General features: G+C 35.4%; 1 protein-coding gene across 1 annotated transcript; it reads right to left on the reverse strand.

Annotated features, from left to right (window-relative positions):
- Window positions 1-9099: 9099 nt before the first annotated feature.
- CWF19L2 (CWF19 like cell cycle control factor 2) lies at window positions 9100-117001 on the reverse strand. The gene is made up of 18 exons (XM_054592499.1): window positions 116881-117001; window positions 115831-115941; window positions 114993-115115; window positions 107368-107481; window positions 106530-106649; window positions 100553-100646; window positions 95569-95684; window positions 88968-89614; window positions 78395-78491; window positions 75494-75586; window positions 58849-58965; window positions 55979-56116; window positions 37420-37632; window positions 27153-27269; window positions 20814-20969; window positions 18844-18924; window positions 12436-12537; window positions 9100-9709 (listed from the first exon to the last, which is right to left on the reverse strand). Exons 1-18 carry the CDS (start codon window positions 116971-116973, stop codon window positions 9566-9568), a joined length of 2676 nt encoding a protein of 891 aa, XP_054448474.1. The 5' UTR covers window positions 116974-117001; the 3' UTR covers window positions 9100-9565.
- Between the last annotated feature and the right edge of the window lie 27178 nt (window positions 117002-144179).

A 144179-nucleotide genomic window follows, 5' to 3' on the forward strand; every position in this document is an offset into this window, starting at 1 on the left:
ATAGCTTCCAAAAATAACTAGGTACTGGAGAAAATAGTGCAAATGGCTGGAGATAAATGGGCTAATCTATGAAAAAGTGAACAATGGAACTGACTTTTGAAATCACTGGTCCAGTGCTAGACAATTGTGAAATAATTTAAATTCCACAGACTTTCCCTAATGGGAAAGATTCCTAACGAGATAATGTAAACTCTGACACAAAATATTTAATATCTCAGAGAAAGAACGCAGAGGTCAGTAATTAAAACAAGAAACGATCTCAACCCCAACTCCACTCTCCATCTTGCCCCACGATTCCCTCAGGCTACAAAATGTGTAGAGAATATAAAATATCCAGGTATCAAACTATAGAACTAATTGGAAAACAAATTGATCCAAGTTAAAGTGTGAGGAAAATCAAGTGATATCATTTTTCATAGCATGAACAGCACAGATCTCCAAGCATGAGCAAGATGAAAAGTAACACCCTGGGAATGCTGCATATACACCGTGACAAAAAATTAATAGAAGAATAAATGTACCAAGAAACTGGAACAAAGCATGCAAATTACAAAGAACATGACCAGAAACTCACACAAAAGTAATAAATTTCTATAAACTACTTAAGGAACTTGATGAAAAATTGAATGTAATCAGCAAAAGCTCAAAAACAAGATGATTTAACAAAAAAGAATGTGTAAGATCAGCAAGCCATAAAAAATGAGCAAACAACATCACTACATAATGAATTAGAAACTGCAGGAAACAGAAGAGGCAAGGCTGAAAAAAAAAATCTGACTTTATGCCCATTTACTCAGGTGACACCAAATGTGAATTTGGATCAAGTCGAAGGAATGCAGAGTACTGGGAATTGCAAATATTTGAATAAATGTAGAATAATATTTTTTCTCATTAAAAATTACTTTGAAATAGAAATAGGTGTTTAGAGCTAAAATAATAATGTATTCTATGGATTACAACAGATACAGAAGTAAAATGGAGGACAATGAAGGACAAGATCAGGGAAATGAAAGTTTTAAGATTCTTAAAATGTGAAGGGGCCTACTTTCAGTGGACAAGTTCTTGGGGGGGCAGCCTCCATTACACTCTAATCCTCGGGTTCACATCCTTGTGTGATCCCACCCCCAAGCGTGGCGTGCTTCTGACCAATAGTATATAGCAAAGGCTTAAGGTGATTTTGTGTGATTATGTGATTGCATCCTGAAAGATTGCAGTGGCCGTTTGCTGGAATCTCCTTCTCCCCTGCGGGTTGTGAGGAAGCAAGTGGCCATGCTGAGGAACCCCATGTGGTCAGAAACTACTGATGCCATATAATTCCAGAGGCGGCAGCCTCTAACCAACAGCCAGAAAAATAAATACACAAATAAACAAACGGATAAATAAATAAAAATAACCCCTCAAAAAACAAACAAACAAACCCGAGAGGCTTTTAGTCCTGGGTGCAAGAACTAAATGCTGCAAAGAACTGCAAGTGCCCCTCTGTGCAGTGCAGCCTCCAGATGAGAGCCCCATCCCGGCTGACACCTTGAGTACAGTCTGAGCAGGGGTGTCCAGCCTGTGGTCCATGCGCTGCATGCAGCCCAGGACGGCTGTGAAGGCAGCCTAACACAAACTCGTAAATTTACTTTATTAGATTTTTTTTTGCGATTTCATGTCACAATGTATTTAATGTGTGGCCCAAGACAACTCTTCTTCCAGTGTGGGGCAGATGTCAAAAGGCTGGACAGCCCTAAGCAAAGGACTCAGGCAGGCCGTGCCAGAACTGCTGAGCCACTGGAGCAGTGAGATGATAAACGTGTGTTGCTGTAGGCAAAGTCTGCAGTTGTCATGCAGCAACAAAAAGTGAATATTATTGAGAGAACGTTTGTTTAAATTTATCATCTTGTGTGTTTTGTCCTACATGCACTTTATTTCCCTTTTCCTCTTTTTCTGCCTTCATTTGGATTGATATTATTTTCTGTGCCACTTTATCTTCTTTTTTTGGCTTATTGTTATAAATTTTTATTTGCTTGTTTTTTCATCTCAGGGTCTGCTTTAGAATTCAAAACTATACATCTTTATCACAGTCTAAATTCAAGTTATATTATACTGCTTCAAGTGTAGTATAACAACTTCCCAATAGTATACTTCCATTTCTCTCCTGCTCACCTTTGTGTTGTTATTGTCATTTATTTTATTTTTACATGTTATGAACCTCACACTAATTATTTTTGTTTAGACAGTAAAATATCATTTAAAGAAATTTAAAGAATAAAGTAAAATTGTATTTTTACCCAGGCAGTTACCATTTCAGTGTTTCTTTGTATGCCTGGTAATTTTTGACTAGATGCCAGACACTGAATTTTGTGTTGTGCCTATTAGATCTATTTATATTCCTATAAATATTTTTGAGCTTTGTTCTGGGTTACATTTAAGTTACTTGGAAACAGTTTGATCCTTTTGCCTTTTGCTTTTAAGATCTGTTTGTCTTCTACATTACACACTACCATTCTATGTTCTCTACCTAATTCCTGGTCAGTCTTGAAATTTTCCATTGTAGCTGGTGGGAAATGCTAACCTCTACTCCACTCAGGCAGGCCAACCTTTGTCTCTCAGGCATTCGATAGTTTCCTCACATGTATGCACTAACAAGTGCACAGCTACTTGAAGAGGACCTTCTGAAGATTTCTGGAGTTCTCTCTGTGCAGCAATCTCTTCTCTAGGAATCAGTCCTGTTGTCTTGATTTCCTCAGACTCATATAATTCTATTTCCTCAACTCAGTTCAGTAGGCTTTACCTGGACTCCCCCACCTTACTCCACACGATGCAAACTCTCTGGAAACAATAAGAAGGGGCAATCTCAGGGCTCATCTCATTTGTTCCCCACCTCTTAGGGATCATTGTACTTTTCTGCCTAATATCCCAGTTCTTGAAAACCATCATTCCAAAGATTTTGTCTATTTTTAAGTTGTTTCAGTCAGGAAGCTAATATGGCTACTCTGTCTTAGATGGGAGCTTAAGTCTTGAGTTATTTCTAATGAAAAAGAAAGGTTGACTCTGAGTTGAACCAAAGGTACGTGACACAGCAAGGAGCCCATAAAATCATTCTCAGGAAACAAGACTATGACCCTAATCAAGCAAATGGCAACATAGGCTCGACTTAATTTTAGAATTACTAGTGAACAATGATTGCAATGTCACTCAAGTCTTTTTCAATGAATGTGCCCCTGCTATTGTTTTATGCTTCTCTTACTATTGTATGTTTGGGGAAGGGGGAGTGTGTTTAGTGCAGATAACTTATCTCCTAAATTCACAGGTCTTCAGATTAATGCACTTGAACAGCCTCATCTCCATCTGGGCTGATTTAGACAGGATCCCAAATCTCAAGCCTCAGCTTAATATCCTACAGGGATAAGACTTTTCTGAAGGATTTGAATATACAGGGTCCAGCAGAAGTTAAGTCCTCCTTGAGTGTGGCTGGCAGGATAATAATATGGGTGTAATAATCTCGTTTTAATTTGAACATTTCACCTAAAATGTCATATGGTGTGCCTGAGTGTGATAGTGTTACATTACAGAATTACAGGTTTATGATTTTGTAATAAAAAGGAGGTATTATTTGCACCAGACCCTGTTACTTGTCATGTGGGGCGGGGTGTGTGAATTTGTGGCCAATGGGTAGACTGTGGTGCTTTAGAGATGGCCACAACCTATTTGACACTACTTCTATCAACAGGTAGGGTTATGATCTCTCTTCTTGAATGTAGATGGGCTGACAACTACAAAACAGGTTACAACTTTGACAAACAGCATACAGCCAAAATGAAGTTGTGCTAATTTCTAGGTCTCATTCCTACAAAGACCCCCAGTCCTAAAAATGTGGCACCTTCCACCTCTTCTCTCTTGGAACTGCCTTTTGGAATGGTTGCTCTGGAAAAAGCCAAAAGCCATGCTGGCGAATCCAACTACCCTGAATTGCCGTAAAGAAGTGCTATCAGCCCATCCATCCCTTGCTGTCCAGTCATTTCCAGGCAGACACCAGGCATGTGAGTGAAGAAGCATCTCGACTCTTACAGCTCCAGCACAGACCATATAAATAACAGAGGCGTATACTTCCAGCCCGTCATCTCCAGATGTTTCAGCCTCTCCAGCTGAGGCACCAGACAAATCATCTAGCTGAGCCCTGACCAAATTCCTCATGTATAAAACCATGAGATGTAATGGTTTTGATATATAACACACTGTAAAAACAGAGTTCAGTTTGGATATCCCTATGACAGATATACAGTAGAGATGTCAAGTTGATACTGTACCTAGGTATATGATTCTACAGTTCAGTGAAGAGGTCCAGAGTGACGATATAATTTGAGAGACATCTCCTTGTTCTTTCTATTTTTTTTCTTTTTCCATAGTATTTTCACCTCTGACATTTTCTAGATAATTTATTTATTTTGTCTAATGACTACTACCTGTCTTCCCCTGACACAGTGTAAACTCCAGAAAGACAAGGATTTTTGTTTTATTCAGCATATCCCCTGCATGCAAAACAGTGAGTAGCATAAAGAAACAGAAACTCAAATAGCTGTTGAATATATGAACCAACTTTAAAATGGTATTTAAGGCCATTTTACTGATGAGACTACTTCGAGAGTGAGTATACTAAAGATAGGTTTGAGAATGGGCATTTCAGCATTCGGAGGTTGAAAAGATTAGAGAAACCAGCAAAGGAGATTGAGGGGATGCAGCCAGTAAGAAAGGAGGATTAATAAGAGATGATGCTGTAGAAGCAAACTGAAGACAGTGTTTCAAGAAGGGGAAGTAACCGTGTATGTCACTGATGCTGGCGGGTGGAGTAACATGGTCACTGTGCATCAGTTACTCGATTTAGCCCCTGTAGAAAGTGCACTGAGGAGCTTAAAATAATTTGTTTCAGAAGAAAAAGATCTTTTTTAATGAATTTTGCTGTCAACTGGAGAAAAGAAATGGCTAAAGGTGGATATGATGCCATGGTTTATTGTTGATATATTACACAACAGTTTGTATGCTGAATAAGAATAATCTCCTGGAGAGGGAAAACCCTAATAATATCGAGAGTAGGGGCAGTTGAGTGGTCAAAAGGGATGAAATCCAGCTCATAAATGAGTGGATTAACCCTAGACAAGAATAAAAAAAAAGTTTATCTACACTTAGTAAGAGGAAAAGTATAGTACACGGGTACAGATTGCAGGTATATTGGTAGAAATTCCCCTCCGCTTCTATTTTCTCAGTAAAACAGGACAAGGTCATCAGCTAAGGACAAAGACGGAAGAGATGTAAACAGTCCGTCAGCACTATACCTGAAAACATCTGGCACACATCGCATCTGGACTTATACTGTGCTGTAATTATTTAAACTGTCTCTCCACTAAACTTTAAAATTATTTAAGGCAGGGAAAGGATTTTTTAGTTCTGCACTACTAGCATATAACAAAATGCCCTGCAAACAGTTGTTAGCTCACTGACACAGGATAAATGAATATTACAGACCCCTCTACGGTACCACAGCAAAGCCAGAAGTTTGAAAGCAGCAATACATAAAACACTACCCGGTATCTATTTGATAAGCATACTTAAATTGCAAATACTGAGAAATTGAACCCATTAAACTTCAACTCATTGTAAAATTGAAAAACTAGAGATAGAACAAAACCATTTCTTTTTAACATAATGAAATAAGACGTCAGTATTAAAAATTGCTATATAGAATTACGAGTTTTCTAGAGCACACATCCCACTGATCCCAGGTATTCAATATTTCATTTCAAAATGTCAAGAATCAGCTCACCAACATCTTCCAAAAATGGTTCTAAAAATATCTTTCACATTAAAAAACAGTAGAATTCTTACACCACAGCCATATTTTGTAATGACACAAAGTGTAAGAACAAAGAAAAATGAAGAAACTTAGATCAAGTGGGGGGCAACAGAATGTGCCCCTGACATTTAGCATATTCTTTTAAGATTTTATAGTAACCAATACATGCAAAGATGATGATTTGGCTAAAATTAACTCTCTTACAAATCCCAAACAACTGTACATTGTGTTACTTAGAACAATTAACTTTTGGTATTTTCCATAGGTAAACACAGCTTGCCTCCTGGCACAACCACATCAAAATTACAACTAAAATATAGAACAACCATCATGTCAGAAATCAAGTTGAATGGAACTCTAACAATTACATAATTAAAGAAACCACATCCATCCAGACTGTTACGAGGGGTGGAGATGCGGAACGTGCTGGTCCCACATCCATTTGTAGTGAATGAAAATCCAGGAGGGATATCTCAGGAGCAAGGAGACCCAGGCCCACACCAGGCTCCCCAGCACAGTGTTCCAGTGCCAGGAAGGTAAGTCCCCACAACTTCTGGCTGTCAACACCAGCGGGGATTGGGTTGGTGGAAGAAACTTCTGGAGTCCCAAGAAGTTCCCCTTAAAGAGCTTACACATGGACTTACTCAGACTTACTGCCTCTGAGCTCCAGCACTGGGGTAGCAGCTTGAAAGCCACCAGTGGCATAGAGGGAGGAACTGAAGTGTCTGGCATTGAGGCAGGAGCTGGGGGACAGCTTTCTCCCGACAGAAAGGCAGGTAGAAGCCATTTTTTCTGAGCCCTCCCCCAACAGAGCCACAGGGCTGGCAGGTGGAAACCACACGGGAGACTCCATCAACCTGGCTAACATTGTATGCCCTGCTCTGGAGAGCCCCTGAGACTGCATTCCACCCAGCCTCTGGGCCCACTCAAACTGTTAGCTGGGACTTTCCCATATGAATGGCTGGTCTTGTGTCCTGCTTCACAGCTTCCTAAATCCTTTCAAACAACCAACAGCTAAGTGGCCCCAGGCTTGGCACTAGCAGCAGCCACCCTAGATTCACAGCCTGGCTTCACCTGGGAATCTCCAAGCCCAGCACCATTGGCAGCCATCTCAGATTGCTTTATAGCTCAGGCAGGGTGGCCCCAGGCATAACACAGCTGGGGGCTAATCCTGGCCTGCATCGCCCAGGAAACTCTAGAGCCTGTGCACCCAGTAGACAACTACAGAAAATGCCAGAGAACCACCACCCAGTTCCTGCACAGCTGATCCTCCACAGAGGGTAGAGGTTCGTGGTCAGTGGCCATAGCCAATCCTTGCAGCTGACTGGCCTGGGTAAATTTCTCCCATTGACCTGCCAACAGCAATCAAGGCTCAACCAAAAGAGGAAGGTGTACTCAGCCTACACAATGGGTGCACCTCAAATACTCAACTTTGGTGATAGGGAAGGGTGTGCAACTAGACCCTACAAAACACCTACTACAATAGACCACACTACCAAGACATGGAGTCAAAGTAGCTCTACCTAATACATAGAAACAAACACAGGGAGGCTGCCAAAATTAGGAGACACAGAAACATGAAAGAACAGATTAAAACTCCAGAAAAAGAACTAAACAAAATGGAGATAAGCAATCTATCAGATGTGGAGTTCAAAACACTGGTTATTCGGGTCCTCAAGAAACTCAGTGGGTACTTCAAGATCATAAAAATGATCCAATTAGAAATGAAGGAGATACTTAGTGAAATAAAGAACAATTTACAGGGAAACAACAGTAGAGTGGATGAAGTCAAGAATAAAATCAATGGTTTGGAACATAAGGAAGAAAAACACATCCAATCAGCAAGTACAGCAAAAATAGAAAAGAATCTAAAAAAATCAAGGATAGTGTAAAGAGCATCCGGGACAATTTCAAGCCTTCCCACATTCACATAGTAGAGGTAGTAATAAGGAGAGGAGAAAGAGCAAGAAATTGGAAATCTATCTGAAAAAAATAATGAAGAAAAACTTTCCTAATTTGGTGGAGAAAACAGACACGCAAGTCCAGGAAGCACAGAGAGTCCCAAACAAGATGGATGCAAAGAGGCCAACTCCAAGACCCAATGTAATTAAAATGCCATAGGTTAAATACAGAGAGAGAACCTTAAAAACAGCAAGAGAAAAGAAGTTAGTTACCTACAGGGGAGTTCTCATAATACTGTCAGCTGATTTCTCAACAGAAACTTTCCAGGCTAGAAGGCATTAGCAAGAAATATTCAAAGTCATGAAAAGCAGGGACCTACAGGCAAGATTGCTCTACCCAGCAAAGCTATCATTTAGAATTAAAGGGCAGATAAAGAGCTTCCCAGACAAGAAAAAACTAAAGGAGTTTATCATCACCAAACCATTATTATATGAAATGTTAAAGGTACTTATTTAAGAAAAAGGTCAAAATTATGAGCACTGAAATGGCAATAAATATATAACCTGTAATCAGTTTAATCTAAAACACAAACTAAGCAAACAAGAAAAACATAGAATCATGGGTAGGGAGAGCATTTTGATGGTTGCCAGATGGGAGGGTGTTGTGGGGCAACGGGTGAGGAGGTGAGAGGATTAAGAAATACAAATAGGTAGTTACAGAATAGATACTGCATAGGAAAGTACATAGGAACGTAAAGTACAGCATAGGAAATGGAGTAGCCAAAGCACTTACACGCATGACCCAGGGACTTGAACAATGGTGTGGGGAGTGCCTGAGAGAGTGGGGGAAACTGGGTGGAGGCGGGCTAAGGGGGAAAAACTGGGACAACTGTAATGCTACAATCAGTAGAATATAATTTTAAAAAATCATTTTTTCAGAACAATTACTTTTAAACTCACTGAAATTCAAAGACACTTTTAAAATCTAGAATTAAAAACAAATCATGAACATGTTATATACTTCATGTAATTCTTTTTTAAATTAGTGTCTTTTTAAAAAGATTTTGTTTCTTATTTTTAGAGAGAGGGGATGGGAGGGAGAAAGAGAGTGAGAGAAACACTGATGTGAGAGAGAATCATCGAACAGGTGCCTCTCATACGCACCCCAACCAGGGACTGAACCTGCAACCCAATCATGTGCCGTGACCCGGAATCAAACTAGTGACCCTTCACTCCACGACACGACACCCAACCAAATGAGCCACACTATTCAGAGCCTTCATTTAAGTCTTTATTACCTTTGGAACATTCTTAATAATGAATAGCAGTGAGATATACATACATACATACATACATACACGCACGTGCTACTGGTAGAAAATTAAGAGATCCTCTATAAAATGCTATGAAAAGAAATATCAGTTATTACTGAATATGCCAACTTTTAATTTAAAAAAATGCAAAAGAAGTCAATCAATAGACTCAACCTTAAAGCCAATCCATCTCCTTCTGACCAATGATTTGCTATACTTCTTAGCTAATCCTTTGGAAAGGTCTTTCTGTATATTCACCGGCAAGTTCAGAACACCAAGATGTAGGTACAGAACAGGAACGTATGCAGGTCACCCAATATATCTGGTCTTAGTCCCAGGTTACTGCAATGAAGTCCACAGGAGCAGGGGGAGAAGGAAACAACACAATCCAATGATGCACAGTTGTCACAGACCCGGAGCATGACTATCCTTGTGACCCAAGGGTCGGTTGTTTAGTTATGTGCTATGGAAATAAAGCCAAAAAAAATCTGAAGAGGAAATAAAACATGAGGCATATCTCAACATTTTTTACTTTTGGTGAAGTCAAATGGTTTCCACCACTGAGCAAACTGCAGCGCTTTCTTCCTCTGATCCTCGAAGCTTTCTCGGATCCCTTTCCTCCAAAGTCTTGGCTCTATATCCAGCATCCCACCAATGATTTCCTTTTAAAGAACAAGAAAAATATAAACATGTGTGTATAAATACTGAAAACACAAATCAAACTATTTGCTTATTCTGCTACCAAGTATAGCACTAAGTAGTTCTCCATGAAAATGTTCAAATTTTACATAAATATTAGTTTCAAGTGTAACATGTCTTGTTTTCAATTCGTTCTAACTATGTAAACTCTGTAACTTTCAGAGTCCTAACTGTGTCTCCCTGTCAAGCAGTTTGTCCATTGTGTTGCTTGTTAGCACACTACCAGATAGCAGCGAAGTGCAGAAAGAGAGAGTGAATTTTAATTAATTTGGTCCATATTGGCTGCTCCAGTATGAAGAAAAAGTTAATCAATATCTAATAATTATTAACTTTGTTGTTCAACTGTGTCTGAATCTCAGACTAATATTTTTTCTGCTAGCCACTATATTTGTAAACCAATTTCTTTTATTATTTTTCAGGAATCAAAAGCAAATTGTAATACTACTGTATATAAATCAAGAATTAAAAATCATGTATCATCTTCATTTTAAAAGTCACACTCCCAATCCCTAAAAGGAATGGATTTTAACTCCTCATTATTCTACACTATTTCCTTCATGATCCTCTTTCTATGCTATTAGTTACAGAAATTAATCAAATATATGCTTGTGAGTATCCACCTACAGAAAGATACGGGAAGACTGTAATATTTACAGAGGGGCAGGATAGGAAAGCAATGGGCTAAGGGTTGAATTCTGCATATTCAGTCCAGCTCTGTGTGGTATGATCTTGGACATAATCTAAGACACAGATTCTTCATCTTAACAAATATACCAAGGAAACCTACTGTGTAAAGGAAGAGTGAAATACTGTAGGGGATACAAAAAAACTAACATACACAGGAGCTCTTTAGAGAGCTCATAACAGAATGTGGAGCTGTGGTGAGAGTAATAATAACCCAACTATAAAAAGGACTGTCTTATAAAGTAGAATAGGTAAATGCAAATTATAAGGATCTCAAAAAAAAATTCTATTTGTTAAATAAATCTGGAAAAGTTTCATGGAAATGGGAATCTCTGTCACTGAGGCTGGCAAATAAAGAGGCTAATAGTTTGTAGGAGACATCAGGAGAAATGGGGTAAATTCAGACGTTAACAGTTTCTTGGCATCAGTCCAAGTACACAGCAGAGTTTAAGAAAGCCTCGCTTATAAACTGATCTAACTTTGTCTCTATGAAACATCAACTTTTGTCTCATGTGCACCATGGAGGACTGACTCTTGTTTGTTACTAACACAGTTGTTAATGGAAAGAGACCATCCCTCCTTGCTTTGTGAACAACTGCTTAGGTAGCAGACTAAAGGGGATTCTTGGGCTCACAAGCTGTTTCTTCAAAAGCAATTTTTGTGAAAAGCAAATCAGTGATGCAATGTTAACCGAGGAAGCTTTCATTTTAAACATTAAAACAGTATCGTATCAACTATAATGTATGCATAACATTCGAGGGAGGATAATTTCCCAATTAAATGCACACAAGTAAATGATAATTTACTTCATTTTCATTAGAATCAAGTTTTAAAAAAGTAAATCCACAGATATGTTCGAGGACAAAATTCTGTCATCACTGAATAACAACAGAATTTTTCAGAGCAATGAAAATTTCTTCCTAGTTAACATTGGAAAAAAGAATTATGAAAATTTCTCAAACTAGTTTCTGTGATATATCTCAACAGTTCAGAGATACATATGATTTGGGCCCCTGGTTAATCCTTTAAGGGGAATGGCATGAAATTTTTAATCCCAACTTCCGGAGCTGAGATCTCTCTTGACATGCCCCTATTCATTGTAGATGATGATCTTTTATAGGACATGAAAGTGGGGATGAAGAGCAGGGAACCCTGGGAAGTCACCGAGTCTCCTCGATGAATTTAGGAGAGGACCTGAGCAGAAAAGCCGATCTACACTAGATTGAAAGGTCACTTCTAGAGCTATTAGTGCCTGGACTTCTCTAGGCTGCTTCAGTGGCTGTATTAATTTCATTCCAGGCCCCGATACTAACTTACATCCTACCCAGATCCCAGTAGACACATGTAAGGACTACACACATGTAACGACTATACTCCTAAAAGGCAGTCTGTAATACCGAAAAGAACCTACTGGCCATCAAAAGATCTGCACTCTAGTATCTGCCCAGAAGCTATGCACGAAATGAGTTATATATCATTCCCAAACTACATGGTGCTTAATTATAAATGAAGAGATGAGATGATTTGTTCTCTAGTTAAATCATGAGTTGCATGCACCCCTGGTTCTGTCATTTATTAGCGAACGACATTGGGCAAATTATACAACCTCTCTGCAGCTCAGTTTCTTCATCTGTAAAATAAAAGTAATAACAGTATCTACATAATAGAACTATTATGAGAATTAAATGAGTGCTCAAAATACCTGTATTAGTGTAAGCGCTCAATAAATGTGAGCAAGTCATCACTCTCAGCACAAGGCTGGCTCACTCCACTGTAGTCACTGTTGACACTGTAACCAATCTTTCATTTGAAAGTGACATTCCTGACAGTAACAAATATTCTGAAGTAATTTTATTAATAGTTTCTATGTTGTCCCCCTACAATCTGAGCAGAACAGTACTCAACAACCTCACTGTATATTGTGACCAAAGTTGTGACTTCCCTTCAAAAGAAAAGTGCTACCAAATGACTAAACATTGAAATTGTATTAAATTTGTGAACATACCTTTCCAAAGTAATGAGGAAATTTGTGTTGATCTTCAATGATATGGGCAAACCCTCCCTGGAGGCCAAAATCCACAGAGAAATAAGGTAAGCCTTTGGGTACCTAAATAAACAGATAAATTACACATGAATACATGAAATCAGAAAGTCATGCTGAACCCCTCTTCTTGCTCTCTGGCATGACAGTAACTAAGTATCCCTCAAAAAAAGCATATAATGAATTTCCAAATCTAGAAATACTAAAGCAATGACCTAACTTTCTAAAACATTTCATTTGGTATCCTTTCAGCCAAACAGCTCTTCATAACATCCAACAATTATAATCGAAACCAATTATTTTCCTGTCTTTGGGAAAAACAGAAAAGAAAGGTACACTTTGAAAATATAACAGCAGAATAATTTTCTTTTGACCACACAAATAGAGAATAAAAATAAGCTTTCTTATATTTTCCTCACAATGCAGAGCAGAAGACGGGCCCACACATATACATAAAGCTATGTTTATAACATCACTGAGACTTTATTACTATTTATTTATCAAAGATAAATTAAACTTGATCATAATTTCTTATAACTAGTGAGATGGGTAAAGCAATACTTAGTTTACCAACCTCATTTCAAAGTATCTCCAGGATTAACTACAGTTTACCCTTGAACAGTGCAGTGGTGAGAGGTGCCGACTCCCACACAGTTGAAAATCCCTGTACATCTTTACTCCAGAGGAACTCAACTACCCCCAGTATCCACGGGGGATTGGCTCCAGGACCCCCATGGATACTAAAACCTAAACTGCTCCAACCCTTATTATAAAATGGCATAGATCAATGCTTATAATCAGTTGCCATCCATGGACTACCAACCATAGATCAAAAACAATACAGTGATTTATTTTTTAAATTCTACATGTAAGTGGACCCATGCAGTTCAAATCTACATTGTTCAAGGGTCTTTATTTTCCCTCTTTTCCTTTCCCTCCCTCTTTCTACACACACCAGTATTTTAAACTCTATCTTGACTGGAAAAGGCTGTAATTTATTTATCAATTAAGTAAATCTTTGTCCATGCAAGTTTTTCCTCCAAGCTCCAATTCTGTCACTAGAAATTATTCAAGTGAGTCATATAATAGTACTAGCTGTCCTCTCTAATCCCCTCATACAGTCAGCATTTACTCATTTCGGCCCTGAATCACATATATGGATTTTGTACTGTGTCTTCAAGAAGACATGACTTGAAGGTAAATAGTATAGTATGGTGGAAACAAAAGGGTCATCTTGATATATAAAGCAATTAAAATTAGGGCTAATTAAGAATTATGCATGTTACAGAAAAAATATAAGTAAAAACCAATCAGTTTACAAAATATGCAGAGAAATGGATTATTGTTTTGTGACTTTGGTTTTTTTTATATTTTCACATTCTTTAAATATAAACATGTATGACCTAGATAATTAAGAAAAAACAAAGAGACAGGCTCTAACTGCAGGTCCAATTCTTATAACTATGTAACCACAGGCAAGTTATTTAAAATCTCTGAGTTTCATGAGAACTATGAAGAGCTCAGAGGTTTGCTGTGAGAACCAAAAGGAAAGTGCATATAAAGTGCATGGCCCAATGTTTGACACAGACAAGATTTTCAAATATCACTTTTATTTCCGTCTCCCAAACAGTAGCGTTTTGTGAAACACTGGCGGTCAAGGAAAAAAGGATGGAAGGCTCCATGAGAATATTTTTGCTATCTGAAGTAGATCCTCATGTATGAAACATGAATCTGAATGGCTAAAACAATGTTACAGAAATACATCAACTAAAGGACAGTAGTTGGAAGGAGAGAGAACTTAAGGAAGCAATTTGTAATGACAGTGCCCATGCCTTTTGTTTGTATTACATTGTGTTTGGCAGAATAATGGCCTGCTAAATATACCAATAACCTAATCCATACATGTGTTACGCTGCTCTACATGGCAAAGGGACTTTACAGATGCAGTTATGAAATAGTGAAATGGGGAGATTATTTTGGGTTATCCAGTGGGCCCAATGTAATCACAAAGGTACTTATAAGGGAGAAAAAGGAGGGTGAGACTCAGAACGACTGGAAGATCCCACACTGCTGGCTTTAAAGATGAAGCCACAGAATGCAGGTGACTTCTAGGTGCTGGAAAAAGTCTCCTCTAGAGGCTCCAGAAAGAATGCAAGCCTGCTGAACACCTTGATTTCAGCCCAGTGAGACTCATATTTGTGACTATAAGACAATAAATCTGTGGTGTTTAAAACCACTAAGTGTGTGGTAATTTGTTATAGCAGCACTAGGAAACTAATATACATACCAAATCTCAACAGTCTGCGGCATAACTGCTAAATGGCACAACGAACTCGGAACTGCTTCTACATGAAGAACAACAGTTACCGCAACTCCTCCTTTGTACTCTTGCTGCAAAAGGTACAAAGCTATAGTCTTCCTAGTATCAAAATATGCACACACTTAGCACTTCTCTCCTTGCCTAACCAGCCAGGGGGAAAGAAGTTAAAACTCTGGTACCACTCTTAAAAAGGTACTGACAGTTATCTGTTTTTTACAATGACTATAGTGGCAAAAAAAAAATAATAGTAATTATTATTATTTATGGTAGAAAAACAGTAGTATTTTAATATTCTCCTTTTAATGTTCCAGAAGTTACTCCTGATTTCATATAACTGTCTTTGAGTTTGAAGATCTGGGTAAATCCAAAATTTCCTTGAGACTGACTTTCCTTAGTTTGAAAAAAAATCGGTCCCTAAGTGTGTTAGATGTTTTTTAAAAAATCAGTCCCTAAATGTGTTAGATGTTTTCCACAAAATTAAACTTAAAAATTACGACATTTAAAAGGTTAGAAAGAATTCATATGAAATCTCAATAAAATAGTCATGTAAAAAATGACCACTTTTTTGACAAGTTATTTAGTATCATGTCAACTCCTCTGCAATAAACATTCAGACCTGTTTCTTTTGTATGTTTCCATAAACTGCACATTACACTGCAAAGATACGAAAAGACCCAGAGAGAATACACAAAATGGCCATTAAAAAGAGAAGCTTATATTCATACACCAAGGAAAAACATAAATCAACAAAGACTCAGAATGAATTACAAATGTGTGACTCTCTACTAAAAGCTAAGGATCTACTGTGGAGAGAAAAAAACACCCCACCTCCACTAAGGCAGGTAAAATACTTCATGAAACTGTCAAGGACACAGTGCTCTTAGAAGGACAGTAAGATTTTTTTCAGAATAAAAATAATGTTAAAATAACTCAAGATTGTTTATTCATGCTCAAAACACTTTTATCATTTTAAAAAGATACTGGAAAGCTTGTTAACCTAAAAAGCAACCTGCTTTGGAATTATTCTTACACTGAAGTTCTCTCCACAATTCCATCCACTAAATACTAAATCCTAAAGCTAAAATGGACTTTAAGAAGTCGCCTGGCTCATTCCCCACCTACTGTGACTCTCAGATGCAACACTATGTGATGAATTAGAAGACAACTGGTGCTATATTTCAAATACTTCAAAGTTGAATATACTACCAAGAATCTGTCTCTCTTTCTTATTTTCCTTAATGGTTAAGTTAAAATATTAGAACCCTCTGAGTATTTAAGTATTTGTCTAGGTTTTTCAAAACAAAGGTATACTAGGTAGGTGGTGGTTTACCAGTAAGAAAACTACATATGAAGTATAGCAAATGGAGAATATATTTCTTTCAAAATTTCTTCTTCAAAATACTTTCAACTGCCATTAAAATCATGTTCTAAAAGAATGTTCGGTGGCATTGGAAATTACAGTATGACAAGTGAAAAACAGGCACAAAAGCTGTATATCCATTAGATACCTTTTTCTATAGGCTCACAAGACTGAAGTACATAGGACATTTAGGAGGGTTTTTATGTTTTGTTTTTAAGTACATCGTCTAGTTTAATTCACCAGCAAGGGAAGAGGAAAAGGTGGTAGAGAGTATTTTACCTTTGAGTTAAAACTATCTTCAGTAATGCAATGAAATCTGAATCTTTTGACTGAGATATAATAAGGAATCCTATTAGTCATATGTAACAGGAGTCTAGTTTCCCAAAAAAAAGAAATGGGAAAAAATATTCTAGTGACATCTACTACTAGAACAGGGTTTCAATTCAAAAATATTGCGGGGTAGGTGGGGGTGCTTTGCAGATCATACAGTCTCTGTCGCAACTCTCAACTCTGCCCATGTAGCATGAAACCTGTCGAAGACAAAACATGGACAAAAGGGTGCAGCTGTCTTCCAATAAAACTTCATTTATACAAACAGGTAGCAGGCTGGATTTAGCACACAGGCATGAGGTTCCCAAATCCTGCACTAAAATATCAGCTCCGTCAAGTCAGAGAACTTCTCTTGTTTTGTTCCACTATGCATGACAAGCACCTAAATACTGCCTGGTAAATAGAAGACAATAAATATTTGTAAACTAAACCACATTTTTAATAAAAAAACAAACTGGAATTCACAATTCTATCTCTATTCCATTTAATTTATAGTTCTAGAAAAGAGAGCAGTCATTACAAAAGAACTCAACTTATGTGAACCTTGTATCTAAAACTTGATCTGTAAATCAATATTGAACTATTTAATATGGTGAAGAACTTCCCCAACAGAATAATGAACCTGTAATCTATCTAACTCAATTATTTTACTTTTATTTCATCTTATTTAATATTCTCTACTTCTCATGAACAAAAACGCAGTTATATGTTACATGTCAGATCTATTAATTTTTGCAATATATATACATACATATACACACACAGACACACACATTCTGCGGGGGGGGCCTCTGGATATTTTATTTTTTATTTTTTTATTATTCAAATACACTTGTCTCCATTTTCCCGCCACCACTTTCTCCTGCCCCCTCTCTCCACCTCCCTCAATCCCTTCCCACTTTGGCTTTGTCCAGAGGTCCTTTATACATGTTCCTTGACTTGACCCTTTCCTTCCCTTTCCCCGCCCCCTCCCTTCCCTCTTGATTCTGTTGGTGTCTTTTTTCTTTCAATGTTGCTGGTTATATTTTCTTTGCTTGTTTGTTTTGTTGATTAGGTTCCACTTATAGGTGAGATCATATGGTATTTGTCTTTGGCCCCCTGGCTTATTTCACTTAGCATAATGCGCTCCAGTTCCATCCATGCTGTCGCGAAGGGTAGCAGCTCTTTCTTTCTTTCTGCTGCATAGTATGTGTAAATGTACCATATTTTTGATCCACTCATTTACTGATGGGCACTTAGGTTGCTTCCAGTACTTGGTTATTGTAAATTGTGCTATGAATATCAGGGTACATAGGCTCCTTTGAATTGGCATTTTGGGATTCTTAGGGTATAATCCCAGCAGTGGAATCTCTGGGTCAAAAGGCAATTCCATTTTTAACTTTTTGAGGAAATTCTGAACAGTTTTCCACAGTGGCTGCACCAGTCTGCATTCCCACCAACAGTGTACTACGGTTCCCTTTTCTCTACAGCCTCACCAGCACCTGTTGTTTGTTGATCTGTTTGTGATGGCCATTCTGATGGGTGAGAAGTGGTATCTCATTGTGGTTTTAATTTGCATTTCCCTGATGGCTAGTGATGCTGAACATCCTTTCATATGTCTCTGAGCCCTATGTATCTCTTCCTTGGAGAAGTGTCTGCCCAGGTCCTTTACCCATTTTTTAATTGGATTGTTTCTCTTCTTGGAGTGGAGTCGTGTGAGTTCTTTATGTATTTTGGAGGTCAAACCTCTATCTGATGTTATATATTTTTAATTATATTTTATTGATTATACTATTACAGTTGTCCCAATTTTTCCCCCTTTATCCCCTCCACCAGCACCCCCACTCCCTCAGGCAGTCCCTACACCCTTGTTCATGTCCATGGGTTATTACTAGGTTCTTTAGCTACTCCACTTCCTATACTATATTTTACATTCCCATGGCTATTTTGTAACTAACTATTTACACTTAACTATTCTAAAGGAATTAACAGGAAACCTTGGGTAAGAAACAAACAAAAAACAAGTTCCAAATTCAAAATAGAGCCTCTAGGAAAATGTCTCTCATTATAATTCTACTGACAAGAAAGCCTTTCTCACCACTTGTCCCACTGAGGCTGAGAAGCCCATGAGAGGAGCTCCTGGGGCAGAGTCGGGAGTGTCACGGCCAGTTATAGGCACTGCAATGGCAGAGGGCCAGACGGCCAGGAGTCAACATTCGAACAGGCATTTGAACCAATGTGCATTTGCTAATCAGGCAGAATGAAAAGAATTTCTTCTTTATTTGTAGAACTAGCCAAATGGTCTATTTCTCAAATAAGATATGGAAATTAATGAGGATCTTTAAGTGTAATTTCTAATATTAGGGGGGGGAAAAATACTTACAGACTTTCTGATATCTTTTGAAGAGAGATCAATCAATTTCTTGTTCATAGACCACTCTTCATCAGATTCCATTATGGCTTTCTAAGAAATAACCATTGGTTAATGAGAAATAATATATATGCAAATACAATGAGACAATTTAAAAATGAAACAATACCGTAAATTAATTATAGGGTATATTATACATGGTAAGTGATTCTGAATGGATAGGCTTTAATTTCTGTCATTTAAAATTAGAACTCCTTGATTTTTCGAAGTTTTATCTTTAGCCAAGCTATATTTTTCTCATTCTTAATTCTTGTACTGACGTTAACTTCAGCTCAACTTTATGTGATAAAAAAAAATCCTTAGTAAGACCAAGCAATTTAATATTGCACATAAATTGTGAATATAAAAGTTCACAAATTCCTTACTCCATTCATAGAAATCTACTCAAATAAATACACCTAGTTTTATAGCTCTTATTCCCAATATAAAAAGAGTAATTTATATGCTTTTCAGGAACTAAGTAGTTGAACTATTTCCGGCTATATAACAAAGAAGTAAAAAAATACAGGGGGGGAAATATATAAATAACATTATAAGACTTCCTAGGCTAAGCAATATGACTAGTATTTATGGTAAAGAAATATTTAATATAAAGGCCAGGGTGCTAAGCATAAAATAATCTCATTTTTGTACAGTGTCTTTATTAACAAAGCAAATTTTAATGATGAAATTAACATTCAAATAAGCACAATTTAAATACATCAGATATACTGTTCCCTTTTTTAAAAGGCATGGGTTGCCTCTGTTGACACTTCAATGTGCACATTCTATATAAAATTGAAGCCAAATCCAAAAAATGCATTTTTAATGACCATATGTTGTGCCCTATACCTTGATGCCTATACTCACAATCACCTCGGACTATACTGAGGAAGTACCAAAGAAACAAAAAACAAAAAAAACCACCCAATGAGGAACAGTGTAATAATCTCTTTCTCAACTGACTCAATTGATTTTTTTTTAACATAGGAATGGTATGGATTTTGGGATTATCTGGCTTATCCTCCTATACTTTAATAGCATAATTCTTTAAATCAAATATTCAGATTTTTCTAAAAAGGTCTAGAGAAAAGTAGATTTTCACCACCTCACTAACCTTAAAAAGTTTTACAATCCTTTTCACTGAAATTTATAGTTCACATTAATAAACATTACCATCCTATATTGTCTAAACATTGCATGTGTAAGTCTTCCAACACCATTTCACAAAATACGACCTCCTTTTTCCATTGTGCATGTTATATTTCATATATGGTTCTACATTTATATATTTACATTAGTTTATAACTGTCAATATATCATATTCAGGTCAGCATCAAACACATGCTATTTAGTAAAAGTTGCTTGAATACTATGACACTTAATTAAGAATCCTAGTCATTTACTACATATCCAAAATTGTATGTAAAGGTTGGATATTAGTTTCTTTTTTTTTTTTTTAAAAAACAAATGTTTTTTTTTTATTTATTTTTTCAAATACCTTTGTCTCTGCCTACCCCCCAGTTTCTTTTTACAAATAGCATGATGAGGTATTAAGTACTAAAACTTAACAGCTATAACTTGTGTCAGTATTTGTAATTCTTCTGAATTTCAATCATAAGTTTTCTAGAGTTATGACTACAATTTTGATGTGGAAAGTACTCAAGATAAAACTGATTTTTCAGTTGAGAAATGAGAAATTGAAATAGTAATTACAAATTACCACTTGCTAGCATATTCACACTTACTTTAAAAAAACATGCCTTTAGAGGCAAAAATCCTAAACTTCTTTCTACATAAATTTATACCAAATTATTTACTTATATATTATGAAATTTCATTTAAGTATACTGAAGAAAAAATACAAGAATAAAGATAACTATATTTATAAAATAGGACTGTAGCAAACTATACATATGCATGTAAAGATTATCCATAAATACCTTAAAATAAATGGGAGCCATATCACCCACTTCCTTCGGAAGAGGAATGCATTCATAAACCATATGATACTGTTTCTTCATGCCCATGTAGGTTTCTAAAAAGATGCAGTCCAATCCTTTATCTTCAAACATCTTTACCAATGATTTTCTAAACATCTGAAGAGAGAAAAATGGTTAGGTAAATAAGATACTACATAATTTTACATATTTATACATTATTTTAAAAAACTGAAACTCACACTGCCCATTTTTATGTATATAATAAATGTTTCCAATAACGTAAATTAAGAAAAGAGATAAAAGCAAATTCGGGTAGTAAAATATGCATAACTGACAGCAAAATCATAGAAAAACATCCATAAGCCAAAAAAGGCGCTCTGAGCAGGTAGGCATCTTTTAAATTCAGTAACAGACAAGGAGAATTTACTTCTAATTGCTTCCTATGCTCATCATCCTCATTTGCTGGTTCCCTTCTATGTCTGCTGACTCTTCACTTATAACCTTGAATAGTCAAACTATGCCCTATTTTCACATATAATCCAGTCCTACTAAGTATATGAAAATCAAATAAAGTAAAGCTGAAAAGACTGTTTTCTTTTCTCAAATAACTCATCATTATTATAAAATCCCTATTTTTAAATTATGTTTTACTTTTTTATTCACTACTTATTTCACAGTCTTAGACCTGAGGAACAGTTGTTTGTAGAGAAGCTTAGACATGGAGCCCACAATGTCGAGATGTATTCACAGGCACCCCCTGTAGTACAGCATGAAACCAGGGATTAGAAGAAAGGGGGGCAGGCTGAAGACCATGAGCCAAAAGCCAACTCTCCCCCAGCACCATGTGTAAACCCCACAATGTGTGAGAATTACAGATTCAAACTTGGCTCTGTAGAGTGTGATGCAAGTATATTCATCTGAGCAGGAGGATGAAACACTTTTTATTAAATCTGTCAACTCGATTTATAACTTTTCAATATGTTAATTAAAATTATTTTATTATGATAATATATCAATATGTCAAAATAATAAAGAGCAATCCCATGTACACTTAACCCAGTTTCTCCCAATGGTAACATTTTACAAAACCACACACAACCAAGATGTTAATATCGATGCAGTCAAGATACAGAGCAATCCCAATACTGTTGCCAACTTTGCTAGTCACACTCACTCCCACCCCCAACCCCTTTCTTAAACCTTGGCAACAACCAATTTGTTCTCCATTTCTTTGATTTTGTCATTTCAGGAACGTTTTATAAATGGAATCAAACAATCTTTTGGGGCTGGTGTTTTCCATTCAGTATAATTCCCTGGACATTAAACCAGGATGCTGCTGAAACACTGCCTAGAAGTTCAGGCTCCCCACTCAGGCTCTGTAGAAACCCAAAAAGGGAAGAGGCAGCTTACTACTGCCGGGTGGGGGATGAACATTCTGGGTTCCCACCAGGCCTCCACTGATCACTTATAATTGATCACTCATCACTTTTCTGTTTACCACTAATTTTATAAAGTAAGAGCAAACAGGAAAAGGAGGAAAGGGAGGGAAGAGTGGAAGGGAGGGACTGAGATGAACAAATAATTATAATTTGAAGTGAACTAGTGAGGTACCTAGTAAGAAACAGATATGGGATTCACTTTTCATTTGACTGCAGCAATATACATTGAACATAGCCTCTTTACTTGAAACACTCAATTTATTGTTAAATTCAAAGTCTTTGGCTAATAATGTAAGGAACAGCTGACTTTTCACCTATATTCTCATTATAGGTGATTGAGAGAGAAATTATTATAGATGATTATTTCCTCTTTTAAAAATTCTGACTTAGATATTACACTTTATAAAAATCACATTAATAGATACAGCACACACACATCTGAGGCTAAATGATGATAAATAATAAAATATAAAATACTGGTATAAATACCTATATAGTAAAATCGATTATTCAAATTCTATAGTTGCCATGCCCCCAATCTGATTTCTGCAGATAAAAATGCTTCCCCAAAAGGCTGTGTCACCTAATCTCTTTCCTTTTCTTCTTCCTGGTCAAACAAGAACACTAAATTCCCCATCCTCTCTGGGACTTAGGTGGGGCCATATTTAGCTCTGAGCAATGAATGTATGTAGAAATGATACGCATCGTTTGTGTGCTGAAGCAGTGTAAAGGCAGTGTGCCTTTTCATGTTCATTTCATTCCATCCCAGATGCTCAGGGAGGACTCTACCAGAGGACAGCCCGACCAGGAAAGGGGCCTGGAGCCTGAACTGCTGCCTATAGGTGATCCGCCTTAGAAAACTGTCTGTCCAATCCACACTGGACTGTGATCTAAGAAATTAGCTTTGGCTGTCTGAAGGCACTGTGAGTTAGGTTTTATTTGTAAGAGAATTGAAGAATAATAAGATGGTCAAGTCACTTGCAACAGTGATATGACTGAAGCTGTTGATGAATCAGAAAGTGACAACAGTTACCCCGACAGTTCCCTCTACTTAACACTGCATAACCTAAGTAGTTACCTTCCCATGCTTAATAGTACATGCACAAAACAACTAAAAAACAAAATCAATGGGAAAATATACAAATTTGGTTTTATAAAAGTTGTTTAGATTATCTCTATTTTAACTGTCACTATGTAAATTTTTACTTATTATGATTCTTCAATTAACTGTTATTTGTTTCATTATCTAGTTCTGTGGGAAGAAGATAATTATGTATACTAGAAAAAGAAAAATCATTACCTGAATAGAACTATATATTTAAAAACCAAACATTTTCTAAGAAGGGGAAAGTGGATAAAAAGCAAAAATAACAATAATAAAATTTAGGTAATCCCATGATTATCTCACAAACTTTCTTCCTTCGCATTTGTTCATAATCCTTTCCTGGTGTAACTGTTGGAGGTAGTGGAGACAGACTCAAGATGTCATGGATTATAAATGAAAACTTAGTGATGATACAAGGATAGCTCACTATATAAAATATATAAACACTAGTATCTTCAAGGAGGACACACACACACATTTAAGTACTTCTCCTCTGTATATAAAAGACTTTGATTTTAAAATAAATTTTAATGGTATAATCTGAGGTTATCAACTCCATTAAAGATCAATATAATAAATATACTCACTGGACATATTTAAGTAACATTCATTTTTATAGTTATATGATAATTAAACAATGAAGAAAGCTTTTTAGTTGATTATGAAAAACTATTTTATGCTTCAGAGAGAGAGAGAGAGATCCCATGTTATAAGGATAACATAACATTTCCATATTCCTAGTAGAAAATACTTCATCCTTTAGGTAATCATTATTATTATTTTCCACATTTCTAAACTAAATCCCATTCCTCATTTAGTTAACACACCTAGACTAAAATTCCTTACAATAATTTTTTTAACATTTTTAATCTTTACTGTATTTTTTCCATTACCATTTAGTCCCCTTGCAATATATTTAAGTAAACTTTACTACAGAGTGTTAGAATTCTTAATATGTATCAAGTCACATTATACAAATATCAGGTAGATATGAGTAAACAATTTTGAAATAAAAATTATTTTCCTTAAAAATATGAAAACTATCACATAATACTAATACTATTATTTACTCAAGTTTTCTAAATAGGACATGTCTAAAGATAAAGTTGTCATATCTAAAGGTATATGTTATAAAACAGAATAGAAGATACACATTTAACTCTATACCCTTCACAGGATGACCTCTCAAAAAATGACATTAAAGTAATTTTTAAAACAGTACAAAACTACTGGAACAAAGAATGAGAGAAAATACACGGCAAATCAGATCACCCATGACTACCTGATTTAAACACTAGAAGCTAGTTCGTGCCTGGGTGGTACAGGGGGAAGTGGATTATAATGGATAGTAAAGAAGAAAACCAAGCTGCAGATCCTCAAACGGTTTAGGAATTGGCAGCACCAAGTAATAGTGGAAGTACTAGTGACGTGTGCTGAAAAACAGATGGCTAGGTAAAAGTCTTTCAAAAAAGCAATTAACAAGCTAGAGCCCCTCCTCCACACCAGCAGAGAACACTGTAGGATTATCCTTTGGAGAAGGCGGCAGGGCTCAGAAAACCAGATAATTGAGAATATACAGTTTGAAAACAGGAGCATTATAGGAAGTGTTACTTAATATTCTTAAATGTTCAACATTCTGTCACCCAGCCTTCTTCCCCCACTCAGCTCCCAGAATACCGGCAAGCTGGCTTAATGCTCCAGGCAAGAGATTAAAAGGGTTTTTGTAGAGATTCTGATTGGCCCAAAAAAAAGAACCTGGAGGTACCAACACTGGAGGTTTCCCAATGAAACAGGCCCATCATATCACTCCACAGTGAAGCCCACTGCAGAGAAGAATCAACAACCCCACCACCATACTGCTAATTTGGGATATTTTAAAAATGGACCTACCATTGTCTGGCTATAACATATGATTCAAGCATATTTGTTAAACTGATAAAGATAAATTTAAAAGACACAGAGTTTCATTACATTTTTAAATTAACTAAAAAATTGGAACTTACTCAAAATTTGTGGTTTTCCCATATGCTCTGCTGAAACTTATATTGTATCTTTTATTAAATATAAAATTAAATGTTACTAGAGAATTGTGAGAAAAATCACTTGAAAGAAATGGCTTCTGTATTTGCCAACAACGTATTTTGCAAAGTTTAATCATTCTTGTAAATATATTCTCTAAAAGAGGTGAATGACCATAAGGATATTCACAAGGACGTAATTTGAGTTTTTAAACATATTTGAAAGTAAAAACAAAAATCAGAAAACCTCTATTTCTTTAAATAAGCCAGAATTCAGTCTCTTTATTCATTTACTATGTTATATAATAATTTACAACTTCTAACAATTTTTTTCTTTTATCACACACACAAAAAGAGTAATAATGCCATTATTAACATAAAAACGACTTGGTTTTTCCTCCCTCACTCAATTTTCTGTAATGCATATGGCTTACAAAATCTGCTAAACTATAAAGTAACCTGTACTAGAATATATCATACCTTTGGGCAGAATTAATAAATGCTTCTGTCTCTGCATTTCTCACAACACTTGGAATATTTTATACTCATGCACTCAGTATATGTTGTAATGAATAAATTTCTTATTTATCCACCTCAATGTTTTTCATAAAGTAGCTTAATTTCTTACAGACATATAAAACACACAGACTTGATTTCTGCATTACTTAAAACCCTTTTGGCGCTTCCTTTGCTCTATGTTAAATAAATTTTCCATACATACATTTTTAAAAAGCATTTTAGAAAAGTCTCAAAATAATTGAAACTAAATTTGCATACTTTCCACTTTATTTTTTGCACTGGCATCCACTACTAGGAAAAAAGACAAATTCTCACATCAAATATGTTTGTCTACCTTCTTACCCTTGCTTGGCCATGGATGCATTAAAACAATCAGTCCTTGAACTTTCACAGCATAAACTTAAATACTACAGGGAGAAACAGACTGAATTTCAGGAATGCAGTCAAAGTATCCTCTCATTTGGCATCTCTATCAGCATGATGAAAAGACCAGTATATAGTCTCTTCTGCAGCCTCTACTGTTCTCACATTTTTCCAACTAGGAGTCCCTGTAGCCCTTACTCAGTTGTCAGGTATCAGAAAAACAAGAGTTTGTTTCCTTCCCTCCCTCCCTCTCTTTCCTTTCTTTCTCTCCCTTCTCCAGTCATTATGCGGTCAAAATAATTCAGCAGCAATTTCACCCACACTGTGCTTTGCAATTTCTTGAGGCCACAAAAGAAAAAAAAAAAAAGGAAAAGAAAATAAAGTCCCTGAACCCAAACTCTGGGCCAGGTTATTAAAGTACAGAAATTAGAGCTGAATATACATATCTAACTTCCAAAATTTATTTTTTATTATCTGAAAATGTCTTTCCTTTTGGCTGTAATGTATAATCTTACTATGGTAAGAATGATTATCTCATGTTCCACAAATGCAGAGATTAGAAATCTTACACTGATTTTTTTTAAGTAAAAATAGTAATTGCTTTGTCACAGTTTATTTAGTAGACAAAAGCTTTCAGCTGCACACCTGAAACTATATGTTTGATGTCAATATATCTCAATAAATTTTTGAGATAAAAGGCTCAATAAAAAGGCTTTCTAAGCATGCAGTACATAAGGGATCATGGTGAAAACATCATAATCCACAGATACACACAACTGTGGAAATATATACAAGTGTTTAAGTTCAGAATATAAAACCTGTTGGGATTTATCACAATAGTTTTGTAAATACTGCTCATGAGTGTTACAATAATAATGAACATTATCATGCTAACCTGAATTTCCTCCCAGATGTCTTCATCCAGTAAGGTAGCTGCCCTATGGTGCTGCAAAGGGACTATCAAGCAGTGACCCTCGGTAAGAGATCGAAAGTTGGGTAAACATAAATAAACCTACAAAGAAAAAAATTGCAAACGTGAAATGTTATTGCTATTTATTCTCAGTTGCAACAGATAACCCCTTAGTAGGGAAATATGGCTAACATTTAATAAAGCATACTTGTTTATAAGCAATATATTTTAATATTTTTAAAGATATTTAATCTTTTAAAAGCCATGAAGATAGCTTTTAATTAACTGGAAAGTAACAACACAAGTTTCAGTTTTAACAGTTATGTATCAAAGATTAAGCTTCCTCAAGGGCAGAATGAATGATACTTTATCCTTGGTCTGAGAAAGCTATGCTTTAAAAGCCCTTGACATAATATTGCAAGAATTAAAAAAAAAAAAATACATGGCCTGGTAATAGCAGAAGTGTCTAACTAATGTTTATTAATTCAGTCCTTCTTCCTCTCATTGGATGAGAAAAGAGAATTAACCCAACTAAGAGAGAAAGGAAATAACCTCTAAATGGCTTTATTTCTCTGGCTAAATTCTATTTATTTACATACATATGTACTACCTATAAGCTGGTGCTATTTTTACATTATAAGCTATTGTTTTTTGAAAAGAGTCAATCAGTATGTATGAGGTCTATCTGGAAAATGTCAAGCCATCGTTAATAAAACAAGAACAGTTTGCACAACATCAACGTAACCTGGCAGCAAGGAAAGTGGACTGGAATGTGCATGCAAGAACAATGACTTCACTGTACTAGTCAGTGGGGGGCAGTAGATGCCATTGAATGAGTATGTGTACTGTGTGGCCGTTATATTCAAAATGACTGAGCAAGTAGAGCAATGATGAATCTAAATCAAACTTTGTGTTAAGCTTGAATATTGCTCCATGGAAACTATTTTGATAATTCAGAAGGCCACAGCTATGGGCAACTGGTGATTGACAGCTTCATCATAACACCACACCTGCTCATGCATCACGTCTCATGCAGTTTTTTGGTGAAATATCAAATGACCCAGGAGGCTCGGCCCCCGCTACGGCCCAAATTTGGTACCCTGTGACTTCTGGTTTTTCCCAACACTGAAATCACATTTGGCAGGAAAGAGATTTCAGGCTGTTGATTCAGGAAAATAAGATGGGGCAGTTGATGGCAATTAGAACTGTGTGAGGTACCCAAAGGGACTGAGGCGTCATTGTCCTATGTTCAATGTTTCCTGTATCTTCTTCAATAAATTTCTCTATTTTTCATATTACATGTCTGGATACCTTCTGGACAGACCTCATGTATAATGAACAAAAGGTATTCATGAGGAATGTAAATTATATTCTGCAAAGGGGTTTGATCTTATTTTCTGCTATTTTTTTGTTAGGTTTTAGTTAGAAATATTTTGTATGGCAGACAATATTTATGTATTTATTTAAAAAAAACACAAATTTTTAAAACTTTCCAGAGAAAGGACAAGACAGGAGTAGACATGGGTAAATATCTAAAATAAATACTGTAAACACCTAAGTTTATAGTAAAATCAAAAACATATTCACTTAAAACCAGTATCAGTAGTGCTTCATTAATTGTAACAAGTTTACTGTACTAATATAAGATGTAACAACAGACAAAACTGGGTGTGAGGTATATGGAACCCTATACTATCTTCTCAATTGTTCTATAAATCTAAAACAGCTCTAAAAAAGTCAAAATATCAAATACAATACACTAAAAAATAAACTATTAAAAAAACTTTTAAAAAAGTATAATGTTTTTTAAGTAAAGCATAGTGGTAAGACACAAAAGTAGCTAGATGATTTTATTTTACAAAAAAGAGAAGGCAGAGGTAGCTGATGACAAGAATGTTATTTAACTTTCTGACTGTAATGAGTACCACTAGAGTTCCATTAATACATTTGGATTTAAAACATTAACTTTAAATATCAGAAAATCAAGCAGTGTGAGAGTTTTAATTGCTTTGAAATACTATTTATTATTTCTACTCAACAGCAAAGTAATTGTTGGCCTTACAAAACAGGAAATTGACAAAAGGTCTGCACACCCTGTGCCCAGGCTGTTTTCATGCGCAAGGGAAAAAGAAGTTGTTGAAAATAAGCCCACTCTTCTCCTAAAGCACTGTAGGAAAAATTTAAGTGTTACTTTATGTTTAATTAATTCTTATTTTTTTTAAAGGTAGGGACCAGACTAGAGGGGAATGAAATATTTATACATAATATCATACTTATAAAAATATAAAATTTTATGTAATGGTTTGGAAAAAGAACTTAAAAAATTAATACAAGTAACCAGCTAAGGTGGGTTTTCTGTAATTGACTAAAGTTTTAATGGAATTTTTACACTTAATCTTTTTTCATAAAGTATGGAGGGAAAGAAGAAAAAGAAGATAAATTGACTGTCTTAATGACCTAAACTATATAAAATAGAGTCAGAACTGAAAAGCCATTGGATATGTAGTGGTGTGTATGTGTGTACAAAACAAACAAATTAAACAAATTAAGAAAAATGTGTATGAATATTCCCAAAACTATGATTTCCTAAAACTAGCATTCATTCATTCAACTTCTCCATTTTCTTACTTTTTCTCACTCACTCCACTTCAGCTTTTTCTCGCTTTTTCTCACTCACTCCACTTCAACTACACTAATCCTCTTTCTGTTCCATGAATGCCACGTTCATTTTTTCCTCAAGGCTTTTCACTCACTGATACCCCTTCCTGAAACATTATTCATTCTTATCTTCATGTTGCTTGCTCTTTCTCATCTTTCATATTTTTACAAAATATCTCCTCAGAAGCCTTCTAACCACTTTCTCAAAAACACTTCCCATTATTCAATCCCATTTTCTCACTTACCCTGCTTTAAGTAGTGTTTTATTAAATCAGAGAAATTATTACTTTGTTTATTTTCTTCCCTAATTTATTAGAATAACAAGCTCCCCAATTATATGACTCTCTGTTTTCCCCAGTGACTAATTAGGGTCTGGCATATATCAGGTACATAATAATGATTTACCTAATATAAAAATTAGACAACCACATATTTATTGAAATAAGTGACTATTAAATATGTGATTATTAAATTTATTGAAATAAGTTACTATAAACATGTCTGCTTGGCATACAAGGATGAGTAAAAGTTATCTATATCCTCATAGAACTTATAGACTATTGGTGAAGAGACACAATAAAAAAATAAAAGAAAATACAGTAAACTTCTTCAAATTATAAGATATCCCATTAGCGAATAATTAGATCCTATGAGAGAGTAAGAAAAGAAGCTACTTTAGACTGAGTTTATCTCGGAGGTGATTTTAATATAGAGAATCAAGTGCCAACCATAAAACTAAGGTCACACACCTGGTAAATGGCAGAGCCAGAATCTGAATTGAGACGGTCTGGCTCTGAAATGCCAGGCCCTCAACTACTACCCAATGCTGCCTCTCTAAAGAGCAGAAACATGTCATTTACATATGTACAATCACTCTAAACTGATTTTAATAATCATGACCCACGAGGCCTGAAAAGAAAAAATATTTCAGAACAGCAGCGTGAGAGGACACAAAGGCCCAACACCAGGAGGGACTCAGCCGTAGTCTGGTGATGCTTTACCCTGACTGCTGACAGCAGAGAGGCAGCCACAGAGATCTGTAGCTAAAGGAGCCACAGATCGGTCTAGAGACACTTAAGGAGAAACTGGAGATAGAGGCTTTGGGGAAAGAACTGAAAGAGTGGCTGGCGGGATCCTGGTGCTGACTCCTCCCCCATCCAGCAGAAACCATCTGGCTCAGGCAGATCACTCCCCTGAGCAGCAGCAACGTGAGAGGACCCATAACATGGTGCACAGAAAGGACTCTGCCCCGCCCTGTGGTGCCTAAGTCTGACTGCTGAGTGCAGAGTGACTAGATTAACAGCTAAAGGAAACAACAACAGATAGTAGATTCCTGGAAGTCCCGAACAGTCTAAGGTAAGACAGAGAAACATATGACATCATCAGAGGCAGATCCAGAAAGAAAAAACAGCGGTCTCCTACCATAGAAGTTCAATCTTCTATAAGCACAGATCAATTTAAGAAGCAGAAGCATAAAAGAAGAGTCTCACAAATAATGGGAGAACAAACACCTCCCAGACAACAGGAAAGGCGGGTTCTCTAGAAAAAGAACTAAATGAAATAGAGGCAAGTAAACTATCAGATACTGAATTCAAAACAACAGTTCTAAGGAAGCCAAATGAGCTCAGTGAGCTCAGAGAGAATTACAAAACCCTACAGGGAAACTGAGGAATTTACTGCAAACTACATCGGCATGAAAAAGGACATAAAAACTATCAGTAAGAGACAAGAGGAAATGAAGAATACAATTTCTGAATTGAAGAATACAATCGGAGGAATCAAAAGCAGGCTAGATGAAGCAGAGGACCGAATCAGCAGGCTAGAGGACAAGGTAGAAAAAAAATCCCAGAAAGAGCAAGAAAATGAAGAAAGACTCAAAAAGAATGAAGAGGCATTTAGGGAGATGCAGGACAATCTGAAACATAATAATATCTGTACAATAGGGATACCAGAAGGAGAAGAGGATCAAGGGATAGAGAACCTGTTTGAAAAAGCGATGATGGAAAACTTACCTCATTTGAGGAGAGAAAAAGACATACAAGTCTGGAAAGCAGAGAGAGTCCCATTCAAGAGGAACCCAGTGAGGCCTACCCTAAGATACAACATAATTAAAATGGCAAATATCAAAGACAAACAGAGAGTTCTAAAGGCAGCAAGGGGGAAAAAGGTAGTAACATACAAGGGAGCCCTGATACAGCTAGCAGCTGACATCTCAACAGAAACACTACAAACCAGAAGGGAATGGCAAGAAACAGTCCAAGTAATGAAAAGCAAAGGCCTGCAACCAAGACTGCTCGACCCAGCAAGGCTCTCAGTTAAAATGGAAGGTGAAATAAGGAATTTCCCAGACAAAAGGAGGCTAAAAATAATACACCTTCACCAAACCAGCACTGCAAGATATGCTAAAGGGACTGCTTTAAGAATAGGAACAGAAAAAGTAAGAAAGAGAGGAACAAAGGTACAAAGGGAAAAAAATGAATAAGTACCTATTGATAATAACCTTAAATGTAAATGGATTAAATGTTCCCATCAAAAGACATAGGGTAACTGAATGGATAAGGAAACAGGACCCGCACATGTGCTGCCTACAAGAGGCTCACCTCGGAACAAAGGACCTACACAGACTGAAAGTAAAAGCATGGAAAAAAATATTCCAAGCAAATGGACAGGAAAACAAAAAGCCGGGTAGCAATCCTTACATCAGACAAAATAGATTTCAAAACAAAGGCCATAAAAAGAGGCCCAGAAGAACACTTCATAATACTCAAAGAAAGAGTCGATCAAGAAGACATAAACATTGTAAACCTATATATGCACCCAAAATAGGAGCACCCAAATATATAAGGAAAATCTTGGAGGACTTCAAGAAAGGTATAGACAGCAACACACTGATAAAAGGGGGATTTTAACGCCCTACTGTCAAAAATGAATAATCTTCCGAACAAAATATCAACAAGGATATTGTGGAACTAAACAATTCATTACACCTAAAGGACTTAACTGACATATATAGAACTTTTCATCCCAAAGAAGCAAAATACACATTCTTTTCAAATGCACATAGAACTTTTTCAAAGATAGACCACATGATAGGACACAAAACAAGCCCCAACAAATTCAAGAAAACTGAAATAACAAGCATTTTCTTGGACCACAAGGGCTTGAAACGAGAAAATAACCTCAAGGAAAAATCTCAAAAACATTCAAACTCATGGAGACTGAATAACATGCTATTAAACAATGAATGTGTCAATAGTGAGATCAAAAAAGAAATCAAAAAGTTTCTGGAAACAAATGAAAATAAGCACACAACAGTCCAAAACCTATGGGGCGATGGCAGTCCTGAGAGCGAAGTTCATAGCAATACAGGCTTACCTAAAAAAGACAGAAACATTTCAAATAAAAGACCTAACACTACAACTTCAAGAACTGGAGAAACAACAGCAAACAAAGCCCAGAGCGAGTAGAAGGAAGGAATCAAGATCAGAGCAGGCATGAATGACATAGAGGCTAAAAGAACAATTCAAAGAATCGACAAATCCAGAAGCTGGTTCTTTGAAAAGATAAACAAAATACAAACCTTTAACCAGATTTAGCAAGAAAAAAGGGAGAATGCCGAAATAAATAACATTACAAATGAAGGAGGAGAAATTACAATTAATACCACAGAAATACAAGGATTTAAGAAACTACTACGAGAAATTATATGCCAAGAAATTTGAAAACCTCGATGAAATGGACAAATTTCAAAAAAATATGCCCTTCCAAAACTGAATAAAGAAGCAGCAGAAAGCCTGAACAGACAGATTACAGCTGGTGAAACTTAAGCAGCAATCAAAAAACTCTCAGCACACAAAAGCCCTGGACCAGACGATTTCACAGGAGAATTTTACAAAACACTAAAGGAAGAGCTAACCCCTTCTCAGACTATTTCAAAAAATCCAAGGAGAGAGAAGACTTCCAAACTCTTTCTATGAGGCCCACATCATCCTAAATCCAAAATCAGATAAAGACACAACCAAGAAAGAAAACTACAGGCCAATGTCGCTGATAAACACAGACACTAAAATCCTCAACAAAATACTGGCAAACTGCATCCAGCAATACATTAAAAAGATCATACACCATGATCAAGTGGGATTCATCTCAGGAATGAAAGAATGGTTCAATATTCACAAATCAATAAACATAATACATCATACAAACAAAAGGAAAGACAAAAGTCACATGATCATATCAATAGGTGCAGAAAAAGCATTTGATCAGGTACAGCATCCATTCATGATAAAAAAAAAAAAACCACTCAGCGAAGTGGGAATATAAGGGGCATACCTCAACATAAGAAAGGCCATATATGAAAAACCTCCAGCCAACATCATATTCAACGGGCAAAAACTAAAAGCTTTCCCACTAAGATTGGTAATAAGACAAGCTTGCCCACTTTCACTACTTGTATTCAACATAATATTGGAAGTCCTAGCCACAGCAATCAGACAAGAAAAAGAAATAAAGGCATCCAAATTAGAAAGGAGGAAATAAAACTCTCATTCTTTGCAGATGACATGATAATGTACATAAAAAAACCCTATAGACTCCCACCAAAAAACTACTCAACCTAATAAGTGAATTTGGTAAAAACAGCAGGATACAAAGTCAATATTCAGATATCGAAGGCATTTTTGTACACCAACAATGAAATATCAGAATCAGAAATCTGGAAAAAAATCCCATTTGCTATCGCAACAAGAAAAATAAAGTACCTAGGAATATACTTAACAAAGGAGTTAAAAGACCTGTACTCAGGAAACTACACAACACTGAAAAAAGAAATTAAGGAAGACACAAATAAATGGAAGCATAGTCCATGTTCATGGATTGGAAGAATTAACATCATCGAAATGTCCATACTACCCAAAGCAATTCATAGATTTAATGCAATCTCTATTAAAATACCAATAACATATTTCACAGATATAGAACAAACATTTCAAAAAGTTATATGGAACCATAAACAACCCCAAATAGCCGCAGCAATTTTGAGAAAGAAGAACAAAGCAAGAGGGATCACTAGCTGACACCAAAGTGTATTACAAAGCCACTATAATCAAAACAGTCTGGTGCTGGCATAAGAATATACATATAGATCAATGGAACAGAACAGAGAACCCATAAATAAACCCATGTCTCCATGGCCAAATAATATTTGACAAAGGGGGCAGAAGCATAAAGTAGAGTAAAAATAGCCCCTTCAACAAATGGTGTTGGGAGGGCTGGACAGCTACATGCAAAAAAAATGTAACTTGACCACCAACTTACAACATACACAAAAATAAACTAAATATTCATAAAAGACTTAAATATAAGTCCTGATGCCATAAAAGTCCTAGGGGAGAACATTGGCAAGAAACTCTTAGATATTCCACGCAGCAATATTTTCACTGATAAGTCCCCTAGTGCAAGGGACATAAAGGAAAGAATAAACAAGTGGGATTTCATCAAAATAAGAAGGTTCTACATGGCTAAAGAAAACATCAGCAAAATGAAAAGGGAACCAACCATATGGGTAAATATATTTGCCAATGATACCTCGGACAAGTGTTTGATCTCCAAAATATATAAAGAACTCACATGACTCCACTCCAGGAAGACAAACAATCCAATTAAAAAATGGGCAAAGGACCTGAACAGACACTTCTCCAAGAAGGACGTACACAGGGCCTAGAGACATGTGAAAAGATGCTTAGCACCACTAGCCATCAGAGAAATGTAAATTAAAACCATAATGAGATTACCAGTTCACACTGGTTAGAATGGCCACGATAAACAAATCAACAAACAGGTGCTGGCGAGGTTGTGGAGGAAAGGGAACCCTAGTACACTGTTGGTGGGAATGCAGACTGGTGCAGCCACTGTGGAAAACAGTTTGGAATATCTTCACAAAGCTAAAAATGGAACTGCCTTTGGACCCAGCAATTCGACTGCTGGGATTATACCCTAAAAATCCCAAAACACCAATTCAAAAGAACCTATGCACCCCAATGTTCATAGCAGCACAATTTACAATAGCCAAGCACTGGAAGCAACCTAAGTGTCCATCAGTAACTGAGTGGATCAAAAAACTATGGTACATTTACACAATGGAATACTACACAGTGGAAAGAAAGAAAGAACTACTACCCTTCACGACAGCATGGATGGAACTGGAGAGCATTATGCTAAGTGAAATAAGCCAGGGGGTGAATGACAAATACCATACAATGTCACCTATAAGCGCAACCTCATCAACAAAACAAACAAGCAAGAAAAATATAAGCAGCAACATTGAAAGAAAAAACAAACTGACAGTAACGAGAGGGAAGGAGGGGAAGGGTAATGGGGAAAAGAAAGGGAAGGGTCAAATCAAGGAACAAATCAAGGAACATGGAACAAACCAAGGACCGATGGACAAAGCCAAAGGGGGAAAGGATTGAGGGTGAGAGGTGGAGGTGGATGGGGCAGGGGAAAGTGGTGGCAGGAAGATGGAGACAAATGCATTTGAACAATTAAAAAAAAAGTGGAAAAGAAAAAGAAAAGAAACATAATAAAATAATAAATAAATAACAAAAACTTATGTGATATCATGGTGGTTTCCAAATCTAGCTTTTTATCAAAATTACCTAGTGAGCCCAACACAGAGATTCTGATACAGTATATCTCAGGTAAAGAATCTGCGCTTTTGACAAGTTTTCCCAGTGATTCTGATGCACCTGGTTCGTCTTTAGAACCAGGAAAGCTGGGGATGCACTCTGGATCCTTAGTTCTTGATTCCTTAGATGGTGTGTAAACTACAATCACAGTTACATTTATGGAACATTAGTAGCCACAAGGCCTATTCCTTTTTCTCCAGCCACACATTTTAAATGCTTTAGAGTTTGCATCTGATCATTTATTACTAGGAGGAGTTCCTTGGCTTCAACCCCACTCAAGCTAACACTCTATCATGAGGAGCCTCACTGCCTAACATTTTGCCAAGATCTGAGTGTGAAGACAGCCTCCAAGATAGCCCCAAAAGATCCCTGACTCCTAATACCGTTTTGTAGTCCTCTCTCAAATTTGTACCATGGTTCATCTGTGTGACAAGTAGCATTTGGCAGAAGTGAGGGTACGTTACTTTCAATAGAGGTTATAAAAGACTGCAGCCTCTGTCCTGGGTATGCTCTCTCAGATCCCTGTCTGAAGAAAACTATGTTGTGAGCAGTCCTACAGAAAGGCCCACGTGTCCTATGTTTCATTATTTCTGCCAACTGCTATGTGAGTGAGCTTGAAAGTGAATTCCCTAGTTGCTTCAATACGACTGTAGTCTTAGCTGACAACTTGAATGTGGAAGGTGGGGGGTCGATAAGGGAGGGGAGAGTAATGGGGGAAAAATGGGGACAAGTGTAATTGAATAACAATAAAAACTTTTTTTAAAAAATCAAAAGAAAAGAGAAGAAATATTTGAAACATAGAATAAGAGAAGACAGATTCATTAGGAATCTTACAAGAACGAAAAAAGAAGCAAATCTACCCACACCGTTCAACTGCTGCTTTAGAACAATAAATGTTATCTTCTTACCTTAATACCTATTGCAACAATAAGGTGCTTGGGAAACTGAGAGCTGTCAAAACAATACAGACATTTTTCCATTTGTGCAGCAAGACTCCGGTGTTCAGCAATAGCTTTTTTCCTCTGGTTCTCTTCCTCTTCACCAAAACGTTCTCTTTCAGCTGCTTTGGAGACAAACATGTCATCCAGAGTATAGTAGTCTCCATCTGTTTTTCCCATAAACTGAAAAACCAAAATAGTAGTGGGAGGTAGAAGGTAGTAGTTAAGATTTTATTGTACTATAGAATACTTAAGTAATATTTATAAGTTTTAGGATAAAAACTCGTATATTAAAAACAAGAGAAAAAGAAAACATGACTAAAATTTAAGCTTGACCTTCAAGGGACAATCCATCATCATCACCATCATCATCATCATCATCATCATCATCATCATCATCATCATCACAGTTAAAGTTTACTGAGTAATTACTACATACAATTCTATGTAAGTTGATTGTTTTCCATTCTTGTGAACGGGACCACTGTCATTTCCATTTAACAGATGAGAAATTGAACCACAGAGAATCACTTTCACGTTAAAATTAGCACATATTCTATACAGCACATGAAACATTTTTCAACTATATCTCTAGGTGCCTTCTCCACACCTCCCCCAATATAAAGTGTACCCAGGGTGATGCTTTTATAACACAAAACACAAATTTATGTTCCTGATTAAAATCCTCAAAGAGCTCTGCCTTATGATCAGAATCAAGTCCAAACTCCGGTTTAGTCTACTAAATCATACACACAGAAAGGCACAATAGTTAAAAGCTTGAACTCAATAGAAGGACCATGGTAAAATTCTATTGCCTACCTATATAACCTTGGGCAAGTTATTTAATCTCTCTGTTCTATCTGTCTATGCTTCATTTCCTCATTGTATAATGGTTATAACAATATTATCTGTCTAATAGGGTTATCTTACTTAATCCTCACAACACATGCCTGGCCCACAGTAAGGACTCATAAATGCGAGCCACTGTTATTAATACAAATCCGTTTGTGATGTGGAATTGATAACCTCTCCAATCACATTTGATCACATGCCTATGCAAACTCTATGGTCCAGCTACCCTATTTTTAGTCCCCAAAAGTATTGTTATGTTCAGGCTTTGCACATACCACTCTCTGACCGATTTTGCCATTCTACTCCTGCTCATATTTCAATCTGAGGCTTAGAGTTAGTTGTCACCTCCATGAAAAAGCTTTCCTAGATCTTCTAAGCTCCTTCAGTACTGTACTCCCATCAGTCTTATGACCACACTGTATCATAATTGCACATTAACTTGTGGTTTTACTTTCATTAGATTCAGTTCTAAGTTCTACTTAGCCTACTAAGCACCAAAAGGAGAACTACTACCTTTTATCACCAACTACAAAGCACTAGCAAGATGCTTGGATCTTAGCAGATATTTTAAAAGATTTGAAGAAAGCTGAAGTGGCTCTATTCATGTCAGAGAAAGTAGAACACAAAGCAAAGAATTCTGTGAAGGATAAGAAGGTCATTTCATAATGATAAAAGAGTCATACCATCAAGAAGACATAACAATCTTAAAGTTTATGTACCTAATAACAGAGTTTCGAAATATATGAAGCAAAACTTGACAGAACTGCAGGAGAAATATAAAAATCCACAACTATAGTCAGAAAATTAAACACCACTGTTTCAAAAATGTACAGAACAAGTAAAACATCACTAAGCACATAGAAGATTTGAAAAAACTATCAACAAAGTTGACCTAACACTGCTAGAAATTCTTTCCAACATCAGCGGAATACACATTCGTCTCAAGTGCACACAGGACATTTACCAAGATAGATGACATTCATGACCATAACACGTCTCGATAAATTTAAAAGGATTCAGGTAACATACATACGTACCCTGAATACAACTGAATTAAATTAGAATTCATAACATAACGATATTTGGAAAATTGCTAATAATTTGGATACTAAATAGCACACTTCCAAATAGTCCAGAGATCAACAACAGCAAAAAGAAAATTAAAGTATTTGGAACAGCAAAAAAAAAAAAACCACACACACACCCCATGTGAGAACATGTGGGACGCTGGCTAATGCGGTATTCCCTGGGACCATGAAAGCACTGAACGCCAGTATCAGAAAACAAGAAAATCCTCAAATGTCAACTTCTACCTTCAATAACTACAAAAAAAGAGAAATGGAACAAAATATAAACAGAAGAAAATTTCTAAACTATCACTGAGAGAATATGGTAAAAAGATTACTACTTAGGTATTTCCCAGAACACTTTAGCTTCCTTGTCCATCCTAGGAATTTATTTGTATCTTATTTATCTCCATATTAATCCTGGTATATCTCTTTATTCTTTTAGATTTATCTATTTATGTAAACTGCCCTAGCTTACAAATTATTATTTTAACATCAGACCTGTATCTCAACCATAATATATTACATTTTAAAAAATATCATAACTGATCTTTTTCATAGTAGTAAGCAACTATGTGCCAGGTAATAATATTAAAGTTAAGTACTCTCTCATTCAAATATCCCTACAACATAGGAACTGTCATTCTCCCTTGACATATTAAAAAGCTGAAGCTAAAAGAGACTATGTAACAATCAAAATCACACAGCTACTAAGAGACAGGGCAAGGAATCAAACACAGGTGACTCTAACTATAAAACTGAAGAGTGCCTGGTATTGTACATAGTGGGCCTCTCATGCTTAAGAAAACCATCTTTAAAAAAAGAGAGAATATACTCTGTAGAGTAATTTTTCATGCAGAATAGAGAATTTTAAGAAAAATTTCATCCAAAATAAACATACTCGATTGTAATAAGTATTTATCTTCTCTAAAAATATCAGTAGGAAAAGAATATGCACTTTCATATATATCTGAGCCTTCATGTACTATACAAACATTGTTATTAAAAATTAGTTCATGACTGATCATAGAATATTATTCAATATAAATAAAATTTTCTGTACATAGGAGACAGAATTTCTATTCTTTATATCTATGTTCATGGATATTGCCAAACTTTCTGACTTATTCACAGTGTTTGAATTAAACAGGGTATAGTCTTGCCAATTAAGTCTCAATGATTCTTCAACACAACTGAAATAAAATATCATACTCATCTATCCAAGAACAAAAACTGTAATTCCCTCCTCCTATATCATCTTCCTATATTTGGCAACAATAACCAACATTCTTTAAAAACACATTTTTTAATGGACAGATTGTTAACAGATTGTGGAGAATGTATTAAGTCTAAGAGGGAGGAAAGTAAAAAAAAAAAAATTGTGGGAGGAAGAGAGGTCAGATGACCACCAGTTAATGACCCAGTCCATTTAATTCTGTTCCCCATCATTCTGAGGTAGCTGGCTTGAAACAACACTGAACTGGCCTTTTCAAGATTTCATTACAAGTGCTGGCTAGGTGACAAATTCTGGGTCTAGGGCAGTGTCCTCCAGGATGAAGTATATGCCCTAAATTGGCAACCCAACTATGATGAGATCTCTCCCACAGCCAGGATTCACAGGTCTGGGAATCTAGGGGGAAAAACAGGAGTGAAGCACCTCACTATTGCCCCTCTGACTACTAGCAAATTTTTTGCTTCCCATCTATGTGACTTTAGGCCCTACTGGTCTAGAGGCCTTAGTTCTAAAGGGAGGAACACTTCTACCAAGGGTCACAAAAGTGACTCACTGAACTTGAAGCTGAGACTGCCACTTGGCTGCTTTGGCTCTTCATGCCACTGACAAAAGGGTAAAGAAGGGAACTGAGACTGCCCCTTGGCTGGATAAGTGATTCTGACTATCAAGGGCAATCTGGGTTGCTATTACACAACGGGGTAAAGGGAAGTGTATCTTGACTGTAGGAGATCTTTTGGGGTACCTCTTAGTATTCTTATGACCCATGATTAAAGTCAATAATAAACTACAACTCAATTAAGGCAGAACTGCCAATATATGGCCCAGACCTTCCACAGCTAAGCAGCTTTGAGGGCAAAGGGGATGTAGAATGGGTAACAGAAGAAAGCAGTTATAAAAACCAGCTAAAACCACATAAACAGTTTTGAAAATTAATATTATAATAGTTATAATGGCCCTTCAATATTTTATATGAATATGTGTATGTAAATATACATGTAAATATTAACCATTCTTTTTCTTCCCCTCTCTTATCCCCTAACCATCTTACACAGAATATATTAATAGTAGCTTTGTATACTATGCTGGGGAAAGGGCTGGCAAGCATTTGGTTGTACATGGGATAGTTATAACATGTTAGAAGCATGACTTCATTCTTTTCTTTATTTGGAGATTAAATGTAGTTTAAGGAGATGTACCAAGGTGACAAGGCATGGGTCGTGGTCACTGTCAATTTGACTCGTCTGTCATGCATTTACCACCAGAATTCCCTTATCTGTGTTATGGCTGGGGTAGGCAACAAAACAGATTCTTATAGGAGACTTGGGAGACTAGAAATGAAGCAGCAACACTGCATACACGGTCACTTTTCTGCAGCTCTCCCCTTGATATAAGGCAGCAGCTGCACTGCAACTGCTCCACCTTTCCTTCCATCCTCCTTCAGCTTCTCCAACTGTCAGGCCAGCTGTGTGCATTTAGCTCATGGCCTGGGCTATAGGATATCCATACCACCAAGGTCAGAGGCATAAGAATTGACACGGGTTTCTGTCCATCCTTGGCAGCTCCTGCTCATGCTTGTGGATTCCAACTTGTTCTCCTCCTTTTTACATTCGCTTTTCTCTCCAAAGTGCGCCTGCCCTCTGGACTTCAAGCTCCCACATCAGATACAAACACAAAAGCCTTAAAGAGACTGCTTAACCAGCTCCCACAATTTCACAAGGTCAAATCCCTGTCAGAAACCTGGGTCTATCTCTTAGTAGTTCTGTTTCTCTAATAGAAAGGTGACTGATGCAGATTTAACCTTCTAAAAATAACAGCAAGCTGCTTTTGTTCAAAGGCTCTGCTTGTACATTTTTTCAAGAATATTCCAGGAATAATATTTTTAATAGCATTAACCACTGTTCAAAAATAGTAGATAACAGTATTAAAATTCAGACATTTCAAATGTCAATTGTATACTCTGATGGTTGAAATATAATAATAAAGTAAAACCACTCCTTCTCTGCTTCAGTCTACTATCCCTCACAACCAAATCCAGCACTATTTTAGTCTATTCTGAAGGCAGTCAATCATCTTCCTTCTCGGGTCCTATGACCTACTTGCCATGTTATTACAGAAAACTCACTAAATTTTGCTAAAAGTTTCACTATAAGCTGATAAGCTCAACTGGCTCTTCGACACAAGTATCAAAACTTCCCACTTTCCACAGCGGCTGTCTAGGAGACCACCATTAAACTTCGGGCCCTCCACCAGCTCCCCTCTCACTCTCAGCAGATGGCCTCAAAGAGAATTAAAATCAGACAAGAGTTTCCTCATCTTCCTACCACACTACACCTGCAAACCATCCAGCAAACACAGCACTTGCACGTCTTCCCTCCTGCTATACTGGAAGGGCACATGTGCTCCTGTTTAAACTAATCCTGTCATCCATGCCCTGCACCCTACCCCTCTCTACATACTTTGGGCAGGATCCGACTCTCTACAGTCTGCTCAGGTATGCCACTCTAACCTCTCCCTCTTTTCCTTAATTACTGACTGCCCTTTCTTTCCCTTGCCATCAATCTTCCAAACCAGAATTTAAGTATTTAAGCATGTTAAAGAATATTCTGTCCTACACATTCCTTTGGAATACATATCACAATCACAAGCTAAACCTCTTAAAATATATTTTCAAGGTAAGAGAAAGCAGGATCTTATTAAATAGTGACGCATAATTGGTAAAAACGTGGGAGATATCAAATTATGACTCATGTTTAGAATACAACTATTACTGTGAACTGGTAGAGTAAGTCCTGAACAGCCAAATTTCCAAATAGCTAATGGATTACCATTTAAGTATAAAAACATTTCTTACTGTAGTTATTTTGAAAGGAAGTGTTCCCAGTGTTATAAATTTCCCTGCCTTTTAAAACACAGTATATGGAACATAATTTAATCTTTCCCTGACAACACAGGATAGTGATTGGGACAATTACTATAATGTGTCGTAACTCCAGAACTGCCTTCTGGAAGGCTGGCTGCTGCTTCTCGAGCTATATCAAGTAAGACGTGCTTGGTTTGTTAGTTATTTGCCTCCATTCTTCCATCTTATTCTTTGCTCTCAATATTGAGTCAGCTGTCAGTTTCACTGCCGTAAGCATTTCCTGTGGCAATCTGTTTCCCCACTTTTAATTTGCTGCTTTTATTATACTTTTGTCAAAAACTGGATAACCAAGTACATTAGCATTACATACACCATATTTTGCCAACCCATGTTTTAGGCCCAAACTTTCAGGGAAAAAACCTTTCATTTCAATATCTTAATTGAATTTTTATTTATATTTAGATAACTTGTGTTTTTTTTAATTACCAAAGAATTTTAGCATTTTTGAACATATTATGGTACAAGAAATTTTATGTAACAAATCATTACAAAACACAAGAACAGATACAAGTTATTTCAGGTCCTACCCATGTACAATGTGCACTCTTATTTTTCCCTCAAAAATTTGGGCAAAAACTGCGCATTATACATGGCAAAAATAGTAATAAATATTTGGGTTCCTAAGGCACCTTCTCCAAGTAATCCATAAGTAGTTGTTATATTTAGAGTAAAACTTTTAAAAAGCTAGTCTACAATCTATTAATATTTGATTAGCATTAAGAGGAGAACACAAAATGCTGTGTTTTAATCCTCACCTGAGGATATATTTACTGATTTTAAAGAGAAAGAGAAAGGGAGGGATAGAGACAGAGATGTGAGAGAGGAACGCTGACTGGTTGCCTCCTATACATGTCCCGACCAGGGACAGAACCTATAACTTAGGTATGCGCCCTGACTGGAGATCAAACCCACAAACTTTCAATGTTCACGATGACACTTCAACCAACTGAACTACCCAGCCAGGGCACAAAATGCTGTATTTTAAAACCATGACATATTATAGGGGAAAAAAATCCACATGCCTGGTTTATTATTTGGTCAATAATGACATTTTACCTAGAAGCGACTTTTTGAATCCTGTTTCTCCTACTACCAATTGCCATTTATATATTGTAGCATTTGGATACTGAAATATTCACTACAATTTGTTAGAGGAATAAAATAAGGAAACTGATTCTATACATTTGTTAAGATTATTTAAAACCCAAAGACTAACAAGGAATTATTTTCCAAAGTGGAAACTAAAGCCAACTGGAAAAGACAAAGAAGAGCAAATGATGTATTAACAACATTACTGAGTTGTGATTCTGGTCTTCACCTTACACATTCTTACTATGTGAAGTACCACATTACCTAGCTTTTTTACAAATAATTAAAACCCTCATAGTTCATAAAGAACCAGCATCATTATCAACTACTTATTGATGAATACTACTTTTCAAATATCAGCTTTATGAAATGACTAAAAATATAACCATGTTCCAGTTATGAATAACTACCAAGAAGCATACAATCTTTTGATGCACTGACTGCTGACGATTTAATAACTATTAAGTTTAAGTTTTAGTTGAGATAAAAATCTCAAATGAAATACATCCTACTATAGCAACTCTCAACTGAAAAATTCTTTCTAAAATTTATCTCATGTTAAATCATGTACCACTGCAATGCCAGAAAGTCAGCAGCTAAGTAGATAATGCCAAAGGGATCATAATTTTAGGTACTATCAAAGTCTGTTTTTTAAAAAAAGTAAAAAAAAACAACAGAATTCCATTTATCATATTAAAATCTGATGGGTAACCTAGCAAATCATTTACTTTCAAATGATTAAATCCTGAAGTTTATTTGTTATCTTTGTTCCTCACAAAACACATGAGAATTAAAACTAACTTGTTAGAAATGTAAGCTTTTACGGCACAAGAATGGGTCACTCTTCCATGAAGAAAACAATCACACACACAAATTATCATGCCCTAGAAAAGAGAAGGCAGCACTGCTGTTGAATCACAGAATTAAGAAAACCTCATCTTAAACACAGAACATGTAAGTGGATATTTCTGATGCCAGAAGTGGCATAAGAGATCCGACCGATCAAAAAGCAAAATAAGGGCAGTTTTTAATTTCACATTCTCTTATTATCCATGTAAGTAAAAATAAACTTTAATGTTAGCTTTTACAAACAACTGGCAATGTTTTTAATTAGAATATATCCATGTCTAAAAGACCTGAGAACATTATAAATAACGCCTGTCATCCTTGATTTGCTGTATAGTTTAACATTTCTGTACAACACCTTCAAAAAAACTATTCAAAAAGGTTTGTTCACATTTTTTAAAATTGGTATTGCATAATTTTAGGTTTACTTTTCCAGTGTTTCCAACTATGGCTTTATTGGGTCATGTATATTGTGTCAACTGGGATAATAGGTATTAGGGGTAGAACTCAAGAATATTCTCCAAAATGGTATTATTGGCTTATGTTTAATTCCATGTATTAGATATTCAAATTAAGGTTTGGGTTACAGACAAATGTTTATTTTTTTTTAAAAGGGTGCTATTAAAATCTTACTAGTCTTATTCACACAGCTTAATAGTTAATATATTCTCATCATGCTATTTGTTAAGCATTTGAGCTTCCAAATATATCTCTATTTTTGAAATTTAAAAATATATATTCAATTCTTGATTCTGTGTACTACAAATTACCCACACATTCCAGGGAAACTGTCCTGTTATCTGACTATCCCTATGACCATACCTCTTCTACCTGATAAAACTTGAAAAACTATTTCTCTGCAGTTCAGTGGTATGACCACTTCTAAATTTTTAGAAATGTAGAAAAGGTTGACAACAAAATGGTCAACAATGATAAGAGATGTAAGACTGTGTTTTTAATATAGTATTGTTATAAAATCAAAACAGGTATTATTGAGAAAAACAAAATACCTGAATTTTCTATGCAATTTATTACGGTATTTTTGCACTCAACTTCAAGTCTCAAGTATGTGATTCTAGACAGCAAATACGTATTTGCTTATTAGCAAATAAAAAAATAAAAAAATACGTATTTGCTAAGGTCTCTAATAGATAGTTAGAATATAATGGTGAGCAAAACAAACATAATCCTCAAAATATAGAACTTATACAGTGGTGGGAAAGAAAGACATTAACTAAAGGGTTGCTCAGCAAAAAAAGTCAAATTAGAGCTATGATGGCAATTTGAAATCCTAATAGAGGGAACTGACACAAAGAAGTGAAAGACGCTTCCTTGAAAGAGTAATGATAAAGGTGAGATATGTATGAATAGAAAGAGTCAACTAGATGGAAGGTGGTAAAGGACCGCAGAAACATCATGAGCAAAGAGTTTGTGGCAGTAGAGGGTAAAGCATATTTGAGGGATTAAGTGAAAATCAGCTTGGCTGGAACCAAGAAAGCAAAGCAAAGCAAACAAGATTCAAGATGAGGCTAGAGAGGTAGAGAGCAGGCCACTCAAGGTCTTGTTAGGCCATGTTAAAAAATCTGGTCTTTAATTTAATACAAACCAAATGCCATTTGAAATGTCTTAATATAGAGGCCAACGTATCAGATTATGCATACATTTTGGGGGGAAAAAATTACTCTGCCTTCAGTGAGGAAGAGTTAAAAAAAGAATTGGAAAACGATAAGAAATGCCAGCAAACCAGTTACAAGGCTATTTGCATACACCTGGTGCAGCAATGGGAATAAAGAGAAGCAGAGTGATTGGGAGTAGGAGGAGGGCAAGCTTGGTGACAGCTTTGATGTGGAAAATGAGGGAGACAGAGGTGTCACTGATAAATCCTGACTTTCTGATCCAGGCTAGACAGTAGCATCATCTACAGATACAGTAAAAAATTTGAAAAGGAACCGGGTTCAGGAAAGGGATATGTGACCATAGACAACATACTGAGTATCTCTGAGCACCAGTTTCTGTTTATTAAATGGGGTTAATGATACCAAGGCTGTCAGATAATTGTAAGCATCGATATATGCAAAGAGCCTGATATATAAAGCAAGCCCTCAAAAAACAGTAGTTTTATTCTCTCCTAGAGCAGTGTTCTCAACTGGGGGTGCCTTTCTTAGCAGGCGACATTTGGCAATATCTGGAGACATTTCCAGTTGTCACAGCATGGGGTGGGTGTGGATGCTATTGGCATCTACTGAGTAGAGGGCAGGGATGCTGCTAAACATTATATAATAAACAGACAGTTCTCCCACAACAGTGTTAGCCAGCCCAAAATATCAATAATGCCACAGCTGAGAAACTCTATTCCAGAAGGCTTCTGATCACAGGGAAATACACAAGGTGGGCAAAAGTAGGTTTACAGTTGTGAGTTTATTTTTGTATTATTATTTATTAATTATTGTATTATTTTGCATGCAAAAATAAAACATAAAGGACTTAGGTTCTAGTATATATTATGGAAATATGTACTTTGTATTTTAAAGACTACTTCCATCAGAAAATATATCAAGTGCTGAGTGTCACAAATTCAGTAAAATTAAAATGAAAATAAAAATAAAACAGAAACACAAGCATCTTTTATTAGAAAATAAAATCTTGTTTTCTTAACAATTTAAGGTAAAACTCTAATTACTTTGAGTCCTTCTCTTTCCTATTCTTTTCTTGTACCTTCCATTTTCCCTCCCCTTCAGTCCATTTTTACCACACTACCAGTACAAAAAGTAAAAAATTACTGCCCACGGTGCTAACAAAATTAAATGAGGAAAGATGTATATAGATCTCACGAAGATGTGCCTAAGTTTACGTTGCCAAGGAAACACTGACGTCTTAGATTTTAAATTTATATTTAAAGAATGTTGGAGTCAATAGATTGTATTTTAAGAAAGAGCAAAGCACACACCACTTATTCCCAAGTACCAACAAATGACACATGGAAATTGTACAAAGACAGTTAAATTTGGGCAACAATCAACAACTATCCATTAACCTGAGTCATCTGAAAGGCAGTACTGTTTAATGAAAAAAAAAACTGGACTGGGAGTTAAGGGTTGAGGCTTCTGGTACGGGCTTTTGCAACTCATTAGCTATGTGAACTTGGGAAAGTTACTTAACCTTGCATAAGGGATTTAATTCTCTTAGAGTCTTAGTTTAATCATTAGTAAAATGTGGAGGGTTAAGCAAGACTAGTAAAGTCCCTTTCTAGAATTAAATATTCTTTAGTTTTATGACTTTGAAGGAAGAAACTTCCAAAAAGTTACTATATATTTTCTTTTAAGAAGTCATAATAAATACAGTCATCCATACTTTAAGATACATATATACTACATGATAATAGGTGAACTTACCCTTTTTTGCCAGGATATGTTTTTATTTTTATTTTTCACTAGTTATATTGTCAACACTCAGAAAAAATACAGAAAGGATTTTAAAATACCACCAACCATAAAGACCCTATCCAAATACAAAAGTACAATCAAGTTTATATTTGACATGAGCCAGCTTTCTTAACCTGGTCATAAGAAAGAGATGCTATTAAAAATTTAGTGGTAAAATATGACTGCAAAGTGAGCATAAGCTGAGTTTCAGAATTACCAAAAAAAAAAATGGACAATAAAAATGAAGTAAGTATAATACAAAAGGACAGAACTGAATATGAACCATAAGTAGTATTTTTCTGTAAAACCAGAAATATTTCCTTCTTCCGAGTTTAGGTTAGGGTAACCTGGTGTTGCTCTCAGAAGACTTTCCACTTGTCTTTGACAGTAGTTTTCACATCTATAATTAATTCACATCTATAATTACTGGATTCATTTCTCATAATCATTTATTAAATGCTTCTTTTTCCTCACTAGCCTACAAGTTCCTTAAAGGCAAGGATCATGTCTTCCTAATGGACCAGTGTATCTCCAGTAGAACATCTCACACACTGAATTAATTAATCAATTAATAGCTGTTGATTAAATAAACAAATAAACAGGAACTTGATCTATATCAACTATTCCTGACTTGGGTTACTTCTCCCAAGGCTTCTTAAGATCAATTTTAAGGGTAACTACTAAGTAAAGGAATTACCCAAATTCAAAGACATTTGCGATAAAAATATGTAACATTTAGATATTCTATGCCACAGATTGACAGACCATGGTGTACAGGCCAAATCAGGGCAGCCACCTGTTTTTGTAAATAAAGTTTTGTTGGAATATAGCCACACAACTCATTTGTATACTGCCTACAGCTGCTTTTATGGCACAATCGCAGAGCTAGTAGTTGCAACAGAAGACTGAAAATACTTACTATTTAACCACTTAGGGAAAAGCATGCCAACCTCTATCATAGATCAATGCCTTTTAACTATTGAGCTCTTGTGGTGATTTCAAGAAAGTATTTAACATATGTAAATTATACACCAATGATATTACTATCTCTAAACATTCAGTAACAGCTACATTAGTTTATAAACTTTTAAGAATGAAGGGATAAAGCACGGTATTAATAGAAATGGCCGATATCCCAAATAAGTTGTTTTTATAATCTTTTAGCATATTTTAAATTTTTAGCAGAGCTAATTTTAATTATTAAACATACAAAACAAATTGCTACTATGTTACTGTTAATTATGAGCCATGATGAACAAAAAACACAATGCCAAATTAACATTTCTTCTATAGTAATCTGTAACTCCATTAGTTCTTCTAGATATAGGGGTAGAGACAGGCATTACTTTTTGTATTTCAAAATAAAAGTTTATTCTTTTCTATAAGAAATTACCTAACATAATTCAAGCCAACCCTCTTCCTTTTGCTACCATATACAAATCAACCTTTAGCCAAAAAAGAGAAGACATGATAAAGTTAAAACAACTGACTGTAAGAGGGTACAATAGGACGGCACCTGCTTCATTTCTTTAGCTGCTTCAACAAAATTCACAACTCCATTAAATAATACATAGAAAACAACTTCTATGCTCAGAATAAAACAACGTGTTTTTCAAAATATTAATACCACTACTACAAATTCAACAATACATAACTTGGTCAATCAATCTTTTTTAAATCTGAATTCTATGTGTATCAGTTACACACTTCAAAGTTTGTCCAGTTTGTGGATTTACTTATTGCTATCAGTTCTGGCTGATTTCTGCCAATTATTAGGCAATGTCTAAATCATTTAAAAAGAAGTATCTATTTATGAATAGTGTAAAAACTGAATGGAAGATAGGAAAAAAAATATTTAATGAGTGCATACTATTCATCCTAGGAAGACTTCTTATAAATTCATTTAATAAGGTTGATTTCACGTGAGTGCTTAATCCACAACATCATTTTATAGAATCAGGACATAATTTTGTAAGTCAAAAATTTCCGTTGCAGTTAATATAGAATGAGAATAAAATTTTTAAGGGTCCAATACCATTGATAAAAAATTTTTCCAGCTGTATTGAGATATAACTGAAATATAACATTGTGTAAGTTTAAGATGTACAATGTGACGATATGACATGTACATACTGTAAAATGTTTATTACAAAAAGGCTCATTAACATATTCTTTACCTTATATGATTACCATGTTGCTTTAAGACTATTAAAACTCTACTCTTAGAGCAACTTTCAAGTATATAACACAGTACGGTTAACTACAGTCACTATGCTGTACATTAGATATCCTTAACATATTCATCTTATAACTGAAAGTTTTTATCTTTCGACCAGTATCTGCTCTATTCCCCAACCTCTCAGCCCTAGCAACCACCATTCTACTCTGCTTCTATGAGTTCGGTATTTTTAGATTGCACATATACATGAGATCATATACTATTCATGTTTCACTGTCTGACTTCTTTCATTTACCATGATGCCCTTCAAGGTCCATCAGTTTTGTCACAAATGGCAAGATTTCCTTGTTTTGTTATATTAATATATGTACATAAACATATATGTATCTATATACATATATACACACACACATTTTCTTTATCCATTCATCTGTTGGTGGACACTTAGGTTATTGGTATGTCTGGCCTATTGTGAAAAATGCTGCAATTAATATGGAGGTGCAGATGTTATCTTCTCTGTATATATATCCAGAAGTGGAATTGGTGGATTATATGGTAGGTCTAGTTTTAATTTTTTGAGGAGCCTCCATACTGTTTTCCACAGCAGTTGCACAAATTTAAATTCATACAAACAGCGCACAGAGTTCCTTTTTCTCCATATATCCTCAGCAGTGTTTGTCTCTTCTCTTTTTAATAACAGCCATTCTAAAAGGTGTGAGATATCTCATTCTGGTTTTGATTTGTATTTCCTTGATGATTAGTAATGTTGAACATCTTTTCACATACTTATTAGACATTTTATAAGTCAGCTTTACAAAAATTTGTCTATTCAAGTCCTCTGTCCATTTTAAAATGGATTATTTGGTTTTTTTGCTATTGAGTTGTATGAGTCCTTTATATATTTTGGATCTTAATCCTTTATTGGAGAGATAGTTTGCAACTATTTTCTCCCATTCAGTAGACTGCCTTTACATTTTGTTGATAGTTTCTTTTACTGTGCAGACTCTTTTTAGTTTGATGTAGTCCAACTTGTTGATTTTTGTTTTGCTTGCTTGCACTATTGGTGTCATAGAGAAAAATTCACTATCAAACTGATATCAAGGAGATTTTTCCCTGTTTTCTTTCTTTTTAGTTAGATGTAGCCAAACTTGGTTTCTGTTTTTGTTGCTGTGCTTTTGGTATCATATTAAAAAAACTCATTGCCAAACTGACATCAAGGAGCTTTTTCCCTATGTTTTCTTCTACAAGTTTTATGGTTTTGGGTCTTACATTTAAGTGCTTAATCCATCTCAAGTTAATTTTTGTAATAAGTGTAAGATAGATATCCAATTTCATTCTTTTGCATGTGGATATCCAGTTTCCCCAAAATCATTTTCTGAGATTATCCTTTCTCCATCCAGTATTCTTAGCTCCACTGTCAAATATTAGTTGACCATATATAGGTCATATATATTTACTTCTAGTCTCTCAATTCTGTTCCACTGTTTTATGTGTCTGTTTTTATGCCAATGCCATGTTTGGATTACTAAAACTTTGTATTATAGTTTAAAATAAGAAAGTGTGATGCCTCCAGGTTTCTTCTTTCTCAAGATTTCTTTGGCTATTCAGAGTCTTTTGCTGCTTCATACAAATTTTAGAATTGTTGTTACTGTCTGTAAAAAATGTAAGGGGAATTTTGTTATTGATATTGTATTGTATCCTACGGATGGCTTTGGATGGTTTGGAAATTTTACCAGTACTAACTCTTCTAATCCATGTATATGGGATATCTATTTATTTCTGTCTTCAATTTCTTTTGTTAATATCTTATAGTTTTTAGTGTATATATCATTCACCTCCTTGTTAAATTTATTCCTAAGTATTTTATTGTTCATGTTATTGTAAACAATATTGTTTTATCTCTTTTTCAGATAGTTCATCATTAGTGTCTACAAATGCAACTGACTTTTGTATGTTGAGTTTGTGTCCTGAAATTTTATTCAAACGTTTATTAGTTTTAACAGCTTTCTGGCAAAGTCTTTAGGGTTTTCTATATCCAAGATTATAACATCAGCAGAGAAAATGTTATTTCTTCTTTCCCAATATGGATGTATTTTATCTCTCACAAGAAGCTGACAGTTACTCAACACCTCTTTGCTGTCTCCTCTGGCTTCTGAAATACAACACCCTCAGTTTTCCTTCTCCCTCCCTCCTTCCTCAATCTCATTTGTTGAGTCCCTTTTATCCTCCTCCAGACAGGGCTCCAGGGCTCAGTCTTCACTCTTTTCTCATTAATAATTTCTTAAGTCCTGCCGAGAAAGTGGCTACCCCCAAAATTGGGGAGACAGGAAGGTGGGTACAAAGAATCCCAGTTCCTCCATGCAGAAACCAGTGGTTCTTCAGGAAGCAGTGCCAAGGTAGATGACCAGCTGCTGGTGGCTCAGTGTGGACAAGTCTGAGAGTTAAAAATTTCTGGGAGAACCCAGTTATAGGACCCTCCACCCCATCTCTTGTAAATTTTACCTCTAGGATCTCTACCAGGTCCTTAGTAATGATTAGGAAGAAATCCACTCCTGCTTCCAGGAGAAAAGGAACCATTCTAAAATATACCAGATCATTCTGTTCTCTTTTCCAAGGCCCGCCCTCAGAAGAAACTATTTTACTGAAGCTTAGCCGGCTGGGGTTTTATCAGAGCCTAACCTACCTTTAGAAAGGGAAACACCCAAGTCCAGCCTTCTCTAGCCATCCTATCCCAACTAAGCAGGGAAAACACTAAGGAAAACTGGTGAAGTGCATAGTCCAGGGGCACAGGCTCACCAAGAGCAGACAGATAATGCAAGCAGAGAGACAGAAACTGTCAGAAAGAACATAAAGAAATGTTAGAGATTAAAATTTAAAAACCCACTGTAACAGAAATGAAGGATGCCTTTGATGGGTTTATTAGTAAAGTGGACACAGCTGAGGAAAGACTCTCTGAGGGTGCAGACAGGGCAATATAAACTTCCAGAACTGAAAAGCAGAGAGAAAACAAAGACTGAAAAACAAAACAAAACGATATACAAGACCTGTGGGACAACTATAAACATAAACCAGATTGTGCCACGGTCCTAGTAAAAAACCTTCAAATAGCTTCCCATCATTTAAACAAAAACAAAAGTCCTTACGCCATGGCCTGCATGACATTACATGATCTGACTCCTGCTATGTCTCCCATCTCATCTTCTATTTTCCTTTACCTTTCCCCCCTACTGCCAGTTACATGTGTCATCTTACTGTCTTTTAATGCTCTTCAAGTTTATCTCTGATTCAGATATTTTACATTTCCTGTTTCTTCTGCATGACTATTCTTCCCCTATATAGTCAGATGGACCACTTCCTCACTTTGTTCAGAGTCTGCTGAAATTTCACCTCCAAAAGACCTTCAATCAACACTCTACTGAATATACCACCCTATCTCCTTCCATTGTGCTTTACTCCCTAAAAATAAAATTTCTACTTTGTGATAATTATGCTATATTTTATATCATGCATTTGTTCGTTTTCTGTGTCATCCTCCTGAGGGGAGGAACTCTGATTAACCACTTCTCCACACACAGCACAAATTAAGCGTTCAATAAACAACTGATGAATATAAAAGACTAGTGCAATTTTTAACAAGTGTTTATCTTGCGTATAAACCTAAATGGACTATGATGATTACTAAAACTATATTTAATTCAGACTTACTCATAAAGTGATCTGTCCCATTTCTGAGAAAACATTCATAAAAATGTCTTTATTTCTGCATTGCATTTCCAGACCCCAGGCAATTTCTAGTATATCCACCAAATTTTTTTTAAAAAAGCAAAATGATCCATGCTACCCTGAAGATCCTACACAATTTTCAGTGATGGGAAGAATGACCATTTCTATTTAAACCCAAGATTGTTTTACTCCTCCCACTGACACATCCACACTCACATACCTTACATGCCTTTATTCCAGTTTTAAGTGAATTTTTTTCATCAGGTAATATGTTCACATAGTCTGAAACAGTTTTTTTAAAAGTCTGAAAAAGTACAGTACAAAGTCTCCCTCCTATCCTTCAGATACCTGGTTCAAACTTCTATCACCACAAAGTAAACACTGGTATCATAAAGCAGGGATGGGCAAATTTTTTCTGTAAAGGACCAGATGGTAAATATTACCAGTTTTGTAGGCTATTAAAGTCTGTCACAACTATTCAACCCAGCCATTATAGACAATATGTAACTAAATGTGCATAATTGTATTCCAATAAAACTATATTGGCAAATACAGTCAGTGAGTTGAATTTTTCCAGTGGGGTAAAACCTTACAGAGCTAAGTTAAATATTTCTTTTATAAAAAACTTTAGCGGCAGTGCTTGGGAAGGACTGCAATGGAACAGACTGCAACAAAAAATGCTATATGAAACAAAACATTCATGCTACCACCCATACTTATATATTAATATACATTTTCATGTAAAAATAAAACTTTTATATAAATAGATAATATTCCAAGATGTCTTCTCTATAATCTATAATATATTATACCAAATACACTCCTGTGGCATAATTATGAAGAACTGGAGGAACATTATCACAAAACAGACTGGTAACCTAACAGCAGCACACTGTCAACATTAAACTCTGGCCTAAAACTTACCTGTAAGTGGTAGATCAAATATATAATTAACATTTTGAAGGAATACATTAAAAAACTAAACCAGAGTTCATATTTAAAAACAAACTAAATCCTAAATATATATTTCCCAATCAAATCAATTCCAAAATGCATGTTCCTAATGTCTTACACAGGTTTTAATTTAATAAAATTAACTAGGATTAGAAAGAACCAGCTCTGTCTGAAAAGTAGATCATTGCTAGATTGGATAACCAGCTTTCCAAAATTCAAAGGTATCCTAGAAATATCTCTTACCTTAGATGCCATTCTCATAAAAAGTCTGTTTTGACTTTCTGCTGTTCCCATCTTTTCGTTCTTGACTAAATCATTTAGGCTTAGCTTATCATCATCATGAAAGTATCTGACCCTTTCTTTTTCCTCATGGGTTGAAGCCTATGACAAAAGCAACATTAACTTAGTGAAATCGCAAGCACTTTCTGAATGCATTTTAATGAACTGCCTAGAAATCTGTTATTAAATGTGCAAATCCCACTATGTATCATAATCTTACCTTGTTGTTAATTCCTATTCTACTTGTTTCCATGTGGAAGGATTTCTATTAGAATAACACTCCCTATTTTTCTGCCCCTTTCCTTTCTTCTTCCCATCATTATTTACAAATGAAAAAACAAAGGCTAGGAAGGATTAAGTCTTTTGCTGAAGGACAAATAGAGAGCAAGTCAGGAAACTACGCTATAAAGCTTTGTCCTTCTGATTCCAAATCACATCCGTATTTGAAAACTATACATAGAGCATACAATTTAAGTAAAAAGGAACTGGGAACTGTGTTTTTTAAACCTCTTCTCAATAACAGGTCATTAGATTATATTGTTCAAAAAAAAAAACCGAAAAATTCATGCCCTGGGAAGGTGGCATGACATTATCAGATTTCTGAGTTTTGGGGAAAAGGGAGAATAATTGTATCCCTTCCGTCCCCTCAATTCTTCTCCTCCTTGTAGTAAAAATTCCCTACCACTGTGGAAGGAAGTCTGCAGTTATCCACAAATCAAGTAAGCATATGGAAAACAGAGGAGAAGTATTAGCAAAATCCACTTCAAACAGCTCTATCAGAAACAATGCTGATACTCTGATTCTTAACTAAATCAATCCTGTGTTTTCCTACCAGACGGTTCCATTCCTACCTGTGAAAAATAAAAGTGCTATTTATTTCCTCCCAAATCAAATCCCCCCAATACTATTGTCACATTTCCTTAAACAAGTAAAACCTGTTAACTTCTTTGAAATCTTTGGAACCACATTCCCAATATTCTTTCCCAAGTATTTCTGTCTTCACTAGCTTAAATCTCATATTCCCTGACTTCAATCACTCTCTGGCTCCAGATCCTTAATTTCTGGCCCTATTATCCTTAAATTATACTCAAAAAGCAAACCTCAATCTTGAATAAATGTGTCTACCCTCTTTATTCCTATGCCTAGATTGTTTGGTAGCAGACAACTGAAAAAGAGCTCTCAATACTCTCTGCAATGCAACTATGGATCCCTAGTGAGTTCTAGCACTTCATACAGTTCAAACCTTTCCGATTTTCCTGCTGCATCCTCCCTCCAAACCCCTAATCCCTCCCACTTCATTCAAATAGCTATCGCTTCCAGGCCTATTTGCTGAATGAGGTCATTACTATCTCTAGCAGCACAGGCACTCAACAAGCAAATAAAACATATGACAGAAAAATTCTGAATGAAGTAATCTTTTGTGGATTAAACCACTACTTGTATGATCTTATAAATTAAAAAATAAAACCTAATTTGCAAAGACTGAACACACTGTTTTTGCCATCTCAAGAGCCTCAAGGCAGTGCTAAAAATGAATTGCTACAGCTGAAAGATGGAAAAGAAAATTAGATTTATAAAAATCACAGCAACTATACATCATTAAGACATTACTGGTTTTCAAAACTTCTGGCCAAGATGTTGGCATAGGTAGGTAACACTTTGCAACCTTGCACGACCAAAGGGGGGACAACAGCAAATTTAAAAACAAAAAATAACCAGATTTACCAGAAAACTGAACTGTTTGGAAGTCCAACAACCAAGGAGTTAAAGAAAAAACATGGGTCCTGACTGGTAGGAGGGGCAGAGACAGGCAGCCAGGATGGAGAGGACACTCAGCAAGGTGATGGCTGGAGAACTGGGTGGGGAAGGCAGTGGCTAGCAGACCAGGCAGTCCCACATTTGCATGTGGATAAACCGGAACAGCTAGGGGAATGAGACTGACTGCACAATCAGGGTTCCAGTGCAGGAAAAGAAAGCCTCAAAACCTGTGTCTATAAAAACCTGCAGGGTTTGCAGCAGCGGGAAAAACCCCCAGTCTCAGGAGAGTTCATCAGAGAGACCCATAGGGTCCTAGAATGTACACAAACCTACCCACCCACGCATCAGCACTAGAAGGGCCCAATCTGCTTGTGGGTAGTGGGAAAAGTGACTGAAAGCTGGTAGAGAGGAGTTCATCACCACCATATGAAATGTTCAAGGGACTTACGTAAGAAAAAGATGAAGATCAAAAACCATGAACAGTAAAATGACAACAAACTCACAACTCTCAACAACTGAACCTAAAAACAAAAACAAACTAAGCAAACAACTAGAACAGGAACAGAATCACAGAAATGGAGATGGGGGGAAGGAGAGGGGGGAGAATTGGGGAAATGGTAAAGGGAATAAGAAACATAAATAGCAGGTACAAAATAGACGGGGGGAGATTAAGAATAACATAAGAAATGGAGAAGCCAAAAAAAAAAGGACATTACTGTGCATGGATATCCCACCACCAGGTGTCACACCAGCTAACACAGCTAACAGGTCTGGGAAATCAAGTTTTCATAAAAGCTATGGAAAGTATATATAGAAATAATATTAAAAAAATGTAAACTAAAATTAAAATTGCCTTAAAAATGTTCACAGTTAATTGAAAACTGTAGTTGAATTAGATTCCATTTTATAAAAGGCAAAGGGATCTAACTAAGAATAAAGGCAATACCATAATCTACTGCCTTCTAATATTTGCATTGTGCAGCAACTTTTCAGAAAATAATCTGTAGTCCAATGAAAAGAAAACCCGAGAAGAAGAAAAAGGAATTCTGAAGAAACAAGACATGTGTTACATATACCATTTGTCTCTTCCTTCTTCTTCCTTTAGATTCCAGAGGTTCTCCTGGCGTGTTCACAGGCCAGACTCTTCCTGACTGGTCGGTTCTGACAAGAATCACTTCTTGCTGGTCTTCATCCTATGGAAAGATTTAGAGATAACTTTCAAAATTACTGCGGAGAGCATTGAAGGTTTATATTTAATAACGTCAAGGATATAAAAGCATAAAAATGATTTAGCTTTTACATAATATTATGGATTATCTTAAATCTCCTAGACTTCTGTTACCCACTATAATGTAATATGATCATTATCTTTTTAGGGAAAGATTTCCAAAGTTTATTTTATTGGTTTTTTTTAAAGGAATCATAGAAGCAAATTCAAATAAGGTGACTGTCTAGACAATATTTAAAGATGACAAAGAACCAATATTCAAACAGACACTGTAGGAGAGGGTCTATCACTTATGCAGCAGACAGCATGGTTAATCAATGTGTCTTCAATTTTTAAAAATCCTAGAATCCAATTATACAAAATAAAGCAACGAAATGATAAAACAAGCTTTTTATATCAGCCACTCTGCACAACTGTTAAGTCAGCTACTCCACACAACTTTTTTCCACTTACAGTTCTGAAATGCTTTTCAAATTTCCTGAATCTTGGGAAGAAGTTATATCTCACACTCTCAATCCATAATCTTTTTCCTACAAATTTTTAGCCAAATACATTCATGCCTGGTACAGTGTAGAATAAGAGTAAACTTTATTCTATGATGAAGGAGAGTGTTATTGGAAAGGTTTTAATAAGGGACTACATAAAGACTATTAGTAAACTACTTTATTAAAAATCAAGTTGAAACATGACAAAGTAAATTACTCTCATTTCAATTTTCTTCTTAATCTCATATTCACACACAATATTAAGTGTACAGTAAAAGTTATCACTACTTTTCTTCTTCAATTAATTAATGAAGTGTCATATTTTAAAGGGCATCTCTCTACTCACTCTCTTACTGGATAACAGAGATAGGCAAAAGACTATCATCTGGTTTCTAAATTTATATTACTGCTAAAGCTAATCTCCTAAGGACTTTCAAATTATTAAATCTAATAAATACCAATTATCATCTAACTTGATTAGAAAGCACTTGATCCTTTTTATTATATGGGGTCCCATACAAATAATGCCCTTTTTTTTTTTTTACAAGACCTTTTATTAGAAAATCATAAGCACGTAATTCTGTAACATAACTATATCACAGGCAACACACAAGCACACCATATGACATTTTAGGTGAAATGTTCAGATTAAAACTATAAATTATTATACTCATATTACCACCCTATCAACCACACTCAAGCAGGTGTTACTTCCAATTTTAAGCACTCTACTTTCCTGGTTCTGCCTTACCTCTCTGACTCATTCATTCATTATTTTTAAAAGTGCCTACTTTACATAGTTAACTAAAAGAAATACAGTCCCTGCCTAGAAGAAGCTTATAACCTATTGAAATAATTATTCTCTGCATGAATTATCAATATAAAGAAATTCAATTTCACTATCCTTTTCAAGCTGCCATTCAATATGATGATTCCAGGGTTCCTTGTTTCTAGCCTTCCACCTGAAACCTAATTGTCACTCATACTGCCAAAAAATTGTTATGTTAAACACAAACATAATTACGACATTCTTTGCTGAAAAACCTGCAAAGACTCTATATCACCTAGGAAATCAAGACCACTCAAAGTAACACAAGTCCTAGCCATAGCAATCAGACAATAAGAAGAAATATGAAGCACCCAAAGTGGAAAGGAAGAAGTAAAACTGTCATTCTTTCCAAGTGACACGATATTGTACATAGAAAACCTTAAAGACTCCAAGAAACTACTAGAACTGATCAATAAATTCAGCAAAGTAGTAGAATACAAAATTAATATCCAGAAATCAGCTGCATTTTTATATGCCAAAATGAACTATCAGAAAGGGAGATTAAGAAAACAATCCCATTCATGATTGCTTCAAAAAACTAAACTATCTAGGAATAAAGCTAACCAAGGATGTAAAAGACCTATACTCAGAAAATTATAAGACACTAAAGAAAGAAACTAAAGATACAAATAAGTGGAAGCACATACCATGTTCATGGATAGGAAGAATTAACATCATTAAAATGTCCATACTACCCAAAGCAATCCACAGATTCAACGCAATTCCTAACAAGATTCCAATGACGTGTTTTACAGAACTAGAACAAATATTTCAAAAATGTGTATGGAACCACAAAAGGCCTCACATAGCAACAGCAATCCCGAGAAAGAAGAACGAAGGTAGAGGAACCATGCTACCCAATATCATTATAGTATAAGTCAATGGTAAGAAAAACAACATGGTACTAGCATAAAAAGAGACACATAGATCACTGGGACAGACTCAAGACCCAGAAATAAACCTAGACTTTTATAGTCAATTAATATGTGAGAGAGGAAGCAAGCACATACAATGGGCTAAAGATAGTTTATTCAAAAAATGGTGTCTGGAAAATCAGACAGATAAGTACAGAAAAATGGTCTCATACCACACATAAAAATAAATTCAAAAGTGATTATAGACTTTTAGACCCAAAACCATAAAAATCCTAGAAGAAAACATAGACAGTAGAATCTCAGACATTGCTCAGAGCAATATTTTATTTTGATATATCTTCACAGGCAAGGGAAACAAAAGAAAAAATAAATGGGGCTACTCAAACTAAAAAGTTTTTCCATAGCAAAGGAAACCATCAACAAAATAAAAAGCCCACTGAATGGAACTTATCTGCCAATATATCTGATAAGGGGTTAATATCCAAATATGTATAAAAAACTTACAACACTCAACACACACACACACACACACACACACACACACACACAACCAAAAAACTCAATTAAAAAATGCACAAGGAGCTGAATAGACACTTCTCCAAAGAGGATATACAGATGGCAAATAGACATATGAAAAGATGCTCAACTTCACTAATTATCAGAGGAATGCAAATTAAGACCACAGTGAGTTATCAGCTCACACCTGTCCAATGGCTATCATCAATAAATCAACAAACAACAGTGCTGGCAACGATGTGGAGAAAAAGGGAACCTTTTTTGGACTGTTGGTGGGAATGAAGACTGGTATAGCCAATGTGGAAAGCAGTATGGAGATATCTCAAAAAATTAAAAATGGATCTGCCTTTTGATCCACTGATCCCACTTCTGGGAATATATCCAAAGAAACCAGAAATACTAATTCAAAAGAACTAGTTCAAAAAATACTAGTTCGAAAGAACATACGTACACCTATGTTCATTGCAGTGTTATTTACAATCCTCATGATATGGAAGCAGCCTAAGTGTCCATCAGTAGATGAGTGGATAAAAACTATGGGACATTTACATGGTAGAATACTACTCAGCTGTAAAAAGAAAAACTTACCCTTTGTGACAGCATGGATGGACCTGGAGAACATTATGCTAAGTGAAATAAGCCATTCAGACAAAGACAAATACCACGTGATGTCACTCATATGTGGAATCTAATGAACAATCTGAACAAACAAGCAAAACAGGGAGAGATTCATAGATAGAGAACAGGATGACAGCATGGGTAGGGGGTTAGGAGTGGAGGGATCAAGCAAAAGGAAAAAGGACTCATGGACATGGTCAACAGTGTTGTGATTGCTGGGGGAAAGGGGATTATGATAATGGAAAAAACACAATAAAAAAATAAATAGGACTAGAAGTCATGACTAAGTTCTATATTTGCTACTACATTAATACAGAATATGGGGCTTATTTAGGAGTCTATATCAGGATAAACAAACTATGGCCGACAGGCCAAAGAAATTAAAGCAATCAAATAAATAAATAAAGCAAATATTAATACCAATTAACAAAAAAAATTTTACATAAAAGAAAGGTAATCATAATATAATATGACTTAGCAGTGTCTAATTTACACAGTCAAGAGACAACTTTGCTTAGAAATAGAGAAGTAAATACCAGAAGAAATAGCTAAGAACTGTAAGTGCCTCTAGGATGGGTGAAGTCTGGAAAGGGCTTGAGATATTGTTACTCTTTGATATAGGCCATTTAACACAGTTTGTATGTAATACATTGGTTAAAAAGAAAAGGGAAAAGCATACACTGCTTTTATTCAAAGCTGGTATCAAAAATTATAAATGTTTATTTGAAAACCTTTTCTAGCATTTTGGAAATAAAGGAAAAATCTTCCATTAAATCAGATTTTCCCACCAGTTGGTCTGCAAGTTTGTCATCATTGAAAGCCATGTAGAATCTGTTTCTATTTTTCTTATTGTTCTTAGTATTTTCATGATTTTTGAACAATCTCTACTGTATGTCTAACTATGTCCAGAGAGCAGGTTGTTCACACATATATAAGTACCCAGCCAAAGCAGTGAGTAAGCTAAACACCAAGCTACATTATATCACTGATACGTATATCCTGATTCAAGGCTATTTTTTTATTTACACAAAGACATTTTCAGGACTGCATGTGCTCATAGGAGGCACCTTTCTCTAATCCCATAAAGGCATCAGATGGCTTCATAGCAGCTTTAGTTATGTCCTCTTTTCAATTCCTAAATACTGTTCATTTTTGTCTTCTATTCCCTGCCCCCATTAGTCTTTCTAGAGGCTTAGCTATTTTACCAGGGGTTTTTTTTTTCCAAAAAATACTCTTGGTTTTGGTTTTTCTTATCACTTCTACTTATTTTTGGTTTTCTATTTCAATAATTTCAGCTTTTATCTATCCATCATATCTCACATCCACTCTCTGATACATTTTCTCTATTCTCCTCTGTGTTCTTATTGGCTCATACCGCAGGTAGCACATTGTGCCGGTGTGGACTCCAGAGCCAGAATGCCCATATTCCAATCCTGCCTCATTGTACAACCTTTCAAGTTATTCAATCACCTCAAATTTTCTCATTTGTAAAATAAACAATAATAAGGTGTTTTCAGGATCAAATATATTAATACATGTCAAGTATTTTGAACGATGGCCAGCTATAAAAGTAAGTGATAAATAAATATTAGCTCTAATTCTTAGTTAACTTTCATTTAACTAATTCATTCTTTCTTTGAGTGAGTCCTGCCTGGGATTTATCCAATCTCATCCCTAAAATTCACAGACTATGTTTCTTGTTCATATCCACTTATTATTGTTTTATTTTGCCTGGTTTTATTTCATAATATTGTATTCTTTTTATGAACATTATGTTCTCATAAATGAAGTTACTAAACATAATTAATTTTAAAACCATTTTAAGACTGCTGTACCATTTTAAATTTACTGGCAATAAATGTTTATATCCCAATTATTTTTTACTATCTTTCTCAGGGAAAACTAATGTTTCCTGGTATGCTGGTATACAAGCTTATCTTATGGGGGAGTTTTTATTCCTTCCTTCCTGTCTCTCTGCCTACGCTTAATCCTCACTAAAAGGTAGTTTTGACACTGTCTGTACTCAGTCCATCAGGATTCCCAGTTCTTACAATAATATCTTACACTGTAATACTGGAGATATTTCACATGGCTAAAAGCTAGGTGCACCTTCTCTGGACTTTCTGTCTTAAAAAATTTCCTATGAGATACAGGCTTAAATATTCAAAGCATTTTCCAGACTCATTTTACATAAACCCTCAAACCTGGTTCAGGTGCAGAGAAACTGTGTGAGGGGATCTTTTAACTCCTATCAATGCAGACGAGCTCAATTCTCAGCCATGCTGCCTAGTTCTAAGTTGGATCCCTAGGAACTCCAGCTCCTGTTCAGTTTCCTATTCCCAAAGAAGCGTATCTTTATTTTTGAGCCACGTTACATCTCTTCTAATTTTCTCATTTTATATTTTGGCTGTGATTGCTACATTTTTGTAGAGTGAAGGCTTCAAAGCATTACTGCACCTCTAATTATAGCACTCTGAAATGCAGCTCAATAATTTTCCAACTTCATTAGGTTGTAGAGATAACCATGTAAACTGAAAATATATTCAATGATCACATCTTTTAAACTGTTCAGGCCATTTTATCAATTCTGAAATCCTTCCAGGGTATGCTTTAGAATTAAAATGAAAGTACATATTTAGTTTAGGCTCAGTATTATTGTTTTACCTTTCAAATTGGTGTAATAATGGCCTGACTAACCTCTCTCTCATAAAGCTGCTAATAGAATATGAGACATGTTCAGGCCTGAGAAAATTAAATATTACTGTGGAAAGTCATTACTAAAAAATTATGCCCTGGCCGGTGTGGCTCAGTTGTTTGGAGTGTTGTCCCGTAACTGAAAGGTTGCGGGTTCAATTCCCGGTAAGGGCACATGCTTGGGTTGTGGGTTTGTTCCCCAGTCCGGGTGTGTACAGGAGGCAACCAATTGATGCTCTCACACCAATGTTTCTCTCTCTTCCTTCCTCTCTCTCTAAAAGCAATAAACGAAATGTCCTTGAGTAAGGATTAAAAAAAATTGTGAGTAATATTTAAGACTAAACGATAGCTTATTTCACAATTTTAAAAGTGGGTTATTTAGCCCTGGCTAGTGTGACTCAGTTGGTTGGAGCATCATCCTGTAGCCTAAAGGTTGTGGATTTGACTCCCAGTCAGGGCACATGCCTACATTACAGGTTCAATCCCTGGTCTAGGCACATATGGGAGGCAACCAACAGATACTTCTCTCTAACATCGATGTTTCTCTCTCCCTTTCTCTAAAAAAGCAATGAAAACATGTTTCTGGGTGAGGATTAAAAAAAAAAATGTGGATTATTTGAGGGACATGTTTAACCACTACTAATTTTAATTTTGTTAAGTAGATATTTTCTAGAGCCAGTATAATATCTGGCTCTTAAATAATATGAAAAACCAATTCAATGCTTCAATCTTCTTTTATCATTGCTCTTTTGTAATCCTTACATATGAAGCTAGCTATGAGAATATAAATTTATATTTCTAACCAGGTTCCTTTCAGCATTTGCCAGGTCTGGGAGGGAGGAGAGGAGAAAATTTAAATTTCTTTTAATGTTGACTAACATTTTAGAATTTTTACACATTAATATAATAGAATTCATTGAGATGTGAAAAATTTGTTAATTTGACAATTATAAAATATATTTAAGAACAACAAATGTTAATTTTCATATATCAAAAACAGCAGTGAAATCTTAAAGCTGCCTTATATTTTTCCTCTTCAAAGAAATCCAACACAATTTTTCCAGATGAAGTTGATATTAATATAATTATAATTTCATAAAGTTCTAAAATATACCTCATTTAACTTTAACAACCCTGTAACACAGCTATTATTAAGCCACATCTTACTAATGAGGATACTAAGTAGCACATACAATAAAGGAGGAGGCTCCATACCCAATTCTAAATCTTTGGCTTCAAAATCCCATGCAATTTCTATCTCTAAACTCTTTCCATTACCTGCTATTTCTATTTTTCTATTAGTCCATGTCTCTAATAAAATGAATTAGTGAAAATGACATTTTATTTTTTTATATTTTTAGGTAAAAGTATATATATTTTTCATACATATACACATATATACAATTTTAATTGAAATTGTAAAAGTACCTTTCACAGGGGTTATACCAATTCACATGTTTTTATTATCATATTTTTTATATTGTTCAGTTACAGTTGTCCTGCCTTTTTCCCCATTGCTCTCCCCTACATCATTCTCTCCCAACTCCCACTGTCCATCCCCCCCACTGTCCATGCCCATGAGTCCCCTGTTCATGTTCCTTTGCTTGCCCCTTCCCCTTCTTCCCCAGTGATCCCTGCTCCTGCCTCCCCTCTGGTCACTGTCAGTTTGTTCTTTATTTTCAAGTCTCTGGTTCTATTTTGCTCATTTGTTTGTTTTGCTGATTAGGTTCCATTCACTCATAGATAAGATCATATATCAAACACTTTCATTTTTTTTTTAAATCCTCACCAAAGAACATTTCCATTGATTTTAGAGAGAGAGGAAGGGAGAGAGAAACAGAGAGGGAAACATCGATGTGAGAAACACTGATCAGTTGCCTCCTGTATGCTCCCTGACCGGGGACTGAACCAGCAACCCAGGAATGTGCCTTTTCCAGGAATCAAACCCACAGCCTTTTGGTGTATGGGACAATGCTCCAACCAACTAAGCCACCCAACCAGGGCCAAACACTGTCACTTTTTACAAGGAAAAAGTTAACAATGCTCCTTTTACTGGTGATCTGTTTTTAATTATGGAAAACTTATTTCACATAAACAAAAATTTGCCCACCTTATTAAAGGACTCAACAACAAAGGCAAATTTTAATGGTTGATTTGATATATTTTACGAGACTACCTGGTTTTGCAATGAAACTGTGGGCAATATAAAAAGATATGTCCATAACCGATATAAATAGTAAATAAAAAACAATGAATGACTTTTTATTTTTTAATATTCTATTTCATTTCATTCTATTTAATCAATGAACTCATAATACTCAGAATTATTTTTATATTACATAATCCAATGTCATAAATGATGAACAAGACATGCAGGTACCAAAGTTTCTGAATACAATTAACTACTGAAGATAGCCCTGGCTGGCGTGGCTCAATGGATTATGCACCAGCCTGCAAACCAAAGGGTCACTGGCTCGATTCTCAGTCAAGACACATGCCTGGGTTGTGCGCCAGGTCCTCAGTAGAGCACACACAAGAGGCAAGCACACTTTGATGTTTCTCTCCCTTTCTTTCTCGCTCCCTTCCCCTCTCTTTAAAAATAAATAAATAAAATCTTTAAAAAAAAAACAACACACAACATATAGTAAGTAGTTGCTAACAAAGGTTTATCAGGAAGAGAAATTAAAATTAATCGGGAGAAAATGAATAACACCAAAAAATCTAAAAATAAACAAAGAAGCACAAAAGAAAAATATTTGAAATTATGTCACAGTGAATCAGAAAAAATTTATGGTATTTGTTAAGTTCCTGTCTACCCAGAAATACCAAGTAAACCAAGTCCTTAACTACTTCTTCCGGACGCACATTCAAGTTGTCATCAAATAGTACGGTTTTATCTTGCCTTCCATCCTGTACATATCTCATCATTTTAATTTCTTCAGACATTGCCCTAGTTCAATGACTCATCATCTCTTGCTTAGAGTATTATAGTAACATCCTAAGTAACCTTCTTGCCACTATATATTTGCTCATCAAATGTCCTTAATATTACCACTCCACGGACAGTTCTAGGTAGATTAACCAGAAAAATCAATAAAGAAATATCAGTCTTAAATTAGACCAAATGGACATAATTGACATTTACAGAGCCTTTCATCCCAAAACATCAGACTATACATTCTTCTTCACTGCACATGGAAAATTCTCAAGGACAGACCATATGTTGGGTCACAAAACTAGCCTCTAAAAATTAAAGAAGACTGAAATTATATTAGGCAAATACTCTAGCCACAATGCTTTGAAACTACAAAAAATGAAGCAAAAAACCTCACAAATAAGTGGATATTAAACAACATATTATTAAAAAATGACTGGATAAAGAAGAAATAATAGGTGAGATCAAAAGATATATAGAGACAAATGAGAACAACAATATGACATAGCAAAGCTTCCAGGATGCAGTGAAAGCAGTAGTAAGAGGAAAGCTTGTATCATTACAGTCCTATCTCAAGAAACAAGAGAAATCCCAAGTAAAAAATGTAACATTACATCTTAAAGTACTAGAAAAAGAAGAATAAAAGCAACCCAAAGTCAGCAGAAAAAAAGTAAATAATGAAAATTAGAGCAGAAGTGAATGAAATGGAGAACAGAAAACCCTACTAAAAATTAACACAACAGAGAGCCGGTTCTATCAAAAGATTAATAAAATTAACAAACCCCTGGCGAGACTCACTAAGAAAAAAAGTGAAAAGACCCATATAAAAAAAAATCAGGAATGAAAGAGAAGTTACCACAGCCATCACAGATATACAAAGAATCATACAAGGATACTAGGAAAGACTGACATCAAATTCAATAACCTTGAAGAAAAGTGTAAGTTCCTTGAAATATCTAATCTTTCTAGACTGAATAATGAACTAGAAAATTTAAATAGACTGACAAAAATGAGGAAATTGAAACAACCATCAAAAACCTCCCCAAAAATAAAAGTCCAGACCAGATGGCTTCACTAGTGCATTCTACCAAACATTTAAAGAAGACTGGATATGTATCCTTCTCATATTCTTCCAAAACATTAAAGAAGAGGCAATACTTCCTAACACATTTTATGAGGCCAACATAAGACTGATACCAAAACCTGGCAAGGATAACACACAAAAAAGAAAACTAAAGACCAATATCTCTGATGAATACAGATTCAAAAATCCTAAACAAAATACTAGCAAATTGAATACAATAATACATTTAAAAAAATAATAACATCACAATCAAGTGGGATTCATTCAGGGTCACAAGGATGGCTCATATGGAAACCAATCACCGTGATATACCACATTAACAAAAGATAAAAATCATATCTATCAATAGATAAAGAAAAAGCAGTTAAGATACAATATCCATTTATAATTGAAATACTTAATAAAATGGGTATTGAAGGTAAGTACCTCAACATAATAAAAGCTATATATGACAAACCCTCAGCCAATAGCATATCCAATGGTGAAAAGCTGAAAGCTTTTCCTCTAAAATCAGGACAAAACAAGCATGCCCACTTTCACCACTCTTACTCAGCACAGTTCTGGAAGTCCTAGCCAAAGCAATCATGCAAGAAAAAGAAATAGAAGATATCCAAATTAGGAATGAAGAAGTATGAGTGTCATTTTTTTTGGATGACGTGATGTAAAAAACCCTAAACACTCCACCAAAATACTATTAGAAACAATAAACAAATACAGTAAAGTTGCCGGAGACAAAATCAAGGCACAAAAATCCACTGCTTTCCTATGTACTAACAATGAAACTTTTGCAATTGCAAGCAAAAGAATAAAATACCTAGAAATAAACTTAATAAAGGATGTGAAGGACTTATATACTGAAAAATACAAAGCATCATTAAAAGAGAGTGAAAAATATACAATGAAATGGAAAGGTACTCCATGTTCATGAATTGGGAGAATCAACATAGTTAAAATGGCCACAGTACCCAAAGCAATATTTTTAACTTAACGGAATCTCCATCAAAATTCTAATGTCATTTTTTAAAGAAATAGAACAAAAAAAAAATCAGATTTATATAGAATCATAAAAGACCCTAAATAGCCAAAGCAATCCTGAGAACAAAAGAGCAAAGCTGAAAGTATCACGCTACCTGACTTCAAATTATATTACTGAGCCACGATAATCAAAGCAGCATGGTATTGGCAGAAAAACCAGATATACAAACCAATGGAACAGAATTAAGAGGTCAGAAATGAAACCACATGTATATAGGCAAATATTTTTTGACAAAGAGCCAAAAACACACAATGGAGAAAAGAATGTCTCTTCACTAAATGGTGCTGGGGAAATAGGAAAGTCACATGCAAAATAATGAAGCTAGATTACAGTTTGTCCCTATATACAAAAATTAACTCAAAATGGATCAAAGCTCTAAATAAAGGATCTGAAATAATAAATTACAGAGAGGAAAACATAGATACTAAACTTATACACTTTGGCCATAGAGAACATTTTAGGAATTGGACCCCAAAGGCAAGGGAAGTAAAGGTAAAAATAAGTGAATGAGTCTATATCAAATTAAAAAGCTTCTGCACAGCACAGCAACCAAGACGAAAACAAAAAGGCAACCAAACAAATAGATATTTGCAAACAACAGCTCCAACAAGGAGTTAATATACAAAATATACAAAGAATTCATACAACTCAACAATAAACAAACAATCCAATTAAAAAAAGAGCAGAAGACCTAAACAGACACTTCTCCCAAGAAGACACACAAATGACCAACAGATATATGAAAAGATGTTCATATATCTTCACTAGCTACTAAGCTACTTCACTAGCTGCTAAGGAAATGCAAACCAAAACTACAATGATATACCACCTCACATCTGTTAGCATGGCTGTGATCAACAAGACAGGTAATAACAAGTGCTGGAGAGACTGTAAAGAAAAAGGAGCCCCCATTCACTGCTGCTAGGAATGTAAACTGGTACAGCCACTACGGAAATCACTATAGTGGTTTCTCAAGAGATTAAGAATAGAGTGACGATATGACTCAGCAATCCCTCTTCTGGGTATCAACCCAAAAAGTCAAACACATTTATTTGCAAAGATATATGCATCTCTATGTTCACTGTAGCATTATTCACAATGGACAAGACATGGAGACAACCAAAGTGTCCTCTGATAGAGGACTGGATAAAGAGGATGTGGTATATATACAAGGTCTGTCCAAAAGGTATCCAGCCATGTGATATGAAAAATAGAGACATTTATTGAAGAAGAAATAAGATACAAGAAACATTGCACATGGGACAATGACACCTCAGGCCCCTTCAAAGTAGGCACCTTGGGACCTCACACAGTTCTCCCCATTGCCATCAGCTGCCCTGTTGTATTTTCCTGAATCTCACTGACAGTCTGAAACCTCTTCCCTGTTAAAGGTGATTTTAGTTTTGGGAAAAGCCAGAAGTCACAGGGTACCAAATCTGGGCTGTAGTGGGATTGAGTCACTTGGGTGATTTGATGCTTCCCCAAAAAGCTCGGCACTGCATGAGACATGATGCATGAACAGGTGTCATGATGAAGCTGCCAATCACCAGTTGCTCATAGCTGCGGCCTTCTGAATCATCCAAATAGTTTCCATGCAGTAATGTTTAAGCTTAATGCAAAATTTGATGCAGATTCATCACTGCTCTCCTCACTCAGTCATTTTGAATGCGACAGCCACACAGTACACACGCTCACTCAACAGCGTCTACTGCCCCCACTGACTAGTACAGTGAAGTCACCATTGTTCACACATGTGCATTTCAGCCCACTCTCCTTGGCTGCCAAGTTACATCGATGTCACACAAACCATCCTTGTTATATTAATAATGGCTTGACTTTTTCCAGACAGACCTCATATACAATTGAATATTACTCAGACATTAAAAAAAAATATATAAGATACTGCCATTTGCAACAACATGGATGAACTTTGAGAACATTATGCTAAGTAAAAGAAATCGGTCAGAAAAAAGCTAAGAACCATATGATTTCAGTCAGGTGTGGGATATAAAACTGAAACTCAAAGACACGGCCAACAGTATGGTGGTTCCCAGAGGGAAGCAGTACAGGCAGTAACGGGTAAAGGGGGCCAAATATGTGGTGATGGAAGATGGTTTGACTTTGGGTGGTGGGCACACAGTGCAGTGTAGAGATCATGTATCACAGAAATGTACACTTGAAACCTATATGATCCTATTAATATCATCCCAGTAAGTTTAATAAAAGAATGATAAAAAATTTTTAATTTTTAAAAAAGTATTTTTTACATAAAAGTCAAACCTCACTGCTTAAAAATGAAAGGCAAATCATTACTGTACTTTTTTAATCTTGTAATTAATTTTTTTGTTTTACAATCTTTATGGGTATCGGCTGCAGATGTTGCAATGCCAAAACAAAGAGGAAAAATAGACTAGGTATACACATAGTCTAGGATCACAGCAATGGTAACATAGTGAACTTAAAATGTATCTAAGAATCAGATTCAAAAGGCGGTGTTACAGTCATAATAAATTATGGTCAAACTATTGGAAGTACTTTCAAGTGCCTGACTTTAGGTACAAAATGCCACAGATGAGTTTATCTATTTCTTTCATTAGTTATTAGTTAATGGTTCTCTATGACCCTCTAAGGCCTTCAGTTAATTTCCCCAATTGCTTTCAAGAGGGTGTCTATGAAACCATCTCCACACAGCTGCTTGTGGGTTATAATAATGCATTTCTCTTCTTTGCCAGCAGCATGAACTAAACACTAAAGCCACTGCACCATTCACTATGCAGTGACTATTTTATTATTTACTGCAGTAAATTTTTTGCAGGAATAATGCACTGAATTTCCTACACTGCTAGGGAAAAGAAAAAGTACAGAGCTGAATTCCCTTAATGTCTATGATGTGATTCCACAGAAGAACTGATAACTGGCAGACGTTAAAGAAGGGCAGACTAGCATTAAATATATGTTAAATAATATGATTAGATTTGCCCGGATACAGAACCGGAAATCCTCCCTAACTTGACAGATCTTATCACTCAGTGCCCAAGCCCAGTCAGATGAAGATACTAGGCAACTGGGTTAGTATTTAGATAAGGAAGCTACACTCATAGGAAGGCCAGACTAGAGGATTTACTAAATTCTTGGAGTTTTAAGATTTACAATAGAAAACTATAGGGAAGAAAATAAATTGTAGGCACTCATACAGCAAATATTTCAAGTATTTCTTGGTTATTTACCATGTATCAAGCATTACCTTAGACACTAGAAATGAACTAAAAGAAATAGCCCTTCCCCTAAATACTGAATAGTTCATCCCATAAAGGGGACTAGAAGTAAGCAAACCAATAATTACAAGCGCTGATGGTGTTTCACTAAAGCCAAATGATATTCATAGATCATTAAATCAAGAGATCTACCTTATTCATATAATCTATCATTTCTAACAAGCTAAAAAAATGAGAGGATTCCTCCCAGTTCAACGAACAGGATTTTCTATTCTCTGAAAGGGTGAAATTTCTATCCGAAATATTTCAGGGTTTTCCTCTAAAAATTCAGCACATTTCTGTGGTGTGGTAAACAAATTTGAATCCTATTTTCATGTCTTAACAAAACTACTGTACTTTGAAAGGTAGATAAGCCATCAGGCCCTGACCCTGATGGAATAAATGACTTTAATGGCAGTAGAAAATTATTTCAGGATTGTTGGCAGCGGTTTGTTTCAATAAAACCTGAACTAAATGTGCAAGTATCCCATCTCTGCAAAGAAGATAAATTTTCTTTGTGGTCAAAGAATCCTTTGGATAAAAATGTGTCTTTGAGAGCTTCAAAGAACTAAACAGTTTCCAAAAGGAGCTCACAAACAGAAATTCTACTTTGTACACCACTTTGAAGACAACTTTGAATTCTACTCCACTGAGTTATGAGGTCCAATATTCAAAAGCTGGGAGGAGCTACAACACCTAAGGGCATCAATTATAATATAGAGGTATATGTTCAAGGGATGAGATACAATCTGTCAATTACTCTACAGTATTTTTAATCAGAAGAAGAAATGTTATTTAACAGAAGATCTGCTTTCAATTTTTTCAGTTGAAATGCTTTCAATTTCAAGAATACCTGAAGTCCAGCCACAACTTTAAAAGAACCCTTTTCATACACAGTGTCAGGAAAAAGATAGGTATAGATTAGAGGGTGATGACAAGAATACAAATATGAAAAGGTAAAAGTCCATTGAGAATACTTAGGAATCATAAAGGAGGCAGAGAGAAACTGAAAGCCACCTTAATTAATAGCACATGTAAATGGCGAAGGGACATGAAGGTTATACGTAAAACAGCTTTGGAGGTGAGGCTGAAAAACGGGCCTATACTGTAGGAAGATCTAGTAGCTAATACAGTGAGCACTAAGAAAGCACAAAAGTTTCAGAATACAAAAGTATTATGGCCACAATGACACCTAAAAAAGTAAAAGTAAATCTGGCAAAAGTATGACTGTATGGTACACCTGGTTTTAGCACTTTTCCTTTAAGTCCCCACTTTTTAATCCTACACAGTTTCTCATTCTTAATTCCTTAATCTGTGCAAGAAGTTCTTAATTACCAACTTTTTAAAAATAGTAACTAGTACAACCTAGTAAAAACAGCCAATTTCATGAATATATTCTCTATAATATTGTCTAAGTCATTAATAATGTTAGCTTGAAGAAAATTTTATGGGACTTCACACATTCTCATCTCCACTGCTAACATTCTCATCTCCTCTCATACTGACATTAAATTATGTAAATTAATCTTTGAGAATAGTTCTTTAAAATTAGTTATAAACCTCACTATAAACTTCTCAACACTCTACTGCACCCAACTCAGCCCTTCAACTTTTTCTATCTACCTTTATTCTCATGGTGACTTCATGTAATACTGTAGTTTAAATACTACCTATATGCAAATAACTACATAATATGATGACTAATTTATTACTTTTATTATTTATTGTCTCTTTCTCCCTACCCACCTGAAACTCCATGCAGGAGGTATTTTATCTGTTTTGTTCACTAACAGATGGGTAAATGAATCATAGAACAAAAGAATTTGTTTTACATAACACGCACACCAAACTCAAGTCTCTCTCTTATTCCATAGGGCAAAAACTTAAAAACTAGTTTGTCTTGCACAAAATCAAAGCGTAAATGACAGAGTCCACAATAAAAGCAGGTCTCCTTGGCCTGGGCTTTTTTTCCCCAGCAGGACACATTAGTGGAACATAAAACAATTCATACGAAAATAAATTTTAAAAACAAGTGAACATTCACACACCACACACACATAAACACACTGACACAGTTAAGAGACACTTTTCACATTAAAATATTACCACTGCCAAGTAGTATTGTACTAGGTAATTTTATACCTACACGCAAACTTTTAATACTTACCTGTACCCCAGATTTTTTTGATGATATCTGTGTTACAGTTTCTTTGACTTTATTTGCCTTTTCAAGTTGGGCTTTAAGTTGTTCAGCTAATTCCTTCAAACAGAAAAACAAGAAAAACGGGTATGAATATATATAGTTCAATTCTTCACTGTGTAATATTTCAAATTCATATGATAGAAAGAAAAACAGCATAGTAAACACCCATGTAGCCATCACCTAAATTCAGTTACCGAATCACAGCCCAGAATGTTACTTCTAAACAAATTTATTTCAATTATAAACTTCTCAAATACCCGTGGCATTTGTTTATGTTTTTAAAGTAAATAATTACAAGGATATATATATTTAGGGAAGATAGGGAGATGGAAGAAATATATAACCTTAAGAATTACATTTTTATAGTTTCTTAGATATTATAAACTTCCAATCCTTAAAAGCTTATTTATTTATAAGAAGGGAGACATCGTAAGTCTTAAAATATTACCTTCTTTACTGTTGATAAGTTAGATAAAAATTCTGAATATATTTTATTTTTACTCTAGGAACTCTATAGGAATTTATATTAAATAACTGCATCAAAGCAATAAGTCATAAAGATATAAGTATATTTACATGACAAGCAAAAAACAGCATCTCCACTGCATGTACATATGACCATGTGAGAATTTATTCTGTCAAAACATAAAAAGCTAACTGACTTTGCTAATCTGCTATGTACAATGTAACATGTATAACAGAAATGTGGCAGTATGATTAGATAGAGAGAGAGAGAGAGAGAGAGAGAGAGAGAGAGATAATAGATAGATGGATGCAGCTCTTACAAATCATCCCTATTTCTATTCAATTATGAAGCAAATCAGTCTTAAATGACATTATTACCAAAATTAAATGAGCTAATCCAGTGATTTTCAATCTTTTTCCACATAAACTAATTACTAAAATTCTGCAGCAAACCAAAAAATTTATTTTTTGTCTGTCTGACAAAAGAAAACAGGTATAATTTGGATTCATTCACACCAGATGGCAATTGTCATAGTAACTGTTATTATTTTTTAAATTTAGCAATCTAAGGGAAAAGAGCGCAGCGCCCCTGACTAAACAATTAGGTATTGCATGTTTTAAAAATACTTGTGGCACACCAGTTGAAAATCACTGAGCTAACCTATATGAAGTATCTAACACATTATCAGACACAAAAACACTGCCTTAAAATTTGAATAAATTAATTAACCATCCTTATTAGGAGCTCATATTCTAGGTTCCCATGTAAAGGAATTTAAGAAAGTAATACACGTCCTTAACAGCACAAAACTAAAAAAGATATCATAAAAGTTATCTAGATGAAAACATAGTAAAATCTCAGACATCCCTTGTAGAAATACTTTTACTGATATTATCTCCTAGAGCAAGGGAAACAAAAATAAACAAACAAATGGGACTACATCAAACTAAAAAGCTTCTGCACAGCAAAAGAAATCATCAACAAATAAAAAAGGAACCCACTCTATAAAACATATTTGCCAATGATACATCTGATAAGGTGTTAATTTCCAAAATATATAAAGAACTTATACAACTCAACATCAGGAAGACAAACAATCCAATTAAAAAATGGGCAAAAGATCTGAACAGACACCTCCAAAGAGGACATACAGACAGCCAAGAGACATATGAAAAAATGCTCAACATCACTAGTCATAAGAGAGATGCAAATTAAAACCACAATGAGGTCTATCACCTCACACCTGCCAGAGCAGCCACAATCAATAAAAAGTAAGTGTTGGCAAGTACGTGGAAAAAAGGGAACCCTAGTGCACTGCTGGTAGGAAACGCAGGCTGGTGGAGCCACAGTGGAAAACAGTATGGAGTTTCCTGAAAAAATTAAAAATGAAACTGCCTTTTGATCCAGTGATCCCACTTCTGGAAATATATCCTAAGAATCCTAAAATATCGATTTGAAAGTATATACACCCCTATGTTCACTGCAGTGTTATTTACAATAGCCAAGATCTGAAAACAACCCCAGTGCCCATCAGTAGATGAGTACATAAAAATGCTGTGGTACATTTGCACAATAGACTACTACTCAGCCGTAAAGACAGAAGGAACTCTTACCTTTTGCGACAGCATGGATGGAACTGGAGATTATTATATTAAGTGAAATAACTCAGTCAGAGAAAGATAAATACCATATGATCTCATTATATGTGGAATCTAATGAACAAAATAAACTGACGAACGAACAAGAAAGAGGCATGAATATATGAGACAGACTGACAGCTGTTCGAAGGGGCAGGGGAGGGGAGCACTGGATGAATAAAGGTGAAGGGATTAGCCAAAGAACACACACACACGCGCGCGCGCACACACACACACACACACACACACCCCCACCTACTCACCCATGGACAAAGACAACAGTGTTATGATGGCCAGGAGGGTGAAGGAGGTAAAGGATGGGTGGAGATGGGAACAAGGGGGCGGGGGCTGCGGGGTGAATGGAGACATCTGTAATAATTGTCTACAATAAAAATAAACTTAAAGGGAAAGAAGTCAGTGATATCTTCATCTCACTCAAAAATGCTCAATAAGTTGCTCAGTGTAATTTGTTTAAATTCCAAGTTAGAAATGCAAAAATAAAGCAAATAGTAAAAAAGAAATTAAAAGCACTTAGTTCCCTAGAATCTTAAATTTCAGAAATCTGACAAAGTATATAATTTATTTAGAAGTAGACATACAGTTCTGTTTTTAGAAATATTCAATAATTTCTTTAAATGATCAACACGCAGCAGTTATCCTCAAAGTGTGCTATATCCAGATTGCTATGGAAATTCCAAAATTACTCATCTAAATTTAAATATTTAATTGCTGTTCTCCAAAAGAACAACATATAAGCCTTACCATATTTCCCATCATCTCTGCCTTGATAATCTTGGCTCCCAACTTGTTCTTCTCATCAACACTCAGGATATGGACGGACTCACCCTCTGGACTACTTCTATTTGAACAGGGGAGATCAAGAGCATATGTAATATAGGTACAATGCAAACAACAGCATCAAGACTCAAATGTTACTTTAATAGGCCTCAACAAAGCATCAATACCAAGAGATCATGATTCATGAATAAAAATATATAAAATCTCAATGTCCCACCATAAATTAATAAAGTTCCATCACAATACCATGATGGTTCATGACAGTTATAATGATAACTGAAAAAGGCCCATTAACAATGAGGTAAATAATATGTTAACTATTCTTCATTATTTAATCTTCCCATGGGCATTCTAACACAAGGAAACAAAAAAGAAAAACACTAGACTCAAACCATAATTCTACACATCTACAGAAACTCTTTCCATCCAATGTGGTATTACTAATAAGCTAAAGAAATGACATATTTAAATGCATTCAAAGAATAAAAACAATGATCACATGCTCTTTTGCAAAGTCAACCCAGAATTATTCAAACAACTTAAACTAATTTATGACTAATGTAATGTACCAAATCTATACTATGGAAGCTTCACAGAAGAAAAGAGAAATTTCATGTCAGATTCCTGGAACATACAGTTGCCCTTGTTTACTGCCCTAAGAAAGATTAACAATATGAGAAATGAAGCAATCATAAAAATACTCCATCCAAAAGAAATCAGGTAAAGAGGAAAAAGAACACAAAGGACAGGACAAATAGAAAATAAACAAGAAAGGTACAGACTTGAACCTAATTATACCACATAATATGTAAATGGTCTAAACATCTGAATTAAAAAGCAAAAACTGTCACATGGATAATAAAGCAAAACTCAACTAAAGAATGCACTTTAAGACAAATATGTTAAACATAAAAGAATCAGAAAAGATATATCATGTTTTAAAACCAGTCAAAACAAAGCTGAAGTGGCTTCTTTAACATCAGATAAATTAGATTACAGAGCAAAAAATATCACCAGAGACCAAAAAAGTCATTTCATAACACACAAGTCAAGACATCAAATTCACAAAAGAGCATTTATGCACCTAATAACAGAGCTTCAAAATACTGACAAAACTGTCAAGAGAAATAGACAAAGCTACAATTACAGCTGATTTAAACACTCTACTCTCAATATTTAATAGAATAAGTAAACAAAAACATCAGCAAGGATATGGAAGATGAGCATAACACTATCAATTAAACATAATAGACATTCATGGAACACTCCACACAAAAACAGTAAAATACACATTCTAACTGTGTAACAAATATTTATCAAGATAAACAATATTCTAAGCCATAAAACAAGTCTCAATAAATTTAAAGGAATCAAGTCATACAAACTATGTTCTCGGACCACAATGAAATTAAATTATAGACCATCAACAAAGATCATTGGAAAATCTTCAACTATTTGGAAACTAAATAGCATACCCACAGCTTACCTATAAATCACCCATGGGTCAAGATCAAAATCAAAGAGAAATTTTAAAGTATTTTGAACTGAACAGAAATATAAACACAACATATCAGAATTTGTAAGATGCGGTGAAAGCACTGCTTAGGGGGAAATTTATAGCATTAAATACTTCTGTTAGAAAAGATCTCAAATTAATGATCTCAGCTGACAACTAAGCAAGCACGAAAAGGACTAAAATAAACCCAAAATAAGCAGAATTCAAGAAAAAATAAAGATCAGAGTAGAAATTAATAAAAAACAGAACAATAAAGACATGCAATGAAACCAAAAGCTGGCTAAGACAATCAATGAAACTGATAAACTTCTAGCCTCACTGATCAAAAAAAAAAAAAAAAAAAGATACAAGTTACCAATAAAGAAATGAGAGAAGTAAAATTACTACATCATCTAAGCACTGACAAAAGTATATCCAGATGACAAACAAGCACATGAGTAGATGCCCAACATTAGTACTCATTAGGGCAAATTACAGCCATAATGAGATACTGCTACACATCCACTAAAATAGTTAAAATTAGAAAGACTGACCATTAAAAGTTCCTGGAAGGATGTGGAGGAACTAAGAGTGTCATATACTGTTGGTGGTAATGTAAAATGATACAACCACCTGGCAAAACAGTTTGGCAGTTTCTTAAAATTTAAGCCTATGGTTACCGTATGAGCTAGCCATTCTTCTCCTCAGTATTTACTCAAAAGGAAAGAAAACAGCCATACATACAAAGACTTGTACCTGAATGTTCGAAGAAGCTTTACTTATAATAGGATAAAACTGGAAACACTCTAAATGTCCACCATTGGATGAATGGAAAAACAAACTGTGATCAATCTACCAGTGGCATACTACTCATCTAAAAAAAGGAGGGAATGAACTACCGTTATACATAACAAAATGGATGAAACTCAAAATTATGCTTAGTGAAAGATGTCATACCAAAAAGAGTGTGTGACATATGACCCCATGTATATAAGACTTTAGAAAATGCAAACAAGTCTTTAATGAAACAGAAATAAATGGTTGTCTAAAGGGGTTGGAGGGGTGTGAAGAGAGGTGGGAGAGAGGGATTTTAAAAGGGTGCCAGGCCACTTTCAGGAATGATGGTTTTGTTAGAATATACATATTTCAAAAGTTACTAAATTGCACTTTAGAGTATAAGTACAACTTATTATATGTCAATTATACTTAAAGTTGTTTTTGAAAACCCTCAAAGGGGAGTGATAAAAAATTTAAAAAGCAGAAAAAAAGTTATAAATCTCAAATATAAAGAGTATATCTATGATATTATCAGTTTCTCTGAATTCTTAATTTCATCATATTCTACTGAAATGAGTTCTCAACAAACATTTTGAGAAACAGAAAAAAAACATAAACAGACCTCCAAAACAAAACTTGACCTAATAACTAGCCATACATGGAAATTATTTTTAAATAGTGAATTTTTATTTTTTTGGGCAAAAAACAAAATCTATTCCTAGACAGCATTTGAGCTTTTCCTCCCACACTGGTGAAAGGCAATACTCTGCTGCTTAAACTAAGAAATCTAAAATATTTTGTGTAAAACATCATTAGAAAGTAACATATTTTTGTTCCCCTCAAGTTCTTTCAGTCTACATTTTAAAAACTAATTAAGACAAACAGTACAGGCACTGTATTTATGTAAACAGGATAACTTCATTACTCTTTATATGCTTCTGTGGATTGAGATTCTGCTTGTATCATTAGTTGTACTTTTTTAGTACGGGAAATAGTTTCGATCACTTTTTAAAATTAAATTCTGAGGTACACATCATTTCTATTGCCTGGTAAGTGTAATTTGTTTGAATTCCAGGCAACCCAATCATATTTCAATAAAAATTTTGACTTAGTAATCAACATAGCTTTTCTCAATTTGCATTCTTTCCGATTCAATTAATTCCAAAATCCTCTGCTTTGAAAATTTACTATCCTTGTTCTTAATGTGGAAATCATAAATATTAAATTTTTACATGTATGTAGGATGTAAAACAAGTTAACAGTCATGTCCATTCTAAAGAGTATTAATCAGTGCAATTATTCCCTCATGAAGCCGGCATGCTCCAGAGTCTGCCAAAACTACCAGACCCTTAAGTGAGAGGGTTTCTGGCTGCTTTTCCTTCTTTTTTCTGCTTCTCTTCACTGACCAGGGTTTTTTTCCCCCTACAAAGTTATGTTCTAGTTCATCCATTTTCATCTCAACACCAGTCAACTGAGAAAATTAAAAAAACAGAGGAAAAAGAAAATGGGTGACGAGGTGGTTTCCCTAACATTTCTCAAAGCCTTTCTCAGTTAATCCAGTGGGTGTTTACTGCAATCTAGACACAAGCCCATACAGGATTTCTTATTGAGTTCCCTTATTTAGAAAATCAGCCATTTTGCAAATAAGCTTAAGTTTGATAGAATCAGAAAAATGAAGGCCAAAAGGCATCCATCAATCCATCTTCTTCTGAGGAGAAAGATTTTAGGAATGTTAATAAACTACTACATCAAATGTCAATAGATTCATGCCTACTAATAGATATGCATCAAAATAAAAGTATAAATACCTAAAAACAGACTCCTAAATTCTCACAGTTCCTAATCCAAGTTCTTCATAAAGCACTAAAAGCTGCTTCTTTACAACACTAATCATTATCTTGCATCATCCTTTCAAAAAATCTCTCTTAGTATTATGAGAAATAAGTTTTGCAGTCAAGTTCACATGAGTTCAAATCCAGACTCTGTCATGTATTAGCTTATGGTTAGGTGAGTATCTTAACCTCTCAGAGGCTACAGAGGTAAGAAAATGATTAATGCTTACCCTCACATTATCAGGATCAAATGCAATAATGTATAAAAATCACAGTAACTGCAGTAATATAATTAAAGAAATATGAGCAGAAAGAATTTGTAAAGTTATCTAATTTAAATTCCAAGGGATATGTCAGATGCAAAAATAAGCTCCTGTTCAGACCAGATTTTTTTTTTTCAAATCTGAATGAGTAAAAGAAACAAACATTCCAAACAGAACACTTAACCTGGTACCCACAGAAGGCTAGTTCCCTTTGCCAGTGAGAGCCAATTACTGAGTCAAAGAAGAATCCTCCAATCAGTTCTTTGTTCATCATGCTTCAAATCCAACTGTGAAATCTCTTCAAGGACAGTTTAAAACTGTCTAGAGCTGATGCACAGATAAGTAACCAAATCCTTCCAAGGGGCCACAGAATTAAAAGCTTCCTCACTAAGTCATGGCTGCCAACTCAAATTCCTCCTCTCCTCTACATTCACTCCTCAGGTTCATGACTGCTTGTCTCAACTATAGCCTCCCAACCAGTTATATCAGCTTTAAATCTGTTCCACTTCCCAAACTAACCTTCACACTACCCTGGAATCTAAACTACACATCTGACCTATTTCAAATCCTTGAGTTATTTATTACCTATCACTACAGGATGCTTCTGGAACCATATACAGGATAAAAAAGGCAGTATCTGCTTAACCATTTTACTCTCACTCATAGAGAGGCTAATACATGCTAAACATTCTAACAGGACTTAAAGATGCTACTGCATCTACATTCCAAAATATAATCTGCAAATGCTAAATTATGCCATGCCCTCTCTCTCCATGTTTCCCCCCATGCTGGCTGCCCTTCCCCACCTACTGCCTCATGGGTTATCCTTTAAGAGCTCACTACTTTTCCCTATATGACTTTCCTGGATTCTGTTCCTCCAAATCTTATCACAGAAGAGGTAAGTCACCCCTTCTTGTATGAAAGTAATATAACAGTTAACTACCTAGGCGTATAAGTATCTTCGCTTTTTATGTATCGTATCTGTTCACATGTCTATATAGTTGCCTCTTCAATATTTTGAGTTCTTTGAAGGCAGATACCATGTAAATTATTTTTATACAACCAGATTTAGGAAGTAGAAGCATCCACAAAATATAAGATGAAAAGCAGAAAGAATTTGTCAAAGTCATGTAAGTTCCAAGAGACATCTCTGATATAACTTCCCCTTCAGAGCACTTTTTCTCAAATTTGAATGAGTAAAAGAAAGTATGTTTCTCGAAATTTCAGTTTCCAAGGATTACTTGAAGCAAACATGATGTACAAATGAACTAACAATTTTAAGATAATTGTGTTCCAAAGGTTTACCAATATTTTTTGGTAAAAGCAAAATAAGCTAATATCAGTAAGTCAAAACAATGCAAAGACATTTCAATTGTGTGAGCTGTATTATTACATTACTTTTTTTTTTTCTGAAGCTATACCATATTCATTGTGTTCCATATACAGACCAAAAAGACTAATATTCTGGGGATCATATGTTGAAAAGTACTAAGTCCTCAAAAAAGAATTCCCATAATTTTCTCCTGTCACCCAAAATCTGTAGGCACAATTTCGATTTCTTTAACATTACCACCAAAAGCTAATGCTTCTACTTTGTATGAGGACACTGGATCCTACATTCACCCACACTAATCTTGGAGTCTTGATCAATTACTCCATCTATCATCTCTCCATGTATTAGCTTCTTCTAAAAATGATACTGACTCTTTCCTGTTAAAATATAAGCATAGTTAAGTATCTTCACCTTAAAAGAAAAAAAAAAGGTAGAGTGAGGAGGCACTTCATTTAACCCATGGATCCTACCTATACTTTCTATCTCTATCTTCTCATAACCCATAATCATAATTTAGTCTATGAAATCTGACTAACAAACCCTCTTTACAATGATAATTCTTTTTTTTTATCCTCATCTGAGGATATGCTTATTGATTTTTAGAGAAAGGGGAAGGGAGGGAGAGAAACCACCATACAAAAGAGAAACATCGCTCAGTTGCCTCTCCTACATGCTCAACAGGGGACTGAACCTGCAACCCAGGCATATGCCCTGACCAGGAATCAAACCCGCAACATTCTGGTGTATAGGATAACCAACCAACTGAGCCACAGAGGCCAGGACCAATGATAATCTTGATTAAATTGCCAATGACCTCTATCATTGTCTATCCAAAGGCATATCTTTGAATTTTACTTGACTCTAACCTTTTTTTTGAGAAATGTTACTCTTTCTCTTCACTTCTTGTATGCAAACCTAAAAATTCAATCAAAAGAGGAAAATGAAGATATGCTGAAATCCAACCAAAGATCACAAGTTTCAAGAAGATAACCGGAAGCACAAGAGACCTTCAAAAGAAGCAACGTTCACTGTCATGAAATTCATATTCCAAAACATTTTAAGGAGTAGGAATATTTTCTAACAGGAATTAAACTATCTATTAGTAGATGAATAATAGATGAGAATAAATGAGAGGATATACTAGAATTCTAAATGTCTAATGCTTAATTTTTTAAATATCAATAGATACTTAGCATACTTAATAGGACAGTAATAGATGTCACATAAAGACATTAAATAAGAATTGTTGGGCACACACTGACCAAAGAATACATTATTTCATCTTGCTAATATCAGAGCAACTGCTCTGCAGCAAACAGCGAGAAACGGACCCTCACTTTCCCTAAGCTTTTACAATGATGAGTAAATGCTCTAAAAGAAACATCTCCGTGACACCTGCAGGATTACTGCTATTTCAGAAGTCTTCTGCGTAATTAATTTCTAAAACAAAAATCCTATTTTCACATTAAAATGTATTCCCTTTACAACACACACACCCCGCTCTGGCGAAGAACTTTTGAGGAACAAGTAACTAAAAGAGCTCTAGCCCAAAGATTTTCCGAAACCCTGAGTATATCATATTGCAATTATTCTTTGCATGCTGACAGTGTTCACAGATCTCCTTCCTTTAATTATTCTTTTCTCACCACTTATCCTCAAACATTCTCTCTGGTCTAAGGTTCTCATGACTACTCAAAGCCTTTAAAACTGGCATCCTTCTTTTGTCCTTCCACCATAACAAACTGCCAAGAATGACATCCAAAGGTTAAAACATTACATAGTATGAGTTAGTTCCTGATACTAACTTTATAATATCTAAGTTAAGACCATCACATTAGTTTTGCTCATATTATGCACTATTCTAGGTTTCAAATTCCTCAAATACATAGCTAATATATTTTCCAACAAAATAAAATTATATGCAAACACCTTTTATTTCTAAAAATAATAAGCTTAAAGTTCTTGATCATGTGGGGTGATACTAGATGGTGTTTTTTAGCCACTTTAGGTAGAGGCCAAAAAGGGCAAAGAAAATAAATGATAAATATGATCACATTAAGAATGAGTAAGTGAATAAAAAAAGAAAAAGAAATGGAAAACTACAAATGATAAGAAACTATATATATCACATGACAACTATAAAGGGCTCTCACAAAAAGGCAAAAAAATAAGCAAAACATAAGACTAGTCAACTAAATAAAAATCATCTACATTTATAAAAATATGCCCAACTTCACTCATACTTAGAGAAATGTAAATCAACGAAAGTTTCTGTTTCTCAACAATGTCTATGGCAAAGATTAACAAGTTCAATAAGACTATCAGCAAGGAAGGGAAAAGTCATTCTCATCTATGACTATTAAGAGTGTAAATTGGTTAATACAACAAAACATAATTCCACTCCTCAGGATTCCTTTTACAGCTATACTTAAATAGTGTCCAAAGATATACATAGAAAATATTCACTGCAACATTATTTGTAAGGGCAACAAACTATAAACAATCTAAAGTACATCAATTGAAGACTGGAGAAAAATACAGGTTTACAACTAAGTTTTACAATAGATTAAAGTGCCTTTAAAATGAAAAAAGTACATACATATGGGCTGATGTAAAAAGGTCTTTAAGATATATTGACTAGAAAAAAAAACAAGGGTCAAAATAGTACATGCATTGTGAAACCATGTCACATATGTATAAAATTTTTTATACACAATTATATTATATATGTTCTCTCTTATAAGAAGGTCACAGACCCAGGAAATGACTATTACATACAGTTGCAGATAAAATTCATTACACCCAATTAAATTTGAATTTCAGATAACAAATATTTTAGTACAAGTATGTCCAAATATTGCAAGGAACTTTTTTTTATTTGCTAAATCTAGCATCCCTAGTTACATAACATTATGCCGTTCACAACCTCAGTTGTCTTAATTTCTGCAGATGAAAAATGCAGGGGTCAGATTAAGATTTCTTCTAATTCTAAAATCAGTTTTATGATTTTTTTCTAGATCTAAAATTCATTAGTTCTAAAGCTCCCTACAACTGACCTTTTATAAAGAATTCAACATATATCAGGGATAATGTTGAGACAAACTAAGAGCTCCTAATAATCCTTCACTGAAATCTTTCCAGTCCCTAAAAATAGTCATTCTTCAAGGTCCTACGCTGGTCTCTTACCTGTACCTCAGGATGTATACATGTGGATGATTCCTATACTGTTCTTTCCTTCACCAGTTAATCAAGGAATTCTTGGAAAGCCTCAAAACACTTGTAACATCAAAATTAATACAGCTAACAAAGAATTCTATCTTCATACCAAAAAACACAGCTTTTAGAGTGTTTATATTAGAATATATCTATCAGATGCTTACAATTTAAATAAAACATGCAAATAGGAAGCAATTAGAGAACCAGACAGAATACTTATAGAGTATATGACTGTTGCACATAATCTGCTTAGCTGCAGTCACAGAATTTAAGACCTACAAATCACCCAAATGTTAAGCCAACCCTAATGTTGGTTTTAAATGATGGTAGGAAATAAGAGCTTCATCCTACTAACAGGTGGGGACTGGAAACAGCCTATCCTCCTGAGTACCTGGAGTAAAGCCTGGACAATTATATATGTATACAGCCTTACACATTCTCTAATCCCTGCCATGTTTATAAAGTCAATACAATTAGATTTCTCCTTTGGTTTCCTGGGAGTAAAGCCCTGACTTGAATCAGAGCCTATGTGACTGGGCCTCCCAACAGTCCAGATTTTGCCAGCTTCCTCACACTGAAAGCAACACACTGTGCTTTACAGTGCACAGCTTCACATGGAGTCATTAACAAAAGCATCTTATCAGACTCACGCCTCTGAACCACAATGCTGCCTACTCCTGGCAGCACTGGTATACCTACTCCTGCCACCACTGAATTCTACTATTCCCTAAAACCTCTTCCTTTAGTGTCACATTCGTTTAGTGGTATTTTTAAGCATATTTTGGTCACTCAAATATAATTTAGTCATTATCCTTTGGACACTAATTTTCTATCTAAAGTTATTTCCTACAGGCCTATCTCTATGGCTAAATCAGTTTTCCTAGGTCTGATTCCACTCTACTTGGGTATCCTATTCTACTGACCCAGCCCTATATATAAGTATACAGTCAGTACAAGAATTATGGAACCAGTAAGTACTACCTATTTCCCTAATCATTACAGGTACAACCACTATCCTATCTCTATTTTGCTGTGACAACTCTAATATTAGCTTTAAAACTCGTCAACTATCAAAAGTTGATTATTTTTTTTCCTCTGTAAAACCACCACTATAATTCATGCTGCCCTGTACAGGATCTTCCACATTCCTTTTTCATTTCTTATTTGGGCTATGGCAACATATTTTCCTTCAGTCTCCCACACCTCCAGGAGACATGCCATATTTACAATTATAATTATTCTTAACAATGGAGTAATTTTCTTTGAAAGTAATACAGAAAAAATAACAAAACACACCAAAATATCTCCTGTAGCATGTCCAGTTAAAAGGATTATTAACTCATTCAGTTTTTTAGGTTGCAAAGAAGCAACAAATTTTGAGCAAATACAGCTATTGAATTCTTCCAGCTTTTTATGTTAAATAAAACTGTGAAATGAAATGTAATCCATAAAATGAAATGACTGAATTGTTAAATGTGCATATTCTATCTCTCCCATCAAATTTAAGAGAGGAGATCACAATTCACATCTAATTAATAACAGATGTCCTAAAAATACAATTCACTTCTTTGAATCCTATAGACCTTAATATTATGTTAAAAAAATAAAAAAGACAAAATACCCAGCAAATGAAGACTTTGTGTCCTGCAGATATTCCTTTTTCAGAGAGTTGTCCCTCAAGCTTTCATCTTGTGATTTTTCTCTTGCATCTTCTGAAATGTGTCCATAGTCAACACGGCGACTGGTTTCTAATGGCTTTTGACTTGAATATCTCCTCTCTCCTCTCTCATCAGATCGAACATGTGATGGTAAACTTTCTTCACTGTTCTCTGTGGGTTTTTGAAAACCACAATGCACAGAACCCTCAGCAGCCAGTGCTGAAGATGAAGTAGATGGTTCAAAATTTCTGCCCTTGTGATGAAATGAAAGTTCTTCATCATCAGAGGGTCTTAAAAATTTAGGTCTCAAATTTCCAAGAGAAGAAAACTCTTTATTTTGCCTTGAATTAAAGTCTCTTCTATATGTTTCTGAAGATCTATTATCTTTTTCATCACCACGAAACTTATCTTTATTTTTTGTAATATCTGTTGAATTATATCTATCCCTTGAACTTTTATTACATTGTATCAAGTCTGATTTTCTACCTCCTTGACCAATTTGTGCTTTTTCTGAGTATGCTGGCTTCCTCCAACGTTCTCGTCTACTGTCTTCTTTTGTGGATGCAGTTTTTTCGGCTTCTTCTAATTTCGACTGAAATATTTCCATTGACTAAAAAGGAGAAAAATTAAAGATATATAAAAATTTTAAAAGGTTCAATGACTTATACCCCATATGCCAATGTGCCATGATGCACTGTTGAAGCACAATGAAAGAAAAACCAAACAAAAGGGTCAAAAAAGGCCATAAAATCATCCTACCTGGTAAGGGCTGAACAGTGTCAACCCTCCCCTAGACCAAAGTTACATGTTGAAGTTCTAACCCATAGTACCTCAGAACATGACCGCACTGAGAAAAAGCCTTAAGAGAGGTGATAAAGTTAAAATGAGGTTGTTAAGTTAGGCCTTTATCCAATCTGACTGATGTGCTTGTAAGACATACAAAGAGATGCCAGGTAAGAATACAGAGAAAATAACGTGTTAGAACACATTGGGAAGGCAGCCAAAGAGTAGCCTTAGAAGAAACCAAGCCCGCTGACATCTAGATCTTGGACTTCCACACTCTTGAACTGAGAGAAAGTAAACTTCTATTGTTTAAGCCATCCAGTCTGTAGAACTTTGTTATGGCAGCCTGAACAAACTAATATACTACCCCAAAATGAATACTTTTAAAAATATGATTAATCAATGAAAATTTACAAAATTAAAAACAACTGGGAAGTGAAAAGCCTCTTTGTAAAATACATAATCCAGAAAACAGTAAAGAAATAATTTCTTAAAAACTAATTCCTACTGTCACTGAGATTCAAGCAATTGCTATTGTACATCGCTAAAAACATAACAGACTACATGAAAAAAAGTAGAGTTCAAGAACAAGAAAGAGTTGTAATTAAAAACTGTGTGTCTATAAACATGCAGATACAGTGAATAGATAAATACAAAGTACTGAATACAAATTAGTGAATTCAACACTAGCCCAGGAATTCTCTATAGTTAGGAAATGATGGTAAATAGATATGTTATAAGGAAAAAAGAAACGTGGACACTTAATTCTAAGATAATTTAACATGAATGTACTAGTACTTCCAGAAAGAAGGAGCAGAGATAGAAGAAAGCACTAACAAAATATAATAATGTAAGAAAATTTCCCCAACTAATTTTCCAGATCCAAAGGGCTCATCCAATATCCTTAGGAAAGGGAAGAAAATAAAGAGTACAAAGATTCATACATTAAAAACCCTAATTCCTGAGTCTCAAAATTCACATAAAGAGCATATGAACAGATGGAAGTAGGTAAATGAATAACACATTACCTACAAAGGAAAGAGAGACTGTTAACAACTTCTCATCTACAATACTAATTGTTAAAAGAAAATGGAATTAACATCAATTTTTTTAAATTATAAAGCAGTAATTCTATATAGAATTCCATTCACAATCAAACTATCCTACCCTGGTATGGACAAAAGAAAATCGTTTTCAAAAATGCAAAAAATTAGAAAGCAATTCACATACTAATTTGAGGGGAGGGTAATTATTCAGGATCAGAAAGCCAAACCATAAATGAATTAGGGCAAAATCACTGGAAAAAGGAAGGCATGCTATAAACCAAATGGCAAGTTTAATGAGTAAGTCTAAATAATTGTCCTGGTAGTTGAGGAGTTTAATACAATTGTCAAAAATAAGATGTATATTTTTAAATTTATAACAAACTGGAATTAAAATTTCAAATTATTTCAATAAAATCTAACAGGTGAGATGGGGAATCAAAACACACTAAAGTTATTACCTTACACTAGACGGAAATAATCCGTAACATTTCATTTTTTTTAATTATTTTTTAAATATAGATTTAACCTGTTTCTTAAATTCAATGACAACATATACAGAACAGAAATGATGGCAGTGAGGTGGGGGAAATATTTTCATAATGAAAATACCTCCTCATAGGCAGTTAGAATTAGTGGCCTCTTAGATTCAATAAAATATGATAAAATACAGAGAACAATAACAGTAATTACCACAACTTATCCAATGCTTATTATATTACATTGTTTGCATAATTTAAGTAGGCCCCAAGGACAATACCTATGTTCAAATCTACGTATTGAGTACATAATCTTGGTTAAGTTCTTTAACCTGTGTTTGCCTCAGGTTCCTCATTTACAAAACAAGAATAATCATACTGTTGTAACACAAAGCATTTTAACAGTGCCTGGCATATGAAAAGCACTCAAATAATTATTAATCTTCAGAACAATCCTATGAGATTGATACTAATACTCATGCTTTTAAAATGGAAAAACAGTGAAGCTAAGGTCACAAAGCAATAGAGTAATAGACCTGATACTGAAATTCAGGACCTTATGACCACAAAGCCAATGTTTTTAACTACTATATCAAAATGCCTCATTCTATGATGACTCTTAACTGTTCTAAAGAATTAAGAAACTACACAAAATGTCAAAATCCAAATAATAAACATAATAACTCCTACTACTGAAACTTAATAAAAATAACAAAATGATAACTAAAGGCCATACACATATATTAAGATATAAATTCAGTAATTAAAGGAAATGTCATGATCAAATAGGAGAATGAAATCTTACCATCTATGACAACATGAGTGGACCTAGAGGATATTGTGCCGAGTGAAACAGGCCAGAAAGAAAAAGGAAAATAGCGTTTGATTTCACTTATGTGTGGAATCCAAAAACAAAATAAACAAGAAAACAGAAATAGACTCATATAAAGAACAAACTGATGGTTGCCAGATAGTAAAATAGGTGAAGGGGTTAATAAGCACAAATTAGCAGTTACAAAAATAGTCACAGGGGTGTAAAGTACAACCTAGGAAATATAGTCAAAAACATTGTAACAACTATATGTACAGTCCTGGGTTGCTACTAGCCTTATCCGGGGATCATTTAATAAGTTATATAAATGTCTAATCACTATGTTGTCTACCTGGAACTAATATGATATTGAATGTCAATTGTAATAAAAAGATAATTTTTTTAAAAATAGGAGTCATTCAAAGAATACAAGAGTGGTCCAACATCAGGAAATCTACTAATACAATTCATCTTATTAACAAGAAAAAAATATATCATCTCGAAGGACACAAATAAAGTTATTTCATAAAAATATGAAATATGAGCCACCTTTTCCGAATTTAAAAACAAGAGCAATCAAACAAAAAAGCATCTCTAAATTCTGATGCACAGATACTTTTTAAAGATGATTATCTTCAGCTTAAACGCAAGAACTTATCAATTAAACACAGAAAAACAAGAAAACTATCTTTCCAGCGTTGTTATCAAAGTTCCGAAATTCTATTTGAGAAGTCAAGAAAGTTCAACTATTGTAATACTCGGGGCAGAGGGGGGGAGGAAAAGCAGTAATCAATGGCATATAATTATCTTCTCAGATAACCCCAATTAAAAATTAGATTTAATGAGACTTAAAACATTAAGAGTTTTAGAATACTGGCAGACTAGCACCAACAGCACATCAGAAAACACACAGGGAAAAAAGATTCAATATACAATTGAAAAAATATTTTAAATATCCTTAAGGACACACGCATAAAAATTGCACAAGGAAATGTACTAACTAAAGACTGAAAATGAAAATTTAAATAGAGAAATATCCAGTACTTCAGGACAACATGACTCTACACAATAAGACATTAATTGTCCTAATTTATCTATACATTTAATTAAATTCATATCATAATTCCTAAAAGAGTTGTAAGTTTATAATGAATTTTGGAAAATGTTTCTGTTGAGCCTGAACTTGACAAAGTGATTCTAAATTTAGGAAAATAAACACATAAGAATAAAAAACTAATCTTTTAATGACAAATAAAAGGCTTACTCCACTACATAGTAGATATTCACTAATTATTTACTATCTGCATCGGTTATTAAAAACTGTAATAATTATAACAGTATGATACCAATTCCAGGAAATAACAGAAAAGTCAATAGAACAGATTTGAAAGTAAAAGAACAGACCAATTTTATAAAAGACAATTTAATACATAATAAATGTCATTTCAAATTAGTGAGAAAAAATAATTCATTCAATATATTGTAAACAACTATCTGAAAATTTATGGAAAGTTAGATGTCTACTTCACACCATACACACATATATATATATTACTGAAAAGTGAAAGAAATGCATAAAAAATAGAACTGAACAAGTACTCAAAGTAAATTTTTTTTTTATGATTTTGGGGATGGAGGAGGCCTCTCCATGAACTACACCAAGAATATTCAGTCATGAAAGAAAAACCTGATGTATTTTGTTAGGTAAAAATAAACATCCATAAAAAATATAATCTGTCCTCCCTCTCATCCCCCCACACACACTGATAGAGTTCTTCTCTTCTATTACTATTCTTACTACAGTTGGCTTGGTGTTAAAATCATATATATATGACTTTTTCCCTTACTAGAACATGAACTTCAACTCCTGGAAGTCCAGGACCATATCTGATTTATCTGTATAGTTATGCACATAGTAGTCAATCAATAAATATTCTTTTAAAAAATGAAACTAGGAGGAAGAAATTAAACAGATTTATTAAAAAATTTTAAATAAATCAATATCCCAAAGAAAAAATGGGTACATTCTATCAATAATCAATTCACTTAAAAATACAAATAGCAAGAAAGTATATGAAAAATATTCCAATTCACTAATAAAATAATAAAAGATAAAAGTAAAGAAAAACTTGTTTACCAAGTAATTTTTATGAAAATATAATTTGATCAATCCTTCTGTGAAGAAATATCTGTATTTGTGGCTGTATCTGTATCTCACTTTGCTATATCCTTTAAAACAGCAATTCATTTTTAGTAATTCATTTTAAGAAAATATCCAAATAAGCCCTGGCTGGTGTGGCTCAACTGGCTGGAGAGTGGTTCTGCAAACCAAAAGGTCAGAACACATGCCTACGTTGCAGGTTCAGTCCCCTGTCGGGGGGAGTACAAGAGGCAACCAACCCATCAGTGTTTCTCCCTTGCATCAATGGTTCTCTCCTTCTCGCCCTCCCTCCCTTTCCCTCTCTCAAAAGTCAGTAAGTGTGTCTTTGGTGAAAATTAAAAAAAAAAAAAAAGAAAGAAAGAAAATATCCAGATAAGTATGCAAAATAAATTGTACAAAGATGGTCAGCATAGTGCTATTTAACAGGAAAAAACATAAAAACATATAAACGTCCCTCCATCAACTATTAAATAATGGTACATAAGAAATAAATACATATTAAAATATTAAGAGGTCATTACAATGTATATACTTACTGACATCCAACTATGTCTATATTAATAAATGTGAAAGAAGCAGGGTGTATTCTATAAACCTATTTAATAAAATTATAAGCCTAATCTAACACAACAATTCTTATTATCTAGAAAAATGTACATATCAAAATGTTCACAGAAATTATCTTAAAGGATAGTGTTTCTCTCTTTTTTCAAACTCATTACTTTCTAAACCTGCTTTTTCTGGAAATTAAAAAAAAAAAGGACATTAGTAACTACTGAAACAGAAAAATTATCCACAGATGGTGAATAGGAGAACAAGTCTTAAAATATCATGTACTGTTGCATGGTTCCATTGTTTCAAGAAATATATATATTCTTAAACAGAAACAAAACACTTATATTCCAAAACTCTGGAACATAACAAAAACTCTGGGGGAAAAAACTGAAATGTAAATCAAAATTTGAACAGTGGTTCTCTCCAGAGGTATACAATGGAAGCTTTCCTCACAATGAGAAAGTTATTTTTACATCAAACAGGCACATACTTCAATTTTATATTCGTTACGTTGTAAAAATGTCACATAAGTTTACATAATAATTAAAGGCAGAAAAATGGCTCCAACAGTATATAGATTTAAAATTTAATACCAAATCAATGCACAAGTGTTTCATGGCACAAAACACTGACAAAGTTAAAGACACTTAATTTCAAAAAAAAATATCAACAGGACACAATTTTCCATATAACTCTGAAAATAACACATATCTCCTTTATATGAATACTTACCCCATATCTTTCAGCTACAATGTCTTCAAAATTTCTATTTTGTTTCTCAGCTTGTTCCTTCATTCTTTGATAAGACTTCCTTAGCCAGCTTAATCCACCATCTTCTACTACTGAAACTAAAGTTCAATATTAAACGTTAGTTATACTTTTTATGTGGTATAACAGAATTAACATTTATTGCTTATAAAATCACTTCTGAAGTATAAAACTGAGTATTTTCCTTGAACATAAAAAGCATTAAGTGCATTTACAAGTTAATAGAGATTTGAGTGCCTACATATGCAAAGTACAGAGGTTTGTGAGAAAGAAAAAATAAATAAAACTATCCTCAAAAAACTGCAATTTAAAAGAACAAGGATAAAAGGATATAAGTAATAATAATAGAGATAATATTGGCCAAATATTATAAAAAAAGATATAAAGAATTAGAGGAAAATATCAAAAAGGGAGAATTATTCCTAAATGAAAGGTAACAAAAAATTTCACAGACCAGGCTCAAAACAATGAGTTGGGATTCTTCAAATAAAGGTAAGAGTAATCAAGGCATTTCCAGAAATAAATAGAAATAAAAAGGAACAAAAGTACACACATAGAACGGGTGGGAAAACACTATCTCCAATACAGCACAAAAACAAATGAGGAAATTACAGATAATGCTTAAATGTATATTAATTCAACATTATTCTAAGTCAGTCATGATGACTAACTATAAAAATCTGAATGGCTTCAACAAACATATTAAGTCACTTATATTTCCTTCTATACACATCACACTTTTGATATCCATAAGAAGAAATCTCATCAATTATTTAAGTCAAACTCTGTTGCTGATTTTCCTTGTCCAAATATAAGACTTCTTTACATCTTCCCAGTTCTATAACCAATAAAAATGCACACACATAGACCCCAAAAGACATGTACAAGAATCTTTATTTAAAATCTGCAGTAATCCCACCAGCCCAGAAAGCAACCCAAATGTTTACCATTAATCAAATGGACATGTACTATAAATTATGATATATTTCTAAAATAGACTACTATTACAGCAATGAGAATGAGTGACTACATTACAAAAATGGATGAATCTGAAAATGTGGACAAAGAAGCAGGAAACAAAAGAGGGCATAATGTATGATTCCAGGAAAAACTAATTTTTGGTGCTAGAAACCAGAATGGTAGTAACCTTTCTGGCAAGAGTACAAGCACTAGAAGGACCACAAAATGAGCTTTGGAGATGCTAATAATGTTCTGCTTCTCAAATTGTATGTGCCAATAACACAGATGTTTTCACTTTGTGAAAATGATCAGTCAGTATGCTTATGAGTTGTGTGCTCTTCTGTAGTGTTAAACATCAATAAAAAGATTACTTGAAAAGACAGATTTTTCAACCCTCAAATTCTAGTCCATCATTCAAATCTGACTTTATCTTTACTAAACAACCTGTTCTAAGATGATGGGACTTTCCTTACAGGCATAAAATACTTTGTACTTCAAAATCTAGTCTCTAGTTAACTCAATGATTCACTTTTTATTTTCCTCTTCCTCTGTTTATTTTCTTATTTTTCTAGTCTATGAGCTCAAAATTAACAAGCAACTACTCAAGGAAGTTAGTCTAAACCTGCAATTTATACAGCAATAAGAGAAACCTCTTGTTATTAATACCTATGTTAATGTCCCAACTATGTAATTAAATTGTTTATTCCAAAGACTTATTTGTAAAACTGAAAAAATGCTGATGGGCACAGGAAAAATTTCCTGAATGATCACCAATATATTAATAGTTCAGAGGAAAATATCTCAAGAGAAAAAGTAAGACTGCTTTTAAAAATTGTTGTGTTGACAACTATTATGAAAACCTAGCAGGAACAAAAATTCTCAGTCAATTCAGTTATGAGTCAAATCCACAATTTTAGAAATATTTATATAATAATGTCACCTTCAGTTGGTGATATATTCTATTTCAATAGACATTAATTTTATGATTAGAGATGGCAAAAATACAGTATTTTTAACAAGAGAAATCACCAGGTTTAATATTTAAAGACCCATTAAAAATATCAATTTGCAGCACCAACAATCATGAAATTCAATCCAACAAATATTTAGTGGAATTTACTATGAATATGGAAATTTGTTGCACATAGTAGGGAGCAAAAACATGAATAATACAGAGCCCCAGTACTCTATGCTGAGATAAACATGTATAAAAGAGTTATAAGAAATTCACTGGTATGCAAATGTACTTTATACCTGTATATAAAATTATTTTTCATAAGTCAAAAATTGAGACTAAAAAAGTGTATGTTTTCATCATAATTAAAAATTATACTGTTATATACCATTTACAATGAAATAAATCTGTGCTGCATCCCCCATTATTCTAAGACAGGATAATATAAATACAGCAATAAACTTAAAGATTCAGAGACCTAGATTTTTAGTCTTGCTGCTGCTACTAAGTAGTTCAAAGATCTTAAGCAAGTCTCTGACTTCTTTGAATCTTTATTTCTTTATATATAATATAGGACAGCTGATTTAAACCGCCTTCGAAATGTTTTCCAACTCTAAACATTCTAAAGCAGAATTCAAAAAATAGAGGGAAAAGAATCTATAGAAATAACAGAAACACAGAAGAGTTTAGAGAGCAAGTTTTTTAGCAACCACATGGTAAAAAATTAGTCTTCTCAGGGAGAATCTAGAGTAACTAATCCTGGACTACAGAAATCAGAAAACCTGGGCTCTAGTATTACCAACATGACTATAAGCATATTGTTACAGGGCCACTCTAAGTCTAGTTTCCTGAGCTATAAAATTAGTACAATAACATCTACTTTACTATATTCACATAGTTGCTATGAAAATAAGCTGATATGTAAATGTGCCATGTAAACTTTAAAATGTACAAATATTCCCATTACTAAAATATGATTAAAAACAATTTTGTGTGGCTACTAAGAAGTTTACTTACTTTTCCACTTAATTTTGTCTAAATAAAGGAAACCTAAGATTAAAACATAATTTATTAAAAAAATATGGCACCTCAATCATTACAAAAAAAAGTTGATAAAATCTTCACAGAACATTTAATCATAAGAAAGTATTTGACATCATTGTCATTATTAAGCATTTACTATATTCCAGATATTGTGCTAGTAGATTTTCTCAGTTGATCCTCACAATAACTACATGATACATACTATCATTAGTCCTTATTACAGATGAATAAATTGGACTCAGAGACATCAGGAAACGTTCCCAAAATCATGAAGCTAGAAGGTGGAAATGCAAAGTTCTAATCCTAATACCCTATCTCCAAAAGTCTGAGTCCTAAACCATAAAACCATATCATCTTTACATACCCCAACACTAAATTTACAACACTTCTAGATGCCTAACCACTTCAGCTCTACCCTTTGTCTAAACAAAAAGACCATGCTATCTGCATATGCAGTAAAATCTGCAGACCATTTCTTAAAACTATTTTCAACTTTAGCACCTGACCCTCTCACATTAGCTCATTTTTCCTTTCTAAGTAAACACAATGTGGGAAAGGGAAATGGTGAAAGCATGATATGAAGGGGAAGAAAGGCTCTTTAGAAGCTTTATGAAAGGTCAATTTTCCTCCTGGTGTCTTTCATCCCCCTAAAAGATGCTACCTAAGGTAGAACCTTGGGTCTTCTACACTCAGTGAGGTTAAGAAGCTATTGACTGCAAACCCCCAAACATTGGTTTTGACAATTCCAAGTTTTCCCATAGATAGCCTTATTGATTGTCCTATGACAGTACTGGTGGCATATGCCTGGACCCTAAAATCAGCCCTATATAGTAATGGTTTACTAAGCTAACTTCCTACTCCCTGAACTTTTGTTTTTGTTAAGTTTCTGAAAAACAGTATTTCAAAGGGATATCTGTATGACTACAGTTACTATTATTATATGACCAACAGAGACATTTCTACCCATGCTGAAAGGCAATAAAGAAAATGTTATAATTACTGATAACTTTAGTAAACTACTAAAGAAAAACTATATATTTTTTAAAAACCTGTAAGGGAGCTCTAGAGAATCTATACATAAAATACAAAAGAATTTTAAGTGGCCAAAATAAAAATAAGCTATAAAAAGCAAAAAATATTCTGGTAAGTTACTAAGATGAAAAAAATCATGATTTACAGTAAGTAGTATTATCTGTACAGTAGGTTAATTGTAGTTAAATAAACTTTTAATTGAGTTGTCAATGCAACACTTAATTGGCATATAAATATTTTTTTTAAATTATGATATCAAGGAGAATTATGTGATGCTTAAATATTTTGTTTCCATCTGCTGGAAAATAATAATACTATTTTAATTAAGGTCAACAAATATTATAAATGCTGAAAAAGCAGAAATTCCTGAACATATGAAATCATTTTTAATGCTTATGCATTATTTTAATGAAATTTCAGAGTTAATACTTTTTACATTTTGTTATAGAATGTAGCAAACCAAAGCATTATTATTTCCTCACAGTCATACTTTGTATTACTACATTCAAAATAAAAAATCAAATTTAAAATTATTAATATAAAAATATAATTAGTTTGCTCCCAAATGTATCATTTTCCCAATTACTAATAATTTAAATAAGGCCGCAAAAAGACTGCAAGCATTTTATCATTGCTTGTCACATGTAAAATGAGCATTTAATCCATAGATGCTCATAATATGAAACCATACAAACTTCACATCAGATAAAAGAGTTGTTTTGAAAATAAAGACACAAATAATTATGAACTTGATCAAAATTACAGCATCAAGCAGAAATATTAAAATAACCAGTGATAAAATTTAGATTTACTAAATCTCAAAACTGATTTGGATTATTAAGCATTTTTGAAGTTCATAATATATCTTGCCAATCTACCAACAAACTCAGTTCACTGCCTTAAAAATACCAAGTTATAAGAAATACCTGTGTGGCTAAAACCAATTTATAGAGATACCTTTAGTAACTGATGATGTATTACAGTCTTCTGGTGGAAGACCTGTCCCACCATCCTTCCAGTATGGATTCAATTCTCTTTCCAGCAACCTGGACTAGAAAAAAACATTTTCAGAGGTTGTAATTTAAAAATAGTCCACCATAAAATGTATTAATAAATAACATATCTGAGATTCAGTTAATGGTTGTATCCTTGGACAAAGAGTTAAAACATTCTTAAGACACTCTTTTGCAACTTTCAGGAAATAATGTTTAAAGTAACATTCATACAATGCTTCCACTAAATGCCTATACTATGAATCAGAACTGGGCTAGATACAGAAGATAAAACAATCAATGTGCCTAACTCTGCCCTTGCTCACCTATGAGATAAGAATGCAGACAACAAACAAGTAAATGACAAACACTTCATAAAAGTACAGAGTGCTGAAGCCACACATAATTCAAACTCCTCTCATACTGAAGGATTAAAGACTTTGTACATAAGCAATATGTACAGTCTTAGACCTAAGAATGAGCAGAAATTAGCCAAATTTTCTTTTATGGGAGAAAAGGCACAGAAGTGCTCCAGGTAAAAGGAATAACAGCATGCTCATAAAACCCTAGAGAAAAGTGAAAACAGCACTTTCAAGGAACTTAAAAGTAGTTCAGACTGAGTAAACTTTAGTAGCATAAGCAAGCCGTGGTTAAGAGATTAGGTTGTACAATAATCAGGGACTAGGCCGCATAAACCATTTTAAACTGCTGTGAAGGTTTTATGCTGGGGCAACAGTGAGCCATAAGAGAGACTAACTTTGTATTACACAAAGAGCAAACTTATTTCAGAGGAGAGAGAGAGTGAAGAAAAGCAAGGTTAGAAGCAGGAGGTTCCGGCCAGGTAGCTCAGTTGGTTAGAGCGTTGTCCCAACAGCTATAGTTGCTGGTTTTATCCCAGGTCAGGGCACATGCAAGAATCAAACAATGAATGCATAAATAAGTGAAACAACAAATTGCAGTTTTTTTCTCTCTCTCTCAATCTCACATTCTCTCTCTTTCTCTTTCCCTCCCTGCCCCTCCCTTCCCCCCACCCCTTCCTTTCTCTCTAAAAATCAATAAACTGTAAAAAAAAAAAAATTTCTAATGATTAGGAGCAGGAATCCAGTCAGAAGATGGTAGCAAAAATCAGGAATGGTATCCTAGTCAGAATTCAAGTGCCTCCTGTGTCCCAAGCACTGTGCTGGGCACTGGGGCTACAATGAATAAGCCAGCGATAGTCCTGGCCATCAAAGAAATTATGGTCTACAGAAAAGGGAGAAACAAATGAGCAATATCAGTACAGTTAAGTGCTATGATGGTAAAAGGTGCTACAGAACCACATACTAGGGGTTCCTAACTTGACTTTAGGAGGTCAGAAAATGTTAGAACTAATAATGGCAATTAAATGAAGAATGGAAAGTGTTCAATGTTAGTTTCCAGTGATATGATCAACTATACTATCAAAAAGAAAAATAATGGACAAAAAAAGTACAGAATCTCCAAAGGACAAAATTTAAGTCAAAGGTTAACTTAGAGGGATAAGCAAAACCACAAGGATTTGATTTCTTTTGTATTAAAAAAGATTCTGTCACCTCTACTACAATATTTCATGGTATTTACAATCAATGGATTTCCTCCAGTGGTCTTATCTAGACACTCAGAGATATACATCAGATACTCAACAGGATAAAAAAGGCTGGAATTACGTACTGAGAAGGACACCTGACAACAGGCTAGACAAATAATGAGACACTATCTAAAAATATACCAATGAAAAAGGACCGACTATATAAAGAATTACTATAAATCAGTAAGAAAAAGAAAACTGAAGAAAAATAAGCAAAAAAACATAAACAAGCAGTTCACAGTACAATAAATCTGAATGGAAAAAAAAAAACATGAAAACCTCTCTCCTAGTAATCAGATTATATATATACACACATACATATAAAAAAGCAATAAAATACCATTTCTCACCTATCAATTAGCATGACAAAAATTTTTAACTTTGGCAATACAGATACTTAGTATGGGAAAAGAACATACATTGTTTGAGCAGTATAAATTGTTACAAACTCTTTCAAAATATTTGTAAAAGATAGGTGCATACTTTATAACAGCAGTTTTACTTCTAAATATGCACAGTGGAGAAATCTGCAAACGTGCATGAGAAAAAATACAGAGTGGGGCAAAATAGGTTTATACTTGTCCATGTGGAAAATACAATAATATAAAATAAATAATATTAATAAACTGTTTGTTTCATGTACTCACAACTGTAATACCTACTTTTGTCCACTCTGTATATAAGGACCTGCATTTAGCACTATTTGTAATACTGAAAAACAGCAAACAATGTAAATGTTTATAGATACCCAAAAGGAACAAATATTTACAGTATGTCATAGACAATGAAAAACTATACAGTGACTAAAAGGAATGAAACAGAAATAAAACATATCAACAGGAATCAATCTCTACAAAGTTCTCAGGCCTCCTAGTCAAAATGGCTCATTAAAGTTCCAATCATCACAACCTCCCTGCTCAAGAAATACAGAAAAGATATAAAAAATGCAAAACATACTTCAGTTCAAAGAAAGATAAGTAATTCTGTGGCCCAGAACAGAACAGAAATGCAAAGTAATAATAAGCAGAACTGAAGTCACAGGCCTACTGGACTCTATGTGCAAACAGGAAGTGGTAGTCCTTAGTTCAATTTATGTAAGAGAAACACTAAGAGTGCTCCTGCTGAAACAGGAGAATGAAGCCAGTCTTACCACACAAAGCCAAGCCCTGGGGTGGAGTGATCTCTTGCTTCTAAGGAAAGACTGAAAAGTTGGTACACATCTCTTCAACGCCACAGACTCAGTCTATAGGTTTGCACTTTAGGTCTGTAGCTTACAGCAAAATGTGGGCATAAGAAGCCCGGAGAACCCAGATATAACCTTGAGCCAAAGAGAGATTGTGGGTATGTGTGTGTGTGCGCACATTAAGGAAACAAAATCTATCTCCAGAATTAAAGAAACAAAATGTATCTTTATTGCAGGAAATACATGCTGATTGGTATCTTATATTTTTAAATACTGATTTCAAAAAGGTAAGTTCATGATCCATATTTTGTAAAACAACAGCACAGAAAACAAAAGAAATGATATCCTCAAAATCAGGAAGAGATATAAAACAATGTGCTTCCTACCAAGGTTTAGTTAAGGGCCATGATTTTAGACTTCTTCCCGTTATTTTCACTTTGTCCACACTCCCATTACAAGAATTAACATTTAATTCTAAGGCTAGGGCCATTTTTTTCTCAAACCAAATATTTATCATGTGTTAAGAATATGACAACATGCAAGGACCGACACACTCAAAGTGATGTGCAGATATTTGAAAATTGGCTAGTCTCAGTCACTAGTTTCAGTGGTTTACTTCTGCACACAACAATCTGAACTCTTACTGAAGCAAAAAGCAAAAATGACAGACTGAACTTCAGAACTAAATCCAGGGATTTATGAAGCCGTAAGGTAAAGTCATGGCATAAAGAATATTAAATCTTCTAAAATTTCAAATGTACAAAACAATTTTTTTTCAAAGAATTTTTCTTTCAGTCAAAGTCAAATGGGCCTGTTAACTGACCCCAACAATGAGGCATGTTTTCCCAGCTATCGACAACACTGAACAAACCCCCACCTAACTTCATTCCCCACATGGTCTCAGCAGACAGCATGTTCTGTAAGCAGGAAAGGCAGAACCAAGCAAAGTATGCCTAGTTTATTCTTTCCAAATTCAAAATAGGTAATTTACTCCATATCCTCAAGAATAGTATGATAAAAGAGGGTGGCATGAAATACCACTAGTGGAGCTTCTTCCACCAGAAAAGAAACATTAGAAATGGCAAAGACACCTTCTCTGTAACTTGAATCAATGAAGACTTCAATACAGAATACCATGATGAAAACTGTACTTTGAAAAACAACCTGACATCAGCTGTGGGGTGCTGAAAACCAAAGAGGTGATTGTAACTGCCCGGGTAAGATTAAATCAGGGCCTGAACCATAATACTTAACCTGAAATGGTTCTTAGTTCCAGGAGCTGCCCTTAGTTCATTACACAGTATTAACTCAACCCCAGTACAGATGAGATAAATGAGGCTCAGAGAGGAAAGACAAACATCTAATAAGTGGCATTCAAACTAAAGCAGTAGCAACAGGAATGAAAAAGATGATACAGATGCAAAAGACAACAACCACACAGCAAACGAGTAAATCAACAGATGCTGATTTAATTAAATCAGAAGTTCATATAAGAATTTGTAAGAAAAGATATGTTAATTTAGAAAGCCTGAAATTCAAAGCTGGAAAGTTGCTATGATAAGCACAAGAAAAGTATCGGACTCTTAGGAAAGCGAAAGCAGTTTTATTAAAAGTATTTCTGTGAAAAACTAATCACTATTTCAATCTATTCAAGATATTCATTCAAGAGATCACTATGTTCTATTGTTTGATATGGAGAACAGGCTTGAATATAACAAAACTTAAGACCCCTAGTCAACAAAGACTAACAAAGCAGCCTGTCAATGCACACAAATAGCAGAGCATTATTTAAGAAGCAAGCATGTAATGGCAATAGGCGAAATCAATTTCCAGACTTCAGACAGCGCCCCTTCCTTTCCTTGCTCCATTACCTAATAATTATCCTTCTATTGTACTTTCCCTTTTTCTTTTAGCACGATGAGTCTCAACTCCTTCAGGTCTAACTCAGAGACAAAGGCATTTTACAGAACTTGTTGAGATACTCCAAAACCGCTAGCTTCCAACGTTTTATATGGATAGCTGCTTAATTATAAGCCAATACCTACAACCACACCTACATTTTCAGAATTAAAATTAAACTGCAAGGGGGGAAAAAATTGATCTTATGATTACTCTTTCATATTTTTCCTTTATTATTATAATTTATTATAATGAAGCACAGAGAATTACCTCTATTCTTCACCCAAGGTAAATTCTTAGATTCTTCTTTCTCACTAATTCTCTCTTGAGCTGTATCCAATGTGTTGTTTAACAATCTACTGATTTTCTAATTTCAACTGTAGTAATTTTCATTTCTGTAAGATCTTATTTGCTCTTTCTAAATCTGCCTTCTAGCCCTCGCTGGCGAGGCTCAGTGGACTGAGTGCTGGTCTGCGAACCAAAGGGTTGCGGGTTTGATTCCCAGTCAGGGCACATGCCTGGGTTGTGGGCCAAGTCCCCAGCAGGGGGTGCACAAGCACACAATGATGTTTCCTTCTCTTTCTCCCTCCCTTCCCCTCTGTCTAAAAATAAATAAATAAAATCTTGAAAAAATAAAAATAAAAAAATAAATCTGCCTTCTAAGTAATCTTTTATTCATATTTTCTACACCTATTACTGTATAAAACTATTCAATACTCCAACAGATAAAGGTTTTATGGGTCTGAGTCTGCCGTTTATTGTTTCAGATGACTCTTATTCATGGACTACCCTGGTATTTTCACATATTTTACAATATCGGATTATGAGCACACATGACACAGCACTCACTCCTGGGAAACATGCTGTGTAAGTTGACAGTGTGATCCTCCAGAAAGGACTGGTGGTTGCTGCTGCCAAGCATTCAAGGCACTACCAACTGACAAATACTTTAAAACAAATTCTTTCCTTAAAGATTTTCAAACCACACAGGCAGCAGGCAGCACAGTTCAAGCCCTAAACCCTTATGAATCCAAGCCATAAACCGAACCCAATTAACTATCTATGCCCTAGATTAATAAATCTAGTATATCTTTACATTGACTTCCTACACGAAACTTATTTTAAAAGAACTCGTATTTCATAGTTGCTCCCACTGATTTTTATTAAATGCCACAAGCAAATAATATCTTACAAGCAAGACTGCACTTGCACTTATTGGCTTATTAAGGCAAATTAGAAAGTGAACTATCTTACCTGTTCAAGTGCTTGAGTTTTCTCTTGCTCTATTTTCTTTAGAGTTTCCTTTTCAGCTCTGAGTGATGATGATGACACAGTTTTAACAGACATAAAATCAACAGTCATCCATTCATCCCTCTGTTAAAAAAAAAAGTCATTTTGATATAAAATCAAACTTAACACTAGGCACTTAATAGTAAGAGGCACTCACAAACCTAGGTTTAATCCTACATGACTATCTAACTTGAAGCAAGTTTCCTAGTCTAAGTCTTATTCTCTCCCCTATAAAATGAAATAAAATCCCTACCTTTCAGGACTGTTTTGAGGGGTAAACAGCAAAAGGGGTTTAAGGCATCCACACCATACCCTGACACTTAACAGCCACTCAAACATTAGCTCCTTTTTAGCTTTCTTTCTCCCCTGTGGCTAATAGTGCACAAATAACATTTTTCCTCAGGCATATGAACTATAACCCAAAATCTGGGAACTATCCAACCACAACTATTGCTACAAAAATTATGAGAAGAAAAAGAAAAACTGTGACTGAACTCTGTTCACTATAGAAAGGGCAGATAAAGGTAAGGCTTCAAGTACATATGGGGAAAGCCTCACTTCTCTATCACAAACCAGAGGTAAGAAACCTTCTAGAGAGACTAGAATAGAAATAAGCATGCACTTTCTCACAGAAGGAAAGTGGGAATTTAAAGTCTCAGCAAATAGCATAACTGCCAAAAATTTTCATCAAGTACATTGTTTTCTAAATTTAATTTTTCTACTTAAGAAATCACAACCATTTTTCATTTAACATTCATTATTCTTATAAGTTCACACTTCCTTGTTTAAAAAGGTGGCTTACCCGAATTCCTTGGTTGTCCTCTTCTTTTTCTGACTTTTCACTTTTCAGTTTCCAGGCCTTTTCCTTGCCAGGAGTCTGGGATGGAACAGCTTCAACCCACTCATCTTCAGAACTCTAAGAATATTTAGCATATAAGTAAATTCTCAAATTTGCATACTGTCATATAAAAATTTTGTGCTGTTGTTACATAGCAGAAAATCACCTTCCTAGAGAAAATTCATACATTATACTTCCCCTTTAAAAAATTACAATGAAAAATTTGAAGAACATGTAAACTCTTTATTTAGGAATAAACTTACAAAGCTCCAATCAAATTATTTCTATGTTTTTAGTAGTTTATCATCAAGACAAGGGAAAGCAAAATACAAAAATTAGAACTGCTGGATAGAGAACTCACTTCACCACAGAGCAGTTTCTACCAACATCAAGTAGTATTGACATCTTTGCTTAACTAGAACAAAGAAAACAACACCCAACTAAACAAAGTTGCAAATAGGAGATTTCTCCAGATCTGAAAATGCAGAGATCTCACTTATCATCTAGGCTGGAAAAGCACTTGCTTACTGTGTTTAACTAACAGATTATTAAATCAATGAAGGTATTTAGTCAACATCCCCTATGTGCTCAACAGTATGCCAGGTTTGGGGTTTTGTTTTCAACAAATTTATCAATTACCTCTTCCACATTAAGTACCATGATAAGTATTTTCACATATGCTATCAGGCTGACTCCTTAAAAAACCCAACATGAAATATTATTTTGGTTTTATAGGTAAGAAAAGCTCCCAAAAATAACTCGCCCAGGTTACATCGTATCCAAATAAAACTCATAAAAGCATTTATGTTTTTAATTCCAGATTTTGTTTTTCTTTTTTAAGATTTTATTTCTTTTCATTTTTAGAGAGAGGGGAAGGAAGGGAGAAAGAGAGAGATAGAAACATCAATGTGTGGATACCTCTCGCATGCCCCCTACCGGGGACCTGGTCTGCAACCCAGCCATGTGCCCTGACTGGGAATTGAACCGGTGACCCTTTGGTTCTCAGACTGGTACTCAATCCACTAAGCCACACCAGCCAGGGCTAATGCCAGCTATTCTTGAAGCCCAGCTTCATTCCTAGATGTCCTATGAAATTTTGTAGTTCAAATAAATCGGATAAACCAATTTAAGTTTGGTTTCTGTTATCTGCACCCAACAGTGCCAACTAATATATATTCCCCTCCTCTTCACTCTTAAAAAGCAGCAACCCTCAATCAAATCTTCTTGTGTCTCACCTAGACAACTGGAATAACCAAATTAGTCTCCTGGACTCCAGTCTTTCCTGCTCCCCTTCCTTCTCCAAACCCCACCCTGAACATATTTAGGAAAACATAAGGGCACATCTGACCACAGTACTCCTCTTCTATGGCTCCCTGTCACAAAGACTGATAGCTGTTCCTCTGCTTTCCTACCGAAAGAACCCAATTTCACTTGGGGATGTAACGTGCCTCCCTTGCTGGAAAGAGAAGGCTATAATCAAGTGTTCAATGAGATGAAAATGAAAGTATTGTGTGGGACTTTCTGGAAGTTAAGAAAGAGATGATATCCTCTTTCTTATTATCTAGACTAATAGGCAACATTATAAGGATGATGAAGGAGCAAGACGGTAGAAGTCTATCCTAGAAGACCACACTAGCCCTAGAATGCCCCCCTCGTTTCTTTCTTATGAAAGAAATATTAACTATTTTGTTTAACCAATGACAATTGGGATATTTTCTCATGAATGCAAATGAACCTAAATAGATGATATCCAGATACAGAGAATACAGAATAAAGCCACCTCTTCTTTTACAAGGTTCTAGCAACTCTTAGTTTCATCTCCATTTACCCCCCTCTTGTCTTATAATCTAATGCTATTAAATTGTTTATAATAATATCTATATACATACACACACACTTATATATACCATGTTATCTCATACTCCCATGCCTTCACTCTTACAATTCTTCCTGCATGAAATGCCACACCCCTTTATATGCCAGGCTATTTCTTACTCATCCTTCAAGTCTCAACTCAAGCATCATTTACTTGATAAAGGCCTTCTCCCCATGCTGACCTCATTCTCTTGCTCAGTTTAGTTCAATCCTCCATCTTTACCTTGAAGAACTAATAAACCATCAATATGCCCCCTCACCAATCACAGCTCCCAGACTCTCCTTCTCACATGTAGCCATCATAATTAACCATACCTGTAAGCCTAATAGTCAAAACCTAGAATATGGAACCAAGACAGAAAGTACTACAGGTAAAACTAATTCAAAGTTAACTGAGGACTTCTGCTTCTGCCCATGACAAAATAAATGCCATCAGACTAAAACTACAAAAATACAAATAAAAATAGAAAATACATGAAAAAATTGTTTTCAGATATTGACTCTTAGTGCAGGTCTATGATCCCTGAGAAAAAAGAAACAAATGAAATGAATACTACAATTACAATCTCCAGTGCTTTGCGCCTAGTGGCACTTTCCAGGCCATTGCACAATGAGGAATAACTCAAGCCAAATATGACAACCCCAATGGGCTAAGGAAACAGAATTTTAACTTTATGAAGGCTGAGACACAGTGTCCATGAAAAGGGAGCTACACAGAGAAAGAGCTCCAGAAACCGACATACGAGACCCCACATAGTCTTTAACTGAATATGAAACTGAACATGCTTAGGACAAAGTCCACGAAGCCAGGGAAAGAACAACTACCATTCAAGGAACAATCACTACAGAACTATAAGCAGAACAATCCCAAGAGCTCACAAAGTGCCAGAAGATATTCTAGTTCCTACCAACCAGAATAGAGAAATTTTAAATACCCAAAATAATCAGCAGAAAATCCACAAAGGCCATGCCTTAGCAAGTCACACCAATAATGGCTCAATCAGCCCTAGAGTAAAGGCTAATCTAGATACACACTAACAAAACATAAACACCAGCCTTCAAAAGGACTAAACTAATCCACAAGTAACTAACTCTATGCCCAAGAAAACTCAACACCCAAAGGAAGTTAACAAAATTCAGCAGTTACAATATAACTTTCACAAGGTTCAGTATCCAACTAGAAATTACTAGACATTCAAAGCAGAAGAAATGTGACCCAAAGACAATAAAAAAAGAAAACAGTTAATTGAAAAGAATAAAAAAAGAAAAGAGATAATGATATGTCAAACTAGGACTTTGACATAGCTATTATAAATATGCTCAAGGAAAGAAAAACATGAACGTAACAATGAGACAATACGAAGATATAAAAAAGACACAATTGAAACGTCTAATGATGAAAAATACCAAAAAAAGGAATGTCACTGAATGGGGATAATAGCAAATTAGATGCAACAAAAGAAAAGGATGGTGAACTTGAAGCTAAAGATACATCTACAATATCTGTCTAAACTGAAGCACAGAAAGAAAGTAAACAGAGGCTTAGTGACCTGTGAGAGGGTATTAAGGAAAACAGCGAAATAAGAGACAGAAAAAACATTTCACAAAACAACTGCCAGAAAGCTTTAAATTTGATGGAAATTATGAACTCATAAATCAAAAAAGAAAAACAAATCCAAGCCAGGAGAAATACAAAGAAAACACTATCAAGACACATCATAGCTGATATTCTTTAAAAAGAAGAAAAGATGATAAAGAAAAAAAACTTTAGAAGGATTCAGAGCAGAAAATAATTATACACAGAGGAAAAAGGATAAAAATGACTACAGAACTAATGTAGTCATTAAGAATACATTAAGAAAAATGCTGGCCATGAGACAATGAATTGACATTTTAAAGCTCAGAAAAAGAACTACACCTAAAATTTTGTATTAGCAAAAATACTACTAATAAGATTGAGAAAAAAATAAATTTTCACACAAACAAGAACTGAGACTTCACTGTCAGCAGACCTATACTTCATGAAATATTAAAGAACCTCTACATGGAAAAGAAAAATGTTAGACATTTAGACGTACACAAAATAATTAAAGAATGCAAGAATGATAAATTTGTGAGTAAATAACAAAGATTTTTCATGTTTAACTTGAAGTTTTAAAGATAACTGTTTGAAATAATAATAATAACAATCTTGTGGAGTTTATAGCATACATACAAGTTAGATGTATGACAACAACAGTACAAAATATAATAAGGGGAAATGCAAAAATAATGTAAAGTTCTTATAAATGTGCAATATAATATTATTTGAAGGAAGAAAATGATAAGTTAAAATATGCATAAAATCTAATAAAGTCATTCAAAAATAAAAAAGAGAGATACCTAGTAAGCCTATAGTGGAGATGAGATCAAATATTTAAAAAAAAGGACTTCCAGTCAAGATGGAGGCATAGGTAGAACATGCTTCGCCTCCTCGTACAGCCATAGAAAGAATTACACCCAGATCTCAAAACTAGCAACACCAAGAACCATCAGAAATCGAGCTGTATGGAAGTCCAACAACCAAGAATTTAAAGAAGACACATTCACCCAGACGGGTAGGAGGGGCAGAGTCACGGAGATGGGAGGAGAGGTGGCGTGGCACAGAAAGGTGGTTATGTTGGTGGCAGCGGCAGCAAATAGAACGGATACCTTTGGGGCAAGCATTCCCAGCCCCAGGTCAGACCACACCTGCCCAGGATTCCATCACCAGGAAGACAGATCCCCGTCACCTCTTGCTGTAAAAACCAGCGGGGGTTGAGGCAGCGGAAGAAATTGCCAGATTTTCACCGCTTACGGGACCAGCATGGTCTTAGAATGTAGGCAAATCCACCCACTCTGGGACTCACCAACAGGGCAACCACTGGAAGGCACCAGTCACACTCGGGAAGGGGATGAAGTGACTAGAAACAGGGTAAGCACCAGGAGAACCACCAGAAGCCAGGCAGCAGCAATATCCCCTCTGGGAGCCCTCCCCACAGAGTCACAAAGCAGTGAAGACTGCCCCACCCTGGCAATTACCTAAAGCTCCACCCCATAGAATTTACAGGTATGTTTTCAACATACGCCACACTACTAAGGTAAAAGCAACTCTACTTAATACCAGAAACACACACAAGGAGGCTGCTAAATTGAGAAGACAAAGAAAAATGGTCCAAATGAAAGAACAGAACAAAACCCCCAAAAAAGAACTAACCGAAACAGAGATAGCCAACCTATCAGATGCAGAATTCAAAACTAGTTTTCAGGACGCTCTGAGAACTCCTTGAGTACAGCAAAAAAATAAAGGAAGAAATGAAGGTCACATTAAGCAAAATGAAGAATAAGCCACAGGAAACCAACAGGAAAGGAAAGGAAACTGGGATTCAAACCAATGATGTGGAACAGAAGGAAGAGATAAACATTCAACCAGAACAAAAAAAGCAAAAACAAAAAACAAAATAAGAATTCAAAAAAATGAGGAAAAGCTGAGGAACCTCTGGGACATCTCCAAATTTGCCAAAGTCTGAATCATAGGGATACCAGAAGGAGAAGAGGAAGAGCAAGAAACTGAAAACTTATTTGAAAAAATAATAAAAGAAAACTTCCCTATTTTGGTAAAGGAAATAGACATACAAGTCCAGGAAGCACAGAGAGCCTCAAACAAGTTGAACCCAAAGAGGGTCACACCAAGTGACGAGTTAAAGGGACATTAAGAATCGAACCTGTTAAGGCCCAAGTCATGACTTTTAATGTAAGAATAAAATGTTAACATACTGTCTCCAGGGGAGAATGGGCCCTTCTTCCTGGGAGACCAGTACTGTTAATATTCAACTTTTGATGTATGGCTGTTCCTTCAGGGAGCACTGGCCCTTCTCCCAGAAGGACCTGTTAGTTAACTGAGTCACGCAGGGCCCTTGGCATAGAGTCACCTCTGTCTAAAAACTATTTAAGCACAGCCCCAAAGTGAGACTGTGGAATCCCACCCGAGAGGAGGACGCGTCACTTGCAACTTTTCCCAGTTGGACTCGAAATGCTGTCTCTGGTATTCCCCAGCATCTGTGTTCGGGTGCTGGTGAATTCCTGTCTGGTGAGGTCTGCTCTTGATTCTTGCTTTCACTTTGCTTTCTCTTAATAAAGTATTCAGTTATTTTTATTTTGATCTAGGGTCTTTATTGTCTGCAAATTCAAATCTCCAAATTAAGTGGCCACTGTCTCATACATGCCCCTTAACGGCACATCGTAATTAAAATGCCAAAGGTTAAAGATAAAGAGAGAATCTTAAAAGCAGCAGGAGAAAAGCAGAGAGTTACCTACAAAGGAGTTCCCATAAGACTATTAGTTGATTTCTCAAAAGAAAGCTTGCAGGCAAGAAGTATTCAAAGTGATGAAAAGCAAGGACCTACACCCTAGGATACTCTATCTAGCAAAGTTATCACTTAGAATGGAAGGACAGATAAAGTGCTTCCCAGACAAGGTAAAGCTAAAGGAGTTCTTCAACAGCAAGCCATTATTGCAGGAAACATTAACGGGACTTATTTAAGAAGAAAAAGATCAAAACCATGAGCAAAAAGGCAACAAACTCAAAACTATCAACAACTGAATCTAAAAAACAAACTAAGCAAACAACTACAACAGAAATAGAATCATAGTTACGGAGATCATTCGGAGGGTTATCACTGGGAAGGGAATGGGGAGAATGGGGGAAAAGGTGCAGGGATTAAGAATCATAACTGTTAGGAATAAAGTAGGGGAAGTTAAGAATAGCATAGGAAATGGAATTTACACACATGACCCATGGACATGAACTATCGGCGGGGAGGGATTGCTGGAGGGAAGAGGGGTACCAGGTGGAGGGGTGCAAAAGGGGAAAAACTGGGACAATTGCAATAGTAAAAATATACTTAAATTTTTTTTAAAAAAAGAGTATTTAAAAAAGAAAAAAAGAAACCTCAACCCAAAAGAAGTCAGGAAAAAGAAGAGGAAAGAAAAAAAGAACAAACTATAGAAACAGAAAAGGGAATAGTGACATGGTAGACTTAAACTCAATCAGAGCAATAAGTAGCTTAAACATAACTAATCTAAACCAGTGTCATCCAATAGAATTTTGTCCAATATGGTAGCCACTAACCTAGCCATATGTGACTACTTAAAAAATTTGGCTAGTGAGACTAAAGAAATGAACTTTCAACCTGATAGAACTTTCATGAATTTTAATTTAAATTTTAAAAGTCAAATATGGCGGCCACATTAAAATAGTGCAGAAAAATCCTCTAATTAAATAGTAAGAAATTGGTAGGCTAGATAAAAAAGCAAGACCCAAATATACACTATCTACAAGAAATACACTTCAACATAAAATAAACAGATGCATTAAAACTAAAAGAATAAAAGTAGAAGCTTCTCCTCAGTGTTGGAGTTCTTTCTTTTTAGTTTCCCTTAGCAATTCATTTATTCTAATGGCTTCAATAAGCAATGGCTCCCAAATCTCATCTCTATCTTTTTACTTCTCTCTTCAACCTAAGAGTCATAGTTCTAATATTTCCTGAACAATTCCAAGTAGATGTCCACCAGGCATTTTCATATTCCAACTAGTAATATTTTTTAAGTTCTCATATAATTTAAGTTCCCATACATTATTCTTTAAACAAAATTTTCTCAAGTAGATGCTTTGGTTAGTTTTAGTACATACTTACAGATGAACTATCAATTGACTCATTGTTTTTTTCATACTTCTCTTTCTTGCTCCTTTTTTTCTTCTCTTTCTTTACTTTTTTTGAATGCTTGTCTTTTTTCTTCTTTTTCTTCACGGACTGTTCCTATAAATAATGATTTTGAAGAAGAAAGGATTTACATTTTAACTTACTTTAAAAGAAGTATTTTAAGGAAAATACCTATGCTCAAAAAATCTTTAAATTTTTCAAGAAATGAAAGAAGAAACATGACTACATGAATAAAATCTTCTAAGAAACCTTAGCACTCTTCTAAAATATATGCACTACTAATAAATCATAGAGCTGAGATATCTTATCAGAAAATATGAGGGAAGTTTAAATGTACTTGAAGATTCATTTGACAGACATATATAATCAAATAAACACATATATACATAAACATATGTATATATCCTCCTATGGCCCCAAAAGAATTTATAGATTATTAGACCATTTAAAATATAAAAGATAGCATAAATTGAAATTATGGAATAAAAAAACAAGAATTGAGACAAAAAACATTAAGCTTAAAATGCACAAGCTTGCTACAAATGGTTCAGAAATTCGAAGCTAAGCTTTTTATCAGCCAATTCAAGGAACAAAATCCGCCCAATGTCATAATGTCCAAAATATCAAAATATATTATTTCTGCCAGAGAGATAAAACTACTCTGCAATAGCCATTATGTAATATTCATTCTGTAACTTTTGAAAATAGGCTATAAAGTAGCCCCTCCAATATTAACTTGGGTAAGTGCAAAAAAAAAAAAAAAAGGTCAGACGGGCTTATATCAAGTAAACGTAAACCTGTTAGTACACACCTTTGAGAGTTGTTCAATCCGCTCACGCACATCAGGTAGCATCCATGTATCCTCACCCCGAAGTCGTTTAAGTTCTTTACGCCTTTCTTCCTTTTCAAAATCTGCTTTGGCCTAATGTGGGAGTGGGGGGGCCGGCGGAGGCGGGGATTAACACTGATCCAACTGCTTTTCACAAAAAGTAAAACAAAATCTTCTCCCACTTTCCTATATGTTCTCATGAATTAGTTGTCCCTTGCCATGAATTTGCTTCTAACAAAGCGTAGGAGAGATTTTAGGGGAAGAAAAGAAAAACTCTCTCCTTCCACATTACTACCATATTACCAATTTCTAGTGAATTGAGCCACCAATCAAGGACGAAATCTTGGGACCTACTCTAGGCACTCCCGTTTCCTTAAGTTCCCAACTTAAAAGTCCGACTTTCATATCTCGCCCCTTCACCATCCCAGTGCTACTGCCTGAGACTTTTGTAATTGATGAGTGACTGATCTCCATACCTTCAATCTGCAATGCCCATAACCATCTACCCACACCCCAAAAAAGCTTCAGGAAGAATCATCTTTCTAGATACAAATAATCATATGGCTAATTTTTATTCATGCTTCGACAATAGTCAAATAAAGTAAGTTCTTCCTAGGAGGTTGTTCCTGTCCCTTCATTCTCTCTCCAAACTCCAAAGTTGGGTTTGGGCTACTCAAACTCTTATGTATATCTCTACTGTAAAATTTATCACCGCTTACAAACCCTACTCTCTCCAAAAACTGCCTGAAATACTAAAGAGACAAGAATGAAAAATATCTTATTATACATATATGTCACATATGCTGAAATCAAAGAACAATACGGAGCTTTCTTCCACCTGTCCAACATTAGTCACCCACTCTTACCCAGACGTTCGCACGCATACCAAAGGGAGACCCACTTCTAACTCAGGTAAGGTGATCCTAAGGTGGTGAAAAGAGCAAGGGAGGGAGAAAAGCCAGAGGCTTAGCTCTCAGAAAACCTCCATTCCTACAATTCCACGTGGTTCCAAAAGCGCCAAAAGAGAGGTACCTGGCGCAACACCTCGGCTCTGGCGATCCGGGTTTGCTCTTTACGCTCTTCGATACTCCTCGCACTTTCAAATAGACCACTGCCAGCCGCCATAGTTGTTGTCGTCGTAAAGTACGGAAACCGTCACGAAACCTTAGTTTACGACTGTCGTAATTAATAAACAAACAGGACTTCCGACTTGGGATAAAACCGGAGCAGCTCCACCAGGGGAGCATGCGCGAATCTGAGTGGCGCTTGCAGTTCCGGTGATTACTCTAACACCAGCTTTCAAAGAGGTCTGGAAGGCCGAACCTACGAGGTCTCCTCCTTCTAGTATTGGGATACCCCTGAGCAGGACTAATGTCACTGTGTTAATTAAGCTCTTTGCACGATACCAACAGCATTCTCACTTCTTTCCTCTTAAAATCACCGGAGTAAGTTAGGAGTTTATACAGCTTAAGCCCGTATATCTCGAGTTTCTCGCCGGAGTGCCCGTCTCGCCAAAGTATTTTCCTGCCTGGAGGAATGGGCTGAAAGGGAGGCTGGCCCGAAAGGTAGACGACAAGGAAAAATTGTTTTGAAGATTCGATGTTTTGGTGGATTTTTTTTCCAGTATGAAAAATTCATGTGAATTTTGCGTTGTACTCCATAATTTATCGGTGCTTATTTAAGCCCTTATAAATTTTACATTACTTTTCTTTACCTTATTTGCTCACTTACCCATCCAAGCATTTTTTTCGTTACAGTGTTCAATTACCTATTTTATTTGTGTAATTTTTGTTTTATGTTTGTATCTCACAGACTTTAAGCTTCATGAAGAATAAAACATTCTAAAGTATTGAGCAAGGGCTCCGAGCTGACATTTATAATCATAAAGATAAAGGATGGAGAAAAATCATAAACTAAATCCTTAAAGACACTGAAAATAGTTGACATAAACCAAATTAGACAAATATGCTTTCTTTCCAGGTTTTGTAAAATTGACTGACAAGAAGCTTTCCCAGGAGTCTCTGCTTCACCAATCTATGAAAATTTTAACCTTGAACATAAAATGTTTAGTTGCTTAATTTATAAAGTAGGATGTACTTGTATTTTTGTTACAGAAAAGTTCATTTTAATTTACTAATTGACCTGGGAATATTTAACCCACTAACTCCCATGACTGATTTTGTCATAACTAACTCAAATAACATTAAAACTCTTCACATTATGGGGCATTTCAAAAAAATGTCTGTTTCCTCCTTGCATCAATTATGAGGCAATAAAAATAAATGGCAATTATGGCAGAAACATGCGAGATTATATGACAAAAGCTTTTAAAGTGTCCCACTCAAGGCACCAAAGAACACATAATGAAGTATGCCATGTGCTTGAAAACGGTTCAGCATCTTAAAAGAAATCAGTTGTCCATAAATTAATTTGTAAACATAATGCATACCAATAAAAATACCAGCACAAAAATGTGTGCATGAGGGAGGGAACTACACAGGTCGATATAGAAAAATAAGGGAACAAGTTGTTCTGACTAGTTTGCATTTAGCCACACGTAAGAGAAATCCAGGGATTAATTAAAGCAGGGGTAATATAACAAGGAGCCTGAAGGTTGCTGGTCCAGGTTTGGTGCAGTTGCTAGAGGAATCAAGTTATTTCTTTTCCGATTTACAATAGTTAGTCTGTAACATAAGTCTTCATAATCACAGGGAATGCACTGCATTCTTCACATCTATGCATACAGCATTAATAAAGACAAAGACCTAGCAGTAAGAGGGTAGAACAAAGGGCAAAAGGCGTAAGCCAGTTAATCCTGCCCCATTTTTTAAGAAAAATTATGACTTTTCCCAAAACCTAGTCCAGTTTCTTCCGTTTAAATCTTAAAAACCAGAAGTAGGTGACATCACCACAACTAACTACAGAGGAGTCATGAAGATTCCAGGACAGTAATATATGGAATGACACAAGTTGGGTTTGTCTGCAGTTTCCTTGTGATAAGACTAGCATCTTGAGCAGAACCATTACACAAACTTGACTGTATTCTCATGGCATCCTATCAAGAAACACACTATTTCCATTAATTCGATCCTAGTGATGTTAACTCTGATCATTTAAAGAAAGCAATGTCTGCCAAGCTTCACTGCAATGTTACTCTTTTTCCTTTTGTAATTAATAAGTATTTTTTGAGACAGGTCTTAAAACTATGCAAATTCCTTATTAAACTTTCAAATTATCATTTTTAATATCAGTATGGACTTACAATTTCCATTTTTTCAGTAGATTTTTATTCGGAGGAATATACATTATCATCAATATTTATTTTCATGCCCAACTGTCCCAGGTTTGACCACTGAGAGCCCCTTCCCTGGCTCTCACTGTTTACATTTCCTATCCCAGATTTGGAATCAGTCATGTGGAAAATGGTATTAGGATAAAATTTTGGCACTAATGAAGCTATTTGCTAAGAGGTGGTCATTAAACCTAGGCAATTAAAATAGAGCCAGGAAATATGTATGTGTTCTAAAGAGAAAAATAAGTCATGAATTCATACCGATATTTCCAATTTGATTTTATTTATCTTTGATTTTGCAGTTGTGTCACTACGCATTAAAATTTTGGTTCCTGATGATGTTAACATAACTTTTATCCTTATGTTTTCAGGTAATGTATTAATAATGTTGCTAACAGTTACACAATGGATGCAATTTATTTGTGATTATTTTTGTCTGTAATGTAGGCCACAAGTAACTTACAGTGAAAATATATTTTAAAGTCGCATAAAATGATTTTTCCCAGTGTGGTTATGCCACCACTTTTAATTAGGCTCACTTGTTACTGGTATTTGCTTTTCACTTTATACTTTGCTGGGGATTTTTTTTTTTAATTTCATAAAAGATTTATGTAGTCCAAAATCTAAACACTAAAAACAGGAACCATGAATGTTTTATCCTTGTTTCAACCTCTCTCCTTTTCCCTTTATAGGCATATTGTAAAATGTTTGTTTTATCCCTCCCTGGTGACTTTGTGAAAATGTGTGTATATGTGTGAAAGATTTATATATATATATATATATATATATATATATATATATATAATCTTTCTTCATGGGCTCTGTTTCCTCTCCTTTTGTATTTCTTTTGTTACTTAGGAAGGATTACATGTTTTTTCCTAAGGATTCTTTCATTTTTTATATACAAACCTATTCCCACCTTTTTTATGAACACCATCCATTATTTTTTTTACTTTGAGTAACAATTAAATTAACTAGTAATTTTTTATTCCCATCTCCCTCCCTCTCCCCAGTATCATTTTAAATATACTTTGACTCTCAGTAAATACCTAATATTTTACTTTGCATACACTCTCTTCTCCCTCTATTACAACTACATTATGAGAACATACAATAGTTACATACTATTCTGTCATTTTTATCCCCATTATTTAGTCTTCGTTCTACTATTACACATATTCAATGTCTTACACCAAAGCTTTTCCAGTCTTTTCTCAAGCCTAGGAAAGAACTCATAAGAACAATATCCCTGAGTTCTTGCACGTTTCTAATGGTATTTCTTGTAGCCTTTATGCATGATGGTCAGTTTGGCTAGCTAGAAAGTCCTTGACTAAATAAAATAGTTTATTTTGTTGTCTTCTGGCATGAAGTGTTGCTGTCAAAAAGTTCAGTGCCGATCTGATTTTCTTTTAAAATTGACTCAACCTTTTTGCCTGTATGCTCCAGGTATTTTTTTCTTTGAAATCCAATAGTTTTACTAGAATATTTCTCAGTGTTGGTCTGGGTTGATTTTCCCAAGTACACACTGATAGTTTTACTTTTAATGTGTAGGTTTAAGTCTGTTTTTATTTAAGAAAAAGTTTCTTGAATTATAGCTTTTATCATTTGTTTTGTTCCATTCCTTTGATTTTTTTTTTCTCTTGGATTCCTTTTGGACCTTCCTTGACTCTCATATATAACTGTCACTTTTAAATCCTTTTTATTCCCTTCATTTATGTTTCATTTGTTTTCACTTTTTCCTTTTTCATTCTATGTTTTTCTTATGATACTTTACATGATATCTCTTTCTGATAGGTTTCCTTGACTTCTAATTTTCTCCCAAATTCTTTAAACATCTCCCTGTTTCTAGCTGTCTCATTTCTGAGCTTTTCTAATTAAGATTTATGTATTTCTTTCATGGATTCTGTTGGGGTTTTGTTTTTTTTTTAATTAATTTCCTGCAGCTCGGTTTAAAACATTAGGTTACAGTTTTCTTCTACTTAATGGCCATATTTTTACAGTATGTCATTTTCTATTAGTATGATAGTCAAATCATTATTCTTTTTTTCCCCCTTACAATATCCTCTATAAGGCTTCACCATAATCCTTTTTTGTTATATGGGTTTTCTCAGACTTTTAGAATGAGGATTTCTGGAGCCACGATAACTCACTCCCTGGCACATACCACATGTGCCCTTTTAGTGTTGCCATCATGTGAAAATAAAATGTGGCCTCTCTGTTTTCACCACCTCTCCCTCATGTTTTTATATATCCATCCTCTGGCAGTTCCTCCACTAATATCTCACCCTCCCTTCTCCTGACCAATAAACGTTCTGTTCCCCAAAGTGTCTCCTCTGTATGGCCTCTACCTTTTCTGAGTGTTTCTGAGAGCCTTGAGGACCTAGGCCACCTCAGCATTCTCAGTTCTTAACGTCAGCCCTTTGTTTTCCGTAACAGATGGGGAGTCCGTGAAGCCCCTCCCAGTTTGGACAATTCCTCTGCTCTGATTTGGGAGCCTGGTGTTGACGTGAGTACTTATGGCCGATTTCAGGACCAGAGTTCTTGGGACACTCAGAAGTGCCTCCGTCTCTCCCCCATTGGGTCCCACACAGCTGCTGCTCCCTTATAGTTGTTGAAATAGTAGGTGGTAATACTTTCTTGTCTAGCCTTGTTTACAATGTTGCCTTCCATACAGTTGCTCTGTATGGTTTTGGCAGGAGATTTGAAGAGATGCAAACACTATGCCAACTCTGGTAAGGATCTTCCTCTCTCATGCACAATACTTTGTTTAACTTATGCTTTCTTGGTGGGTTGTGCCAGTTTATTACCACATAAATGTCTCCAATAGACTATTTAATATTTCTGGTCTTGAATTGATACTAATATTACCACTGATAGTTTTGTTTGTTCTGTCTTGGTATATCTTTGACTATAACTTTATTTTCAACCTTTTTGTCATTTTATTATAGGCATATTTCTTTTACTCTGTGTAGCTGAATGTTGATTTTTTTAACCCTGCTTTTTAAGAGAAATAAGTCCATTCACATTTAGTGTAATAATTGCTGTATCAGATATCACACATTTATACTTATCTTAAATTTCGTTCTGTACTATTAATTTTACTCTTTCTTTTTTTTTTAAACCCTTTCCTTACACTTGCTTGGTCAAGGTTTCCCTTATTGATTTGAAAATCCTACTATATGTTCTAGTTATGCTAGTTGTTATCTTACTGCTCTTCTATAAGATAACTAAACATTTATATCTTCATTATGAAGTAAAAATGATAACTATTCATATATCCTTACCTGGGTCATCTGTTTGCCCAACCCTCTCATTCTCATCAAAATTAAGCCTTTTAGACATCCATTCTCCACCATCTACAAACACACACACATACACACTCTTGAATTTTCTAAATTGTAAAAAGTTATTTGTAGATTTTTTTTTATTATATTTTTCCTATTATACCTGCTTGGCTTCAAAAATCCTCCCTTAGCTTTTATAAACATCATTACCATCTGTTTTGATTTAATTACATGTTACAAGTTTCCTGGCTTACCAAATCTTTCCTTTTCTGATTTCAAAATGTTTTGCTTTTTCATTATGTAAAATTACAATCATGCATTTCCATAGTAAAAATCTAACAATATAGACTCTCCCTCGTGTTGGGAAACGCCCAGCCTGGTTTCAGGAGCTGTAACCCTGCTGACAGGCCGGAGGGCCCCAAGGCTGGAAATAATCAGGGAGGCCTTGGAGAAACAGGCTCCTGAGGCGACTTGACCTGTTTCCCTGTGCCCCTGCCCCTCTGCCTTGTCTTGAGATGGTCCTGGCCAATGACGGGTAAGACCTCTCGGGAGAGGGGCAACCTAAGACAGGCCTTAACCGATAATGGCAGCAGATAAGAAATTAGGGGACACGGAGAAGGAGCAAAAAGGCGCCCGCACCTCTCGGCTTGGCTTGGACACGGCCAGAGTCCTCATTACAGCCAAAAAGCAGTCTCCTTATCCCTTGGTGGTTCCCTCCCCCTGCCTAACAATGCAGGAAAAACAGCCCTAGATCAGATCTGACTGTTGCCAGGGTAATCAGGCCTAAAAGTAAATTCTTTAGAGTATACTCTGTTCCTCACTCATATCTCTGGCCAGCTCGTGCTATGAAGGACATTCACATTATTTACGCCCCTTACCCTTTATCATTAAGGCGTTTGCCCTTATCTTCATTCTCTTTCCTTTAGACTAGTCTCCTCTCGGATCCATGTAAATCAGTAAATTCTTGTCACTTGTTTTCTTAAAGGTATCTGTTCTCTGAAACTTAACATGCTAATGTAACATGTGTGTATGTATGCACTCCTGTTACCTAGCCCACTGATAAGTTTTTCAACAAAAGCCTTGGAACAAAGGGCGACAGGGCCTTCCCCACTAGAGGGATGTGCCACGGTCTTCTCTAGTAGGAGGGAAGTGCCCCGCCTGCTCTCCCCGCAAACAGAGAAGTGTTTGCAGGGTTTTGTGTTTATTCCCCCTCATCCATCACAACCCCGGGATGGGCTCGGTGGGTTTCAGTGCCCTGCTCTCCCCTCAGCTGGTGCCAGCCAGTTTCCCTCAGGTTTCAGAGAGCGCTGTGCTCTCTGCGGTGCTCCCGGGTGGTGGCGCACCCCTATAGCCGCTGCGCAGTGCGACGCCCTTGGTCTCCCTCCCCACTTTGCCCCCTATGTTTGTGTGTCTATGCACACAAATTTGCTGTCTAATCTACCAGTTTACACTACCACCATTAGCATGTTATAGCCCCAATTCTTCATGAATATTGTATAATACCACCTTTTTAAAAGTTTTGGAAATAGATCAATGAAATTCAAATACTATATCACTGCTGTTTCACTTTGCATTTTCCTGATTGCTTTTGAGGTTAGCGCCGTTCCAAATGCATATTCACTATATTTATTTTGTAAATTGCCTCTTAGACTTTACTTCTATGATCATATCTTCCATGAATCAGGAAACTTTTTTTATAAGCAATGGGGAAAATGGTCCTAAATTTAAGTTACACTAGGCTATGGTTAACAAACCTGTAAAATGGCTCAATTTTACAATTTCTTTCTTACAACCTCTCATGGTAGGTGTTCCTCCCAGTGGGTAAATCTGCTCCATGGAGTCAGTCAGGCGCCCACACTGCTTTCACGTTTGCCTCTGCCAGCACCTAGGGCGTTTCTTTTGGCATCCAACCAGGGAAAAGGGAAAAAGGCCTTGGAGAGGCACACCTACTTCGTAAGAAACTTGAGCCCAAAATGGAACACGTTCCATCTGCTCATAAAACATTGCCAATAACTACAGATACGGCCACACCCCAAAGCACAGGGGATTTGAAAAAAAGTCCCTGGCTTTGCATCCACTTCCCAGTTAAAAATCTAAACTATGGAAGAGGCAGTACATTTGGTAGACAGCTAGTCAGATCATCACAGGATATAACATTTTTTTTCCATATGGGTATTCAAAAGTCCCCATTTGCTGATGTCCTTCATTATTTCCACATTGACATGAAATGGTACTTTTATCATATGCCCATGTCTATATCACATCCCAGGGATATGGAGCTGTTTCTGGGGTCTGTCAAATTAATGACTCTATTCCTACTGCCTAGCATTCTATTTTAATATTATGTTATGTGCTATGGGAAATTTGGTATAATTTTCATCACATTCACATTCACTTTACATTCCATGTTAATTTTAAACATTACTCAAAAGTATTTCCATTTTTCCTTCTCTGTTTCCCCATTGGCTGAAAAGATATACATTTTGTTTGTTTCGCAAAGTATTTTGGAACAGCTTTAAATTTACAGAAAAATTGCAAAGTTAATATGTGGAGTTTCCATCCACCCCACAACCAGTATCCTCTCTTATTAATATCTTGCAATAGTTTTGCTGAAGTCCATACGTTATTTAGAGTTCCTTAGTTTTAACCTCCTGTCCTTTTTGTATTCCAGGACTCCGCCCAGTTTATCACATCACACTTAGCCCTCCTGTCTCCTTAGGCTCCTCATGTCTGTGACAGTTTCTCAGGCCTGCCTTGTTTGGATGGCCTTGGTAGTTCTAAGGAGTATAGATCAGGTGTTTTTGTAGAATGGCCCTCAATTGGGATTTTTCTCGTGCTCACCATTGAGGATGTTAACTGTGATCACCTGGCCGAGGTAGTACTTGCCAGGGTCCCCCCCGCCCCACCCTTTCCACACTATATTCTTTGGAAGAAAGTCACTCCGTGCAGTCCACATGTAAGGAGTTTATGCTGCACCTTCTTCAGGATGAAACATCTACATCAATTATTTTAAATTCTCATCAGAGATGATTTGTCTCTTTTCACTTATTTATTTACGCTATCATTTATATCTGTTTGGATTCATGGATATTTATACTCTTGGTTAAAGTCCAATACTACTTCATTTTCTTACTCAATTGTTCCCATCTTTGGCCACTGGGAGCTCTTTCAGTCGGCTCTTATGCTGCTTTTACATGTCCTTATCATTATAGAGTCTTGTTTCGTTGAGTTTTAACACTTCCTTACTTTCTGGTGTGACAGATGCTGCAGGTCATCTTTCCTGCCCCAGTTCTACAATCAATCATTTCTCCACAAAGCTCATCTTGGGGAATGGTATTAGGACGCTAAGTGTGCAAAGCGTGCTCATTGCTGCTGGAGTGTCCTTCTTTCTAGGCCCCCTTAACTGACAAAGGAAATTATGTTTATTTACTAACCCATGTGTGTGCGTATGTCTATAAATATTTATATTTTGACCCCCTGTATCCATATTAAGATAAACGTAAGTTCATACTGACATCACCAATTCTATCACCACATAGGTCATTCTAGCCTCCTCCCCTTGCTTATGTAAATTCTCACTCCAGCAGTGAGAAACCTGGCCCCCAATACTCACCAACCATTTACTTAATTACTCAACTCAAGTTCATCAACCACAAAACAGTGCTTATGAAAAACTTCCCTTTCTTTCATTTTACAGACTCCACTCATTTCCAAAGTTGCCTAGGCCAGAGCTTTTTTCCCGTTCCCTTCAATGAGGTTGTTTCCTACGTTTGTAACACAGATTCTTTTGTGTCATTCCACACTTCATCCTTGAATCCCTACACCTCCTATGTAACTTTTTGTTAATTTTGCTTCCATTAAGGTTCACTTTTTTTGCTGTAAAGTTCTATCGGTTTTGATGAATGCACAATGTCATGCAGATATACCAGTAAAATATTATAAAGAATAATCTCACCACTCTGAAATGTCCCCAGACCACTGGCAATCACACTCTTCTATCTCCATAGTTTTGCTTTTACTAGAATGTCGTATATCATTGGAATCATAAAGTATAGAGCCTTTGTTTTACTCAGCAATATGAAAGTGAGGTTCATCTATGTGTTTTCGTGTCTTGGTAGGTCATTTCTCTTCATAACTGAATTGCATTCCATTGTATGGATGTACTGTCACCTCTCCAGTCACCTATCAAAGGACACTCTAGTTGCTTTCTCTTTGGGTTAGTTATGAGTAGAGTTACTTTAAACATTCACATGCAGGTTTTTGTGTGGACACAGTTTTCAAATCAGTTGGGTAAATACCTAGGAGTGCAATTGCTGAATAGTATGGTAAAACTATGTTTAGCTTGGAAGAAACTGCCAAAGTGTGTTCTAAAGTGTATGCACCCTATCAATAGATAAGTGAATTAAAAAGCTGTGGTACATATATACAATCAAATCTTACTTGGCCATAAAAAAGAATGAAATCTTGCCATTTGCAACAAAATGGATGGACCAAGAGGATATTATGCTAACTTAAACAAGCCAGTCAGAGAAAGACAAATACCATATGATTTCCCTGATATGTGGGATCTAAAAAACAAAATAAGTGAACAAACAAAATTGAAACACAGTTGCAGATACAGAAAACTGAAGGAGGCTAGAGAGGAAAGGGGTTGGGACTTGGGGTGATATCGGGTGATGGGTTTAAGAAGTACAAATTAGTAATTACAAAATAGGCATGGGGATATAAGGTAAAAGCATAGGGAACATAATTAACAGTATATAATAACAATCCATGGTGCCAGGTGGGCATTTGAATTATTGTGGGGAACAGTTTGTAACCTATATGAATGTCTATCTGCTGTGCTGTATACCTGAAACAAATACAAAATAGTGTTGAATGCAAACAGTAGTAAAAATAATAAATAGATTGTCTGCACCATTTTACATTCCTTTTATCACTGACTGAGAGTTCTTGTTGTTCCACATCCTTGCTAGTAATTGTTATAAGTTTTGGGGATTTTAGCCATTCTAAATGGTGTGAAGAATATCTCATTTTAATTTACAATTCCATAATGATAAATAATGGTGAAGATCTTTTTATATGCTTATTTGTCATCTGTATGTCAGATGAGGTGTCTATTCAGGTCTGTTTTTTTATGGTCTGTTTTAAGAGATCTTTGTATATTTTGAATAGAAGTCCCTTAACAGATATGTGTCTTATAAATATTTTCTCCCTTTCTGTGGCTTGTCTTTTATTCCCTTTGACAATGTCTTTTACAGAGCAGGATTTTTAGTTCTAATGAAGTCCATGCACTGGGCTTTTGGTGGATCTAAAAACTCATCACCAAGCCCAAGGTAATGTAGATATTTTTTCTGCTGTGTTTCCTTCTAGAAATACTTTATATTTTTGCACTTTATATTCAGGTTTATAATGTATTTTGAGTTAACATTTGTGAAAAATGTAAGGTCTGTGCCTAGGTTTATTTGTTTATTTATTTTTGCATGTGTTTGTTCAATTGTTCTGGTACCTTATATTGAAAAGACCGTCCTTTCTTCATTGAATTGATTTTGCTCCTTTTTCAGTGATCACTGACTACATTTATGTGAGTTATTTATGGGCTCTCTATTGTTCCTTTGATGTCTATTTTTCACCAATATCATGCTGTCTTTATTACTATAGTTGTACAGTAATTCTTGAAATTGGGAAATGTGAGTCTTCTACTTTGTTTTTCAGTATTGTGTTGGCTAATCAAGGGCTTTTGTCTTTCTCTATAAAATTTAGAATCAGTTTGTCAATATCTACAAAATAACTTGCTGAGAATACTTTCACATTTTCTATAGTCTGTATTTTTAGACAACTAGATGAAATTTTCCACATATTTAAATATGTTATGATATTAAATATGCATATATTCAATATAATTCTTCAAACTAAGGCTAGAGATTCTGTGCCACACCCCACCCCCTGGGGGATGTGAACCTCTGATTGAATATTCGTGACTGAGACCTTCCATACCACTCAGAAACATTGCTCCTTGCTATGACTATTTTCAAAATTATTGCTCTAGAAGGTATTGGGCTGGCCAAAAAGTTCGTTTGGTTTTTTCCATAAGATGGCTCTAATAGCACTTAGTTGTCTTTAATTCCATTTGAAACAATTTTGTTATATGGTTTGTGACAGCTGCCACATCAGCATACATTAAGAAAAAACATCAAAATTGCTGAATTTTTGTGTAGCCATTTTAATATTGAAGATGGAATAAAATATGCACACTTTAGGCGTAGCATGCTTTATTATTTCAAGAAAGGAAAAAATTAATTGAAACACAAAATATGATTTGTGCAGTGTGTGGAGAAGGTGCTGTGACTGATCTAACATATCAAAAGTGGTTTGCAAACTTTCATGCTGGAGATTTCTCACTGAATGATGCTCCACAGTCAGGTAAACCAGTTGATGTCAATAGTGATCACACCATAATTTTATTAACCAATGTCACCCCAATAAATTTAATAAAAATTTAAAAAATAAAAAGTGTATGACTGTCCAACCACTACTCTGCAAAGTCCTCAAGCACTGTCCCTCAGCAGTATGAGCACATGTGTATGTATGTGCATGCACACACACGCATGCTTGCATCCATCATACAGTTCACTTGAACTAAATTGTAATTTAGGGAACTTCTACTCTAGTCCCTATTTTAAACTTAGCTATTCTAAAATTCAGGCCATGGGCAGACTACAGATGGTGAGGACAGGAAAAAAAATAAAAATTAAAATTTAAAAATAATTTAAAAAATAGTAACCACACTGAGACATTAACTGAGAACAATCAACATTATACCACACGGGAGATAGCCAACATACTCAAAATATCAAAATCAATAAAGTTATTATGAAAATGAAAAAAATATGTCTTTTTTATGGAAAAACCTTTTTGGCAAAGCCAATAGTTTATTAACCAAACACGTATAAGACTTAATGTGTACCAGGCACTGTTCTAAATACTTTCTAAAGTTTATTCACTTAGTCCTTAACAACACACTGTATGGTAGGAGTTATTATTATTTATTCTTCAGATGAAAAACTGAGACATGGGAATGTTAAATAATTTGCAAAGTTCACATAGCTAGAAAATTATAGAGCCAATTGTTGAATTCAGGTAGTTTCTGGCCCCTGTGTATGTGCTTAACCACTATTCTGTATTGCCTATCAGTGACAAATGACAAACTTCAGCCTGTCATGAGTCATTTCTTGCGTGTTAATGAGTGAAACAGTTTAACAATTTTTTTTACTTGCCACAGAGTTTAATGTTAATGAATCAATAATTTATATTAAATGAAAGGACAAAGCCAGTGCCATTTGCTATCGTGGCACAATTTGCTGAGCAAGCCTATGATCTTGTTGAACATGACTGCCATAGGTTTAACAAAAATTTTAACAAAGTAAAACATTCATTTATATTTTCCACAAACATCTGAGAGGGTGTACCACGTACAAGTCATTCCTCAGATTTTTTTCTACCACATCTTAATAATTACAGAAATGAGCTAGTCAACCTTAATTATGATAAATGAGTTTCACATTGTAAAATCCTCTTGGTGGATTTGCATGATAAAAAAAATATAATTATGAGTCAGAGAAAAAGGCTTTAAATTTGATTTCTTAGGCTCAAAATGTAAATGATTAGGCATTCATTTGTGTTTGTTCCATTTTAATATGATCACCCTCAACAGATGATTATATCTAATCTATGTTTCTCCAAGATAATTACTAATACGTGTTCTAGAACCAGGCCCTGGGAGGAGAATGAGGGCTCAGTTATTAGGGACAAAAATAAATCTTCTTCTCATGTCATTTACTTATTTTATTTCCTTAGGGCAAGTTCTTTGGTGATGACATTTACACAACAAGGAACTACAGCAGCAAAATGCCCACGGTGGCACCTTTCCCTTCTTGAAGACTACGGCCTATGAAGTGTTGCTCTTTTGGTACCGAGTAGTTCATGCTTTTTTCTGAGTAAGATTTGACATGTCATCTATATTAAATATAAAGTTTACAGATTTTTAAAGTTAACGTTCAGTATTCAGAACTTTAGAAACAGGTGTTTTGTTGATATTGTTTATACACGTGACCACTGACTCAATCCATACCGGAGCAAAAAGGAAAAAGGACTCATGGCCATGGACAACAGCGTGGTGATTGCTGAGGGGAGGGGGGTATAAGGGGACTAAATGGTAATGGAAGAAAAATACAGTAAAGATTAAATTTTTAAAAAGCAGTACTTCAAATGAATGTTCATAACCCTTCAGGATTGGAATATTTGCTCCCATACCAGTTTTCCTTTCCTTTGTCATATGACTGTATTCCAGTACAGAGTAAGCTGCTGTAACAAAGGGATCCAAAAATACAGCAGCTCAAGTTAGACAGAAGTTAACCTGCAATTGTATAACGGTCCAATCGTATGAAGTTAAAAACAGGTGGTAGTTCTCCTCCATCATCCAGAGACCCAGGTTCCTTGTAGCTTGGCCAACATCTAGGGCACTGTCCTCATCTACAAGGTGGCCCAGCACCATCATATCTGTATTGCAGCCCACAAGAAGAAAGGCCACTAGCAACATGTGGCTGAAGAGGGTTTGATCCCAGGTCAGGGCACATAAGGGAGGCAACTGATTAATATCTCTCTCTCCCCACCTCTCCTTCTCCCTCTCCCTCCCTATTCCTCTGTCAGGTGAGGAGAAAGAAAGAAGAAGGAAGAAAGGAAAGGGAAGGGAAGGGAAGGAGAAAGGGGAAGGGAAGAAAGAAAGCCAGTGTTATTGAGAAACTGAATTTTATATTTTATCCCATTTTAAGTCATTTAATTTAAAATAGGCATAGCTGATGAGTGTGGCTACTAGTGTTTGTTTCCTCCATTCTGCTACTACAGAGTGCAGATATAGGACATTTCCATCATCACAGAAGGTTCTGTGGAAGAACAATGGCCTAAGAAATTTTAGTAGCCCTTTTATGAATGCTAATTTCCATAGATTGCTACAATATATTGATTTCTCAGCCATCAACTTAAAGAAAAGAACAGCAAGGATGAGTATAGTGGTACTAAGCTGGTGCCTTGATACCTTGTCTATTAAAAATGAAAAGAATTTTTAAAATAATCTTGTCCAATGATTTCAAAGAGGAGGAAATTGAGTTCTGAAGAAATGAGTTCTCTTACCCCAGAAAACCCGTAAACACTCCTGATTTTTCCTCTTTCCTTCTTCACATCAGAGTAGACTGTAAGGAAGCAGCATAATATAGAAGAGTGCCACCAATGGATACACTGAATTCATTCATATCCTCACCATCAACTGAGCACCTATATACTAAATTCTCTGCTGGGCCCGGTGGCTATGAGCACCCCTGCCCTCACTGAGCCTGGATTCTAGCGGATAGAAGGAATCGTCACCTTTCTTTAAGCAGTCTCCTATTTCCAGAAACTCTAAAGGTGCTTCTCTAATCACTCAGAGGCCAGTAAAATGTTTCCTTTCCATTATTCTGCATGTATTTTATGCATTAAATTGGATGCCTCAACATAGATAGAGGTAAACTGAAAGAACAGCATGACAATTGGGTCGCACCTCATTCAGCCCTTCTTTGGTCCCTGTTCATGGGCGGACATGTAGGGATGATGTAGCACACGTGGAGAAAGAGGAATAAAGAGCAAAGGACTAAGATTTTTATTTTATTCTCACCGAGGAAGTAAATACATTTATGCACTTAAAGTATTATTAACGTATGGTTTTAATGATTTGCTTATTATGTATTTATAATTTTAATTTTACTTTAAAATTTTTGTTTAATAATTTCATCATGTATAAGTTTATGTTTTATTTTTGTCAAACTTTTGCTTCTAGATGACTGTAATAGTAAAATGCAGGTATAACTAATAAAGTGTTACTTTCCAAGGAGCAGTGTGTTTTTCAGTTTCCCATATACATTGAAGATCTTTAATAGCAGGCTAATATTTAAATTTTGCCTCAGTTACCCTGTTTTAGAGGCTTTCTAATCTTCCTCTGATTCATCAGAGAAGACTGGTGAGGAAAGTTATAAATTCATTATTTTATGGCAATGAGATTTCAAGAATGCCTTACTCTTCTCTTTTCTCCCCCTGCCTCAGGACACTGAATGACCGGATTCAAACAACCTTTATTCATTTATTCAACAAATATGTATCAAATGTAGAATATGAGCCAGGCTCTATATAAAATCTGAGCCTACAAAGATGAAAGCCATTGGCACTATTATTAAAAGCTTGCAGTCTAGCAACATAGGTACATAAGCAAACCAAAATTATTCACTGACATCCTTGCTCTTCATGAGTGGGCCAAGCATGTGCAGGTCACTTGCACGTGCTGTTCCTTCAGTGGGAATGCTCTGTTTAAATTATGTAAACACACAGTTTCAACAAGACACATTCAGAGAATTCATTTATATTCCTGTTTACTCATTTCCCTATAGGTAATCATTTTTATTGGCCTTTGGTTATCCTTTTTAGTTTCTTTTTTTAAACTATAAGCACAAAAGGAAGCATACCAGACATTATGTTTTTATGATGTGATATAGTAGGAAGTACATAGTATCACCAGCAAGGTTTTTTTGTTTTTGTTTTTGTTTTTTTGCCAAAAACAAAAGTCAAAAACACATGAATTCAATCCAATGTCTAGATCTAACTAGGTAATTGAGAAACAAGTTAAGTGACATCACACAGAAGCAATGGACTGAATTCAGAATTATACCAAACAAATTTTTTTTTTGAGAGGACTGGTGGATACATAATATTGCAAACTGTCATGTTGTTTGTTGTATAAAAGTTTTTTTTTAAATGTATTATCATATTGGTATTTTCATTTAGAGATTCTGGATTTATGTCCTGCATTAGAAAGACCTTTTTCATTACAAAATTATAAAAATAATGTATATTTTCTTTTTATAATTCCAAGGGGTTTGTTTGGTTGTTTATTTTCACATATTGTTCTTCAATTTATTAATTTATCTGATATTACTTAGTTTATGGTGTGAGGTAAATATATATATTTATGGATTTCCCAAACAAATATTGATAATACATTCTGGAGATCACCCCATAGCAAGAGATATATCTCTTCCTGATTCCTTTTTACACCTGCATAGTATCCTATTATAAGAATGCATTCATTCGCGTATGGCCTGTTTTATACACCAAAAATAAGTCCTATTAGAGCAAGTATTTTAGTTTATTTTTGCTTCAGTGCCTAAAACAGTGTCTACCATAAGTACATTTTGTTGGATGAATTTCAAGGTATGTAATGACTCTGACAGAGAAATCCCTGGGATGGCTCGGACTGCAGATGCTGGGGCAGGCGAAGGATGCTCCTAGCTCAGTGTTGAGATTTCTGAAAAGGCTCCCCGTAGGCAGTATTCCTAAACTGAATCTTGAAACACCCATAAGAGTTAGCAGAGTGACAGATGGGAGGGGGACTTCTGGAAAGAGAGCACAGTGTGACTAAATGTGCAGAGGCATGAGCAAACATGGCATATTCAGGAGGTCAAAACAAAACAAACAAAACAAACACAAAAACCCAGGTGAACTGAATGCCCCTACATCTAACAAATTAGCTAGGAGTGAATTACAGTGGTCCCTTCTCATGATGCAGCAAATGGAAGAATCCTGCTTCTTTGAATGGCACTCTGACACCTGACTTTACTCCGGGACTTTTCCCTTGAAAGAGAGGTTGGAGGTCTAGTACTGCTTAAGCTTGGGTACAAGAGGAGTTTCCATCACCATGAGGAAACGTGCTTCAGTTATGAGATTACCCCTTATCAGTTACCAAGGGACCTCTTCCTTTGTCTTCTTTACATACCAATAACAGTTTTCTAAATCAAGAGTCTGGGCCTGAGTAATTAATTCAGTTGGCCCATGTGTGGATAAAGGAAGATTGGGGTAGGCCATTTCCCTCTCATTTTTGCCTCTGGCAACTCAGGGATACCTGCAACATACATATCTAAGGGGAGAGATATGATAGGTAGCTGGACTTATGTGTCTAAGGAAAGAATTTATAAAAAACCATATGCTTTTCATTCTTCTAAGGATATGAATTACATCTTTTAAGCTCCAGAGTAGGTTTTAAGGAAAAAAAAAAAAAGCAATGGCCTCTTGGAGACTGTTTGATTTAATTCACCTTATTAGGGAGGCTGCACACTGCAGCTGGTGTGTCTCAGGTCAAGCTCAGAAGCCAAGACAGAGTTGATTGGCAAGGCTGTTGCACCTGCTCACCTGGTACCTAAGGCAATCAAGAGAGCATGTCATTGAATGTTTCTATGGTTTTCACAGCAAATTTGTATCACTATCAGTCGCAAGACTTTGAAAGGTCATTTTATCATTGAGAAAGAAACAGCCCCTCTACTGGAAAAATAACAGGAAGTGGGCACATCAGGACAGTGAAGACTAGATTTCAATCATTCTTTTCTTGATATTCCTGTACCTCCACCCCATTAAGCACTGTAGGGAAAAGACCATCTGATATTGTTACAGCTAAAGTCAGAGCTTCCTGCTATTCTTTGACTCACCCTCATGAGCTGCCTGAATCTGTATTCATCTCACAGGGTCTGTCTCCACCAGCATGTACACAAAAAGGAAGATCAGTGAGGCCTGGTTCCTGCCAATGTTGACATTATTCAGTCCCATTCCTCACTAAAGACAGCCAAGGTTCGAAGGATAATCAGTTGTTGGAAGATGGGCAGGCGAAGGTGCTACACAGCTGCTATCCCTTCATGGCCTCCCTCACCTGACCTCAGCTCCTCCCCACCTCACAAATACTCTGCTGCCTCAATCACATGAGACTCCATTCTGTTCTCTTTCCCACCTAAGGCCTTTGTACTTGGTGTTTCCTCTGCCAGGAACTTTTACATGATTCAACTCTTGTTCACTTGTGCCTGAGATCAAATGTCCCTTCTCTGAGCCTACCTTGACCACACAATCTAATTTTCATACCCCGACACTACTCCCCAATTACTCTGTCACATCACTCTGTTTTATCTTCACTAGAGCACTTATCTCTACCTGCAATTATCTTGATTATTTACTTGCTTATTTGTTTGTATCCTACTGTATCTCTAGTATCTAGCAAAGTACCTGGCATATGGGAGCTCAACAAATTCCGTTAATAAGTGAATTATCCAAAGATATGTATTAATCTACTTACAGTTTAAAAGCATTCTTTTCGGAGGCCCTGGCCAGGTATCTCAGTAGGTTAGAGCATCGTCCTGATATGCCAAGGTTGTGGGTTTAATCTCTGGTCAGGGCACATACAAGAAGCAACGAATTAATGCATAAATAAGTGGAACAACAAATCTCTCTCTCTCTCTCTCTCTCTCTCTCTCTCTCTCTCTTCCAACTCCCTCTATCTACAAAAAAAAAAAAAATCAATCAATAAAAAAAATTTTGAAGCTTTTGTGCCACACTTTTATTTGTGCTGCACTCATTGTGTCGTCCCCGAAAGTTTTCTGAATCACCTGAATAGTTTCCTCGTAGGAATGTTCAAGCTTAAAGCAAAATTTGATGGAGATTCCTTGCTGTACTCAGTCATTTTGAATGTGACAGCTATACAGCACACATGCTCACTCAGTAGCATCTACCACCCCCACTGACTAGTACAGTGAAGTTGTCATTGTTCACACATTCGCATTCCAGTCCATTCTCCTTGGCTGCCAGGTTACATCAATGACACACAAACCATTCTCATTATATTAACAATGGCTGGACTTTTTCCACACAGATCCGTATGTATCATTTCTATGCTATTAATTACCAAATGAGGGTGTATATAATGGTGCATTACTTGTGGACTGTTTTTATGGTTCTACTTTGATAAACATAAACTATACTCAATATTTTTAAAAAACTTTTAAACCTACTCTTTTTAAACCTCACTTATTTAGAATTCATGCTAGTTCTTCAGGAAGTCAGAAGTTATCAGTTCATACTGAATATCTCAAACATTTTTCTACAGGTTGGCTAAGCTGCTAGATAAGAGAACTTGTTTGAAAATGTTTCACCTATCTATATAGTGAGCTCACATCCTATAGGGGTTGAATTCCACCATCCATGAATAAGGCAAATGTCAAGCACAGTCAAGATCATTCTTGAAAATCCTTCAAATTTTGCTTAAAATATAGGTCCAGGGTCTGGAGGGGAAAAAAACACATATAGTAATATACATGTATTAATATGTAATGTGTACAACAATAGCAACTTCACCAGTACTCTGCATGTCTTTGAAATTGAAACATACCTTGTACGTATGCTCCAGTTTTCCTAGAGAAGTTATTAATAGTGGCCCTTTTTATTTTTGTAAGTGTCCCAATTAGGATAATATATCATATGGGCATCCTAGCATTAAACCAAACTTTTAAAAAAAAATATCCTGATGATATTTTCTAAATTTTACTTACAGTGAGAGGAAGGTGGGGTGAGAGAGAGAAATATCAGTGTGAGAGAGAAACATTGACTGGTTTCCTCTTGTATGTGCCCCGACCAGGGATCAAACCTTCAACCTTAATATGTGCCCCGACCAAAGATCACACCTGCAAACTTTGATGTATGGGATGGCACTCGAACCAACTGAGCCACCCGGCCTGGGCTAACATTAAATCAATCTTAATTCTTCTTCAACATAAGGCTGCCTCTCTTGAGATTAAAGTGGAGTTCAAGGAAAACTCAAGAGCCTTTACTAACAATGTGCTGAAGTCAATAGCAGATTTAAAAGCCCCTGACTTCTAGCCACTATTGTAATAATTTAAAGGTATTAGTGAGGTATTAAATGCACAGGTTCTAAAGCCCGACTTCCCCAGTTAAATACTAACTGCCACTAATAGCTGTGTTTGTTTACACAATCTACTTTATGCCTTGGCTCCTCATCCGTGAAATGGAAATAGTAATAATATATTATCTTATAGAACTTTTATGAGAATTAAATGAGTTAAAACATATAAACCTGAGAAGAGTGCCTCGAAGCTGTAAGTGCTCAGTGTATATATCAATAACAATTATTTTTAGACTTCACTGAGGCCTTATCATACCCTTGTTAAGTACCTGATACCACACCAAATCATTTTTTAAAATCTTTATGGCATATGCACTGGCTAGATTTTGTTGCCTTTATATTTACAAGTCAAGTAAAAAACTAAGAAAACCATTCCCCTGTAAGTCCATCTGTCAGTACTTCTCCAGAATTGTCACAGATCATTGCTTCTCTGGTTTAGCACCAGACAAAGTAGCCACATAATCTCTTCACCAAAAATTATCTTCACTTCTTCTGGTCCACATTAGTTAAGTGCTAATGTGTTTAATTTAACTTTAATTGATTGACTTTAATAATTGAATATAGAGTTAGATATGTCACTGTAATGAACCCTTTCTTTATTGTCTATGGCTGTAGTAGAATTGCTTTGAAAATATTCTCTCTCCTTCTGTCTGATGTATCCTGACTACTGAGAACATCAGAGGTCTGCTACACAATAAGTTTGGCTCTACCCAATATTTTGCTGAAGTCTATTGGGAGCACTTCATGGCCTAGGGACTTAGGTGACTTTCACCACGCATCTGGTGTTCCTGGGTTGAATCTGGCACACTGGATGATTTCCTGTCGCATCCCCCCTCCATGTGGTCTATCTGCATGACTCGTCCTCTCCACTCTCTAGTTTTCCCTCCACTGGGGTACAACTGGGGCTGGATTCAAGGCTGAAACCTGGCCCTGAGCCAATCTCCCCTACCTGACAGCCTCTTTCCTAGGGCTGGACCTTCTTTTGTTACCCGTCACACTATTTTGAAAAGATCTCCCAAACTATATGATTCTGAGCCCTACCAGATCACTAAGAATCCCCATGGTTTTCCTCTTGGCCTAAACCTCTTGGATACTGACACCTACCCTAGTCAGAGCAGACCTGGCTAAACTTCCTTCATCTTGATAACTTAACAATGCTGTTTCTCCATGGAGGTGGATATATCTTCTGCCCCTGTTAGTTTCCCCAGCTCTTGCTGGTACAGACTTGCTCTCCTCATTCAATAGAAATGCTGATATTTTGTGTGACAAGGGGTCCAGAAAATCGATCCCTCCCACCTCAGTAGGTTTGAGATCTCCACTGTTTTGCCAGTTGCTTTCACTGGTTTGGGACCTGGGATGGCTGAGCCTACAGTCTTCAGATTTTTAATCCTCTAAGTCAGGAAGGCAGGGAATAACAGACTGTGAATTTCTATTTTCACACTCAAAAACTTCATCGTGTTTCAAGTAGCAATTAACTCTTAATTATCCAGAGTAATGGAAGGGAGTAATGACATATGTCTATGTAGCATTGTCCTAAATCACATATGCTTTGGAGCACAATTATTTTTCCCAGCAGCAGATATACTTTGCTAGTTAGGTTGTGCTTATAATTTTATTAAAATGAGTCTGCTTCCCCTGAGCACTGTACCTTATAATTATATGAGGAGACACCACAAAAGTCCATTCGGTGGCCGGAGCCAGTCAGTCTTGGTTTAGATATTTTGATTGGCTGCTTTCCACAGAAAAATTCCATGCCTATGTTGAAGGGTCAGTCATTGAGACCTTAGTCATCAGGTAACAAGATCATCGGGGCGATTAGGGTGCAAGTGGGGTATAATTTGGAGTGAGGCATTGAACATGAGGATATATAGGGGGGATACGTTGTGATGGAAGGAGACTCGACTTGGAGTGGTTATCACACAATACAGTGTACAGATGATGTGTTGTGAAATCGTGTATCTGAAACCGGTATAATTTTGTTAACCAATGTCACCTCAATAAATTTGATAAAAAAGAAAAATGTCTACCTCCAACAAGAGAGAATCAGCTCAGCACATGGAAAGAACTAATTTCATTGCTTGGGCCAGGCTTTTAGCTTCTGCATAATTGGCAGTTTGCCAATCCAAATGGTTTATGGCAAATATTATTCAGTAGTTAATCCAATGAAGTGACTCAATTGCCCCTCTAACTAGTAGCAAGCAAAAATTAGGTTCTAAAGTCAGCTGCTGTCTGAATTCAGGTAGAATTTAGAAAAGACTTGGATTAGCTGCATCATTGGAACACTGATTAGCATAACAAGCACAAATAGAGAGTTAAGGTTAATTAATCCAAAAAGGAGAAAAATCAATAGCACCGCTATCCAAAAGAAATATCATGTGAGCCACACATGTAATTTTAAATTTGCTAGTAGCTACATTTCAGAATATAAAAACAAACAAACAAACAAACAAAAAATCCACGCAGATAGTTATGGTAGTCAGACACTATGGAGGACAACGTAGACAGAAAGGAAAAAATTAGAGAATACATTTATTCAATGGCAACAGAATGCCATGTTTAAGAATCATGGTTGTGCACTTCATAGTAAAAATAATATTATAGTAAAATAGTTAATCAAAACTTTGAGAAAGGGTGGAGAAGGAGGATAAAGAGCAGAAGAAGACAGAGAGAGGGAGGGCAGAACTCGCATTTACTGAGTGTGTTGTCCATGCCAAGAACTGTGCAAAGCAATTTACATGCGTGAGCTTTTTTTCAGTTCTTGCAACAACCCTATAAAAAAGGTGCTAGTGTTATTCTCATTTCACAGATGGGCAATACAGAGAGTTTAAGTTATATAAGAAACCAAGGCAATCTGATTTCAACAAGAATATTACTACTCATGATTTATTTTCTTCTGCCTTTCACAATAAAAAAGGCAATGATGTTAAGTATAACTTTAATAAAACATCAAAGAAAAAAAACATTTCTTATAGTTATTGAGCCATTTAAATCCTGGATAGAAGATTATTCAGGTGCTAAATGGAAAATAGGGGTAGATAATGGAAAACATGTTTTTATTTCTATGTCTATTTTAGTCCAGTCTTCACTACTTACAACAACAGGTCAAAGCATATTATGTTTTTAAAAAGTGTTCCTGCTCTTGGCTGAGGTGAACTACATCTGAGGAAAAAATCATGTGATAGAAAGTGAAGTCTTTGGGAGTCTAAAAAAGAAAAAAACTAAGAACAAGCATTAGTCACATTGTCCAAAAGGAAAAAGCTGAGAAGACTTTGACACGCCAATCACCAGAGAGAATGATCTGTTGTTTTGTCCATTCTTGTCATGGCATAAGATAAATGTCCCTCAAAACTCTTCAATTATCTGTGATAGGATGCCCAGGCTGTCACAGGGCACAAATTCGAGGGACAGCACTTCCACTTTATTCTAAGGATTCCACAGAATCTCTTGAGGACTAATGCTACCTCCTAAGAACCTTAATGCTCACATGGGAGTGCCTGGAACTACGAGCAAGAACATATCTGTAATAAGCGTTACTTGTTGAAATCTAGTCTCTGGAAAGAAATGTTTTCCATTATACAGGAACAAAAAGGACTGGATCAGTCTTTTATGACCTTGGCACTGAGTTCCTGATCAACTGTGGCCTCCCTATCAAAAATGAGTTTCTGGACCTGCAAACTTGAGGACAAAACCTAGACTATGATAATTACCAGTGCACCCTCTACCTCAAGTAGGAGGCCCTGTCTGAGTGGCAGCTAGTCTCCTCATTGCTCTGTAATTGCAGCAACTTTAGTAATTCTCTACTTTATATTAGGTTATAATAATTGAGTGCCATTAATTGTGTGAGCATGTGCTAAATATCTCAAAAAGTAAACATGGTTATTCCCCAGTATATTTGTAATCTAACGGTGCAACTCTCCAAAGATATCAAAGTTGTCACATACAGTTATATGCTAGGAGACCTATAATGTATAAGTTTGAGTGCTACCGCTTCTCTGTGGTTTCTAGCTTATTTTTCACCATGACTTATCATCTTGAAGGAAAACCCAGTGGTCTGCATTATTTTTCTTTTATTTAATTTCTTGTGGGACTATTTCCCACAGACCACAAAAACCTGCATAGTTCAGTGTCAATGTACCTCTAGAAAATAAGTAGAATAAATTTAAGAAGAACAATCATATAATAGGAAACCCCACCCTATTTTCTAGGCTATAGCACACTTTCCTTTCAAAGTGCCTCAGCTCACAAGAAAGAGCTACAGTACATATTGAAAGCTCATGTTGCATCTGACATCAAATTGTTTCCATGACCAAGTGTCATTGGAAAACAGCATATACCAAAGGGGAGGAATGTGAAAAGTATATCATGGCATGGTATAGAATAATGATGCTGTTTAGATATTTCATCTCGTAAGCCAGATTCCCAGAGAAGTACTCCTGGGATCGGGTGAATCTGCTTTATTGTACATTTTCACACAAGGTTGAAATTTCCAAGACCAGCTCTGTCCAATAGAACTTTTTCCAATGATGTAAATGTTCTGTCTCTGCACTTTCTGATATGGTAGCCAAAGCTACAAGTGGCTACTGAGCACTTGCAATGTGACTAGTCCAATTGAGAAACCGAATTTTTAAATTTTATTTTATTTTAATTAATTTAAATTGTAATAGGCACACGTGGTTAGTGGCAACCACATTGGACAATGCAGCTCTAGAAGAAATAAGATGTTTAAGAAATTGTCTGTATCAGAGAACCATTGAAATAATCCCTCCTTGCTTCCATAGCCCTCCACATTGAGGAATATGGGCAATGTCACTCCTGGTGACCAGGACGGGGGGGATGTCTGCCGTTTGTCATTCAGTGAACTGTGGGAGACCAGCAGCTGCCAAAGACCTAGGTATGTTTATCACCCATGGATGCTGCTTCATAAACAAAAGCTTGGCTTACATGAAACAGGTCTTCTGAATGTGATATTTTACAGATTGGGTTTACCAACAGTTAGACACTAATACAAAATACTCAGATAAAATTACTTTTTAGCACATATCACAGTTTTACTGAACCCATTAATGAAAGAATCAGCAGGGGGACAAGATCGCTCATTGCAGAAGTATGTGAACAGCTGAAATTTATAGTCTGTTAGGAAAGATATGCTGGAATGAGATTGCTAAATTAGATGCAAAATTGGTTAGTTTCCTCCAGGGCAATAAAATTACAATCTTTGGTGTTAGCTTTTCTATCTGCCCCCAAAAGAAGGAAGAGACACAGGTGGAAATAAGGTAGGGAGGGTGGCACCTCACACTGTGGAGTATCTGACACTGGATTTATCTTTCTTAACATCCAAAGTCTCTCTGAAATATCTAGATTTCTTTCAAGGATGCCAACTATGCTCTTTTACCCTGGCTTTAACCCATCAAAGTACTTGCTAAGTCTTTTTTCATAGAATTTTCACAGCCATTCCTTTCTTTCCCTTCCTACTGCTACCCAACCACTTTTGTTTCTTATCATTCCATTGTCAAAATCAGTTAAGCAAACAAAAGTTTTCTGTGCCGTTTAAGAGTTAGGAAGATGTCTCAAATCACTTGCTGTCTCTACTGTGATACATCCTTTATTGAACACCACAAAGACCAGTGGAACTCGTCATGAATATCCTGCCCTTTTAAGAAAGCTTGGTAAGTTTTTTCACTTTTAAAATCAACTAATACATTTTAAAAATATCTGTAATTTTCACATATACAATTGTCCTCCGAAGTATAATTATCTGAACAATGTTTAAGAAGCATTTGGAACAATTAAAAATCACCGAAGTTCTTTAATCTGTTAGAAGGAAGGAGAGGGGTATAAAACAAAAACAAACAAACAAAAAAACAGTAAGCCCCCAAGTTTCTGAGTGCTAAAAAAAATCTTATTTCCTTTTTAAGTTAGGTGGTTACAGATAAATTATTATAGTGGAAAGGAACAAAAAATACATAGGTATTGACACCTGCTCTTTAACCTTCAATCTAGCTGTCAAACCCTACATCCTCCTTAGGATGTAAGGAAGCTGCACATCCTCCTTAAAGAAAAAATTCATTTTTATCTTATTTTTTGTTGATAGAGCCTTACATACTTTTCTTTTGCGTCATCCATGAACTACTCTGCTAGCTTCCTAACTAGTCTCCTTGCCCAGTTCTTCCTTCTCTCAGCCCAGTCCATTCTACAATATATACCTCCACCAGATTAACCTGAATTAGCCTGAACTGCCACTTTAATGTGATCATTCTGCTGCTCAGAAAACTATTAGGACTGCTCCAATTGTGTCAGTTCCACTCTCCTTAACTGGCATGCGAAACCCTGCGTTGTCTTACCCCAACCTCCCTCTCCAGCCTCATCTCCCATTTCCTTCTCCCTCATACCGACAAACACAGTCAGGAATAATCCTCAGCCCATGCTACCCGTTAGAATCATCTGGGGATGCTTAGGCCCCAGTTCTCAGAGAACCTTGCTTAACTGGCCTGGAGTATGGCCCAGACCTCTGTATTTTTAAGAGGCTCCAGAGTGATCCTGATGCGCAGTGAGGTCGAGAGAACCACCGTTCAAGTTAAACCAGACTCCCAATGTCGGTGTGTGCCTTGTGCGTTCACCTCTTTGTAACTCCCCACCATTTTCACCTACTGAAATCCTCACCCATTCTTCACAGCGTAGCTGAAACACCACCATTGCTATGATTGATTCCCCAGTTACCAGAGCCAAATGTTTCTCTGCCTGTCTCTCAATTCCTGCACCAGTCTGTTCCACTTACACTACTTCTTATTGTTAAACCAATTATTGTTTATTTAGGTCTTTGCAATTCACAAAGTTCCTCCACAAATCTCTCCTCTAACCTTTGTTATTCACTGTGTAATGGAGGCTTTATCTCCCCCCAAGTTATAGATGAGGAAACTCTTGCTCAGGCAGTATACGTGGT

The sequence above is a fragment of the Pteronotus mesoamericanus genome, unplaced genomic scaffold (assembly GCF_021234165.1).
Source record: "Pteronotus mesoamericanus isolate MK-2021 breed Mesoamerican mustached bat unplaced genomic scaffold, CSHL_Meso_final scaffold_36, whole genome shotgun sequence".
NCBI lineage: Eukaryota > Metazoa > Chordata > Mammalia > Chiroptera > Mormoopidae > Pteronotus > Pteronotus mesoamericanus.

Coding starts and splice junctions, on each gene's coding strand:
- CWF19L2 (XM_054592499.1), bottom strand. CDS start 116,973: ATGGCGGCTGGCAGTGGTCTATTTGAAAGTGCGAGGAGTATCGAAGAG. Junction 75,587..78,394: donor CAGAGATGATGGGAAATATG/GTAAGGCTTATA, acceptor TTCTGTTTGAAG/GAATTAGCTGAACAACTTAA. Junction 12,538..18,843: donor CAAAAGATATCAGAAAGTCT/GTAAGTATTTTT, acceptor CTGTTTATTTAG/GTACCCAAAGGCTTACCTTA.